This window comes from Mirounga angustirostris, unplaced genomic scaffold (genome assembly GCF_029215605.1).
Source record: "Mirounga angustirostris isolate CCGP_5_RB_7025 unplaced genomic scaffold, mMirAng1.0.hap1 SCAF_17, whole genome shotgun sequence".
NCBI lineage: Eukaryota > Metazoa > Chordata > Mammalia > Carnivora > Phocidae > Mirounga > Mirounga angustirostris.
Window position 1 is genome coordinate 55,249,978 of NW_026991725.1, and position 103,685 is coordinate 55,353,662.

The window sequence follows — 103,685 nt, forward strand, 5'->3', positions numbered from 1 at the left end:
ATGAGCTCCCCACTCAGCAGCCAGTCTGCTTCTCCCTCTCCCTCTGCTCCTCCCCCCACCTTGTACTCTCTCTCAAATAAATACATAAAATCTTTTTAAAAAATCCTATATCTTAGGGTTGCTGGAGTGGGGGGTGGGGTGGGAGGGATGGGGTGACTGGGTGATAGACACTGGGGAGGGTATGTGCTCTGGTAAGCACTGTGAATTGTGCAAGACTATTGAATCTCAGATCTGTACCTCTGAAACAAATAATGCAATATATGTTAAGAAAAAAGAAGAAGAAGAAGAAGAAGAAGAAGAAGAAGAAGAAGAAGAAGAAGAAGAAGAAGGAGAAGGAGAAGGAGAAGGAGAAGGAGAAGGAGAAGGAGAAGGAGAAGAAGAAGAAGAAGAAGGGGAAGAAGAAGGTAGCAGGAGGGGAAGAAGGAAGGGAGGGAAATCGGAGGGGTAGATGAACCATGAGAACCGATGGACTCTGAAAAACAAACTGAGGGTTCTAGAGGGGAGGGGGGTGGGAGGATGGGTTAGCCTGGTGGTGGGTATTGAGGAGGGCACATTCTGCATGGAGCACTGGATGTTATGCACAAACAATGAATCATGGAACACTACATCTAAAACTAATGATGTAATGTATGGGGATTAACATAAGAATAAAATAAATAAATAAATAAATCCTATATCTTATTTAAATAACCATATTTAAAGATTTACAATAGAGAGGCTTTCAAACAGGGAAAGAATCATCTCCAGATGAATTTTTGTCTCTCTGGGCATACTTGGCTTCCTTTGCTTTTCCTTTTTGAAGGCTCCAGATTTCCACAGTGTCCAACACTCACCTGGGCTAGATTTTGAGATAGGGATAGAATGCCGTAGATGTGCACAGAAGTGAGAACAGAGATCTAAGACCCTACATTTTGAAGGTTTGAGGAAGGGAGGGGCTTCTCCTGAGGATTCCAGCTGGAGGTTCTTAGGGTTTCTGTGCCGCCTTCAGGTCAGTTTGCCGGGATGGACCTGGGGTGGGAAATGTAATTCTGGTGCTAAGGAACAACCTGAGAGCAAACATTCTATTAGCAATAATCGCGCCTCGGATAAACCTCATTGGCTACGGTACTGCAGCTGCGCAAAGCTGAGAGCAAACATTCTAAACAATGGAACATACCAGGATAGTACAGGGCCTGAGTTTTCTAGGATATTTTCAGGTTTATTGTTTATAAAATGGTTTTGTAAGACATATCCTTGAGGGAAAGTTGCCAAATAAGTTCTTTGACACCTGACCTTCAATAATCAGGTAGAAAAGCAAGCTCCCTTAAAGCCATTCAAAGGTAAGCCTGAGGTCAACTGGCAGGATACCTGGCGGCTGGAAGCAGGGGTTCTCATTCTTAGGGCCGTGGAAAATGTATTCAATACTGAGTCTGCGTGCATAAACATTTCTCCGGGAAGAGGGTCCTGGGCTGTCATCAGCCTCTCACAGAAGTCAAGGGACCCCAAAATGTGCAGAACCCCTGCCCGACACCATCTCTTCAGGGACCCGGGGGAGTAAACCCAGAAGGGTCGGGAAAGACCCGCAGCTTGGCAGCACGACCTCCGCTTTCAGAGGGCGCGGGGAAAGCCGCGCTCTAGGAGATGCTCCTTTGCCCTGACCGGTTCCCTGGGGTCTATACTGCACAAGGGATGCCCGGTCCCTCCTGCAGGTGGGGGTTCAAGACCTGCTTCCCCGACGCCCGCCTCCCAGTGGGCTCCAGCCCGGGGTGTGGCCGGCTCGAATCTGCTCCCAGGCCCAGCGCGAAGGCTGCAGCGGGTAACGAGCTGTGGTTCCAGCGGCTCGCACCCATTTTCCCCGCCTGGGCCAGTTCCTGGAGGGACTGGCCTCGACCGCGGCGCGCGCGCACTCATTTTCCTGGCGGAGGGAGCGGGCTACGGAGGGCGCTGCGTCCTACAAGACGTGCTGACGTCGCGGAGGGCCGGCAGTCGGCTCGGGAGCGGCCGGCGCGCGTGCGTGCGTTGGGCGCAGCTGCGAGGCGGGGAGGCGCGCGGGGACGGTGGTTGTGCTGGTCCTAGGGCGGCGGCCGTCACCGCAGCAGCACCCCGGGCTGAGGGGGCCGTCGCGGCGGGACGAGCTGGGGATGGGGAGGACCGGGCCCCGCACCTCTCCCGGGCGCGTGTGCGGCTCCGGGGGCGCACAGTGACGGCCGCGGCGCCCCTAGCCGGGCAGCGCTGAGGCCGCTTCGCCAAGGGAGCCTTCGGCCGGCGGCGGGCCGGGCCATGAGGAGCGGCCGGGGCCGGGCCAGGCCTCGCTGACCCCCGGCCCCGCGCGGAGGCCTCCCCCGTTTCCGCTCCGGCCTCTCGGCATGAGCGTCCGCCCGGGCCGGGGGCCGCGGCTGCCCCAGTGCGGCGGCCCGCGGGCGGGCTCCGGGCCGGCGGGCCCGCGGTGCTGAGCCCGGCCCGCGTCGCTGCGCTGCCCGCCCGCCCGCTGTATGCCCCGGGGGCGCGGCCATGGAGGTGGTGGGCGACTTCGAGTACAGCAAGAGGGACCTCGTGGGACACGGGGCCTTCGCCGTGGTCTTCCGGGGGCGGCACCGCCAGGTGAGCCCCGCCGGCCGGGGCGAGGCCGGGGTCTGTGGGCCGCCCTCCCGTCCGCGCGGCGGCGGCCGGACCGGGTGGTCTTGAAACTCGGCGACGCCGCGGGCGCAGAGGCCCCCCGCGTTGGCTCGCCGCCCTGAGGCCTGCCATTGTGCGCGCTGTCAGTGTCGCGGGGTTTGTTTTGGTCGGGCGAGGACTGTTTTGAGGCCGAAGCCGCTAGGCAGCGCTCCACCTACCGACGGGCCGCTCGGCCTCTGATTCCCTCCTCGCAGAGCGCCTGGTGGAACCAGAGCGCGCCTAGGGGCTCGCTCGCCCGCCGGGACGTGCCTTTCCACCTGAGCGTGCCCAGGATCCGAGTCCGAAAGGACCGCACGGTCCCTGCCCAGCCCTGGCCCCGGACGTGGACGCATCTGAGGTTTTTCCGCGCCCTGGGCTGCCAAGGCTTGTCCCTTTTGAGGTCGATAACTGCAGACCCAGCGGAAAACGGGCTGGTTTCCCGTTAGCCCGAGACTTTCTCAAACTCGGGGTGGGGGTGGGGGGTGGGGGGGGGTATCACATTTCCCAGCATTGGTTCCTCAACCCGCGGACGAGCCCCGTACCACCTTGCCTTTCTGGGGTTAGATAGGCGGGTGGGAAAGAGGGTTGGACGCTTCATTTTTCAATCCGAGTAGACACGAATGCTGGTTCAGAAATGTTTCAAAGCTCTTGCTGTTCCGCAAATAGGGTCCCACGAGGCTGTCGAATCTAAAGAATTTGGAAGAGCACCTAGGGAGTGGAAATGATCAAAACGGGTTTGGGTAGTCCTGGTTGTTGGCAAGGGGCCTGTTAAAAGTGGGCTGGTTTTGTTGCTTATCAGAGTAATAAAAACTACTTTATTATGGGAATAACTGGAAACTCGACGAAAAGTGATTAAAACAGGGCCAAATCTCGCCAAGCTATCAAATACCACCTTCCAGTTTATCATCCGCATTTCTCCATAACTTTAAAGTGGTTGTAAACTTTGTCCTTTGTTTCGTTTCATGCTGGTTACTATGTGGTCTTCGTATTTATTATTTTTAGTGGCTGTCTTGTAGGACATGAGCTTGTAATTTATGAAATCATTTTCCTATTGTTGGAGATTCAGATTCTTTTCCATTTCCCCCCCAGTGTTTATGAATTTGCTAAAAACACCTTTGTGCTTATAGATTATGTTTCTATAAAATAATTTCCCGGAGTAACACTGTTTTTCCTTTTCAGAAAACTGATTGGGAGGTAGCTATTAAAAGTATTAATAAAAAGAACTTGTCAAAATCACAAATACTGCTTGGGAAGGAAATTAAGATCTTAAAGGTATGTTTCTTTATGTGATATTTCATACTGGGTTAAAACTTACTTTAAATAAATGCATGATGACATCTTTTGTAATTTTGGTCCCTGGAGCCAAGTTTGAGAATTTTCACCTGTTGCTCTCATTTTTGCATGCTCAGTTTTTTGAGACATTTGAGTACTCGGAAGCTATTTTTAAGAATAGGTGTTTGTGGCTCGTGGGCTTAGAGGGATTCTGTGAAGACTGATTTTAGCTTCTAATTTCTTCTTTTCCTTGGTTATTGTGTTACTGTTTGAGAAGAGGCACACCCTTCTTATCCATTATTTAGCTCTTCTCTTGATCCCTTTCAGGTGACACTTAAGTATTTGGGGGGGACTAGGGGCAGATGGAACCTCTCTTCCTTGTAAATTGAAAACAAATTATTTACCTTGGAAGTGGTCTTTTTAGATCACTCACAAGCAGTGTTACCCAAGTGAGGTCCTTTGGGGAAAAAATGGTTGCTTAGTCAAATGCGTATGGAAAATCCTGTTTACTGCATACTTCTTGGAGAGTCGCAAAGCCCTTTGCTCGGCAAAGAAAAATCTGAAAAATTGCGCAATGAAGAAACTGGCTTAGGTGTATTTAACTCAGTGTTCCCCAAGCTAATGTGAACGTAGAGCTCTCACCTCACACCAGCTTTCATCGAAACTACTTCTCTGTGGAGAGCTCTTTGGTAAGAATTACAGCTCTTTGAGCTAAGAATTATGCTTCGTTTTCTTTCAGGCAAATAACGTGCTCTTTAAAAGCACTTTGGAATTTCATGCCTTTATTGCTGTTAGAACTGTATATTGAATTTGAAAAGACTCCCAGAGAGTCTGTGGTCATACTAACTGTGACATTTATTTTGTAAAAGAGTACTCACCTTGTTAAGAGTCTAAAAAATGATCCTGGTGAAAAAACATTTAGGGCTCAGGTAAAGTTTGATCAGGCACATTTCCTCTTAATTCTTTTGTAGATTGAATTGTTCTAATCTAGTAGTGGAAGTGTAGTATATAGAAAGAGTATATAGTATGTGTGTGGGGGTGTATACTTAAGTTATATTTATTTGCATGTTGAAATATATTTATTAGAGCGATCACAAATATTTTAAATTCTCAATTTCCTTAACAGGAACTTCAGCATGAAAATATTGTAGCACTCTATGATGTTCAGGTACCATATTATTAATATTATTTTTTAATTTGCATATCAGTAAGGAACTCTGCTATTTCATACAAATTTAAGTGAATTGTAATAGAAATAGAAAATTGCCTTATTCTTGTTGGAAAGGTGTATAGTTTGAGTTACATGTTTATTAATAAAAAATTGCTTAAAGTAGGGGCACCTGGGTGGCTCAGTCGGTTAAGCATCTGCCTTTGGCTCAGGTCATGATCCCAGGGTTCTGGGATCGAGCCCCATGTTGGGCTCCCTGCTCAGCAGAGGAGTCTGCTTCTCCCTGTTCCTCTCCCTCTGCCCCTGCTCATGTATTCTCTCGCTCACTCTCTCAAATAAAATCTTTAAAAAAAAATTGTTTAAAGTAGCATAGAGGGGTAGGGGGAAATAATGTGCTGCGTGAGTACAGTTATAGTTATACTAGAGGAGTAGTGTTATTTTAGGTCAAGTAGAGGAATATTGATGCCAGATCTAGCATTTCTTTCTTTTTTTTTTTTTCCTAGCGTTTCTGTCGTAAATGTAGAAAGGACTGTTGTGGGCTATTAAAAAATCAGAGCTTTTTTCTTACTGCAAAAGTAACATTTGCTAATTGGAGATGTATTAGAAAAAAATAAAAACAAAGAAAGCATGCATATTCATCACACTGATACAGCTGTGATTATCACCATGGCATACAGTAGAGTTGAATTTTATTTGGAGGTGGGAAGGCAAGGTTCTGAAGTTCTCTTCTAAGGCAACATTTCTCCTTGGAAGTCCTTTTAAAAAGCCTGATTTTGGAGAAAATTAGTATTTGGCGGGGGGGCAGAGCATGAGAGTAAGTAGTTGGCTTATATTTAGGGGCAATATTGTGTTTTAAATTCTAGAACCACTCTTTTGTCTAGTGTGGTATCCACTGCGTGAGAGCCACAGTGATCTGAGATCTAAGGGAGGGGGCAGCAGACTCAGCTTCTCCTAGATTCTCACTCCAAAGCAGACTAGGGTGCATGATTTATGGTATTTCCTTCTTTTGTTTTTCTTAGTCTGGACAGTTGAATTCCAGTAAAGTAAATGGACATGTTACGTAAGTCTGCTGTATGTGTTTCTAGCTAAAACCTTTTTTTTTTTTTTTAGGATTTTATTTATTTATTTGACAGAGACACAGTGAGAGAGGGAACACAAGCAGGGGGAGTGGGAGAGGGAGAAGCAGACTTCCCACAGAGCAGGGAGCCCAATGCAGGGCGATGAGGGGCTCGATCCCAGGACCCTGGAATCATGATCCGAACCAAAGGTAGACGCTTAATGACTGAGCCACCCAGGCGCCCCGCTAAAATCTTTTCTGTACATACTTCCATTACTCGAATTCATTTATAAGGTTTTGAGTGGCTCCATGTGCCAGGCATTGTTCTAAGGGCTAGGAATAAAGCAGTGAGTAAAACAAAGTCCTTGCTTTCAGTGTGCTTAATTTTAGTGGGGTGAGACAAAATGGACTGTTCTTCTTGTGCTTTTCTTTTTTGTATGTAGTGATTTTTCATGTAGTCATACCATACTACAAAGTATTTAATTCAACCCACATTACAAGATGCTTCATTTTTTTCCATTATAGAAAAGTGCTATGAGGATAATATATAAATTCTGAACATAGCTTGGATTCTTTTCATTCAATTTCTAGCATTGGAATTACGAGGGCAAATAAATAGCACACACAGTTTTAAAGTTTTTGATTGTAGAGTGTCATTGCTCTCCCAAAAAATTGCAATTTAAATTTCATGTGCAGACTATGTGAGTGCTGTGGGGTGTATTTTGTTACCTGTTTAAATGGGTGTAACTCATTCCTTCATCCAAGAAATTCAAAGCAGCATAGAAAGAAAGGGGAAAAAACTTTAAAGTCAAAACTAAACTTATCTCACCATCCCTGGCTGAAATGTTGATTCTCCTCAGAGCTGTTTGTGTAGTTTGTCTTAGTCTCTGGAGACAGAGGGCACCAAGTGGTACAAGTCAGTGCCTGGTACAAAAATTGTTAAATAATATTAACTATTAATTTCCCATTTTTTGAGAAGCACAGAAAACCCTGTCAATTGGCAGAGTAGATTTTGCTTTCAGAAAACAGAAAGTATACTTAGATTTCATTTTATTAGAAAAATATTTTTAAGTACTAGCTTTGGTTGTAGAGTGAGATATTTAGGAGGAACATGTGCTCAAAAACCGGAATTATCAAACAATCAAGAATTTCAAGGTGACTGCATTAAAATGTTTATATTTTGTGCATTGTGTACTACTGGAAATACATAAATTTAAGAGATACCAGTCAAATAAATACACTCTTGAGCATTTGACTAATGAGTAGAGTCTTGATCTAATATTTTAGATTTGCTTCCTTAATTTTAATTGTTTACTGTATGTTTGTAGAGACACTATAGTATTTTATCAATTTGAAATGAACATCATTTTTCCTGGCCATCAGTTTTGGAAATCTGTCTAGTGTATGGATACACTTCTATAAATTGACAACTTTTGACACTGTAAAAAATCAGGTTTCAGTTTAGATGACACCTAAACATACTTTCCCTAATTAAAAAATTAACATATTCTCATAGTTAAAATAATCATTGTGAACATTAATAAATTTAAAAAGAAATAGCAATTTTCAGAGATAACCACTGTTACATTTGTTTTAGAGTTTTCAAAAAAATATATATATACGCAGCTATAATCATTTATATTTAGATTTTTAAGCTTTTCATTGTGAGGGACTTAATAATAGTATTTTTACGTTAGTGCAGCTTGTTTTATTAGACTTAGTATATCTTGGATACCTTTTCATGTCAACGTAGTACTATAGGGCCAAATGATAATTTACTTAAAACCCAATTGTGGCCATTTGGGTTCTTATTTTCCCCTGTTAGAAACAGTGCTGCAGGGAAAGCTGTGTACATATCTTTGCTTATTTGAACGAGTGTCCCTGTAGAAGAAAATCCTTGTCGTGGAATCGTCTGGTTGAAGCTATTAGCATGTTGCCTTGCAGAAGGTTGTACCAATTTATTTTGATATAATGACCTTTTTTTTTTTTCTTAAATCCTTAGTGCATTGACCATCTTCATGTTTTATTTGCCTTTTTGTATTTCTTCTGTAACTTCCCTGTTGGCGTTCTGTGATGTGGTGTTGTGTTCATTGTTCCTACTGATTCCCTTGTAATTAGTATTCCTTGGACCAGTTAATAAGAAAATACAGGAGGATAGTGGTGAACAAAATAGGAATGGTCCTTGCTCTCGTGCAGCTCCCACATATTGGGCAAGAGGATATGAAGCAAATAGCTACTTGTTCTAGTGTGCACAGTGCCGTGAGGGAGAAGAGGATAGTTGAAGACCTTTGAGAGGAAAGCGTATGGGGGTGAGGGGAGTAGGGCTCCCCACTTTGTGGGCTGGGGAAGACTTGGTGAACAAATGGTGTTTAAGCTGACTTGATGGAACAGTGGGAGATGGCCAGGCTTGGGTGGGTGGGAGAAGAGCAGGTAAGCACACCCCAAGCAGAGGAAGTCGTCTGTGTAGAGCAGACAGGAGGGATGAGAGCTTGAGGAGCTGGGAGAAGCCTGGACGGGGGATGGGAGTGCAGGGGTGAGGGGAGGGTGTGGTAGATGATGCTGGCATTGATGTCGGCAGGGGCCACATGCAGTCTTGATTCTGAGGGCAGCTCTATGCCCTTGAAGAGTTTTAAGAGCAGGAGAGTGATATCATGTGTGTTTCTCAAAAGATACCTATCTTTGACCCTACTGGGCATGAGATAAGTATTGTCAGTTAGGAATCCTTCACCTGCATATTTGTCAGTTGTCTGGATAAATAAACACCACCAGGTAATTTTTAGTGTTGTGAGAAAAAAGATGATTCATTTAATAAAATGGTGCTGGCAAAACGGAGATACCTGAGAAAAAATAAAGTTGGATCCCTATTCTCATCATTTTCCACAGTAATTTCCAAATGAATGAAAGGCTTAAGTATATAAAATAAAGAGTCTTAGAATAATATATTTTTTTTAAGATTTTATTTATTTTTTTGAGAGACAGAGAGAGAGAGGGCACAAGTGGGGAGGAGGGGAGAGGGAGGAGGGGAGAAGGAGAAGGAGAAGCAGGCTCCCCACTGAGCAGGGAGCCTGAGGCCAGACTCAATCCCAGGACCCCGAGATCATGACCTGAGCCAAAGGCAGACGCTTAACCAACTGAGCCACCCAGCGCCCTAAGAATCTTAGAATAATATTTAGATGACTATATATAATTCAAGAGTTGGAAAGGTATTTTAAATCAAGAAACTCAGAAGCTATAGAAGTAGGGACATGTAAAATTTTTAAAATCTTGCTTTATGGCAAATAGTACCGTGAACAAATAGAAAGCCATAAAAAGGAACAAACTTGATACCTGCCACAGCATATGAATTTTAAACGTTATGGGTTTTTTGTTTTTTTTTTTTAATTTTTATTTTTTAAAGATTTTATTTATTCATTTGAGACACAGAGATACAGAGAGAGAGAGAGAGCATGAGCAGTGGGAGAGGCAGAGGGAGAGGAAGAAGCAGACTCCCCGCTGAGTCAGGACCCCGATGTGGGACTTGATCCCAGGACCCTGGGATCATGACCTGAGCCGAAGGCAGATGCTTAACCATCTGAGCCACCCAGGCGCCCCGTTATGTTTGTGTTTAAATGCCCCGATTGGGTGGGGGCCCGTGGTGTGGGCCCTGAAAGAATTCACTCAGGGCAGAACAAAGGAGAGAGCAGTTTATTGAACGCGCCCCGAGGGAACAGCGGGCAGGGCAGCAAAGGAGAGACTGTCTTCTTCGGAGGAGGCAGTGGTGGGGACTGTAGTTATAATGCAGAGTGAAGAGGTAGGGGGACATACAGAATTTCCCCCTTTTTGGTAACTGTACCTGGTTGTAAGTAGCTCATTGGTCAGTTAGGGTCTGTGGCCGTTTTTCCACGTGGGTCGCTTAAGGAGCCTGTTTGCATTCAGCTCGATGGTCACTGTGGGCCTTTTGCTTTGCTCAAGTTTCCATCGCTCAAGCCTGTTGCCTAAAAGCGGCCTCTACAGTGTTGAGAATAAGAAGCCAGCCATATACAGCTATTGTATGATTCTGTTTTTTGTGAGTTCCAAGAAGAGGCAGGACTGAGGGAGGGTGGTAGAAGTCAGGGAAGGCGCAGTAGAGGGTGCCTGTGGGAAGGGCAGAGGGGATGAACGAACATTCTGGCATGATGGAAATGATCTGTATTTTGACTGGAAGAGTAGTTAATGGGTCTGTGCATTTGTCACAACACACTGAAATGTACATCTCAGTCTGTGTATGTTAAGGTACGTTATACCATAATAAAATAAAAAAAAAAAAGTACACAACAGATAACAGGCTAATATCTCAAACATATACATCCTCTCACAAATTGGTAAGGAAACGATAACCCAAAGAGACAGTAAGCAAAGGATATAAATTGTTGGTTCTCATAAGAGAGATAAAGAGGCACCTGGGTGGCTCAGTTGTTAAGCGTCTGCCTTCGGCTCAGGTCATGGTCCCAGGGTCCTGGGATCAAGCCCCACGTCGGGCTCTCTGCTCGGCGGGAAGCCTGCTTCTCCCTCTCCCACTCCCCCTGCTTGTGTTCCCTCTCTCGCTGTCTCTCTCTCTGTCAAATAAATAAATAAATAAAATTTAAAAAAAATAAAAATGGCTAATGTATGAAATGATATTCATGAACAAGTAGTCAGGGAAATGTAAATTAAAGTAACAGTGAGATGTCACTTCTCACTCATCCCTTTGGCAAAATTAAAAAGTGCCTCAATTCTTACTGGTGGAATTTGGGAGGAGGTGTAAGATATTCTCATGGATCACTGGTAGAAATGTGAATTGTTAGAACATTTTTGGTATGCTGTCGGACAATATTTTGCTTGTACACCCTGTAAGAATATTCTTAACATTGCAGCCAGAATAATCCTGGTGACGTAAGTCAGGGCTTGTTGGTCCTGTGCTCGGACTCGGACTCCCCATTTTTATCAGAGTAAAAGCCAAAGTCCTTATTTGCACAGCATGACCCTATTATCTCTGACCCGGTCTCCTGTTTCTCTGTGCTTGCTGCTTCTGCTCCATCCACCTGGGCCTCCTGCATGGTCCCCATAGCAGTCCATTCTCAGGGCCCTTTTCTTCCTTTTCCCTAAGACCTTTCTTCCCAGATACACCATATATAGTTATTTCCCTGTCTCTGTGGTATATACAGATATATTCCCAACCTTCTTGAGGTCTTTACTCAAGCATTATGTTTTCAACGAATACGTTTTAGCTTTCTTTAGCCACCCTCGGTGGAATTACAATCCCCTCCCCAGCACTATCTCCCTCCCTTACTTATTTTTCAAAGCACATATCACCCTCTAACATTTTTTGTATACTCAATTCTTTTGTTTGGTGTCTCTCCCTAACTCTTAAAGAACCGAAGCTTAACGAGAATAGGGCATTTAACTGTGCTTGCTTACAGCTGTATCCTCAGTACCTAGAACGGTCTTATATGTAGTGGGCAGTTAAAAAATATTTGAATGAAGAGAAATATCTGTTGCCATTAGAAATACACACCTTGGGGCGCCTGGGTGGCTCAGTCATTAAGCGTCTGCCTTCGGCTCAGGTCATGATCCCAGGGTCCTGGGATCGAGCCCCACATCGGGCTCCCTGCTTCGCAGGAAGCCTGCTTCTCCCTCTCCTAGTCCCCCCTGCTTGTGTTCCCTCTCTTGCTATGTCTCTCTCTGTCAAATAAATAAATAAAATCTTAAAAAAAAAAAAAAAAGAAATACACACCTTTTACTAGGAGAAAGTTATGAAAAGATACATACCAGCTGGAAATACTATTCGGAGGGGTGGAGATAAGCAAAAAGGTGGAAATGAATTGTGTTAAAATGTACAAAAATGCAAATATATGCTCCATTTGCATGTGAGTGTATGTGTAAACAGGTGCATGAAAGCAGAAACCATCATGTCGGTCTTAGATGGTGACATTAAGGTGATTTTTTACTTCTTTCAAATGTTATGTATCTTAAGGTTTTGCAATAAAATTTTCTTTTTTTGTGGGGGAGTATTCACTTTTGCTTGCTTTCTTTCTGCAGTCCTTGGGCAGTCTTCTGGTTATGAATTTGCATTCCAGGTCCTTTAATGCCAATGAGGGAGTATGTACTTCTGAGTATTAGATTTAACCATTATGGTTAGAAAAAGGAATATTCTCCATCATAAATCAGTGAGCATAGACGTTTATTAAAGTATGTAAAACATTGGCTACTCTGGAGGATGGGCGAGGGTGGATATGGGGCCACCGTGGCGGAGGTGTCTGGGTGACAACGTTGGCACCACTGGAAATGGAGAGGTCTGGGCAGCTGGGTGAGCCATTTCGGAGGTGGGGCTGATAATAGCTGTGTGAGGTAAAGAAGGGGAAATCTGAGTTGACAGCTCTTTGTTGTATGTATTGAAAGGTTTTTCCCAGTTTGTCTCTCTTTTTTCGGGGGCAGGGAGGAGGGAGTCTTTGGCATCTCTTTGGTATATGGAAGTTCTTGCATAGTAAAATTTGTCCATCTGTTCTTTAATGGCTTCTAGGTTTCATATTTCAGGATTTCTCCACCTTGAAATTATAAAAATGGCCCTCCCCCATTTTCTTCTAGTATTTATGGTTTTTTGTTTTTCACATTTATATCTTTGGCCTCTGGATTATGTGCGGAGAAATGATATAGGGACTCATCTTATTTTTCAGAAGAGTATGCCAGACTTTTACCTGTTGTTGAGTACAACTGCAGAAGAGGGTGATACCTTCTGTGGGACTGTTGCAAAGAGTTAGGCAATTCGCAGAATTATGGGCAAAACAGGTTTAGATTAGGGAGGTACTTTGTTATCACTTTAAGTTTGTAACTGGGGGCCAAGGGTGCAAGAGCACCTGGCTCTGGGGGTCCCGAATGGACTAGGTTTGATCACTCGCCACTGACAAAATCCAAAGACAGAGAAATGAGTGGTGGTGAAACAAGAAAGGGTTTTTTTTCAGTGAGGCCAACCCTGGGAAGAGAGCCTAATAACTCTCAAGTACGGTCTCCAAAGTGCTGAAAATACTTCTAGGTTCATATAAGGAAAATGTGGGGCAAAGATTGATGGGTACCTGCAGGTGGGCAGTAAAGGTCAGGTCGATCATTGTCTAGGGGTCAATCACAAGGGCTCTTGCTGGCCTTGGGGCAGTCCCTATTACTCCTTTGCCCTCTGGATCTTTTGCCTGAGGTAAGAGATCAGCTGGAAAGAAGAACTTAATCAATTAGAAAGTACACACTGAGGTCAGAGTGGGGGTAGTTGGCATCCTCTTTCAGGTTTGACAGCTCAGTGTTATATTCCAGTGTATGTTTTTTCCAACACCACCAAGTCATCAGCTCAGTTTTAACACTGTCTACCTGGAGTTAGCATCAGATCCAACAGGTTAAGGACTTTGCTCTACAAGACTGCACCCCTGCCCTGCACCCCCCTACCCCCAATTTTAGGCACCAGTCACAAGTCCAGGTTGTCACCTGTGTCTCTGACCAACAGGCTATAGATCAGAGGTACCAGCAACCTCCTCCTCGGATTTGATTAATTGCTAAAGTGGTTCACAGCCCTCAGAGAAACATTTCACTTACTAGATTATCGGTTTATTTTAAAAGGGTATAAAAGAATATAACTTAGAAACAACCAGATGGAAGAGATGCATAGAGTGAGGTATGTAGGAAAGGTGACCACTCTCTGCACGTCCCTCTGAGCCCCATCTTTTTGGGGTTTTATGGAGGCTGTATTACATAGGTACACTTCATTAAATCATTGGCCGTTGGTGATTTAACTCAATCTCTAGTCCCTCTCCCCTCTCTGGAGGTGGGGTGGGGACAGGTGGGGCTGTAATTTCCAACCCTCTAATTCAACCAGATTCCCCTGGCAATCCAGCCCTGATCCTTAGGTGGCCTGGAGGTTTTTCCGAAGGTCACCTCATTAACATAACAAAAGACCCCTTGATCTCTGATCCCTTAGGAGGTTAGAAGGATTTTCTTTCTTCTTTTACGAGATAACCGTAGCCTAAGGGGTGGAGAATGAATCAGGACAAGTAGCAGAGAAATGGGCTTTAGGAGCCCAGACTTTGTCTTCAATCTTTCTATTGCTCTTTATTGAATTGTTTTGTTACTTTATCTTTCTCCCCTTCTGATCCTGATATCTGAGTTCTGCTGGAAAGAACACTTAGTCATGCTATCTGATTTTTAAATTCACTTTATCTTTATTGTTTTTTCAAATTACAAAAGGAATAGGCCCTCAGTGGAAAAACAATTTAAATAGTCTAGCAGTATATAAAGTAAAAAAAAGATGCCCTCTTCTGATAGCTCCCTTTATTTCTTCTTCCAGAAAAAAACCACCGTTGTGCATCCTTCAAAAGACTTTATTTTTGTTTATAAACACCACTCCCTTGGTAAAGGGCGATCATAACCCAAGCCTGCTTAAGCAGGATGCTATGAGGCTGACTAGTACCATGTAACCCCAAGGAGAATAATTCTGAGGATTGTGTTTTTAGTTGAACAAATTGTTTTTTAAATTGTTTATTTCGTCTAAATTTTTGTATACTGGCATAGAGTTCTTCATAATAATACCTTTTTTTTCCCCTTCCTAGGGATTTTCTATCTTATTAAGGAGTTGGAGTAGGGAAATGATAAATTGAAATTCATTGTGTTTAATTTTGTGGATGGAAGTTCCTGGGGAGGAGTTGAGGATGAGGATTTTCTGATTTTAGAAAAGGAGAGCAGATGTGTGTTCGACTTTGGGAAACCCTCCATGGTCTGGCTCACAGGCCTATTGGCCTCGTTCCTCAGCCTTTCTGACCCTGCAAGTATCTCTTCAAGTTCTTCCCTACTGCCCCAGTACCATCGGAGTTTCAGTTTGTCCATATATGGCTTGATTGGTTGTTTTCTCTTTTCTTTTTGCTGGCTCCTGGAGCTAGTGCTCCAGAGCTTCACTTAAAAGATGGGCACTTTTGTAGTGGAGGCCTTTAAAGAGGGGGGGTGTTCAAGAGAGAATGATCGAACCTTTGAAGGGTTGTACTGCTTTAAAGGTGGGCAAGAGAAGATTTGCATGAGAAATCAAGGATGTTAAAACATTTCTTTCCATGTCTTTGTGTGGAGTAAACAGTTTAGCCTTCCCTAAGGAATTTCTAGTTGTCTTTTCAGTAGTTAGGCTGTGGTGCTATTATATGATTAAGCAATACTGATTTGAGATGATAACTTTTGTACTACGTACTTGGGGAGAAGAAAACTGTGGTTTAATGATATCTCAGTATTTTTAGGGATGATAGGGCATTTTGGTCTGGATTTGATCAGGTTAGATGGCCAAACCTAAGACTGATTCACCATAGAGATGATTTAGCTAAATTAGAAATATATTTTTGTCTTTCTTTCTGATAAAAGGAAATAAGTATTTCTTACAAACTTGCTTTTCTAGCCTGCTGGGAGCTGATGGTTCTCCACTTCCTTCCTGCTCATGGGAGTGCTGCTGTTAGGGAAACCAACTGTGTCTTACGCTTTCAGCTTGGCTCTTCATGCCCGAGCTGTGTGTGGTCCTGCTTGGGCCAGACTGTGGTTCCTGGTTCCCCCGCATAGAGCAGACATTCTTCTGAACTTCCAAATGCCTCCATGGGGGGGGGGGGGGGGGGGGAGGGGGGGGGAGGGCTTAAAGAATTGGGCACAGTGTGTTTTAATTTTTTGTCTAGACCTTTGGAGTAATTAAGTGAAGTAAATCATCCCAAGTCACTGAGTTTCTCGCAGAACATAATTCGGGTCTTGACTTGTGGCATCCAGTTCCTTGGCAAACACTGTGGACCCACTTTGTGGCAGCCCCCTTGTACTGCTCCACGTTGCACAGAAGTGCTCCAGACTAGAAGTGCTGAGAAGCCAGTTTTTATTTCTAATCTGTGTGACCTGATACTTTATTTATAAAATCCAGTAAAAACAAATTGTTGTAAAAATGAAGTTTAAAAAGGACCTACAAACAGATGTCCAAAGTTTTTATTATTAGGTTTAGCAGACATAAAATTATTTTGTTAAATTGTTTTAAGCCTTTAAAATTTCTTAGGTTTAGTTTCTGTAATGATCTCATGGGCTAGGACCAAATAATTCACTGATTGGCACTGGTTCTCGAACCACACCCTGAGGCATACTGCCTTACCTCTCCTCCTATCCTCTGAGAGAACTCCTCATTCTTGAATTTAGGATATTAGTGAAGCCAGGTGCTTCTGGGAAGGGCTATATCTTTTTTTTTTTTAAATTTTTTTATTCTTATGTTAATCCCCTTACATTACAACATTAGTTTTAGATGAAGTGTTCCATGATTCATTGTTTGTGCACAACACCCAGTGCTCCATGCAGAATGTGCCCTCCTAAATACCCACCACCAGGCTAACCCATCCTCCTACCCCCCTCCCCTCTAGAACCCTGTTTGTTTTTCAGAGTCCATCGTCTCTCATGGTTCGTCTACCCCTCCGATTTCCCCCGCTTCATTCTTCCCCTCCCGCTACCTTCTTCTTCTTCTTCTTCTTTTTTTTTTTTCTTAACATATATTGCATTATTTGTTTCAGAGGTACAGATCTGAGATTCAACAGTCTTGCACAATTCACAGCGCTTACCAGAGCACATACACTCCCCAGTGTCTATCACCCAGTCCCCCCATCCCTCCCACCCCACCCCCCACTCCAACAACACTCAGTTTGTTTCCTGCGATTAAGAATTCCTCATATCAGTGAGATCATATGATACATGTCTTTCTCTGTTTGACTTATTTCACTCAACATAATACCCTCCAGTTCCATCCACGTCGTTGCAAATGGCAAGATCTCATTCCTTTTGATGGCTGCATAATATTCCATTGTATATATATACCACATCTTCTTTATCCATTCATCTGTCGATGGACATCTTGGCTCTTTCCACAGTTTGGCTATTGTGGACATTGCTGCTATAAACATCGGGGTGCACGTACCCCTTCGGATCCCTACTTTTGTATCTTTGGGGTAAATACCCAGTAGTGCAATTGCTGGATCATATGGTAGCTCTATTTTCAACTTTTTGAGGAACCTCCATACAGTTTTCCAGAGTGGCTGCACCAGTTTGCATTGGGAAGGGCTATATCTTGAATCACATTTGAACACTGTCTCCAGTTAGGCTATAGGAAGAACAATTTAAAATTTAATTAACATTGTAAAAATTGTTATTGAAGAATCAAGAAGCCAGTCTTTGAATTACGCAAGCAACAGATCTGGAGCTATATGACTCTGAGAGACTTAGTAAAATTTCTGAAATCAGTTCCTTAAAAATAAGTCTGTTGCTATGTGAGGAAATAAATGTCTTTCCTCTGCCAACAAATCCCCAATAATGTGATTGCCTCCAAATAAACATAAGAATCAGAAAAACAAAAAACTAACCTGGGTCATGTATTCCAGAAATCAGATTGTGCGTTTAGCATTGCTAGATAGGATTATCAAGTCATTGCTCAAATCATAAACTTTTCCAAGTAGAAATGCTTCTCAGAGGACCAGAGAATCCTCCCCCCGCCCCACAAATTTACCATAGCTATGACCAAACAGTGAATCTTTCTTTAGTTCTTTCCATAAACAGAATTGAACGTAATGACTATATTAGTGTCATCAAAACTTGGCTTGCTTTTGAAGTTGGGATGCTTAAATTACTGTGTTGGGGATTTTAAATTTCACTTACTAATAGATTTTGTAATTTAATTTTACTTGTTTAATAATGAACAAGTGCAGTATTTTTATTAACTCTATTTTGAATCTGAGCTTCATTCTTTCTCTAAATTGTATTTAATGTTTACTTTTCAGGAATTACCCAACTCTGTCTTTCTGGTGATGGAGGTAGGTAGTGTATGTGCTGTTTAATTTACTTCAAATTCCTTTTGATTAATATGTACTTTACAGTGGACAGTAGATTATTATTTGAAATTTTGAATTAATAAAGTCCATTTAGTGACTTAGATTCTACTTTATAAGTAATATATAATTTAAAAATTTGATACCATAATTCTTATGTTTTCAGACTAGGTTTACATTATATAGAAACTATTTTTAATTAAAATTAACTGATCATGAATTGAATTAATCTTGAATCCGTTTCCTTATTTTAATATTTTTTCTTTTATGTATCAGTACTGCAATGGTGGAGACCTGGCAGATTATTTGCAAGGTAATTTTTGTTTGTCTGTCAGTGCTCAATAAAGATAGTACTGTAGTCTGTTTAATCCTGAGAGTTACATCTGAAATAATGCTGACCCTGTTTTCTGCACTTGTATAGAAACATTCAATAAATATTTGTGTATTTGTTTAAGTGTGAATCGCTTTGCTGACCAACTGTTGTTTGTTGTGGTTTTATTCCTAAACTTGTGTATAAGGGCTTCCTTCATGTATCCCTCTTTCTGGCAGTGTTTGAGAGATGGGTCCTCTCCCCAAGAGAGAAAAAACCATATGGTTCTCTTCTTCGAAAGACTCTCTGGGTTACCAGCAGTGAACCTTTAGTCCCTTTCATTTCTTTCAAAATAAAAAAATCACAATGCAAAAATATATCTAAGAATGTGTTTATTAAGTGAATCTTTCTTGTAAATTAAAAAGTTACAGAGGATTAATTAAAAGTAACATTGAAATTATTTCCTGGCAGAGGTAAGATTTTAGTACTAGATGGTGCTTGAAATTCTGTATCCAAAATGTATATACACAGGATGGATATAAGGCATTCAGATCAAATTGTGTCTCCCACAAGTATTTTTTAAAATGGTGTCAGATGAGGCCAGCATCTCCTTGTTCATCCCTTAAAATGCAAGGGAAATATGCAAAAAATACTCAACCTCTGAATAGATCATGGCCGTTGATGGTGACCCTAATACATCAATAGGTACACTTACAAAGGGTGTGGACAGTTTACGAGAACATATTAAAAATGTTCAGTTTCACCTTGTAATCAGGGAGTGCAATTGAAAGTGAGCTTTTAAAAATCTTTCAAATATAAAGTATTGCTGACTTTCAAAAGCTGCACAGAGATTAATAGGAAGAACACTGGGAGTGTTGCCCTCAGCCCTCGCCTGCGGTGGGTAAAGTGGCCCAGGGCACAAAGCTCCTTCCCTTCCATGGCCGCGGGCCTGGGCACACAGGGGACAGCGGCGACCCCAGGACGGCGACCCCACGGGTGCTACATGGTCCACCGTCAACAGAGCTTCTGCGGTCCGTGTACATCGGCTGGCCACCCAGGCACTGGAACTGCCACCGCGGAGAAGGAGCAGAGCGGGAGTCCGGTTCATCCTGAGGGGGGAGATTCAGGCCCAAGGGGAGCCGAGACCCCGCCTGGTCCCGCGTGTCCCTGCCCTGAGTGGACCGGTTCTCCTCGGCTCCTGCTTCCTCGGGGCGTCCCGCCTGCCCTGCCCGCCATGGGCCCCTCCTGAGCCAGCACACCTTAGGGGAGGCACCGGACAGAGACAGGATTTGGAAGCTTGGTTTTTGGCTAGCTGATTGTTGTGGAAGGAGAGGAGGGAGTGTGGGAGGGAAGGAAGGAAGGGAAAGAAAGGAAGGAAGGAAGGAAACTTATTACGCCCCCCAATTTAAAAAAAAAATTATAAATAGTTGAGGCTCCGTAGTCCCACTCCTGTCCTTACCCTTTAGAGACAACCTTTACCCTGAATTTGGGAGTTTACTTGTTTAATAATGAACAAGTGCAGTATTTTTATTAACTCTATTTTGAACTGAGCTTCATTCTTTCTCTAAATGCATGTGTAGTTTTGTGTTTTTCCCAACCAAGTTCTTCTTTTTTTTTTTTTTTAATCCTAATTTAGTAAATCTTTTCTTTTTTTCAAAATGTCATTTACTAGTAGATAGAATGCAGTGAGACAGGCACTTTCACTGACCACTGGTGGAAAGAAGTTCAAGCTAGAAAACACCCTGCTTCTGCCTTCTCAATCAGCAAATCTCGAGTTCCTTGATGTTCTCAGTGACCCGGGTAAAAGCACCTTTTCCCCTGGGGTCAGATTGAGTGGCACCCTATCAGTTTAGTGCCCTCATTGGAATATCAGTTTCCCTCATTAACAGAAGTCCTCCTCACCCATGCAGGCAGTGTTACTGGTGTCGCGGATTTAAGTAAGCTTTGGCAGCAGTTTCGTCCAGTATGTTGAACCCTGTATTTGATATTCCAGAGCACTAGCGTTAGAACAGGAGACCCAAGAGTGGGGAGTTTACGAGCTTGAGTGTTGGGAGTCAGACAAGCTGGTTTGTAACAGTGCCCCTCTTCACATCACTTAATTGCTGTGGTTTTGGTCAAGTCCTTGAACCTCTCCCTGGCCCCTCTCTGCCACAGTCCTTAAAGGAATCCCTTGTAGTTTGAAAACACTTGGAAAGACATATAAAAGAAATCTGGACCTCAAGGAATTTTCAAGAGTTAAGTGGTTCGGTAGGGTGGCCACCAACCTCATGGGGCTACGGAGCTCTTGAAATGTGGCCCAGTCTGAAGATGTGCTACAAGTGTGAATATATTTGATTTTGGACACTTCAAGGAGGAAAACGGTTATATTTCATTAAGGCCTTTATGTTGATTACAAGTGGAAATCGTTTTGGACGTATTAGATTAAATATATATTATTTAAACCTGTTTCTTTTTCGTTTTTAAAATGTGGCTGCTAGAAAATTGAAAGTTACGTATGTGGGTCACATTGTATTTCTATCGGGGAGCATTATATCACAACACGATCATTTAGTCCTTTTATTTCCTTTGATAAGTAAAATGCCATTCACATTTTCAAAAGAAAACAAATCCTACTGATTGGCAAGTTTAAAACATCTTAAATTAATTAGCAAGTCGTACTTGAACTTGGATTCTAGCAGAATTCGTTGAGTGAGGCAGCCGCGGCTGAGCCTGCTCCCTCTGGGCTAACTTGCTCAAGAATTCATTTATTTGGAAGAGTTTTGATGTTGGCCATGCCTTTAAAATACTAAGTTTTTAATGTGGCAGATTCGGGATATGGGGTTGTGATGAGAAGTACGCATTCCATGTTCATAGAACTATGTGAATACCTACTACAGTTTGTGTCAGAAACAGATTACACTAGATCATTCACTTCCCGCCACAAGAAGAATGTTAGAATTTGGACTCTGAAGCAAATTTAAGTATATTCAATTGTATGTCATGGGGCAAAAATTCAAGTTCTAAGCAGCTGCAGTCATTTAAAGTAGCCCTAGAATGAAAATGGAAATGAATGAAATGGAAAACTGTCTGTTCTAATTTTTGCAAAGTAAGTTAAGTAAAACATTACAAAAATAAAGAGCTAATCATTGGTTTGACCCACCCACTAAGATCTGGAAGAATACACTCCCTATTTTTAGCAGTGTTTATTTCCAAGGGATGGCATATAGAAGATATCACGTTTTATATGTTTTGGTGTATTTAGATTTCTTTTTGTTTTCAGTGAGCATCAAGAAAAGAGTCCCAAAGAATAAAAAAAGTAGAACAGAACTATTTATAAACCATGGGGATTTATCTTCTTAGAAGATGTTAAGGACATAAAGTGTCATTATAACGTGTCTAAAATGATTTTAAAGATAATACTTAATTTGTTCCAAGTGTAATATTACTTTTGTCTTCTTAATTGCATATTGAAAGATTATATAGAACATATTCTAGAGTTGTATAGGCAGAAGTATGTTCACAAAGGATTTAGTAGATAGGGTCATGGCTATTAAATCCTTAATGTAGATTCAGGAATCACACTTGTGGCTTTTAGATTCATTGTAATAAAAAGTTTTATCTTTGTGTACTGACTGTATTTGAATAGTTATTCTGTGCCAGGCTTTTTCTAAAGTCTTTATTATTAAAGGCGCTATCTTGTTTGATTGTCACAACAGCCCCATGTGGTTAGTCTGTTTCCAGCTTTTTCTAGATGAGGAAGTAGGCACAGAGGGTTCATCTTCCAGGGTTACACAGTAAGGAGGTGGAGGAGCTGGGATTTGAAGAAAGGCAGCCTGACTCCAGATCAAGCTGTTGACCATTACAGTATGCCCCAGCGGACACACAGACACACTCTAGTAGTCAGTAATGACTACCCTCCAATAATGTCCATACTGTCTCTTTATAGTAGTGAAAACAAGTGTTCCTTCTTAAAGGTGTCTAGTGATGAGAGTGGTGGGGCAGGAATGTTGCAGCAGGGAAGATGAGGGGAGAGCCATGTGGGAGCACAGACCCCTCACAGCTACAAGTGGTGGAAAAAGGTCCCAGTCCCCATTCATAGACCCCACCTGCTTTTAATTTGTGCTCATATAATGGCCGGGCTGAAATATGGACATTTATCCCAGATAATTTGGCTAGTAACAAGGGGAACTTCTATTTTGGCTTGTTGAGGGGGCCTCACATTCGCTGAGTACCTGTTGTGCTCAGAGTCACATGCCATGGCACCTTCACCAGTAAAAAACGGGAAAGGAAAAACACCAGCGAAAACGAGAGATGCAAATGTTAAGTCAGTTCTCTTTACAACAGATCGAGTGAAGTGTTTGAGGTGTCTGATATCTCTTCATAGACTTAAATTATTAGAGTAACACACAAAAAAATGTGACTCCCAGTTCTTCATTCCCTCTATGTTCTTAACTCGATTCTGTTGATGGGAGATGCAGATGGTATTTGATTTTGTGTGTTTAAATATTTATGCGATTCCTTTTCTACCAGCTAAAGGAACTCTCAGCGAAGATACTATTAGAGTGTTTCTGCATCAGATCGCAGCTGCCATGCGGATTCTGCACAGCAAAGGAATAATCCACAGGGATCTCAAACCACAGAACATCTTGCTGTCGTACGCGAATCGCAGAAAATCCAACGTCAGTGGTATTCGCATCAAAATAGGTAAATGGCCATGTAGTGTCTTATGGAAAGGACAGTCTTGAGACTCCATAGTTTTAAGAAAATTTTGTTCAGCTTTGTTAGAATGATGGGTTTTGTTGATGCGCTTTTGAAATTTTTATTGAGTTCAGCGAGGTGCATTTGGATATGGGAACCCTTTACGTTACTGGCAGCCTATCCTAAATCTCAGGACCGAGGGGCCCACGCTAGGAACTCCAAACACGACCCCCAGCAGCAAACCCTATCCTGCTTCTCATACATAACGTGATATATTATCATCATAACAGCAGTTGAATAACCTGGGCTCTTTACATCCCATGGGATTTTAACACAAGGGATCTAAGAGACCATTTAGATCAGCCTTTCTTTTTCACAATTATTTGAAGCAGTTTGTAATGCTAGGTATTTTTTAAAGCTTTTCTTTAAAAATAAAAAAAAAATTATTTTGCCAGTATTTAAAGAAATTTCTGGAGGCGCCTGGGTGGCTCAGTCGGTTGGGCGTCTGCCTTCGGCTCAGGTCCTGATCCCAGGGTCCTGGGATCGAGCCCCACGTTGGGCTTCCTGCTCAGCGGGCAGCCTGCTTCTCCCTCTCCCTCAGCCCCTCTCCCAGCTCATTCTCTCTCTCTCTAAAATAAATAAATACAATCTTTAAAAAAATAAGTTTCTGATTTTATGTATGGTACATCTGGATCTGGAGAGGGAAAAAAAAAGTTCAAATTCCGTACCTGGCACTGATACTTAGTGAGAGCTGTATTAATGAATCGTTTATTGCAATTAGCTTTTTCTCTTGCAAAGCTTGGTGCCCGCTCCCTGATTACAAAACTGACAGAGCAGTGACTTAGACAGTCAGTGATCACTACCAGTTCTTAGCTTGTCGAAATTGAGGTAGAAACTTTTTTCTTTGGCAGACAGACTTATTCAGTAAGCTGCAAATTCCTCACAATTCCTTTGTGCCCTCTGTGTCTTGAAGGTATGATCTATGTGAAGTGTGAGTAAAGGTATCCTTTGTTTTTCTCCTTTTTATTTTGTGAAATAGCGGATTTTGGGTTTGCTCGTTACCTACACAGTAACATGATGGCTGCAACACTGTGTGGGTCCCCAATGTACATGGTGAGTGACTGTTATTTTGTCTTTGCCTGTGTATAGTACGGTGCCTTTAGCATTGGAATTTAAGTATGATGCTGGTTTCCAGTTAAGATGTGATTTTATGTATAGCCTAAATTGTTGTTTGACACTGATTATATTACTGATAATGCTATAAGTCCTCTTTTGCTTTAATATAGTGGACAGTAGAAGTCAGTCACTTTTACCCATTAGTTAAAAAATTTTTTTAAAGTAGGCTCCAGGGGCACCTGGGTGGCTCAGTCGTTAAGCGTCTGCCTTTCAGCTCAGGTCATGATCGAGCCCCGCATCAGGCTCCCTGCTCAGCAGGAAGCCTGCTTCTCCCTCTCCCTCTCCCACTCCCCCTGCTTGTGTTCCTTCTCTTTGCTGTGTCTCTCCCTGTCAAATAAATAATAAAATCTTAAAAAAAAAAAAAGTAGGCTCCACACCCAGCGTGGAGTTCTTTTAGTTTAAAATTTTTTTTAATTAGTTATTAATGGTAGAAATTCCCTATTAGATTAAATTGAAAACACAAATTGATGAAGCATGGTCATGCTATACTTGATGTGTAATATTAGGGAAAACTTTATTTATTTATTTATTTTTAAACCCTCTTGGGCACTTCTTCATCTCTAGGGTGAACATGCTCATCTTTTGCATGTTATTTCTCTTGACAAGATCCCTAGATCATAGAAGGTTTTCACTTAGTGTTAGAGGTAAAGCTGAAAAATCTTAGTTCTCCCCTTCATCCTTCCGTATGGATGTTGTCATGTCTGAAAAGGCAAGGCTATGAAACTTCCCGAACCAATGTGAAGCATCAAGCCTGGAAATAGCTTAATTCTGGAGCTTCAGAATTCTGCAGAATAAATCCACGTACCTATCTCAGTTCTAAGTTTAAAATGGGCTTATATTCAATAGGGATTTCCTCTGATCTAAATCAGTGAGAAGCTTACTAGGGATGACAACTAAAAATGGTACACTTGGAAAATAAAGTTTACTGGTTTTGAGCGTGTTTGACATTTCTGTTTAATATTTGTCCAGATTATTGGTATTTTTAAAAAGCAGCATCTAGTGAGAAGAGGTGGGAAAAGAGCTGTAAGAAAGCAGAGAAACACCTTTGCTTTTAAGACAATCCTTATTGTGTTTTCATCATAGTTTGTGTATTATTTTAAAAGCTTTCAAATGACAGGGAAAACAGAGTAATACAGCAAACACTTGTGTACCTCTTTTCCATATTTAACAAAGGTAACATTTTGCCATGTGTGCCTTGATCTTTTTTCTTTCTAGAAAGAAAGAAAATACTCCAGCAACAGCCCAAGTCCTTTAAACGTTTCCCTCTTTCCATTTCCCACTCTTCTACCCCAGAAGTAACCTCTGTCCTGTAGCTGGTGTGTATTTTTTTTTAAAGATTTTATTTATTTATTTGAGAGAGAATGAGATAGAGAGCATGAGAGGGGGGAGGGTCAGAGAGAAAGGCAGACTCCCCGCTGAGCAGGGAGCCCGACGTGGGACTCGATCCCGGGACTCCAGGATCATGACCTGAGCCGAAAGCAGTCGCTTAACCAACTGAGCCACCCAGGCACCCGCTGGTGTGTATTTTTATTATAACCTTAATACCCTTACTGTATTGCTGTCCATGGTAATACATAGAAATGCTTGTTTCTATCAATTGCTTCTTTTCATGCAACGTTGTTTTTGAGATTTACCAGTAAATACCAGTGTACGAATGTGGTTTAAGTTCACAGCAGGATCATCTGATTAGGGAAATGTTACAGTGTGACCTCATTTTAGTAGTTTTCTTAGGAGCATGACCTTTACCAGTTAATTTATCAATACTAGTATGTAGATAACATCATGCATGTGTCTGGAATGTTTTTATCCCCAGGCTCCTGAAGTTATTATGTCTCAACATTATGATGCTAAGGCAGACCTGTGGAGCATAGGAACAGTGATATATCAGTGCCTAGTTGGAAAACCACCTTTTCAGGTAGCCTGATTCTTTACTTCTGTGCTAAGTTTTGGGATCTTCTCATTTCACAGTTGCCTTTGACTTAGAAAACGGGGAACACTTTGAAAGCAGTGTTTTTGGTTCCCTTGTGATTTGTTTTGATTTTGTGAGCCAGAACAGCTTTTGCTTTTCCTTTTTTTTTAATCTGCCTTCCCTTTGTAGTTGGCCTGGGTGTAAAGCCCGTTACATGTTTGCCAGGCTAGTGACAACTAGCCGGGGTCTGGACTGACACCCTGGTGGGAAATGGTGTGAACAGTGATGTTCAGCGCTTCCTGCTTAGCTTGGTTTGGGGGGCCCTGCACTCCACGTGCGGGCTAGGCCTGGGCTGGGAAGATCACCGGAAACCATCTCCAGCTTCCTATTCCTGTCACTGCTGGGTGAGAGAGAGTTGATGGTTTCGTTTTTATGCACATTATTTTGGGTTACTCTTCCCTCTCCTCGACTCCATCCTTTCAGAAAGAGACCCTCTAGAACGAATCATGATGATTCCTCCTGAGTTCATACAGCCCAGTTACAAAGAGGTTTTTTAAACCTGAAAACTGGAACAAAGTCAACTTATTTCTGTAAAAAAGTATATAAAATCAGTGCCCCAGCCATTTTAGACACTTAATTTCTCAGTCCAGTTGGTTAGAATGGCGGCCGAGGGGCAGCTTCGCCGCCCCAGCAGCTCTTACCATCCGGGCGCCACCTGGTGCTGGGTGCCCGGGGAGGGACTGAAAGGCAGGCGTGCGCTTCATTCCCTTCCTTGCACCCTTGGCAGTCCTAAGGGAAAATATACCCTGATTTTACCCAATAAAAATGTACCTGTTGGGTGGGCTGGGTGACCTCCAGAGTAGTGGTTCTTAACTCTTCCTAAGTTTCAGGCTCCTCTGGGAGGCTGACCTCGGCAAAGAGACCTTAAGCCCAGATACACAGAGTTCACGCATAGTTCCAGAGGTTTTTAAGTTCCTGGTGCCCATCTGTGGCTCCTTCCGAAACCCAGGACTTTCCGGTTCAGAATGTCTGCTCTGTAGCAACCCTGTGAGCATGGACCACATGATTTGAACTTTCTTCCCCCATTGTTTAGGGAATAAAACCTTTTTTTCTTTTCTTTTTTTTAAATAGGCCAATAGTCCTCAAGACCTAAGGATGTTTTATGAAAAAAACAGGAGCTTAATGCCTAGGTAGGTGTTCAGTTAAACTGGGTTTTACTGTCTGTAAATGCAACATTATGTGAACCGGTAGGTTTCCATTCTTGAATCTTTATTCAGTTGACATTAATGTGAGAACATTCATTATAACAAAATCACAAAATTACTGGTGCGTCATAGGTGCCTGGGTAGTGCTGTACCTTCTTTTTTTTCTTTTTTTAAAATGTAAAGTGTATTTAAAAGGAAAAAAAAAAAACTACAGAAGTTTTGCGTGTTCTTCGAGGGGAGGGAGATGCAAACAGAACAGATGTGCGTGACTAGGAGGTCAGTTCCTCCCTTGGCCTTCCCTGCTCTCTAGGATAACACGAGCTGGCTCTGTACCTTATGTAGATATTTATACACACACATTTACATATTTATGCACACATATTTCAATACAAATTACATCGTACTTGACAAAGTTCTGCAACCTTTTTTTACTGTACAGTCTACCTTAGACATCATTTTAGCGACAGGATATAGAGAACTACCTCATTCTTTTAAGTGGCTCATAGAGTTCCATGGCTGGATGTATCATATTTTGTTTAATCAGATCCTTGTTTTCATTTTTTGGTTACTCCAAACAGTGTTTAGTGAAGTGTGTGTGTGTGTTGTACACTTCTGTGTATTTCTTTAGGACGGACTCCTAGAAATGGAATTGTTAGACCAAAAGGGCTGCTCTCCAGATCAGCTAATGCAGCAGTACAACAGAGTGCTTGTTTCCCCACGTTTTTACCAACACAGGAGGTTATCACACCAGGTGCCTCACAAACAGAAGAGGACCAATTAGCTCTTTAATTTGCATTATTCTCTTTACTAGTAAAGTTGGCACTCTTTCATTTGTTTATGTCCTTTTGTAGTTTTTATTCTGTGAATTGCATGTTCCTATTAGTCATTTTTCTTTTGGTTTGTCTTTTTCTTAGTGGATTTTAGGAAGCTGTATTGTTTCTCACTTGTATTTGAGCTGTGCCCTTTTCCAGACAGAATTGGAGGTGGCTCTTCTTCTGAGAACTCTAGCAAATATTAGTGCCAAGTTGAAGTTGTGTTAAAACTCAAGATTGTGCTTGTGAAGTGCTTTATGCCTGCAGATATTCAAACAGATAACATTAATAAGCACAATGCAGAAATCTTCCCGAATGGATGCCCTTTCTCAAAGGCAATTGCTTAATGTTTTTGGTTTTGGTTTTGGTTTTGGTTTTTCTCCTATAAGGAATGAGGCTTTACCATGATCTTCTTGGTATAAAATGTATTTGCAAAGCTGCATATACATTTTCATTTACCACAATGAAGGCAAAAATCATGTAGTTAATATGTATAAACTCACCCACTTAGAGTCTTTTTGTTCCTTTCCCCCAGTATTCCCAGAGAAACATCACCTTATTTGGCTAATCTCCTTTTGGGTTTGCTTCAGAGAAACCAGAAAGACAGAATGGACTTTGGTAAGTAATATTTTCAAATTTTGTATGCTCTCTAATTTTATTTTTGTGTAGCCCCCCAAAATTATTTTTGAATGATACTGTAGAGTTTTCAGGAGAAAATTAAAGTCAATTTCTTTCTTTCTCTTTGTCTTTTTTCCTTCCCTTATTTTGTAAATATTTATTGACTGCTCACTATGTTCTAGGTACAGAGGATAGAGTAGTAAATAATAAAGAAAATCCCTGTCCTCATGTATTCTCGTGGGGGAGAGGCAAACAAAGGATAGACGATAATCACGCACCAAATAGAAGGTGATAAGTGCTGTGGGAAAGAAGAGGGAAGGGAAATGCAGGTGGGGGAGGGATTGAAAGTTTAAGTTCTGTGAAGCCCTTTCTGAGGAAGTGGGCTTTGAAGAAATACTTGATCAAGGACAGCAGGATAGTGAGACAGTGGGCCGTGTGCATGTCTGTGGGAAGAGCTTTCCAGGCGGAGTGAACAGCCAGTACAAGTGCTCAGGGCTGGGAGAGTGCCACGTAAGCTGGAGGAACAGTTAGAAGGCCAGTTAAAGACGTGGGCTTCTGCTGAAAGTGTGATGGGGAGAATGTGAGCAGAGGAATAATAGGATCTGACCCATCTTTAGAAAGGATCATTCTGGTTGCTTGTTGCCAACAGACTGTGGAGAGGGACGGTGAGGTAGCAGGAGCACAGAGGCTGGGGGACCAATCTGGGGACTACAGCAGTTACCCCAGTGAGAGATGAAGGGGCTTAGGCCACAGAAGTGGTAGGGAGTCCCTTGAATTCTGCATCTTTTTGGAGGTAGAGGCAGCAGTATTGACAGAGGAATTGGATGTGGGGTGTGAGAGAGAGAAGACTCAAAGATGCCTCCAGGCTGTCTGGCCTGGGCACGTGAAGGTATAGAGTCGTTGCTTATAGATGGGTGAGGCTGTGTGGCTCGAGCAGGCTATGGGGCGAATCAGGGTTCAGCTTGGACCTGTCAAATTGAAGACATGCATTTAACATAGGGGTGCAGATACCCAAAGGGCACCTGGAGTTCAGAGGAGAGGTCTAGGCTGGGGATGTATTTGGGAGAAGATCTGGGAGGAAGGAAAGGAGAAACACTCCAGAATCCTGGTGGAAAAGTCCCTGGCCTTGAAGATGGGGTTTCAGGAGACAGGGAGGGGAGCTCTGTGGCAGATTGGTTTTCACGGCTTTAGGGCTTTAGGAGAGCAGGCTCTGGGTGCTCCGCGAGGCCATGATTTTAGATTTTTACATTCTAAAGGTCAATCACTGATTTTGAGCCTTTCTTCTTTTTATAATATAATCATTTAAAGCTAAAAATTTCTAAGTATTTTAACACAGTCTATTTTCAAACAATATTTTACCACTTGTTGCATAATGAAAGAATTTGGAATGCTTAATACTGTAGGGATTATCCAGTTCCTGAAGGTTTTGAAAGAACCTTTCTCCCTGAAATTGTTTGGGTCTCAGCTCCTCTTTGGGGGACAGTTTGTTAACTTGTTCGTATCAATCTCATGTAAAAGATTGTTCTTCTTGAATAAATAAACTGTTATGTGAAGCACCCAATTTGTTGTCCTAGCAAATGTCCTCAGTAGACAATAGGTCTAGAAGTTTCCATATAAGGGACAAGGTGAAATAGTCTGATATGTATTTTCTTAAAGTTTTGTGAAGTTGGAACTAAATTTCAGCACATGTACTTGGTAAATATTTTTATCTTTCAGAGGGAGAAATTAAATTGAGAATTGCTCTGTAACCATGAGAAATAGGGGTCAATACTGAAACAACATATCCATCGATAATAGTTTTAAAATGATAGATCATATCAAGTATTTGTATATTTTCCATACCATAGCAGTTGATGGGGAATGCGGTTTCAGAGCATTTGCTTTCAGTTTTTTTATATCTTTTTTGTTTCATCCCTATTATGTCCATTGCAAAAATTAGCATAAAAAATCTTATAAGTCAAACTAGCATTAATGTGTATGTATACTAATTTTTGTTCTAAAAATGATCCCAGGTAGAAAACTCATGTTTTTCTTCAAAATCCTCCACATTTCTATTCCCTAGCAAATCTTGTAACTGATATTTACCCTGAGTGGCTTTTGGCGATTTATATCAGTGAGACTCATGGGACCGTTCAGAGTAGAAGATACTTGAGACTGGCCCTGAGTTAAGCTTTTCCTGATCTCGTATCACCTCATTTAAACCCCCACGCTGGTGTTGTGCTGCCCTCCTTGCCTGCTCTGAGAGATTTACTAGCATACGGGTCTGGGACTTCATGACACAGGAGATTATCTTTGTGGGTTTTTAAAGAAATAGTGAAATGGGAAGGTAAAGAAAGTAATGAGTGGCCATGTCCTCACTGACTTACTTATCTTTACCTAATTAGCAGCCTTATTGTGTAGGTTTTATCCTTGGTGGACAGCCAAAGAAATTAAATCAGACTTACAGATTTAAAAAAAAAAAAGTGAAACCACCTGCAGGAATCTCTCTTCTGGGATAGAAGGATGGGATTTATTGTATAAATCAGCTGCCTGGATTGCCTCGTAGGACAGTTAACCACAGCTGTGCTTCCCGTACGTGCTTAGCAGGGGCAGCACAGGTCCCAGAACACATCTGCCTCGGTTGCTCGGGGCCTGCCGCCTTGGTAACGTGTGTTTGCAAAATTCACAATTATTATTTTAAATTATAATCTGATCATTTTGTAGATGACTTATAAAAATCATAGGCTTTTACAGTGGAAGGAGATGGAGGCTACATAAAGAAGTTAATAATAATTATGATCTCAAAGACACTGTTAAATACATCGACAAGATTAACCTGTCTGCTAGTCAACCTCAGTTTAAGGGTTGCATTCTCCTTTTTTCATTACAGAAGCATTTTTTAGCCATCCTTTTCTTGAGCAAGTTCCAGTGAAAAAATGTGAGTACCCATTTTTTTGCATTTTTACTTGAAGAGTGAAGGCAGACTTAAGGGAAAATTAGCGTTTTGTGTCACAAAATTAATTTTTGATTGTGCTTCTCAAGATTTCATTGAGTTTTTCTTCAGTAACTGTAGCTTTATTTATTGAATTACACAGTCATTTTTTTTCCAAATCCCAGTTGAAATAGTTGTAGTAATTGCTGCAGTTGTAGTTCTACCCATGGGAGCTCTAATAAGTAGGTGAATGAATTTTTGGTCAACGCAAAGAGGTCGTAGTTTCGACAGGGTTTCTGTTAGACGAGCCGTGTAATTGCCCTGCAGAGTGGCGTCTCTCTCATCTGTGTTTCTTCCCGCAGCCTGCCCGGTTCCGGTGCCCGTGTATGCTGGCTCTGGCTCTGGAAGCTCCTGTGGTAGCTCTCCATCTTGTCGTTTTGCCTCTCCACCAGTAAGTTCTGGTTTTACTAAACATAATTTTGGAGTTAGTGCTATTGCCTCTGTTCGTAGGGAGCCTGCCAATACACTGTGGATATCCTTTTGAGGTGCAGTTCCTGGTGCTGCTGTGGTTTGGGCAGAGAGCGTGATTGTTGAGTCAAATGGACCTAGATTTGGACCTCTGCCCTTATTTAGCTGTGTAAGCTTTAGCAAGAAATGGCACCCCTCTGGGCCCTTTCTGTCTAAACAGGGAGTACAGTACTCTCACCTTTTCATGCCCTAGGGGTTGGGAAGGATGATAATTGCAAAGAGTACCCATCACAAGTAGATAGGTTATAGCTATTTATTTTCTCTATCATCACATCAGTTTGGATATTTATTGTACATAGAATTTCCAGTGGTGGTGAGTGACCTCTGAGCCACATTCTTCTGACTTCAGTTCCCATAATGATGGTTACCAGCCCTTCAAGAGTTGCTCCACACCAGCCTCTCCCCTCCCCTGGGCTTCCCAGGCCGTTTTCTCCATGGCTTTCTCCCCTCCAACCTAAGTGCTTCTTCTAGATCCTGAGAATTTCTGCTCCACTCTCCCAGGGTTTTACTCTGCCCTTTTCTGACCCTTTCCCCAAATCTCTGTTGCAGTGTGGGTTGTGACCTTGAGGCTTTTCCATCAGCTGAAGGTCCAAGGGCCCTTGTGTCAGCTATTGTGAATATTTTCCAGATTAGCCTGGCAGACATGAATTTCTTGAATTCTGCTGGCAGAGGGTGGGGCAGTGATAAAAGGAGGTGATTGTATAATTAGTGGGTTCCCCTCAGAGGTTAAAGAGCATGGGGCTTGGGAGCTTCTGCATTCCTTACTTGCCACATTAACCCGGACAAATGGCTTAATCTCTTTGAGCCTGTTTCTCATATGGAAAGCGAGTGTAATTGACCTATTTCATAGGGTTTTTTAAGGATAAATGAGCAAAAGCACTTTACTACAATGTCTGGTACATAGAACTCAGTAAGTGGCAACTGCTGTTATTATTAATTTCAAGGAAAACCTAACAGCCCATAGCTAAAGCAGATGCTGACGCAGCCGATCGCAAACAGACGAGTCCTAAAACTGGCAAAAACCCTTTTTGCCTAACCCTGCAGACTTAAACCAAGTTAGAAAAAGCAGATGGGCTAATAAGACATTATAGTCCCGTGAATTAAAAAAAAAAAGAAAGAAAAGAAAAGGGGAAAAAAAGTGTTGTGGATTTCTGCTTCAGTCTGGAATATAAGAAATCACTGGATTTGGAGTGACCGGGGAGAAATGCAGAGGAAGGGTACCGACATGGAAAGACAGCTGGCCTTATTTGGGGCCAGGCGCAGCTGACTTCGGTGCTGGCCAGGCTGCTTGCTCACCCTTAACCTGGAGCAGGTCGGTTCCAGAGCTGAGCCACGGCTCCTTCGTTGGTAAGGCAGGCTTCGTGAGCTGTGCTTCAGCAGCAGCGGGAGTGGGTACTGGATAAACTGTCGCTGTTATTATGAAGTCTGTGTTCGATGCAGAGTGAGACATAATATGAAAAGCAAAGTGTATGCTTGAGAAAGGAACCACAGGGAGGAATCTAATTATGAGAGAGATGTGGGAGAGAGCAAGAAGAAAGGAGCCTGTTTGTAGAATGACCAAGGAGTGAGAAAGAGAGGGTCCAGTAGGAGGGACGTTGGATTGGAAATTGCTTTATCTGGAGAGAGCGAGTTGGGGTTTTCTGTTGGGTGGGGTAGCATTGAAAGGGAGAGCATACAGAGCTAGGCTCAGGCTGCTGGGGAAGAGATGGAGTGCTAACAGGAGTGAGGACATGCCAGAGGGAGAGAAGAGGCATATTTAGATGCTAAAAACTTTGGTGGGAAAACCATTTTTAGAAGGCTTTTATTAAAAGCTAATGCTTGGGGCGCCTGGGTGGCTCAGTCCGTTAAGCGTCGAACTCTTGATCTCAGCTCAGGTCTTGGTCTCAGGGTCGTGAGTTCAAGCTCCGCATTGGGCTCCACGCTGGGTGTGGAGCCGACTTAAAAAAAAAAAAAACAACTAATGCTTGAAGTGAAAATAAAAAGTGAAAAAAGAAAGCTGGAGAATAAAAGGAAATCCAGAATGTTTCTAATTTCCAGATAGTGAGAAATGGGATGGTTTAATAGGTCTTGCTTTTAATGTAACCTGCCAAAAATAAGATAATTTTATGCATGCATCCCCTTCCTTCCTACGGCTGGAGTAGACTCTCATATGGAGGGTTGATACACATAGTCATGCACATACAACATTCTCTTTTTTTTACATTCTCACACAAATATCCAGCTGCTACTTGATTCCAGAGAAATCTTTGAAAGGAAAAAAAAAGAAATCCAAATCAGTCTTTGAGTTATGATATTGGCTATAGGTTAAATGCTATTCAGATAATATTTCTTGAACATTTCTTGGTTTCATAACATTTATTAGACACCTAGTTTCTATAAGGTTTCGTTTAATACAAATGAATGAAATGACCAGATCTCTTACATTAAGGAGCTTTTCATTTAGTTTTGTGGAGAAGAGGTAGGTAAAGCAATCACTGTTGGAAGCATATGTGTGTGTCTCTTTATTGCCTGTGGGAACATGAATGGGGAGCATGAAATCAGACCAAGAACTCAGGAAGGCTGCTCAGGGGAGGACATTGAGCAGAGTTTTAAAGAAAGACTTAGCAAAGTGAATTAGTAAAAGAATGGCATTGTAGGCAGAGATATCCCCATTCATGAAGTCATGGAAGCATGACCCACTGAAAGTATTCTCTAACCCCCCGGGCCCACTGAAATTTGTTAGAATTAAGTGAAATTTAAAAGTTTGCTCCTTAGTCACATTAGCCCCTTTCAAGTGTTCAGTAGCTGTCTATGGCTAGTAGATCCATGTCTCCATCATTGTTGGAAGTTCTGTAGACAAGGCTTCTCTGAGCAGTCCAGGCTGGGTGGATGCAGAGAGCATTGGTGGTGTGGGGAGGGGTAGGTAGAGCTAGAGAGGCAGGGAACTGCTGTATCCTGATGGGATTTGGCTGTGGTGAGCCATCTGAATGCTTTTAGGTGGAGGTGTGCTGTGACCCGCTGTGTGTCTTAGCTCGATTCTTCTGAAAGCAGGGTGGAAGGCTGGATTTGAGACTAGTAGAGAGTAGAGTGGTCTCTCTATCAGAGGAAAGAGAACACTGCAGACTACTGCACCTTTCTTGTTTTGTTTTTGTTTTTCTCAGAATGAGGGCCTGAGCTCATTCATTTTGTTTTCTGAGAATGAGGGCGTGCGGGAAGGTGGGGGCTAGGTAAGAGAAGGGTAGAGTTTGCCGAGCCTGGAATTGCTTGAACTGGGGACTGAATGGATGGATAATGGTGAAGTGGCTCAGTCAGGGAGTGTGGGGAGGAGTGCTTTGGAGTGGGAAGGTGGTGAGTTAGTCCACGCTCACCGGAGAGACCTAGGCTGCAGAGGCGTGGTGGTACTTGAAGGAGGGTGAGAGTGGTTGCCAGGGTAAGTATAAAAATGTGAGGAGCAGAGGGCCCGGCCCAGGGTGGCACCTTGGGGAACTCCACATTCTTATCCCTCTCCTTTAAGGGACAAACAAGAAGCAGTTACCCACAAAACAGACTAAGAAGCAGGCTCACTGAATGAAGGGGTAGAGTGTCAAGGGTGGTCCGCAGTGCAGATGAAACAGAGTTCAGGTAACTTAAGGAATAGAGTACGTGTCCACATGACTTGGCAGTGGGAGTGAATGGTAAGCCTGATAAAGACCGTCTTATTGGACAGTTGAAGGCAGAAAGTGATTATGGTGGGTTGAGCGATACATAGGAGGTGAGGAGTTTGAGTCAGTGAAGATTGATAATTTCGAGAGACATTGTTAAAAAGTAAGGAAGTGAGAGAAGATGGTTAATTAAGAGGACTGCAGGGATTTGAGGTGTGAGAAGATGGAATGTGTTTATGTGCGGAGGGGAAGAAAGCCAGAGGAAAGGGAGAGGGTGAGAGCTTCAGGAGCAGGGGGGAGCTGATCCAGGTCCCTGAGGAGGTGGAGGGGAATAGACTTAGAGCAAAGGTGGAGAGACAATTGAGGAGAAGATCTCTTCCACTCAGATGCTGTGGGTGCAGACAAGTTTACTCGAGAAAGTGCCTGCCTAAACCACTGGAAAGAAATTGTGGAGTTAGATGCTTGGAATCACATATCAACTTGACCGCTTTTTGGCTGTGTGATCTCAGGCAAATTTCCCAAACTTCTGAGCTTTGTTTATTTATATATATATGAAATGGGTTTCAGAACAGGACTGGTTAGGGAAGACATGGAAAATTCTCAACAGTGTCTAGCCCATGGTAGCCGGTCAGTCCTGTTAGTCTTTCCATTATCCCTTCGCTTGATTACCTTGACACATAAGGTCTCTCTAAAAAGTGATGAGGGGATTGTATGTCATTTGTGTGTCTCACACACACACACAGGCACACACACACACAATAGGAGATGTGAGACAGATTTCATTGCACAGTGACATTCAAAGGAGAGCTAACAGTGAATTGGGTGTTTAAGATTGGGGGGTTTAAGTTTAAAGGGCATTGTGTAGTATTTTTCCTTTTCTTAAATAGAAACAGAGGTTAAACAGGGTCTTAGGGGACTTAACACAATCAGCTAGGAAGTTCATTGTTTCAGAAAACCATTGTGTAATCAAGACATTTAATTAGAGGTGTCACTTGAGTCCTTGAACTAGGCAAATGCCAAAGGGCATGTAACTGCTTACATCTGAGTATTTGCTTATATACATTTTGCAATGCTTTCCTTTCCTTCCTGCCCTGTCGCCTGCAAACCCACTCCTCCCCCTAACAAAAGAGGAACAAAAGGAACATACCCACAACCTGTAAGGTTTTCCAGATCTTTCTTTCTGTGAGTGTACATAAATCTCTAGGCTTGAATGCAGTTATCCTTATTGATTTATTTACTTTTTTACAGAACATGGTCTCTTGCTTTCCTGTTTATATTGTTTTCTTCATTGGAAGTTTAAAACTTTTTAAAATGTCTGCAAGATGTCATTAGTCTAAAGTCCCTGGACACTGTGTTTTGGTCATCAAGTGAAGAGTTGCTGAGCACCTGCTTTGCTAGGCCAGGAGCCAAATCTGGGACTGTTGAGATGATAAAAACACCCCTCAGAAATTTCAGGAGAGGCAGACGTGTACATGATAAGTGGTATGATATATGTTTAAGTATCATTTTTGGAAAACATTTTAGAAGTCTTTATACAAAGACACTTTAAACTGTGCTTTTCTAAGGGAAAGATTTTCCACAGAGATTTTTTTTTTTGAAGTTTTAAGATGGAACTGAACATTATGCCCACTTGTATGAAGACAGTATTCCTTGGTCGAATGGCTGTTCTGACGTGCATTTTATTATGAGGCCAGTTTTAATTTTATGTTGTTAATTTCAGTCCCTTCCAGATACGCAGCATATTCAGGAGGAAAACTTATGCTCCCCACCACTGGGTCCTCCCGACTATCTCCAGGTGTCCAGAGACTCTGCCAGTGCCAGTAGCAGGAACTCTTCTTGTGACACGGATGACTTTGTTTTCGTCCCACACAGCGTCTCGTCAGACCACTCATGTGAGAATCTTTTCTACTTTACACATTATATTTCTTAATTTACTAGCCTAGCATTTATTTTCAACTCCTATGTCATGCTCTCTCGTGTCGGCCACCTTTTCAGAGGGGGCACTTTATTGAGTTGTTTGAATTCCCAGAACTACCTACCTACGTTTTAGCTCTGCTCAGTCATCTTCCGTAAAGCAGTAACTGGGTTCTGAAGGTAGATGAAAAGTTTGCGGGAAATGATCTCCAATTCTGTTTGTATCCACACAGAAAGAAATAGAAAAGTCAGCAGAATGAGAGAAATTAAATTTAAGGAAAGGCATGAAGGGAAGACCTCTTTTGCAAAAACAACCTAAGAGTCAAGGGAGGTTAAAACCAGTCTGGAGGCCCTTCAGGAGAGACTGGCATGAGGTCAGGAATGAGTTTCATAAATATATGGGAAGAATTTTTATAAAGGAAGCAGAATCCAACTTGACTAAATATGGTCAGGGCTCTAAGGAGTAGCAAAGGGCACCAGAAAACCTACAAAAAAAGAAGTTAGACAAAACCATGGAGGAAGAAGGAACTGTGGTTTGGTTGTGAAGGAACAGGATCAGAAAAACCAGAAATTGGGTTCCTTCAATAATTGAATAGTATCAAGTTGACCATGTGCAGGTGCAGATGGTTGGATAAGTTCGTATCAAGAGGTCTGGGTAGTTGTTTGTCAGGTTTTACAGCTGCTGCCCTTAGGCATCGTGCTAGTTGTTGTGAAGGCCGTCATCCCCAGAGCAAGCGAGCTCCGGGGTGTATCGACTGGGGCAGGGGGAGCACGGACAGAGCTGCAGGGGTAGGTGGGGTGGTTCACCACTGGTGCTCCGACAACTGGGAGTTACCTTTAAAAATCCAGAATACAGTGGTTTTCTTCTATTTTAAAAAAGGAATTAAAATGAAAAATTATGCAGTATTTCAAGCAGGAAATAATACAGCAGATACTCAAGTCCACCACCATTCTAATTTTATTTATGTCAAAGTTTGGCCACATTGTTTTAGATGTCTTTTAAAGATGTAAAATGCTATACGGGTACGGCTAAAGTCCTTTTCCTCGTTCTACTCCTGCCAGAGGTAAATTCTTACTGTAGATTTTTTTAATACTTTCACATATGCCTGTATCTATAAATAACATACAGTATTCTTGTGTTTTTACAGTTTTAAGTAAATGGTATAAGGAACGTTATTATAGCTTGGTTTTTTACTCATGTTTTTGCTGTGTATCTAGATACAGATCTAGATATGTATGTAGTTTATTTTAATATCTGAATTTTGTAGTACAATTAAACCACAGGTTTATCCATTTCTCTGCTGAGGGTTACCTGGATAATTCCTATCTTTTCACTATTCAAAATGTATTGTAACAGATATCCTTGTGTCAGAGTTCCTTCCACATGGATACTCTAGAAATTTTCAACTTCAAATCTATGAAATATTGGTACAGACAAGTTGTAGGCAACTAATAGTCTCTGCCGTGCTGCCCCAATGGAATAATGGTAACTTCTAAATACTTTTTTTTTTTTCATCTTTACCTTTACCTGGAATTCACTTTTGTAGATGGAATAAGGTAGGGATCTTATTATTGAATATTCTGTCCCTTCTCTACTGAGAGGCAATTCCAGATTTGTCATATCACGTTTACATAAAGAATTGGGTTTGTTTTAAGGTTTTCTATTTATTCCATTGGTCTATTTGTCTGTATTATAATCATTTTTAAATTGGTGTGTGTGTGTGTGTGAGAGAGAGAGAGAGAGAGAGAGAGAGATTGTGGGGAGGGGTGATGGTAAAGAGCATTCTAGTATTCTTTGGAATCACCCTGGCTACTCTTGACGCCTTTTGTGCCAATGTCGTCTAATTGCAGCTTGACAAATCTTACAAAAAACCATTTGGGGATTTTGATGGGAATTGTGTTGATTTTAAAAGACCTATACAGGGACAGTTAATGATCTTTACAATATTAAATTGTCAAATCAAGAATATATGTTCCTCGGGCGCCTGGGTGGCTCAGTTGGTTAAGCGACTGCCTTCGGCTCGGGTCATGATCCTGGAGTCCTGGGATCGAGCCCCACGTCGGGCTCCCTGCTCAGCAGGGAGTCTGCTTCTCCCTCTGACCCTCACCCCTCTCATGCTCTCTCTCTCATTCTTTCTCTCAAATAAATAAATAAAATCTTAAAAAAAAAAAAAGAATATATGTTTCTCACAAAACAGGATCATAGGGGAAGGGAAGGAAAAGTGAAGTAGGATAAAAACAGAGAGGGAGGCAAGCCATAAGAGACTCTTAACTCTAGGGAACAAACTGAGGGTTGCTGGAGGGGAGGTGGGTGGGGGGATAGGGTAACTGGGCGATGGGCATTAAGGAGGGCACTTGATAGAATGAGCACTGAGTGTTGTATGCAACTGATAAACCACTAAATTCTACCCCTGAAACTAGTAATACACTATACCTTAACTAACTTGAATTTAAATAAAATCTAAAAAAAAAAAAAAAGTACGTTTCTCCACTTATTTAGGTTTCCTTAATGTGTTTTGATAGATATTTATATTTTCCTACATAAAGGACATTCACATCTTTTGTCTAGAATAAAGTTTTAACTAGAATAAAGTTACCTTTGTTTTTTGTCCTTGTGTAAATACTGTATTTGAAATTTTTTTTTTCCAAAAATGCTCCTGTCGAGGTCTTTGTGCTTCCAAATCTCAGGTCATTTCTCAGTCTTCATCTTTTTGATGTGTTTACAGCATTTGTTATAGTTGGCCACACCCTTCTTTTTCTTTTTATTTTTTTAAAGATTTTATTTGTTTATTTGTCAGAGAGAAAGAGTGAGAGCACAAGCAGGGGGAGAGGGAGGCAGAGGGAGAAGCAAGCTCCTTGCTCGGCAAGGAGCCTGATGTGGGACTCGATCCCAGGACCATGGGATCATGACCTGAGCTGAAGGCAGGCATCCCCACACCCTTCTCTTTAGTTATTAAAAATTTGTTATTGTAAAATATATCATGCATATATTTTTCAAAGATTTTTATTTATTTAGAAAGAGTAAGAGCAAGTGGGGGGAGGGGCAGAGGGAGAGGGAGAGAGGGAATCCCAAGCAGACTCTGCACTGAACCCAATGCGGGGCTCGATCTCACAACCCTGAGATGATGATCTGAGCTGAAATCAAGAGTTGGACACTCAACCGACTGAGCCACACCGGTGCCCCAAAGATTTTATTTTTTTAGAGCAGTTTTAGGTTTACAACAAAACTGAGAGGAAGGTACCAGTTTCCCACATACCCCCTGCCCCTCCCCATTCTCAACATACTCACCAGATGTTAAAGGGATAATACCAGAGGATAAACCTACACTGACACGTCACAATCACCCAACATCCATAGTCCACTTAGAATTCATTCTTGTTGTTGTACATTCTTTGGGTTTGGAGAAAGGTATAATGACATTTATCTATCGTTATAATATAGAGAGCATTTTCAGTGCCCTAAAAATCCTCTGAGCTCCCCACCTGTCCCTTGGAAACCACTGATCTTTTTATTGTCTCTATAGTTCTGTACCACAGTTTGTCCATTTACCTATTAAAGGACACTTTGATTGCTTCCAGGTTTTGACAATTAAGAATAAAGCTACTATAAACATCTGTGTGCAGGTTTTTGTGTGGACATAAGCGTGCAGCTCCTTTGGATAAATACCAAGGAGCATGACTGCTGGCTGGTATGGTAAGGGCATGTTTAGTTTTGTAAGAAAACACCAAACTCTTCCCAAGTGGCTGTACCATTTTGCATTCCCACCAACAGTGAATGGGAGTTCCTGTTGTTCCACGTGTTCACCAGCATTTGGTGGTGTCAGTGCTCCAGGGAGGGCTGTTCTGATAGATGTGCAGTGGTGTCTCGTTGTTTTAATTTGCATTTCTCTGATGACATCTGATATCAGTTCAACATCTTTTCATATGCTTATTCACCATCCCTATATCTTCTTTGGTGAGGTGTCTGTTCAGATCTTTGGCCCAGGGGCTCCTGGGTGGCTCAGTCGGTTAAGCATCTGCCTTCGGCTCAGATCATGGTCCCAGGGTCCTGGGATCGAGCCCCGCATTGGGCTCCCTGCTCAGCGGGGAGTCTGCTTCTCCCTCTCCCATTCCCCCTGCTTGTGTTCCCTCTCTTGCTGTCTCTCTGTCAAATAAATAAATAAAATCTTAAAAAAAAAAAAAAAAAAAGATCTTGGGCCCATTTTTCAGTTGGGTTGTCTGTTATCTTATTGTTGAGCTTTAAGAGTTCTCTCTATACTTGGGATAACAGTCCTTTATCAGATGTGTCTTTGGGCACAAATATTCTTTTGCAGATATCTTTGTTCAGTCTGTAGCTTATATTCCATTCTCTTGATATTGTCTTTCACAGAGCAGTTTTTAATTTTAATAATCACTAAAGATCAATTAAATCATTTAAATAAATTTCTTTCTTTCATGGATTGCGTTTAGTGTTGGTATCATGATACCCAAGGTCCTCTAGGTTATGTTATCTTCTATAATATTTGCATTTTTTTTTCTTTTACATTTAGGTCTGTGGCCCATTTTGACTTAATTTTTTCGAAAGGTCTACATCTAGATGAATTTTTTTTGTGTGTCTGTGGATATCTAATTATTACAGCATTATTTGTTGAAGACTGTCTTTGCTCCATTGTATTGTCTTTGCTCCTCTGTCAAAGATCAGTTGACTGTATTTTGGGGGGTCTCTTTCTGGTCTCCCTGTTCTGTTCCATTGATCTGTTTGTTCTTTTGCCAATACAACACTGTCTTGATTACTGTATTAAGTCTTGAAGTTGCGTAGTGTCAGTCCTTTGTCCTTCTGTTTCAGTGTTCTGTTGGCTATTGTGGGTCCTTTGCCTCTCCATTTAACCATTAGAATTAGTTTGTCAGTATCCATAAAATAAGTTGCTGGGATTTTCACTGGGATTGTAGTGAATCTGTAGATCAAGTTGGGAAGAACTGACATGTTTACAATATTTAGTCTTCCTATCCAAAAACATAGAATATCTCTCCATTTATGTAGTTCTTCTTTGATTTCATTCATCAGTTTTGTAGTTTTCCTCATACAGACCTTGTATGACTTTTGTTAGATTTATACCTAAATATTTCATTTTGGGGGGTGCTGATATAAATGGTGTTGTTTTTAATTTCAAATTTTAGTTGTTTATTATTGAGATATAGGAAAGCAATTTACTTTTTAAATATTTACCTTATATCCTGCAACCTTGCTTTAATTACTTATTAGTTCCAGGAGGTTTTTGTCAATTCTTTCATATTTTTTTTACATAGATAATCATGTCATCTTTGAACAATAGTTTTATGTTTACCTTCCCAAGCTGTATACCTTTCATTTCCTTTTCTTGACTTACTGCATTAGCAAGGACTTCCAGTGCAGTGTTGAAAAGAAGTGGTGAAAGAGGACTTTCTTCACAGATTATATGAAACTGTAATAACCACAGCCAATAAAAAGTCAGTGGGAAAAAAAAAAAGAAAGAGGACATCCATATATTTTTACCCAATCTTAGTGGGAAAGCTTGGAGTTTCTCACTATTTAGTATTATGTTAGCAGTAGCTTTTTGTAGCTATTCTTTATCAAGTTGAGACAGTTCCCCTCCATTCTTAGTTTACTGTGAGTTTTTATCATGAATGGTGGTTGGATTTTGTCAAATGCTTTTTCTGTGATTTTCTGTGATTTTCTGTTAATGTGATAGATTACATTAATTTTAGAATGTTGAACCAGTCTTGCATACCTGGGATAAATCCCATTTGGTCATGGTATATAATTCTTCTTATACATTGCTGGATTCAGTTTGCTAATATTTAGTTGGAGATTTTTGCATCTGTGTTCATGAGAAGTACTGGTCTGTAGTCTCCTTGTAATGTCTTTTTCTGGTGTTGGTATGAGGGTAATGATGGCTTTATAGAATGAGTTAGGAAATATTCTCTCTGCTTCTATCCTCAGAAAGAGATTGAAAATAGAGATTTGGTATAATTTCTTCCTTAAGTGTTTGGTAGAATTCACCAGACAACTCATCTGGGCCTGGTGCTTTCTGCTTTAGAAGGCTATTTATTATTGATTCAATTTCTTTAATAGATGAAGACCTATATTCAAATTGCCTGTTTCTTCCTAAGTTTTGGCAGATGTGTCTTTCACAGAATTGGTCCATTTCATCTAGGGTGTCAAATTTGTGGGCATAGAGTTTTTCATAGTATTCCTTTATTACCCTTTTAATTTCAGTGGGACCTCTACTGGTGTCTCTTCTTTCATTTGTGGTATTAGTAATTTGTATCCCCTCTCTATTTTTTTCTTTAGTTCACCTGGCTAGAAGCTTATTGATTGTTGTGTTTTCAAATTCATTTAGTTCAAAATACTTAAAAATTTTTCTTGAGATTTCTTCTTTGACCAATTTGTTATTTAGAAGTGTGTTTTTAGGGACACCTGGGTGGCTCAGTCGGTGAAGTGTCTGCCTTCAGCTCAGGTCATGATCCTAGAGTCCCAGGGTCGAGTCCTGCATTGGGCTCCCTGCTCAGCGGGGCATCTGCTTCTCCCTCTGACCCTCCCCCCTCTCATGTGCACGCTCTCTCTCTCTCTCTCAAATAAATAAAATCTTTAAAAAAAAAAAAAGTGTGTTTTTAGTCCCCCTGTGTTTGGGGATTTTCCAATTACCTTTCTGTTACTGATTTCTGGTTTAATTCCATTGTTGTTTGTGAGCAGAAATTGATTTCTATTCTTTTAAACTTGTTTTTTGGGTTGTTGTTTGTTTGTTTTGTTTTTTATTATTATTATTTTTTAAAGATTTTATTTATTTATTTGACAGAGAGAGACACAACGAGAGAGGGAACACAAGCAGGGGGAGTGGGAGAGAGAGAGAAGCAGGCTTCCCGCGGAGCAGGGAGCCCAATGCGGGGCTCGATCCTAGGACCCTGGGATCGTGACCTGAGCCGAAGGCAGACGCTTAACGACTGAGCCACCCAGGCGCCCCCTGTTTTGTTTTTTAAAGATGTTATTTATTTGAGAGGGAGCACAAGCAGCCAGAGGAGGGGCAGAGAGAGAGGGATAGAATCTCAAGCAGACTCCCTGCTGAGAATGGAGTGCAACACGGGGCTCAATCTCACGACCCTGGGATCGTGACCTGAGCCAAAACCAAGAGTCAGACGCTTAACCGACTGTGCCACCCAGGTGCCCCACTCCAGGTCCACTTTCAAATAAAGTTTAACGCTTCAGTGTGATAGTGTGAAGTCCCTTATAATAACAAAATCCGGGCATCCCTTGTATCATTGCTGTCATTTATTCCAGTTAAATATAAGAATACATAAGCCTATCCATACATTCATAGAACATATACATTAAGCATATATAACTGAATATAATGTTACTATTATTCGCTTGTGCGATTACTGAGAAGTCAACGCAATTCTTATCTTTGTTTCTCTGTTAAGTATGGTGTTCTTTTTTTGACTGAGAAGTCAATGCAGTTCTTACCTTTGTTTCTCTATAAGTATGGTGTTCTTTTTTTGACTTCATTCAGAATTTTTTTTTCTTTATTTTTGATTTTTCTGTAATTTGAAAATGATCTGCCTAGGTGTCTTTGTTTTGGGCATTTATCCTGCCTGGAGCTCTCTGAGCTTTGTGGATGTGTGGCTTGGTGTCTGACATTCATTTGGGGAAATTCTCAGTCATTATTGTTTCCAATATTTCCCTCTGTTCCTTTTGTTCGTTCTTCTTTTTCTGGTAATCCCATTACACATGTTACACCTTTTGTAGTTGTCCCACAGACCTTGGATATTCTGTTGTTTTTTAAGAAAATCTTTGTTGGGGCACCCGGTTAGCTCAGTCTTGGTTAAGTGTTTGCCCTCAGCTCAGGTCACGATCCCAGGGTCCTGGGACCGAGCCCCTCATTGGACTCCCTGCTCATCAGGAAGCCTGCTTCTCCCTCTCCCTCTGCCTTCCGTGCCCCGTTTGTGCTTGCTCTCTCTCTCTCTCTCTCTCGCTCTCGCTCTCTGTGTCAAATAAATGAATAAAATCTAGAACAAAAACAAAAACTTTGTTTTCCAGTTTTTGAGGATTCTGTCAATATGTTCTCTAGTTCAGATCTTCTTTCCTCAGCCGTGTCCAGTCTACTAATAAGCCTATGAAAGGCATTCTTCATTTCCTTTACACTGTTTTTTAATCTCTAGCATTTCTTTTTGGTTCTCTGTTAAGATTTCCATCTCTTTTTACATTGCTCATCTGTTCTTGCATGCAGTCTACCTTTTCCATTAGGGCCCTTAGCATATTAATCATAGTTATTTTAAATTTCCAGTCTGGTAATTCTGACATCCTTGCCATGGCCCTGTCTCTTCAGTCTGTGTTTTTTGCCTTTTGTTATGCCTTGTGACTTTTTCTTGATAGTCATACATGATGTCCTGGGTAAAACGGAACTGCTGTAAGTAGGCTTTTAGTAATGTGATGGTGAGGTGTAGGGGGAAGGAAAGTGTTCTGCAGTCCTGTGATTAGGTCTCAGTCTTTTGGGGAGCCTAGGTCTCTGGTTTGTGGGCTTCACAAGTGTTCCCCAGTTTCTTTCTCCTTCCTGAGGTGGGACAGGATGACTCTAAGGCACTGGGGTTGGGTATTTCCCTGCCCCCAGCTCAGTTAGGTGGAGCTTAACTCCAGCAGATAAAGCTCCGGATGATGAAGTGGTTTCCCCTGAGGGCAGGCCTTGTTAAGAACACAATGCTCAGACCTATTTAAAAACGGTTCCTTTTCCCTTCCCCACCAGAAGCAGGAGGGGATTTTTTTCTCCACTGTTTTACTGTGAGCATCTGAGTTCCCCGAGATAAATCTGACAATATTGTGGGCCTCCCTATGACTAGATCCTCCTGGAATTTTTAACGCTGAGAGCTGTCCATCGTGATCCTCTAGCAAATTGTCAGTCACGGTTCATGTTTTTCTGCCCTGGCTGTGGTTTCCTCAAGCCTTCTACGGGTTGAGTCTCTTCTCAGATAAACCACAACTCCGCGTGTTTGCCTATCTGTCTCTCTATTCCTGGGGCATCAGTTTGCTTCTGACCTCCTCTCTTTTGGATCATTTTTCAGTCTCTTTAGCTTTTTACTTGTTGTTAGGGAAGAATGGCAACTCCCAGGCTTCTTACATGTGAAACCGGGACCCAGGAGTCCCCACATTAGATCTTTAAAACATCTATACAGTTTAAAAGTAATAATAAGACAAATACCTGAGTACACTCCTCTGATTTTCTTATCTCTTTTGTCTGATTTTCCTTTTGTTTTGTCTTACTGCTCTAATTTTAGGGAAATTTCCTTGATATTTTCTTTTATTGAGTTTATCATTTATGTTCTCATATTTTTAATTTCTAGAAGCTTCCCCTCTCCCTAAGTATTGTTTTTATTTCAGTATGCAATATTTTATCTCTGAGGACATTACTTTTTTTTTTTTTTTTTTTTTACTTTTCTACAGAAAATATTTTCTTTTTTATCTCTCCCAGGTTGTTTTGGAGTCTCGGTTTCAGATTAGATTCCTTCCTTGGATGTTTGGTAATTATTGTATACTCATAATTAAGAATAGAAAATTAGAATGTTGTTTGAAAGCTTTGTATGGGGTGGGTCTTACGGACAGTGGTGATGTATTATGTATTATGCTTCCTTTTTGGAGGGCTGCTCACATCTCCTGGAGAATACTCCCTCATACCATGTGGGGGAAACTTGTATTGGCTAAAGATTCTGTCTTCTAGGGTCTCCTAGGTCAAATAATACTTCGATCAACTTTGTAACTTCTAAATTTTTGTGGCTGTTGACTTTTCATTTTGCCCTTGTGAATTTAGGTTCTTCTCTTTTCTCTCCTTTCATAATATGATATCATATCAAAATAACAAGATAATTACCTAAAACCATTTAAAATCTTTTTATGGGGGCGCCTGGCTCACTCAGTCAGTAGAGCATGTTAGTCTTGATCTTCATGGTCAAGAGTTCAAGCCCCATGTTGGGCATGGAGCCCACTTTAAAAAAAGTCTTTTTCCAGTCCCATCCACGTTGATGTAAAAGTTGGGTATTCATCCTTTCTGATGGCTGAGTAATATTCCACTGTATATATGGACCACATCTTCTTTATCCATTCATCTGTTGAAGGGCATCTCGGCTCTTTGCACAGTTTGACTATTGCAGACATTGCTGCTATGAACATTGGGGTGCACATGGCCCTTCTTTTCACTACATCTGTAGTGAAATGGGGTAAATACCCCGTAGTGTAATTGATGGGTCATAGGGTAGCTCTATTTTTAATTTTTTGAGGAATCTCCACGCTGTTTTCCAAAGTGGCAGTACCAACTTGAATTCCCAGCAACAGTGTAAGAGGGTTCCCATTTCTCCACAACCTCTCCAACATTTGTTGTTTCTTGCCTTGTCAGTTTTTGCCATTCTAACCGGAGGAGATTATGCTAAGTGAAATAAGTCAAGCAGAGAAAGTCAATTATCATATGGTTTCCCTTATTTGTGGAGCATAAGGAATAGCATAGAGGACATTAGGAGAAGGAAGGGAAAAATGAAGGGGGGAAAATCGGAAGGAGGGATGAACCATGAGAGACTATGGACTCAAACTAACTGAGGGTTTTAGAGGGGAGGGGGCTGGGGGGATGGGCTAGCCCGGTGATGAGTATTAAGGAGGGCACGTACCGCATGGAGCATTGGGGGTTGTACGAAAACAGTGAATCATGGATCACTGCATCCAAAACTGGTGATGTATTGTATGGTGACTAACATAACATAATAAAATAAAATTAAAAAAATAAAATAAAAAAAGTCTTTTTGTCCTTAGGGTAATCCTATTAGGGATGTCCAGTCAAATTACAGAGCTTTAAAGTCACTTGAAAAGATTCCCTTCTAGCGATACCAGACAAGTTGATACATGGTCATGTATGATGAAAGATGATAAATGTTTTGCTTCATTTTCCTTTTGGTTTTATTATTTTGCTTCTACATTATGTATGGCTCCAAACTCAAAGCTACAAAATGAAGTACACTTAGTGGAGCGTAGTGGCTTCTGTCCCTGCCCCATCTGCCTTGTTCCCTCCATTACCACATCAGGAGCTCTTCTCTTTAAAATAGGTAGCCTCCTTCCTCACTTCTCTTTATTCTCTTACCCTGATTTATTTTCCTTTATAGACGTTTTAAAATATTTATATTACTTTTTTATTTTGAGAGCGTGTGGAGCCTGATGCAGGGCTCGATCCCATGACCCCCAGATCATGACCCGAGCTGAAATCAAGGGTCGGATGCTTAACGGACTGAGCCACCCAGGGGCCCCTATTTTCCTTTATATTTCTTATCACGCCTGACACTCTTACCTTCTTTCATTACTAGAATGGCAGCTTCATGAGAGCAGGGACTTGAGATGTGCTAAAATAAATGCATTTCTCAATTCTTATTTAGGGCCATTCAGAGGGATATTTGTGTCTGTTTCCTTTTTTTCCCCTTTGGAGTATGGGTTAGCAGCATAACCTATACTTTTCTTTTTAAAAACGTATTTGGTCAACACTGCTATTTCATATCTACACACTGATTATGCCTTTACAGCCATTTAAAGTCACACAGGCAATGTGATAGAATGGACATACCAGTGACAAGAATGAGGGGCCCCTGCATTCTGAGCTCAGCTCTGTTCCCATACGTAGATGATACTGGAGCAGGTGAAGGCGGCCTGTGGCTTGTGCTACAGTGTCTGAGAGGTCCCAGCTTCCACGACGACGCCTTGTTCAACAACCCGTGCAAGACAGGGAGTGTTACGCAGGATGGGGGTGCTCCAACAGTGGGGTGAACTAGACTTCGTTTACAGTCAGTTGTGCTGGAACGTGTTCCTAAAAGTTACCACTCTCTGAAAAAATTGCTCAATAAAAACCACAGAGTTTATGGGCAAATGGGAATCAGGAGCCTAACACTCAAAAACGCTGGTGAGTGACGTATTAAAAGGAACATGATAAAAACGTTAGCACAGTTTTTTACCGTGCCTGTTAAATGGTGAAGGATACGTAACACTGAAATAAATACGACACTTTACCTTGGAAAGACCTGATGTTTGTTTATAGAAGTGGGCACTGAAGGCTTCCAGCCTGTGTTTTCAGCTGGGCGCCATGTGTTCAGTGTTTTTGCTCATGGTTTTTACCCGCTTTTACTCGTGGAGGAAACTGCATCATAAGCGAGTGGTAAATTTGTGCGGTGCTCAGATTTTTCCGAATAATCGTGTTGGGACAATTTACGTTTTTTAAGCAGGTGGTAGAGCAGAACTGATGGTGTTTTTCTCTTTCTCCTTTAGATGATACGCCGATGGGGACTGCTGGCAGACATGCTTCAAATGAGTTCTTGGTGTGTGGAGGGTATGTTTATGTTTATTAAATTAGAATGTTTCTCATATTTTGGTTTTTCTGAGGAAACTTTATAGAACTTTGACCATGTTTTTGATTCTGAATTTTATTTTGTTTCACAATTTGTCATTTCTATTTTTTTAAAAAGTTTAAATTGTAGTAAAAAAGCACGTAATGTCTGTTGTCTTCACCGTTTTTTAAGTTTATAGTTCAGTAGCATTAAGTATATTCACAGTGTTGGGCAACCAATCTCCAGAACTTTTTCATCTTGCAAAACTAAAACTCAGTACTCCTTATGTAATAGCACTCCCCATTTCTCCCACCTCTAGGTGCTGGTGACCACTGTTCTACTTTCTCTTTCTATGAATTTGACTATTTTAGATACCTAATATAAGTAGAGTATACAATGTATGTCTTTTTGTGACTGGCTTAGTTCAGTCATCATAATGTCCTCAAGGTTCATCCATGTTGTAGCATTTGTCAGAATTTCTTTTAAGGCTGAACCTTATTCCATTCTACATACATATATATACACACACACACACACTGTGTTTTGTTTATCCATTCATCTGCCGGTGGTCAATTGGATTTCTTGTACCTCTTGGCTATTGTGAATAATTCTGCTATAAATGTGAATGTGCAGATATCTGTTTGAGATCCTGCTTTCAGTTCCTTTGGATATATATATATATACACCCAACAGTGGGGTTGCTGGATCATATGATATTTCTATTTTTAATTTTTTGAGGAGTTGTGATACTATTTTCCGTAGTGGTTGTACCATTTTACATTCCTACCAACAGTGTACAAGGGTTCCAGTTTCTCTACATCTTCAGTGACACTTGTTATTTGTTTGTTTGCTTGTTTTTTGTAATAACCATCTTAATGAGTATGAGGTGATATCTCATTGTGGTTTTGATTTGCAGTTCTCTAATGATTAGTGGTTTTGAGTGTCTTTTCATATACTTATTGGACATTTGTCTATCATTGATTGTTGATTTGTAGGAGTTCTTTATATATTTTGGATATTAACCCTTTATCAGATATATGATTTACAGACATTTTCTCCCAGTCCAAACATTGTCTTTCCACTCTGTTGATGTGTCCTTTGAGCACAGGAGTTTTAGAATTTGTTGTAGTCTCATTTGTCTATTTTTTTGTTCTGTTGTCTGTGTTTTTGGTGTCATTCAAGAAATCATTGCCTAATGCAGTGTCATGAAGCTTTTCTCCTATGTTTTCTTCTAGGAGTTATATAATTTTGGGTCTTACATTTAGCTCTTTAATCCATTTTGAGTTAATTTTTGTATATTGTATAAGGTAAGGGTCCAGCTGCATTCTTTGCATATGGAATCTAGTTTTCTCATTTGCTGAAGAGACCGTCTTTTTGCCATCGAGTGGCGTTGGCATCCTTGTTGAAGATCATTTGTCCATATATGCAAGGGTGTGTTTCTGGACTGTCTATTCCATTCTTTTGGTCTCTGTGTCTGTCATTATGCCAACCACATTGTTTTGATTACTGTAGATTTGAAATTAGGAAGTATGAAACCTCCAATTTTGTTTTTCTTTTCCAAAATTGTTTTGACCATTCAGGGTTCCTGCAGTTTACATATGAATTTCAGGAAAGATTTTTCTATTTCTGCAAAAAATGCCTTTGAGATTTTGGTAGGGATGGCATTGATCTGTATAGATCACTTTGGGTGGAATTGACAACAGTATTAAATCTTACGGTCAATGAAGACGGGATGTCTTTTATAGTTTTTTCAGCAATGTTGTGTAGTTTCCAATATACAAGTCTTTCACCTCCTTGGTTAGATTTATTTCTGTGATTTTATTCTTTTTGATACTATTGTAAATGGCATTGTTAATTTCCTTTTTGCATTGTTCATTGTTAGTGTATAGAAATGCTACTCATATCTGTGTGTTGATTTCATTTCCTGCAACTTTGCTGAATGTATTAGTTCTAATGGCTTTTTGCGTGTGAAATCTTTTGGGTTTTCTACATTTAAGATCATATTACCCATGAACAGAAATAATTTTACTTACTCCATTCCAATTCAAATGCCTTTTATTTCTTTCTCTTGCCTAATTGCTCTGGGTAGGAATTCTATGTAGAAGTGGTGAGAGCAGGCATCCTTGTCTTGTTCCTGATCATAGAGGAAAGGCTTTCAGTTTTTAACCATTGAGTATGATGACAGTTATGGGTTTTTTATATATGGTATTTTTTATGTTGAGGTAATTTTTTTCAATTCCTAGTTTGTTGAATGCTTTTTATCATTAAAGGATGTTGGGATTTTGTCAAATGCTTTTTCTGCATGAATTGACATCGTCATGTGGTTTTTGTCTTTCATTCCATTAATGTAGGTATATTATAAATCACATTTGGTCATGGTATATGATCCTTTTAATGTGTTACTGAATTTGGTTTGCTAGTGTTTTGTTAAGGATTTTTACATCAAATTTCATCAGGGAAATTGTTCTGGTGTTGTTGTTGTTGTTGTTGCTGTTTTGTAGTATCTGTGTGTGGCTTTGGTATTAGGGTAATGCTGAACTCATGGACGGAGTTTGGGAGTGTTTCCTCCTCTTTAATATTTTGGAAGAGTTTGAGACGTGTTGATGTTAATTCTTTACATGTTTGGTAGAATTTACCAGTGAAACATGTGGCCTTAGGCTTTTTTTTATTACTTGGAAGTTTTGATTACTAATCCAGTCTCCTTGCTAGTTATGGGTCTGTTCAGATTTTCCCTTCCTTTTTATCATCCAACCTTAGTAGGCTGTGTGTTTGTAGAAATTTATCCATTTCTTCTAGGTTATCCAATTTGTTGGCAAGCACTTGTTCATAGTATTCTCTTATAATCCTTTGTATTTCTGTGGCTTTAGTTGTCATGTTCCTTCTTTCATTTCTGATTTTGAGTCTTCTCTTTTTATTAGTTAACCTAGCTATATGTCAGTTTTGTTGATTTTTAAAAATGCCAAAACTCTTAGTTTGATTTTTCTGTTTTCTCAATTTTGTTTATCTCTGCTCTAATCTTCATTAGTTCCTATTTTTTGTTAGGAAATGAGTTTAGTTTGTACTTTTCCTTCTTTTTTTAAGATTTATTTATTTGGGAGAGAGAGTACATGAGTGAGTGTGAGTGGGGGAAGGGGTAGAGGGAGAGAATCTTCGAGCAGACTCCCTGCTGAGAATGGAGCCCAACATGGGGCTTGATCTCACAACCCATGGGATCACAACCTGAGCCAAAAGCAAGAGTTGGATACCCAACTGACTGAGCCATCCAGGTGCCCCTAGTTTGTACTTTTTCTAATTTGAGGGGTAAAGTTAAGTTTTTTATTTGAGATTTTTTTTTTTAATGTTAGCATTTACAGCCATAAACATCTGTCTTAATGCTACTTTCACTGTATTCCATAAGTTTTGGTATGTTGTGTTTACATTGTCATTTTTCTCAAGACATTTTCTGATTTATTTTGTGATTTCTTTTCTGACCTATTGTTTGTGTAAGAGTGTGTTGTTTAGTTTCTGTGTATTTGCGGATTTTCTTGTTTTCCTTCTTCTGTTGACCTCTACTTTCTATCCATTATGATTGGAAAAGATACTTTGTATGATTTCAATCTTTTAAAATTTTAAGATTTGTTTTGTGGCTTAATATGTGGTCTGTCCTGGAGAATGTTTCGTGTGCACTTGAGAAGAATGTATCTTCTTCTTTTGGTGGTGGGAAGAGTGTTCTGTATATGTCTACTAGATCCAGTTGGTCTAGGGTGTTGTTCAAGCCCTGTTTCTTTATTGCTCATTCCTCTGATTTTTCTGTCCATTATGGAAAGTGGAGTATTGAATTGTTCAGCTGTTATTGTGGAATTGTCTATTTCTCCCTTCAGTTCTGTCAATATTTGCTTCATATATTTGGGAACACTGATGTTTGGTGCATAAATATTTATAATTGTTATATTTCCCTAGTTAATTGACCCTTTAATAATGTCCTGTTTTGTCTCTTGTAACAGTGTTTGACTGAAAGTCTCTTTTGTCTGATATTAATATTGCCACTCCTGCTCTCTTTTGGTTACCATTTGCATGGAGTATCTTTCTTTTTTTTTATTTTTTAAGATTTATTTATTTATTTGAGAGAGAGAGAGAGCATGCATGTAGAGGGGAGGGCAGAGGGAGAGGGAGAGAGAATCTTAAGCAGGCTCCCCACTGAGTGCAGAGCCTGACATGGGGCTCAATCTCACATGAGATCCATGATCCTGGGATCACGACCTGAGCTGAAACCAAGAGTTGGACGCTCAACTGACTGCACCACCCAGGCATCCTGGGGATATCTTTTTCAATCCTTTTACTTTCAGCCTAATTGGGGAAGATTTATCAATGCCATTTTGTTACTTTTATGTACGTCTTGTGGCTTTTTTGCCCCCTTATATTCTCTCTTAATACCTTTCTTTGTGTTTTGTTGATCTTGTTGTAGTGACATGCTTTGATTCTCATTTCCTATTGTGTATATTCTATAGATACATTCTTTGTGGTCACTTTTGGGACTCCATAAAATAACTTTAAGGTACAACAGTCCATTTTAAACTGATAACTTCAGTTGCATACAAAAACTCTACTGTAGAGAGTATGGGAGTATACCCCCCCTTATATTATTGATGCCACAAATCGCCTGTTTATGTGTTCCTAATAATAACATAGATTTATAGCTTTTTTTGGTACTTTTGTCTCAGACTCTATACAAGAATTGGGACATGCTAATCTTAAAAGAGAGGGGAAAAACAGTGATAGCAGGACTACATAATGGCTCTGAAAGTTTCTGTTCTGTCATCGGTCCTTTTTCCTCTGCTTTGAGAACAGCATGTCCCAAATGGGAGCTGCTCTTTCAGCCTCCTTCCCAGGGGTTTGTGGTAGGAGTACACACACCAGGGGGCATTTCTTAGAAAGGGGTTCAGAGAGAGGTGGTGAGTATTTTGAAAAAAAGTATACACTCTTCCACAAGATATTAAGTGCATGTGGAAATAAATTATTACAAAGACATTAAAATTATGCCCTATGCAAAATTAAAATGGTTTGATGCAAGTATTTTTTCGGAGCTTTCTTTTTTCAGAGCCGTTAAAATTTTTTATCTCCATGTCCCAATAACTATCATCTCACAGGCCAATTTTGTAATGTTAGTGATAGTATATCTCATTCTTTCCTTAGAACCTCACTTTTATTGATACTATTTTGAAGTATTTAACTGCATTTCTTTCCAGGAAGATGTCTGACCCCTAGACAAAAATTACTCATTTCGATAAAATAAAAGTGTATTGTATTTTGGGCAGACTGCTTAGTCTTTCTAGTGTTCCATGTAGGCCAAAGATGACTTCCCACACGTGCTGGGGACTCGGTGAACACTTAGACCTTCCCTCTCCTTACCTTGGGCTTAGGGAGTCAGGTAATGGTTGTATAGTGTTATTAATATAAAGTTAGACGGAAAAGAGGCTGTCGTGGTCCTAGCTAGCTGGAGCTCTGGGAATTTCTCCAGGGAAGACTTTACAAATGGAGCAAGTCTGCCTGAAGGTTCTGTCCAGAGACTGAGGCCGCATCTACAGGACACCTGCCATGACTGTTTCATCTCCTCATATGCTGGCAGAGGATTGCCTGAGATCCCCTGAGAGGGGCTGTGATTCCAATCTAATTTCCCTTGTGGTGATTAACGAGTACAGGAAGAATATTAGAACTTGACAATGTATATGTTAAGAAAAATTCCTAGATGTACTTGCTTCACCAACAATGTACTTCCTCATTGAATTGAGACAGTAGAAAGATGCTATTCCTTCATTCACATTCTGATCCTTGACGGCCATGCTGGTTGTTCCTTAGGGGAACTTGGGCTCTAAGTCCTTTCCGTGCTCTGAGTTTGCAGGCACCGTAGTTGGTTAGTGCAGTCCTGTAAAGCTGTTTAGTTTCCAGTGGTAGAAGTTTTTTGTTTAATTTTGAGGTTATAGATCCAACTGCACAATCAAGTGTATAGATATTAAGAACACAAATCATTGTATTTAAAAGATATTTAATGTTACACTTGACACTAATATAACATTGTGTGTCAACTATACTTCAATATAGAAGGATGGATGGATAAATAAATACATGATACTTAATGGGAATTACCTAAATGAAAAATAGAGCTTATAGACTAAAAGCTGGAAACAGCAGTCCTGACTGTCGTGTGCTTAACACTAAAGGTTTGGTTTTCTTGCAAGATGAGAAGTCAAAATAAATAGCTGTTGCCTTCGTTTCTGTGGCTCAAGGGTTAGGGTTAGGGTAGGAGGAAAGAGGAAGAATGGCTAGAAGACTTCTACTTACATCTTACTGACCAAGAAAGATATATGGCCACTCATGGCTGCAAAGGAGTCTGGGATGTGTCATAATTTCACCGAGCAAATCACCACCTTCCATAAAATTTGAGTTCTGCTAGTAAGAAAGAGTGGGCAAATGGATATTGGGGAAAGCAACTGACATCTCTCTTATGGATGAGATTTTCTTTTTATTTAAATATGAAATACTGTAATGGTTCAAAAAGGTCTAAAGTGACACTTTAGAAGGTAATCATACTGTTTGTTAGATAACTAGAGCTACAATCTCTTTATATCTGTAATGTTGTCATTTGAGAAAAACTGTTAGATTCATGGGGCTTTTTTAGTATTACAGAAGGGCAGAAGAATGAGGTCTAGTGTTGTCCCTGATGTTTTGATAGGTTGTAAATTGAATTGAAAGGGCATATTATTTCCGAATTTATGAAAAGCAAAGAAAGAAGCTCTCACAGAAAGCCAGTACGAACACTTCAGCTGTGGACCTCCGACCGGTCATGTGCTTTGAGAGTTGTACAGTGTTATTTTCAATCTTTTTAAAAGTCAGAGTTCTTTGGGAATGCTTACTGCATTCATGACTTTTGTAAACATTCCAGTCATCTTTGCTCTTGAACTTCCTGTTCTTTTACCCAGCATATTTTCCTAGAAGTATTTTTTTTCCCTCACATAATAATGAATAGCAGAATGTGAGCAGATGAAACTGAGTTTTGCCAACCTACGGACTTCTCCTGTTGTTGCAGAGGAAGGTTTTTCCAGTTCTTACTATGATTCTCAGTCCTCAATATGCCTATAAATGCCTGGACAGTTCTTTAAATGACTAATGTGATTTTTTTTTTTTGCCTTATTTTTGAGATGATCCTTTTTTATTCACATGGAAGTGATCATTTGGCCTCTTCTAGAATTTTCTCTCAATGTCATCAAGGTGTAAAATGAAGGAAAAATGGTCTTACTTGGATTTCTTTCCTTTTTCAATACATTATGGTTGCAGGCAGTGCCAGCCCCCCGTGTCACCTCACAGTGAGACAGCACCAATTCCGGTTCCTACTCAGATAAGGAATTATCAGCGCATAGAACAGAATCTTACATCTACTGCCGGCTCTGGCACAAATCCACATGGTTCTCCAAGGTAAGCAAATATTGTTTTTCCTTCCTTTTCTTTTAAAAATTTTGTTGTCACTGAAAGATCTGTTACTTTCCGTGGTTGACATAATCATTTGTGTAGCATGGAGGTGTACAAAACCAAATCATAAAAAACTTCTGTAATGAATCTATTTAAATGATACTTCAGCTTAGCTGGATAATATCGTATGATATGTATATATAATAATTCTTAAGAATTAAGGAAGAACTTGTTAAAGGATGAAATCTCACCAGTTGTAGCAGACCATTTACATATTATTTATTTCCTCCACATCCTGAAACCCCACTAAGGTAGCAAGAACGAAAAGGTCCAAGTCCACAAAGACAAGTCAAATAAAAAGACATGCTCAGTGGATGAGAGGTTTCAGCACGTTTCTGGAAAACAGAAGATGGAAGAGGGGCGCCCGCTGGAGCAGGGTGGGCATCAGAGTGCCCCACGTCCCCAAGACCCGAGTCCCACAGAGCTTAGGGAGGGCAGGGGTGCAAGTGAGCCATAAGGCTGAAAACAGAAAAGTGCAATCTGGACAAAACAGCAAGAATGCAAAGAAAAGAAAACTTATGTAAAAAATGTGTATCCTTAGAACTAAATAGGTTAGAAACTGCATCCATAAATTAGAACAAAATGCCATTGAAAACAGTCAAGATCAAAAAGACCTCTTGGACATTACAAAATATAACTGAAATAAAAATAAATGTTGGAAGATAAAGTTGAGGCTGTATCTGAACTGGATGAATCAAATAAAGAAGATGGAAACTATGAATAAAAAATATTCTTCAAGTATTAGTTAATGTAGGCATTCCAGAAAGAACAAGTTGGAAAAGAAAATTTCCAGGAAATAATCAAGAAAAAGTTTTCTAGAATTGGAGAATACAAGATTTTAGATTAAAAGGGCCCAGCAAATGCATAGTTCAATGAATGGAAAAAGTTTTGCACCATCTCATAGGATGAGATGAAAACTCCTGAGAGTTTTCTACAAAGGACATTTTGGCAATATCTGTGAAAATTATTAATGCATATATCTTTTGAACCCACCACTTTAACTTCTGGTAACTTACTCTTTAGATACACAGTCCTTGCCTGTGTATGAAGTTACATATAGACAGGTTGTTTAATTTTAGAATATAGAGGATGAGAAATAAGCCAAGTACCCACCAGTAAGTGACTAACGTCCGTCTATGACAGTGAAGCACCTTCCATAAAGAGGAAGGAAGCTCTCTATATACTGAGGTAGAAAAGTTTCCAAGGTATATTACAAAATGGAAAAAGCAAAGTGATAGCGGAATTAGCGTGGTTTTCAAAGTGTGGTTTGTGTATGGCTCCCTTTCGAAAGGTCCGGGACGTCAAGACTGTTTTCATAATGATACTGGGACGCTGCTTTGTTTCACCATGTTGACACATGCACGAAGGGTGCAGAAGCGATGGTGTGCAACCTGCTGGTGCCTTCAGATGCATCAAGGTAGTGGCACCCAACTGCACAGTGATTTCTCACATCTTTTACCACCACACGTTAGTGGTACCAAGGAACGTCTTTAATGAAGCAGCGGAAGTTATTATTTCTCTCTGAAAATCGCAACCTTGAGTGGCTTGTGAGCATAAAGCACTTCTGGTGCACATTAGAGTAGTTCTCTTAAGGAGAAGCACTTGTGTGATTGTTTTAGTTGCAAGTTGAACTCACCCCATTTTTCACGGGATACTGTTTTTTCATGAAAGAACAGCTGACGAGCTATCTGTTGTGGGCATCGGGCAGCCATCTTGTTGAAAATGAACTAAGTCTGCCATTCCTGGAAAACAAGTGACATAAAATTTGAGCTCTTGAGCAAAAGTTAGAATTTTTGAAAACAAGTTCACCCATGTGATCTTGACAGCTTCTTTATGCCTTGACGGCCATTTCTGTTAAGATTTGTGATGATAATTTGGTATGGATGTGACTTTTTGATATTGTATGATGTGGTCAACATTTGGAATATCTGCATAACTCATTCAATCAACATTTTTCAAAATACCAAATGTTTAAAAATCCTGCATGGGTAAAAGATCCAGTCCAAGTACAAGATACCTCACAAAAGGTTAGAGCCTAATGTAAAACAAAATTTCATTGGCCTTGGTTTCAGATTCCACATTGCAGCTGTTCTTTTAGAAATGTACAATGGCTGAGTTTTGGTGTAATATCAAAGACGAGTATCACAAATATCTGAAAGGCTACCGAAATATTCCTCCTTTTTCTGGCCACATATCTGGGTAAGGCTGGATATTCTTCATGTGCATCCCCGCATATATTGTGCATATGGAAGATTGAATGCAGAAACAATTATGAGAATCCAACTATTGAGCCAGACATTAGAGATTTTTTAAAATGTAAAACAATGTCATGCTTCTCATGAATTTATTTTGTTTGGAAGATATAATTAATTTTCATAATTTTACATTAGATGTAATAAGTTTATTACTTTTAATGAATTATTACCAAATTTTTCCAGTTTTAGCTCATACAGTAAATATCAAAACTCTGGGATAGGGTTGCCTGGGTGGCTCAGTCATTTAAGTGACCGACTCTTGATTTCAGCTCAGGTCTTGATCTCAGGGTCGTGAGATCGAGCCCTGTGTTGGGCTCCGAGCTGGGCCTGGAACCTGCTTAAGATTCTCTCTCTCCTTCTGCCCCTCCTCCACTCCCACCCCTCTCTCTCCCTCTCTTAAAAAAGCCCCCAAAACTCTGGGATATTCAGTAATTTTAAGAATGTAAAGGGAACCTAAAACCAGAAAGAAAAAAAGAAAATGGTATGGTGTATATTACCTTTGTTAAAACAAGATGAAAATAAGATTATATTTTCAGTTTGTTTGCTTGTCTATGAATTAAAGAATTCTGGAAGGATATATTAGACACTAAAAATAGTGGGAACCTTTGGAGTAGGACTGAGGGAGTGTCGAGAATTAGGCAGATAGAATACAAGGATGGAAGGGAATCTTCATGCCATATAATTTTATACATTTTATATTTGTCTCATGTGACTATATTACGTATTTGTAAAAATTCTGCTCCATGGCATGTTGTTAGGACGTTTTAGAAAAAAGGAAATAAAGAGAGTCCCAGAACCTGCCAGAGAGGGAGTAATTTTATTTTCCTTTTCAGATCTACAGTGGTGCGAAGGTCTAACACCAGCCCTCTGGGCTTCCTCCGGGTGGGATCCTGCTCCCCGGCGCCTGCAGACACAGTACAGACAGTTGGACGAAGACTCTCCACTGGGTCTTCCAGGCCTTACTCACCTTCCCCTTTGGGTAAGGAGAGTAAAGCTGTTGTTTTCAACTTTGTTTTCACCGTGACAGATCTGACATGACGCTGTCTTTTAGGAGCATTGGCTCGCGATGGCAGTGAGTCTCAGCTGATGGGGAGCCATATCCTCCCCCTCCCACTCTCTGCCTTACTCCCAGCCCCCACGTGAGCTTCTCTAGGTACATTTGTTGGGACCGCTGTTGGAAATAGAATAATATAAATGGATCTGATGGATAAAAAGTATCTCCATTGGGTTTGGGCTCCAAACGCACAAAATCAGAAACCCTAGATAACAGTACGTGAAACGGCTACCCTACTTAGCACTCCGCTTTGTGAGGACTAAGAGACAGTTGTGTGCCCGGCAGGGCTGGCTTCGGTCCACAGGGCCTTCCAGCTCCGGGAGGAAGATGGTGGCAGCCTCAGGACGGGTCCTTCCCCCTCTCCTGGGAAGCCTGCACGGCACAGGGGAGAATGCTCACACAAACGGCACCAGCAAAACCCCAGCCAAACAGAAAGACGAACCTTAAAGCACGGTTTTAGTGAAACTGAGAGACAGAGAAAAGGCTCAGCTTCAGGGTACATGCAAGAGGGGCCAAAGCAGCTGCTACTGCGGAATCTGAGGGAGGCAGCACCGGTGGGGGGCGGGGAGCGGGGGGTGCAGAGAGGGCCCGGGGCGGCAGGTCTGAAACTTGCCCCCCCCCACCCCGTGTAAATATGTGTATTTTTTACTTCTAAAAGGTAAATTTTTATACACTTTTTACTTGTAAAGGGCTCCATCCTCAGGCAGAACTGTCGAGTAAGAGTAAGGGGATGTGAAGAAATTTCAGGAGGAGGCAGAGTGAGAAGGATTGAAGTATGCTCAGGAGCCCTGATTAAAAAAAAAACCAAAAACCATAAGGATGTTTTTAAAAATGTGTCACCACACCTGTTGCAGTGGTTTTGAAGCTGCTTTTTAGCTGAAAAATCTTCCCGGAACAAAATCCTGGCCCTCCCTCACCCCCTCAGCAGCTCTTGGGGCACCTCAGGGTCTCCAGAGACAAGGTCCAAGCCTTATCCTTGCACTCAGGGAAAAGGCCCCTCCTCGGGATCTAACCTTTGCCTGCCTACCTAACCACCTGGTCAGTGTCTCCTGTCTGCTTCAACCCCCTGACCTCTCCCAGCTCTTCCTCTGGTTGGTTTGGGTACTCAGAGGTGGATGCAGAGAAGGGAGCTGCAGAGTCGTTCCAGAATGACTGGGGAGGCACCTGTGATGGATATGGGGTCGGCGGGGGAGGAGTCTGGGGGAGCCCCTTCAGACCTCCTTGCAGCTCTGACCCCCATGAGGGAGAGAGGGAGGTAGGAGGAGTGGGCAGGGGAGCCTTGACTAGAGGGAATTAATTCTAAGAACGCTTTAGCCAGGCCCAAGGAGTGTCCCCAAACACTAGATTGTCCAAATTCCCTGACCTGCTTGACCCAGCCTGAATTAGTGCCACACCCACATGCAGTTGTTGGCTGGGAGCCTTGGGGAGCATGCCTTGGCAGGAGCATCAAGAACGTAGTGGATACACAGGGACAGCAGCTGGGCCCCCTGCAGCTCCACAGGCCTCAAACACGACGAGCTCTTTGTACTTCTCTGTCTTCAGTGACGTACCTGTTACAGGCATCAGTTTGTTTGCGTGGCTTTCTTTCCTGCTGCTCTTGTTTCAGGGCAGATTCTATGGTTCTTTTGATTGTAGCGTGCCCAGCACCTGGCACGTTGGTCGCTCAGTAAACGCCAACTGAAATAAATCTTTGCTCATCCAATTTCGTAAACTGTAATGTACTGTGCAGTTCGTGCATGTCTTACCTGCTTCCATCCTTCACTGGTTTTGAGTCACCTCTCATTCCTTTCCCTGTTTCCCCGTTCATAGTTGGGACCATTCCTGAGCAATTTAGTCAGTGCTGCTGTGGGCATCCTCAGGGTCACGAATCCAGGAGTAGAAACTCATCAGGTAGGAGATCTGTTTGGGATATTAATAATTTTAATCCTGTTATAAGTGGATTTGAGTTATGTTTTTCTAGTCTTATCAAAGGAATAGACCTGATATGAAATATTCTGTCTGTTGTCCTACTTTCTAGAATCTTGGTCTAAAATGTTTTAGTATATCATATAGTCAATCAAATATCTCCTTTGGGGTATCTGATTCTTTTATGAAAGTAAGTCTTGGGAATTAACTGCACTAAATTTTGGTCATTGTCACATAGATAATGAAAATCAATCTAGACAATGAAGTTTCATTCCTTTGATTAATACTATTCTTGATAAGAGCTGCCAGTTAGCATGAGATAAACAAGAAATATAGTTTACTTGCTTTAATATAAAATATTTATACGCCTGAAAAGATACGTGCAAATCACACTTTTATTAGTCAAATTTTATTGTATGTGCATCTGAGGAGTTCGCTAATTAAAGGAATCCTGTGTCACTGAGAAAAGCACTCTTTTCTTAGTTTTTCATATTTTGTGTTTGCCTAAAAATAAATCTTAGATAACTTTCTCCAGATTTATAACATTTTGTTACTAATTTTATTGATTTGTGTGTGCGTATTTATTCATGTGTACATGTGGACACACACACACACGGCAGAACCCAGTTCTGAAAGATAAAGACCAGATTTAGGATGAGATCAAGCTAGGAGTGGTCAGTAGCAAAAGCTCTCATTTCCTTTTTGGGAAGATTATGGTTATAGGTCCGTACCGTTATTGGTGGTAGCTTAGCTTGCAAGAAGCTCTGAAGAATTTGTAACTGGAGCTCCAGGCTTGCTTAGTAGCCTGAAGTTGGCAACAACAAGGTTTGTGTGGGGCAGTCCTCTTGCTGTTTCCAGCTCTTCACCATATCAAGACCCTATTTCTCAGGCTCTTAATATGGTGTCCCCTTAAGAGGCAAGAGTACCTGAGGACAACTGTTTTCTTTGAAGAGAATATGAGCACTTCAGGTTATAAATGAATTTCATTCATGAAACTGATAAAAAAATTATCCATATAGGCTTGTGATTTTTAGACAAGTAAAATAAAATCCCAGAAAAGCCTATTATCTAATTAGATAAAGGGTTATATTCTGGATTGGTTTGAAAAGTTTCTTTTAGCTGGTATGTGAGAAAAGAGAGTAATACGTTGATATCCCCAAGTACGTATTCGCATAAAGAGTAGAAATCATTTTGTTCAACATGGGTGTTGGTAGTTTTTACTGACATTGGCCATTCATGATATAGTTCTCTTGTGCTAATTAGACCAGACAGTAATCTGAGTTACCTGCTAGCTGCTGCCAAGAGCAGCTAACATACCCATCACCATTACCTTCTATCCGCCAAATCGTCTCTCGCCAAATACACAGTTTTTAAAATATCTCCTGAAGAACATGACATTCATAGACTTCCCATTTTAAGAACTGTCCCCTGAATTCTTCAGTGTTTGCCCGTGCTCTGGGTTAACCTACAGGCATGTCCGTGGCAGGTTCCCCAGTGCCACAGACTCCATCACCACAGTCTCTCCTGTTGGGTGCTAGACTGCAGAGCGCCCCTACCCTCACCGACATCTACCAGAACAAGCAGAAACTCCGAAAGCAGCACTCGGACCCCGTGTGCCCGTCCCACGCTGGGGCTGGATACAGCTACTCACCTCAGCCCAGTCGTCCTGGCAGCCTCGGAACCTCTCCCACCAAGCACATGGGGTCCTCTCCTCGCAGTTCGGACTGGTTCTTTAAAACTCCTTTACCAACCATCATTGGCTCTCCTACCAAGGTGCGTTCATTAAACTCTTTTGTCGGCGTTGCGACTTTGTTGAATTAACGTTTGTTACGTGAGGCACAGGGTGCTGGGTGGTGAGCTCAGGTCCAACAGCAGACCACAAGAGAAATTGCAGTAGGGAAGTCCATTACTCACATGTCTTGGCAGAAGTACCTGACATGTCTCGAGAGGCTGCACGGGGACGTCCAGGCAGGTGCGAACAGAGACAGGACCTGGGGCACATGCCTTTATTAGGGTGCAGGGATTGGAGGACTTGGGGGTTCCTGAGCTAAAGCAGGATTGGTCAGTTCAAACCAAAAGAATGGGATTCTGGTAAGCTCCACAGGAGTCTTATGTGTGTGACACCCAAGGGGAAAGCCTGGGGGGCGGGGAGACTTTAGACCACCAGGGTTGTTGGAGGAGTCCTCTCCAGAATTAAATGTACTTGTGACCACAGGCTGCTCTCAGGGGCGTGCGCTTGCACGAGGCGCTGGTGTCCGTTTAAGGCCCTGCAGCCGCGTGGCCACACAAAGATGATGCGGAATCAGCAATGCTGCGGAGTAGCTTAGCTGAGCTCCCTACAGTAGGCCATGAGCTAGTAAGTAGTGTAGTCCCCTTGTCTCCAGGGGATATGCTCCAAGACCCTCAGCGGATGGCTGAAACCAGATAGTATGATAAAATTTAATTTAGAAGTTAGGCACAGTGAGGGAGTAATAGCAATAATTAATAATAGAAGAGTTTTAACAATAGGCCATAATAAAAGTTATGTGAATGTGGTCTCTCTCTCTCTCAAAATACACCCAGAATATATATAATATATAATAATCATGGGGGGAGGTCTTTTTTTTTTTTTTAGATATTATATTTATTTAGAGTGAGCAAGCACGAGCGGTGGGGGGAGGGGCGGAGGGAGCTGGAGAAGCAGAAGGTGGGAGGTGGGAACATGCCTAGGAGGTGAGATGAAGTAAGGGAGTAAGGCAGGCATGTGACGGCTGGTAAGCTACCACTGACCTGCTGACCATACATCAGAAGGAGGATCACCTGCTTCCAGACCAGGATTGGCCACAGAAAGCGAAATCGTGGATGGGGGCTACTCTACCTTATGGAAGATCCCTGATGAGAATAGCTACAATTTAATGGGGACTTGCTATGAGCCAAGCAGTCTCAGTACTTTATGCTGAATGCTTTTTCTACATTAGCCCACTTATTCCCGAAGAAAGGAAATTGAGGCTAGAGAGTAGGAGTGAACTGTCCAAGGTCCCAGAGCTGTCTGTGGAAGTCAGTCTGTGAAGCCAGGTCTGACTGACGTTCCTGACAATTCCGAATGCTGCATGCAGCATAGTAACCAGCTTACATATGTTTCCTTAGACCACAGCTCCTTTCAAAATACCTAAAACGCAAGCATCTTCCAACCTGCTAGCCTTGGTTACTCGTCACGGGCCTTCTGAAGGGCAGTCTAAGGATGGGAATGACCCACGGGAATGCTCTCATTGTCTCTTAGTTCAAGGAAGTGAGAGGCAGAAGTCTGAGCAGCAGAACAAAGCAGTGTTTGGCAGGTAAAAGACACCATTTCCTTCCAGCCTTCAGTGTGAAAACTGTAATAGTACAGATATTTCTGTTACAAAGACAAACCAGACCAAATTAGTTCAGTGGCTGGTTTATACCACATGGTCTGTGATACGAACTGTATACATTTAGAATCTCTGAAAACCACAGGTGCTTCCTGTAACTGTGAATACAGAGCTGCCACTGAATTTCCCGAATGTTCTATGTCTGCTTTTTGTTTGTCTTGGTTATTGAAGTTCATCTCTGCCTTGAATTGTCCGGTATCTATTTTTTGTCTCCTTATTCTCTGACTTCCCATTAACCCTTTTGTGGCTCAGCTTAAATCCCCCTTATTTAAATATTTGGAATTTTTAAGTATACTCTTCCATTATGAACATCATTCTTCTTTCTAGATCTGTCAGTACTGGGAAATTATCAGAACAACAAGTGAAGATACCTTTAGGTGGACATCAGGGCAGCACGGACAGTTTAAATACAGAACGACCGATGGATACAGGTAAGAAAAATGTGGTTTCTTTCTAGGCAGGTAATTCGTTAGTATGTGCGCTGGTTTGCTGTTATTGCTGCCACAGATTATCATAAGCGTGGTGTCTTAAAACAACACAAATGTATTATCATACAGCTTCAGAGGTCAGAGGCCTGCAGTGGGTGTCACTGGGCTAAAATCAGTATGTTAACAAGGCTGCATTCCTTTTGGAGGCTCTAGGGGAGAATGCATTTCCTTGCCTTTTCCAGCATCTAGAGACTGCCCTCATTCCTTGGCTTGGGGTCCCCTTCCATCTTGAAAGCCAATAATGGCCAGTCTAGACTCTGACCTTCTGCCTTTCTATTCTACATTTAATGAACCCTTGTGATTACATTGGAACCCCTGGATAATCCAGGATTATCTCTTTATATTTAAGGCAGTTCCATCTGCAACTTTAATTACCCTTTGCCATGTAATGTAGCCTATTTACAGGTTCCAGGCGTTAGGACATGGACATCTTTGGCTGGGTTGGAGGGCAGGAGAAAGTAATTATTTTACCTATCTGCTTCTGTTGACTGTTCACACACTTACTGAGATTTCTTCACCCACTCCCTGCCACTTCATCTTTTTTCTTAGCATATCAAGACAGGTGCTTGTGGGGTGTCTTGATGATCACCAGTTATGAGAATTTCATAATTCTTAAGTATTTCATAATTCATAAGATCACCAGTTAGGAAGAATTCTGACCCAAGATTGGTTTTTATTGGTAGGGTAATACTGGCCAAAGTTAGCTTAAACAAACATGTATGTACTCTTGAACATTTCTTATACAGTGAGTAGATCCTATAAAAAAAAACCCATAGGTCACTGAGATCCCCTAGCCTTTTCATAGTTGTTTAGAGGCCTGTCCATAGACCCACATCTAGATTATTTGGATTGCTTGTCAAAACATAAAATGAAGGGCAGGTTGCAGACCATAACCCAGACTTGTTTAACCAAATTTTCTGGGAATGGATTCTAGGAATCTGTATTTTTTTTTTTTTTAAAGATTTTATTTATTTATTTGACAGAGACAGAGACAGTGAGAGCAGGAACACAAGCGGGGGAGTGGGAGAGGGAGAAGCAGGCTTCCTGCTGAGCCGGGAGCCCGATGTGGGACTCGATCCCAGGACCCTGGGATCATGACCTGAGCCGAAGGCAGTCGCTTAACCAACTGAGCCACCCAGGCGCCCTAGGAATCTGTATTTTTAACAAACTCCCGGGCGCCTGGGTGGCTCAGTCAGTTAAGCGTCTGCCTTCGGCTCAGGTCATGCTCCCAGAGTCCTGGGATCGAGCCCCATGTTGGGCTCCCCGCTCAGCAGGGAGCCTGCTTCTCCCTCTGACTCTCCCCACCCCCGCTCGTGCTCTCTCTCTCTCTCTCTCTCAAATAAATAAATAAAATCTTTAAAAGAAAAACCTCTCCCCATGATCATTATGTACCCCTAAATTTGAGAATCACTATTGTAATCTCTTCATTCTCATTTTCTCTGTAATTTTTTTATTGATTCTCCCATTAGCATCCCAAGAAGGAAATATCTGGACCATCAAATATCTGATTGAACATGGTTTCTAATCCAAAGAGAATACTCCACTCTTTTCTTACTTGCATGGTTTCTGAAGGGAAGTCCAACGTAATTCTTACTCTTACTCTTCTATAGGTGAGGTGTTTTTTCTTTGGCTTCTTTCAGGACTTTTTCTTTGTCTTTGATTCTCTGTAGTTTGAATATGATATGTTTAGGTGTAATTTTTTTGGTATTCATCCTGCTTGGTGTTCTCTGAGCTTCCTGGATTTGTGGTTTGGTTCTGTCATTAATTTTGGAAAATTCTCGGTCGTTACTACTACAAATATTTCTTCTTTTCTCTCTCTCTTCCCCTCTGATATTCCCATTTCATATATGTTATACTTCTGTAGTTGTCCTGCGGTTCTTGAATATTCCGTCTTTGTTTTCATTCTTCTTTGTATTTGCTTTCCATTTTTGGAAGTTCATATTGGCACATCTTCAAGCTAACTGATTCTCTCCTCAGCCATGTCCATCTACTGGTGAGCTCATCAAATGCATTATTCATTTCTGTTTCAGTGATTTTGATTTAAAACTTTTCCTTTTGATTCTTTTGTAGAGTTTCCATCTCTGTGCTTATGTTACCCGTCTATTCTTAAATGTTGTTTACTTTTCCCTAATGAGCGCTTAGCATATTAATCATATTTATTTTAAATTTCTAGTCTGATAATCCCAATCTGTGCTATATGTGAGCCTGGTTCTGGTGACTGCTCTGTCTCATCAAACTATTTTTACATTTTAGTATATCTTTTAATTTTTTTTTTTTTGGAAGTCTGACATGATATATTGGATAAAAGGAATTGAGTTAAATAGTATGAAGTTTTTTTGTTTTCCTGGCTAGGAGTTCGGCTGTGCTTAGTGTTTATACTGTAGCTGTAGGTGTCAAGCTAAACTTTTCTCTGTTGTTTTTCAGTTTCCCTAGATACTCCTTCTTAAGTAGCATATGACCCTTGCCTAACTATATTCTTTCCTTAGAGTTTTATATCTTAGCTCTTACATTTAGATCTGTGATCCACTTTGACTGGCTTCTTGTGGATGATGTGATGTAGGGGTCCAACTTCATTCTTTTGTGTGTGGATATTCAGTGATCCCAGCACCATTTATTGAAAAGATTATTCTTTCTTCCATTGAATTGTTTTATCAGCCTTGTAAAAAAAAATCTATCAACTATAAATGTGTTTATTTCTGGACTCCTAATTCTGTTTCATCAATCTATATTGTCTGTTATGCTGGTACCATACTGCTATGATTACTATACTTTATAGTAACCAAGGAAATGTGAGTCCTCCACCTTTGTTCTTCTTTTTCAAGATTGTTTTTGGTTATTCTGGGTCCTTGAGTTTCCATTATGAATATTATTGTCACCTACTAAAATGAAATCCCTGGATTGCCAAGTTGCTTTAACATATGAAAATCCATTAATGTAATAATAACACTCAATATGCTAGGAATAGAAGTGAATTTACTCACCTGATAAAGAACATCTATGAAAAATGCACAACTAACATGGTGAAATGATTAAAGTTGAATGTTTTCCCCCTAAGATCATGAACAAGACAAGGGTATCTGCTCTCACCACTTCTATTCTACATTGTATCAGAGGCTCTAGCCAGGGCAACTGGGCCAAAAACAAAAACAAAACACCCAGCTTGGAAAGGAAGAAGTAAAACTACCTCTATTCACAGATGGCATGATCTTGTATGTAGAAAATCCTAGTATAACCCACTAAAAAACTATTTGAACGAATAAATTCAGCAGTGTTGGGCGCCTGGGTGGCTCAGTCGTTAAGCGTCTGCCTTCGGCTCAGGTCATGATCCCAGGGTCCTGGGATCGAGTCCCACATCGGGCTCCCTGCTCGGCGGGAAGCCTGCTTCTCCCTCTCCCACTCCCCCTGCTTGTGTTCCTGCTCTCGCTATCTCTCTCTCTGTCAAATAAATAAATAAAATCTTAAAAAAAAAAAAAATTCAGCAGTGTTGCACGGTGCAAGATCAGTACCCGAAAATTCACTGTATTTCTCATACACTGGCAAGAAACAATCTGAAAATGACATTAAGAAAACAATTCCGTGTAAGATACCATCAAAAATAATAAAATACTTAGGAATAAATTTATAATTGTAAACTATAAAACTTTGATTCTGAAAACTATGAAACACTGATGAAATAAAGAAGACAAAACTAAATGGAAAGAAACCCCATGTTTATAAATCAGATGACTTAATATTGTTAAGATGGCAGTACTTTCCAAATTGATCTGTAGATTGAATGAAACCCCTGTAAGTGACACATCATTGTTCTCCTGCTGCTCCCAAGGTTGCCTCCTAGTCTTTGCTTTTCCTGTTTTACTGTGATGTTTCTGGGTGTGGCTCTCTCTGAGTTTATCTTCCTTTGAGTTTGTTGAGTCTCTTGGATATACAGATTAATGTTTTTCATCAAACTTGAGAAATTTTCAGCCATTATTTATTTGGATTTTTTTTCTGCCTGTCCTCTCCTCCTGGTACCCCCATCACGCATAGAATACACATTATGCATAGGTACACCTAGTGGTGTTTCCTAGTTCTTTGAGGCTCTCTTCTCTTTCCTCTCTCTGTGCTTCACATTGCACACTCTCTATCAGTTTATCTTCGAGTTCATGGATTCTTTCTTCTGCCAATTCACATCTGCTGTTGAACCCCTGGAGTGAATTTTTAATTTCAGTTATTGTTCTTTTTAACTCCCAAATTTGCACTTGGTTCTTTTTTACAATTTCTCTATTGATATTCTCCATTTGATGAGACATTGTTATCATACTTTACTTTAAATTTATTTTTCTTACTTGAGTATAGTTGACATACAATGTTAGTTTTCGATATACAGCATAGTGATTCAGCATCTCTATATGTTATGCTTTGCTCACCACAAAGTGGAGCTGCCATCTGTCCCCATACAACACTATTATAGTATCATTGACTGTATTCCCTATACTGTACCTTTTGTTCCCATGACTTACTCATTTCATAACTGTAAGCCTGTATCTTCCACTCCCCTTCACCCATTTTGCCTTCCCCCCCACCCCTCCCCTCTGGCAACCATCAGTTTGTTCTCTGTATTTTTAGGTTTGATTCTGCTTTTTGTTTGTTTATTAATTTGTTTTGTTTTTCAGATTCCACATATGAGTGAAATCATATGGTATTTGTCTTTTTTAGTCTGACTTATTTCACTTGGGCATAATACCCTCTGGGTCCGTCCACGTTGTCACAAATGGCAAGATCCCATCCCTTTTTATGGCTGCGTAATACTCCACTGTATAAGTAAAACACCTACACACCACATCTTTATTTGTTGATGGACACTTAGGTTGCTTCCATATCTTTGCGTTTGTAAATAATGCTGCATTGAACATAAGGGTGCATATACCCAGGTGCCCCTAAGTGGTTGTTTTTAAAAAAAAAAAATAATTTCCACCAGGATGCCTCAGTGGTGCAGTCAGCTAAGTGTCTGACTCTTGGTTTCTGCTCAGTTGTGCTCTCAGGGTCGTGAGATCGAGCCCCATGTAGGGCTCCACGCTCAGCACCAAGTCTACTTAAGACTCTCTCTCCCTCAGTCCCTACTCCCCTCTCTCTTTCTTAAATGAACAAATAAGTCTTTTAAAAAATTAATTTTCACCAGTTACGGTTGTTTCACTGAGAAGCAGGTCTGTGATGCTCCTCACACTTCACACTGCCGTCCTGGAAGTCGTTGTTCTATGTGCTGTTTACCAGAAGTCAGTCACTACAAGTTGGAATGGTTTTTGAAATTAGCTTGTTTGAAAGACCATTTTATGTCTCGTCTCCCTTTACAGATTAATTTAAATTTATAGGGTTTGTAAGTTCTGCATGAATATGTGTTGTAATTTAAGTCCAAGTTTGTGTATGTGAAACCAGATTTTTCTCCTTCAACAACATTTAGGCATAAATGTATCTTTGATCATTTTTATCCTCTTTTTCTCTTCCTTTTCCACATGAACTTTATTATCATTTGAAATCACAGATTTCTCTTTTTAATCATGAAGTTTCCATTTCTGAAAATAAAAACTGCTGATAGTAGGAAAAACTTAAGACCGTAAGAAAAATAGGGTCATTGGCTCTTAAAATATATCCATGACCATCTTTTTTTTTTTTTTTTTTAAGATTCTATCCATTTATTTATTTGAGAGAGAGAGAGAAACAGCATGAGAGGGGAGAGGATCAGAGGGAGAAGCAGGCTCCCCACTGAGCCGGGAGCCCGATGTGGGATTTGATCCCAGGACTCCAGGACCATGACCTGAGCTGAAGGCAGTCGCCCAACCAACTGAGCCACCCAGGCGCCCCATGACCATCTTTTTTTTTTGAGAGAGAGAGAGAATGAGAGACAGAGAGCATGAGAGGGGGGAGGGTCAGAGGGAGAAGCAGGCTCCCCGCGGAGCAAGGAGCCCGATGCGGGACTCGATCCCGGGACTCCAGGATCATGACCTGAGCCGAAAGCAGCCGCTTAACCAACTGAGCCACCCGGGCGCCCCCATGACCATCTTTAAATACATGTATACCTACTAAAATAAAATCGTAACATAAAGAGAATATGTGTCATTTTGTACATCTCATGTAACAATAGATACTATTTAGTTTCCACCTACTGTTCCTTGCTCCCTAGAAGATTTTTATGAACTGTGTTCTGTTAATTAGACGCTTCAAGTTTGTTATGCTCTGTTGTGGATAGGATGGACACTGATGGCAGGTTTTTTTTCTATATCTGGTTTTAACTTTGTGATTTGTATTGTTAACTCCCACCTCCATTCTGTGTCGTCAGAAATGTAATGTTTTTGAGATGCTTGAGTGTGAAAAAGCTTTGGACAACTTATTGATTCTGCGTAGTTTGGTGGAGAGAGGCTTTCCACTTTGCCTTCCTTTAGCCCATGTTCAGCCCATCAGGCCCCCTGACACTGGGTCCCACCCCCATTTCTTCCTGGCAGATGTACGGCTGCAATTCCATTGACTCAGCTTTCTCTGTCTCTTAAAGCTCTTACACCATGGAGACTCCTGATCTCCCTTTGGCTTTCCCTCACATTTTTAGTCTGAGTTCTTGGTTTCCCCTTCTTTGAATGATCCTTACCAGGTGTGACTACAGCTTGTGTCCTTTAGAAGTATACAGAAGTGACTCTGAACAGGAGGCTTTGGTGTGAAGAAGATTCACAGCTGAGAAGAGATTACCATAAGATCCCTTAATGGCGATCTGTGTTGAATTTCTGATGTTAAGAATAATAAATACTTAATATAAAAAAGCCCCAGAAACGCTGCTATAAAAGTAAAGGTCTCCTTATAATCCCACCCCCAAACATAAACACCGTGGAAGCAATGTGACGTTTTGTCAACTTTTCCCCGAAGCCCCTGCAGGAGCTTGTGGTGGTGGACTGGCACCTGCCCTGGGAACAGCAGCAAGTTCTAGGGCTGTCCTGTTCACTGTAGGATCTCCTCCACACAGTGCGGCGGCCCCCACTGCTGCCCATACGGTCCTCCGAACAAGAACAACCTCAGGTGAAGAATTGTGTTGTTATCATTTTGGCTTGTGTTTGGAGTGCAGTGTTCTGTCAATGACTTGATGCGACTCAGACGAGTCCCTCAGCCTCTCTGGACTTCAGTTTCTTTACCAATGACATTGAGGTCATCATTTTCTTGACCTTAAAGGGTTATAGGGTATAAATGGGACCTTTGGGGGGGGCTTTATAAAGTAAAAGTACTGTATGTTTATAATACTATATTATAGCAATGTAACATAAATGTGACTTTTCCATGATGAAGCAGCTACGCATCTATGGTGCTTCTTATATTAAAGGCTTATTTTAGTACCTCTGATAAATTTTTTGAAATGGTAGATGGTTGCTTTGTTCTTTTAGGGACCTAAGTTTCACCTCTTTTGGTACTTTGGGTCCTAATCTTTGCACTTAATCCTACCTACATTTAGATAGGCCAGTAGATTGGTTTTATCATCCATACTCTGTAAGTAGGTTATTAATACCCCAAATTAAGAAAGTATTTAGATTGGACTTGAAATGGGTTATCATTTGGCATTGTCATCCATATTGTACCTTGTGTCCTTTAAATTCTCTTATGCTACGTAAGTTACCAATCAAGGTGTCAGGAGATTCATAAGCAAAGGATTATAAATAGATAACGAGAGAGGAAGTAGGAGCCGATAATCTTGTTCTTCAGATTATTAAAAATATCAGATAATAAAATGTCATTTTCAGAAAGTGATATTTCATACCTGTTAACTAAGCCAACACTAAAAGGTTGTAGTGCCCAGTGTTGCTGAGATTTGGTGGGATCTGTGTGCTTACTCACGCCTGCTGTTGAAGGTACCGTGGCAGTTTGTACGAGAGCGGTAAAAATGTTTGTAACATTTGATCTGTGGTAATCCCATTCCTGTTTACAATACCACTTCAGAGTACTTATCACAAATGAATCATGCAAAAGAAGGAGAAACTTTGGATTTCATTATAGTGTTATCTGTGATATAAAAAATCAGAAATAGTATAAATCCTCCAGGCAATCATCACATGTATAAATTTAGAGAACTGCTGTGCGTCCATTGTGTTTAATGATGATGAGGACTGTGGGGCAACAGGGAAAAATGTATATGCTATAAGCTTGTTTAAAAACTAGCCATGATGATGTCTATGAAATAGGCGTATAAGGGAGGAATAAAGGTGAACTTGGAAAAATAAGACCTATTCATACACTGCGGTAGGGGGTCCGTGACTGCTCCTGGGCTGGCGGGAGGGGCCGGTGCAGCCACCCTGCCCACGCCCTCACTGTCCCCTCTCCTTGCAGCCGGCTCCAGCAGCTCCGGGGGCTCCCTGTGCTCGGCCGGTGGCCGTGTGGCTATGGGCTCCCCACCGGGGCCGGGCTGGGGGGCTTCCCCTCCTGGAGCCGAGGCCGCGCCCAGCCTGAGATACATGTCTTATGGTGCTTCACCCCCCAGCCTGGAGGGGCTCATCACCTTTGAGGCCCCTGAACTGCCAGAGGAGACACTGATGGAGGTGAGAAGAGCCCTGGAGGGTGTTGTAGCCACAGCGGGAGAGCTAAATGCTCTCGAAAGTTCCGACGGGTTTTTTCTTTTCTTTAGCTTGTCTTTTCTATTTGAAAACCATTGCTGACACGTTTTCAGAGTTATGTGGACAGTGACACTCATCCAACAAGCTTTGGTTGATAGGAAGTGACAGAGATTTTTCCTCTGAAGTTTAGTTACTATTGATAGGACTTGGAAAGCATAACCTTGGTCCTAAAACCAGAACTTTTTATTTTCAGTGCTTGCTTTTCTTTATAACATAAAAATGATTACACTTGGGCTTAAAAAGTAATAAAGCATAACGCCAGATGCGTCACTGACTCAGAAATAACCCTCCCAGGCAGATGCTCGTACTCCTAGACCAGCTCCTGTCCTCTGTGGAGCCAGTTCTGCAGGGAAACGCACATCAGAATCATGCCGAACACAGATTCAGAACAGGAGAAGTCATCACTCGATGACTTAAAGACCGTGCCAGTTCAGTTCCCTGGTCTGGCCTCCAGGACGCATGCAGTGGCCTACGTGGTGTCCTCACCGCTGATTACAGTGCTGACTTAGCCTCCATTTCCAATTAAAATGATCAGTTCTCCAGACCAAGAGAACAGATGCTCTCTCCATGCTGAACCTGTAGCATTTCTATTTTGTGTGAATGAGAACTAGGTATTTCACAGAAAAGGTATAAAATGGTGCCTGCAAAATGTATCAGTGATTTTATAGTAGATTTAGTAGTAATCTTGAACATATGTGTGACCTAATGCTAAAATTGGAAAAGCAGTTGTCAGAGTTTTTTTCAGTCTCCATCAGATTAGACGCAAATTGTTTTCCAATACATTTTCCAGTGTATTAGAATATATAGTCCAGTACGCTGTCAGACCTTCACAAGCTAATTGGTTTATTCTCCTTTCTCTAGGAAAATGATTCTCATCCTTTTTTTAGTCGTAAAAGGAGAATGAGAAGCTTAGTCTTATTTGAGATTTCAGGAAACGTTTATAGCTAAAAACACATCTCAAAACAACATTAATTTTAGACTACCCATTTTTAATGCATGCTACTATGTCTGCCTATACTCCCCTCATTAACTAACTGAGCAGCTCACAGAAATTTAGAGCTTTGGTATTAGGAATCCCTGTGAACTGAAAACCCAGCAGAAATTAAAATAAAGCATCCCTGAAACTATAAGACAGTAGAATCTGCAAAACTATCAAGAAGTGTGGTTTAATGTGCAGCATATCCTTATAATCCTGATAATTTATTTTGTCATGTATATTGATTTAATTGTTTGGTTTTGTTGTTTTTTCTAGTAAAAGCACAGTGACCTCATATCTTTGAAACTTCATTTTGTGGCCACTCTCATCCATACACACAAACACACGCACACATCCACATTTTGTTTCACCTGTGTTTATTTTCTTACTAGTTTTCTAGAATTTAAAAATCTTAGTCTGTTCTGCTCATTCTGATATTCCTAAGTATAGAAACACTGTAGCATCGGCCATGGTTTATATACAGAGACAAGTATCCACCTCTTCTTAGCTGCAATTTTATAAGACAAATTGGCTTTGCCACAGCGAGAACACACGGACACCTTACGCCACCTCAACATGATGCTGATGTTCACGGAGTGCGTGCTGGACCTGACAGCCGTGCGGGGGGGTCACCCGGAGCTGTGCACATCCGCTGTCTCCTTGTACCAGATCCAGGAGAGTGTGGTCGTGGACCAGATCAGCCAGCTGAGCAAAGACTGGGGGTACGTGCCCCCTTTGTCATTCACTTCCAGATTCTCCGTGCTTTCTGTAAATTCGTGTCTGAGATGGAGGGCCTGTCACACACCAGCGATCATATCTCCTTATGAAAAGCTTCACGGGAGCTCTTAGTTATGTTACTGTGCTAGATTTCACTTGTGAGCCAGGACTTGAAGATCCTGCAACCTTAGCATTGCCTTTTCCTTGTAACTGATACTGTTGAAGATATTTGATGATGAAGAGATTGTATTGGTTTTTGAGTCTACCTGTTGTATTCAAAGTGAACCGTTTTCCTTCAGGAGTTATTTGTGCGCTAAAAATGTCAAGGAGAATGGCATTCCTCTAGAAATGCTATCTGAATGGTGACCCTATGCGTGGAGAGTGGAGTCTGGCGTGTTGGCTCCCAGGATAACACTCTGCTGTCTTCCTTCTGGGTGCAGGCGGGTGGAGCAGCTGGTGTTATACATGAAAGCAGCCCAGCTCTTGGCAGCCTCTCTGCATCTCGCCAAAGCCCAGATCAAGTCCGGGAAGCTGAGCCCGTCCACGGCTGTGAAACAAGGTATGGGGGCAGTGTGACCACTGGACGCCCATGCCCTCACGCCGCCCCTTTCCCCATCACACCGAGAGAGAGTTTGATGAGGAATCCTGTGTTATTAACTATTCTTAGATGGGCAAAGATGCTGACTTCTCTGGGTTTTGTTTTTGCCATTTAATTGATAGAACAGTCAGAAGCGCTTTATTCTCAACTTTTTCTTAACTGGAAAAGAACCCATGAAAGAATCTGATTTCCGGTCTTTTTTCCCTCAAGGATCATTTAGTGCCACTTTACTTAAATCAGCGGAAAAGGTGCATGTTACTGTGACTCTGTTTTTATTTTGGGAGGAAAATTAAAATTAGTTCTCATCTCAACTTCTTTTCAGTTGTCAAAAATCTGAATGAACGATACAAATTCTGCATCACCATGTGCAAGAAACTTACAGAAAAGCTGAATCGCTTCTTCTCTGACAAACAGAGATTTATTGATGAAATCAACAGCGTGACCGCAGAGAAACTCATCTATAACTGTGCTGTAGAAATGGTAACCCTTTCTGAGGTTGAATATTATATAAGAGTATCTTTTGAGTTGAATACCTACTTGATACTTTCCTTTTTAAATTTTTTTTTAAATTTTTTATTTATTTATTTATTTTTAAAGATTTTATTTATTTATTTGACAGAGAGAGAGATAGTGAGAGCAGGAACGCAAGCAGGGGGAGCGGGAGAGGGAGAAGCAGGCTTCCTGCTGAGCAGGGAGTCCGATGTGGGACTCGATCCCAGGACCCTGGGATCATGACCTGAGCTGAAGGCAGACGCTTAATGACTGAGCCACCCAGGCGCCCCTTTTTTTATTTTTTAAAAAGATTTATTTATCTGAGCGAGAGAGCACTAGTGGGAGGGGCAGAGAGTATCAAGCAGACTCTGTGCTGAGCACAGAACCCAACGCAGGACTCGATCTCATGACCCTGAGGTCACAGCCTGAGCCAAAACCAAGAGTCAGAAGCTAAACCGACTGCACCACCCAGGCGCCCTTTGACGTTCTCCTTTTAAAAAGAGTTTCTGCCCTTAACCATTCCCAAGTCCCAAACATTGTGACTCCCTCTTACGAAAGGAGTAATTGGATGTCATTAGCACAAGGAACACATTAGGTAACATTGACTACCACACTTGGTGACATTTCCTTGTACCTCTTAAAATGGCTAACATTAGGACTGTCTAATCTTTTTTTTTTTTTTAAAGATTTTATTTATTATTTGACAGAGAGAGAATGAGAGAGAGCACATGAGAGGGGGGAGGGGCAGAGGGAGAAGCAGACTCCCTGCCGAGCAGGGAGCCCGATGCGGGACTCGATCCCGGGATTCCGGGATCATGACCTGAGCCGAGGGCAGTCGCTTAACCGACTGAGCCATCCAGGCGCCCAGGACTGTCTAATCTTTTTATACTTTGCATCTAAGAGCCTTGGCTGGATCTGCATTTTCTGCATTTTCTACTATTTAAGAAATTTTGGCATAATAAAACATTAGAAGAAATACTGCTGTGTTAACCAACCCACATGCCCAGACTCTGCTTACTGACCTTACTTAAGCATAGACACAAAGTAAAATCTGCTTTTCCAACTGTGTAGCTATACTTCTGGAAATCACTTGTTTCTGTCTCATGAGGGGAAAACTGCTCTGAAGTAGAGGTGAAATTAGGGACTGTTAAAGAAGTGGTTAAGTGGGGAAAAAATTAGTGACCAATGTTATTTTTGCCACCTTAACATAATAAATCTCCTTCTCCCCTGCCAAATTTGTCCGCTTTGAATTGTTCTGTTATACTGCCCTTGGTCTCAGTCTGAAAGCCATTATCAAAAGTCATGGGAAAATAACTGTAGAATATAAACTGTTGACAAGAATAATAGACAGTATTTTGCTCTGAACTATTGCTATGAATAATATGCATTCTATCACTCTATACTGAATTAACGCTTCGTATGATGAATTATTTTTAGAAGTTTGTGCCAGGAAGAATGTCCTCTCCAAAGGAGTTATGGTGTTCTGTTCTTTTGTGATAATAAGAGCAGTATTGACTTTGCCCGGGCTGCATAGCCAGCTTACTGTTATTAGCACTACGTTTAGTTATTTCTTTTTCCTTTTCAGAATGGACCTTCTGTACCCATTTTGTTTGTTTTATTGTTAAGTGGCTTTAAAGTATTGTTTGGAAGAAACAGATGATATTGACAAATACATTAGGATACTGGGTTACTGACAGTCCTGGTATTTAATGATTTAAAGAGAATGTTCAAAAACAAAATTCAACCAAGTAAAATTGAAGATCTAATTGGCTTTGTTAAATGACTTATGAATCAGGCAGCATCCCATCTAGCAAGTAGAAGGGAGCTCTGCTTAGCTAAATAAAACAAAGGTTTTTAAAAGGGAGAGAGGGCCATAAAAAAGAAGAAAGGAGGGCGCCTGGGTGGCTCAGTTGCTTAAACGACTGCCTTCGGCTCAGGTCATGATCCTGGAGTCCCTGAATCAAGTCCCACATCGGGCTCCCTGCTCGGCAGGGAGTCTGCTTCTCCCTCTGACCCTCCCAACCCTCCCCCCCTCATGTGCTCTCTCTCTCTCAAATAAATAAATAAAATCTTTAAAAAAAAAAAGAAGAAAGGAATTTATTAGCCAGAAATGCATTGTTCAGGCAAAGTTGCCCTCCTATGGGGGAGCAGAAGGGGTCTGTCGACCAGGAAATGCCATGTTGACTAGTTAAAAGTTACATTCCTGAGGGACTGAAACTGCAGTTAGGTTGGGTATTAAGTCTTGGTTTACTGACTTGCCCTAAGTGATGCCATTTGGGGCCTCATTTCAGAATACTGTTGGGAAAACTTCTCAAATACCACCTGTGAATACTACTGCTGTCCCATCTTTCCAGAAAACCCCTACCCACCTTTTCCATCACCTGGCGGGCTCCCTGCTCCTTCTCCAGGCTCAACCTAAACATCACTTCCTGGAGGCTTTCCCTAATCTTCTCTTCCATAGTTGGCTTAGATGCACCCAGTATATATTCTGTACCATTCCAGGGCTTCCTCCTCTAATACCGCGTATCCCTTGGAATTAGAATGCCATATTTTCCAGACCTGTACGTCCCTCTGGATGGTGCGCTCTCCTTCACCTTGTGCGCAGTGCTAACAGATGACTTTTAACACCATTTAATTATCTTATTATAACAAAATCTACTTTAATGAAATGGTCAAGTTGCCCTAGTATGAAAGTGTATGTTTAAAATAAACTTTTTAGTGTCGTCCTAGAAGAGCCACTTTAGAAGTGTAAGTTTTATGAGTCCTGCATCTGAGTCCAAGATCACATTTGAAAGCAGAGTAACTCTCATCAAGAAGCTCCTGTTTTATTTTGCCCATCTGATGAATCTTTGAGTTTTATATAGTTTGGTAGATTATATCATTTTGTCAAAATGTGTTAATTTTAGAAAGATTGCAATAAAATCTGCATTGCCCAAATGGATTCATATTTTCTTGGAAAAGTTAAGACTCTCTTCGTTTCTGCTGACTTGGCTTCAGGTTCAGTCCGCAGCCCTGGATGAGATGTTTCAGCAGACGGAAGATATTGTTTATCGCTATCATAAGGCAGCCCTTCTTCTGGAAGGCCTAACTAAGATTCTCCAGGACCCTGCCGATATCGAAAATGTGCATAAATGTAAGTTGACTTAGAAATCAGTGTGTTTATCGATGACAACGGAGTTGTCTCCCTCAGTTGCAGCAGGAAGAGCAAGCAGTTGGGCATCGTACTGCCTGGGTTTGGGTCTTGGCTTTGGGCAAATCACCTGCCTTTTCTGTGGTCTGTTTTTTCTTCCAAAAGATGAGAGAGTTTGAGGATTGGAGATAATGCACATGAAGTCCTGGTGGCTTTTGATTTTTACAGTGCAGTACTGTGCTGTCAGATGTGTGTTTGTGCATTGGTTTTATTGTTAAATAATAATAAATGCAGGTATTTTAAGCCTCGTGAGCTTATTAGTGACCAGAGAATATTACGAAGACTCTCTGACGACTCTACGATAGATCTGGAATAGACAGCAGAGTGGAGATTGATAGGCTGCCAGGATGATGATATCATTTACCATATAGATGCACTGGTGTTTGAGGAGGAGGTGGTGGACCCTTTGGAGTATACGTGCTCACACCACATTTTGAAGAGCCTCAAGGGGATGACAGTTCTAAAATGATTTGCAGTTGTGAGAAAGCTAGCTGTTAAGATCTAAGTGTCCTTTTTTTTTTTTTAAGATTTTATTTATTTATTTGACAGAGACACAGTGAGAGAGGGAACACAAATGGGAGTGGGAGTGGGAGAGGGAGAAGCAGGCTTCCCGTGGAGCAGGGAGCCTGATGCGGGGCTCGATCCCAGGACCCTGGGATCATGACCTGAGCTGAAGGCAGACGCCTAATGACTGAGCCACCCAGGTGCCCTAAGATCTAAGTGTCCTTTATCTTACGTGTTAGGTTTTGCCACTGTGCATCACTGAGCTGGAAATTACATCTCAATTATCAGGCAGAAAGGAGAAAAAATAGAATGGTTAACTTTGGGCCAAAGAAAGTACAGAGACAAGGATGCACGTAGAGAATTAGTGGTGGTGGTTTTTTTTTTTTTTTTTATTCTTCTTGCCTTGGTTTTGACAATAGAAATGATTTTCGATATGAATTTATTTTATTTCTAGATAAAACTAGTATTGAAAGAAGACTGTCAGCACTCTGCTGTAGCACCGCGACCCTGTGAGCGGCCGAGGGCTCCTCCCTGGACCAGTGGTGGGACTGAGGAGAGAAGTTTGGTATCATGGCTTGGGTTCTGTTTCCCCATCCCCAGGAAACCCTAGTTTCTCACCTGGTGACTACCAAAGAACAAGCATGACTTCAAAAAGGAAAAACAATCCAAAAACTACATACTTGTAGGAAATCTGCCTTATAGGAGACGTCACCCCTTCCCTTTTCTGTGTAGAAGCAGAAGCAAGAGTATTCCAGTTGGCTCTGTTTGAACTTGGTCAATAAATGTACCTTAGAAATAGAAATATCAGTGCAGTTATTCCTAAGGATAATTAAGAACGAAACAAAGTGAATGGCTCTGTACTCAGTTCACCAGAGCAGTGTGTGAAATTCCACGTGTTTACTGAGGTATAAAAGTAAAAAAAATGGACATCTCATCCAGGCAGTTGGATATCTGGGGTAGGCTTGTCTAAATCTGAGCACGCACCCTTCAACAGCTCAGGAAGATAGAGCTTGAGAACAAGCTGAAAGAAGGCTCTTGGAAGAAATTGTGAAATCTTCTATTTGATCTAATATGGACACATGTTAATCTTCCAAAATCTTTCATATTGCACTAATTTATTAAAACAACTGTGTATTGGATTTTGCAATTTAAAACTAACTGAGGCACAATGGACTTGTTTAAAATATTTTACTTGATTATATTATATACACACACCCTTTCCAGAATTCACACGTAATCTCTAGTGGACTTTTAAATGGTAAAAACTTGTGTTCGTGTGAACCTTTGCATTTTTTTAACCTATCCGTCTGAAGACTGCAGACATACAGATTTTCTCGGTGGTATTTTTGAGTTGCTGGTTGTTTGCTTTTGGTTGTATTTTCCTACTGTGCATGCAGAATGTGCATCAACGCCTGTGGTCTCCAGGTTTACTAAAGGCTCGGTTTATTTGGGCAGTATTAGGAAAAAATACCAATTCGGGATACTCTCAAGAATTTTAATAGGGCCAAAACAAAGTTGGTGACCTAAAGGCTTGTTGGTGATGGGGAGTTTCTACATGAAGTTAGTGAAAAATGAGGATTGTCTTCTCTTAGGAAAACGGGCAGCTCTCTCCAGCCTAATGTGTATTGTTCGTGTTCGTCCTGACCGTTCACCAAACAGCTAGTCACGGGGAACGCGGGCAGGTCACGTCCCTCCAGAAATGGTTCCTGCATTGTGTATGGTTTGGTTTCTTTTACTCACCTGCTTGAATACTTGAATAAACCGTTCTCCAGTTTTAATCCCTTTATTTTTATCCTTTTAGCTAACATAATCCAAACTCTGACAAATTGCACAGAAGCTCTTTGGCATTAATCTAATTTTAAGTGTACTGATAAAGACAGACAAAACCATGGTTTTTCCTTTACTTTGACGAAGTAATGTAATTTTTACCTTATTTATCTGTATGAAATTCCAGCAGTTAATTTGAACATTTATTTATATGATGTTTGTATTTTTAGGTCTTTAATACAGTGTTTCTACCTCTCATTTGTAACTGCATGCATTATTCTCGAAACTAGGTAAAGCTCACGGAATCATTGTGTAATAGCCTTTTTATTCTTGTGTGTACAGATGTATATTAAGGTAAAATAAAACTGAGAAAGTGTTTCTAGGGTAAAGCTGAGTCCATATTACATGGCTTGTCAAGCCAGCTCCTTCCTCGGTGAGTTTGGAGGCTTGGGCGTTAATATCTTCTGCCCTGCCCCAAGATTTCAGATGCTCGGTGACCGTCCCGCAGGCTGCCACGCACGTAGGCTATGCGATGGGGTTCCCGCCCCTCCCTGCAGGGCTTATAAGCACCATTACTAGGAATACTCTGTTGTGTTATCATTTTTTTCAAGCGTCCCAGGCAATTTCATTTATGTTCTCATAGTCCTCACCCACGTGATCTCAGTAGGTCCTCCAAGGAGCTGGGTTCATTCTGGCCCACCTGACCTGTCCTTTTTTTTTTTTTTTTTTTTTTAAACAACACAGGATGAAACAGGTTCACCTCGAGTAAGTGATTGATCTTAAGTCAGGTAACTAGGGAGGTAGGTAAGCCATGCTTTGTGACTCCCAAGTTCTTTCTTCTCCCTCTTGTATAACAAAGGTCCGTCCCGTGGTGGGTGTTGTATGTGAAACCGGGATGTGTGGACGGCAGAGAACAGACTGTAAACTCATGAATAATGGTTCTGATTCTACCCCCATTATCAAGGCCAATTGTTTTCAGAGATTTTTGCCTTGACTATAGCAATAATAAATGCTTTATGTTTCCATGAGTTTTTTTTTTAATTTCTTGTCATTGATTTCACAAGGTAGAAATGGGCCAGTCCGCATGCTCATGGGCTGCCACCCAGATTTGAGCCATCACGCGGAAAGTTAGTGACCGCACGGACGTAAGTAAGGAGAGGAGTCGGTGAATTTGCTAACCGGCTACCCGTGCGGTCAGGATTTGCCCGAACCGCGCCCGGGACCGGACCTCGTGGATCCCGATGCTCCTTCTCCCCGCCCAGAGGACTAGCAGAGTTCCTGAGAGGAGCTTACTCTCAGGGTCGGGCCGTCCTCAGTCTCCCCAGAGCGAGGAGGAAGAAGCTGAGTGGAACGTGATCTCTACGGGGCCTTGAGCCCATTTATCCCTGGGGCTGGACCCTTGAATCTTCAGCTGTGGAAGCTCTCGGGACCTGCTCACGCCCCTTCCTGGTCCCCCCAAGCCCTTGTGAGAGTGCGCCTCTGGGAGAGCGTCCAGATGGTCCTTTCCTCACCGGAATCAGAGGGAGCCCCATCAGAAGCCATCCGCCTAGCAGAGCACTGCACTCCTGCGGGGAACGGACAGTGAGCCCCGAAAATCTCAGCTCCTGCACAAGAGGCAAAGCTAAGCAGGTGAAGCGTCCGTGTGAATTCAGGGAGCGGACTCCGGTAGAGGAAGGCACGGAGGCTGAGAGCCTGCTGTCCCTGCAGAGCCTGAGCAGGACAAGAGCACCCGTGTCTGCGCCCCGCAGGCAGAACTCCCCCGTGGGTGCCCCCCTTGGCCCCAAGAGCTCTCAGCCCAGTGTTTCAAATGCCCTGGAGATCTCTTCGTTGTTCAGAGCGGTCCCTTTCAACAGCCGCCAGGGTGCCTCCTGGGAGGGCGTCTGAGCCCAGGAGGCTGCAGAGGTGACTCCGCACTGGGGCTCCCCGAAGTCTGCACTCAGGGGAGGCCGCCCGGCGCCCTCCTGCTCTGGGACGGTCCTGCGCTTTGGGAGTTGGCTTTAGTCCCTAGGAGAGGCCGGCTGGGCACTTGTTTGAAGACTGCTCTCTCCCTCCTGGGGCGTGGCTGTCCCCTGGCCGTTTGTCCTTGGGCTCCTGCCCCAGTGCCTGTGTACTTGCCAGTGGGGGAAAGGGCCCAGCGCTCAGGGAGTCGCAGGGAGGCTGAAACAAGTTCCTGAGCAGAAGTGGGAGCAGCCCTCAGGGACGCCTGCCGTTAGGGTGAGTGCTGGTTCTCCACAGCCCCTCGCGGGTTCCTTTTGGGGAGGGGTGTGTTTGTTCGGGGCAAGGCCTGGAGTTAGGGCTCCAGGAGCCACACTGGCTCCAGCTGGACAACTTCTGAAAGGATACAGCTCCTTCCCCAGCTGACCCACGGGAACCTGCGTTCAGACATCCTTTATTTACCCTTGTGGCCCAATGTGGCAGTTTTAAGAAGTGTCTGTATCAATCTACTATTTATTACTTTGATTCTCATACCAACCCTTGCCTCATTTTACAGATGGAAAAACAGACTTGGGGAGTAATCCCCCCCCCCCACACACACACCAAGAGAAAAGCCCCACAGCTGGGTAGGGGCTGGGCTGCCGGGCTAGGGGCTGGGGAGCCTGCATGCAGGGAACTCTCCTCTCTGTGCCATGTGCCTAGCGCCCCAAACCTGCTCACCGCCACGTCCTTGTAACACCTTTCTGGTGATGTCCAGGAGGAGGGGGAAAGGCAGGCTTCTGTGTCATTTGGACGCATCTTCTGCGTAGCAGGAGGCCGCAGATTTCAAGAAGCAGGGGAGTCCGCAGCTCTGTGCAGCCCCTCTTGGGCCTGGAGCTGGAGCCGAGAGCAGTAGGTTTCAGAAACCACCCCCCTCGAAACTTCCAGCGAGAGGGTTTCAATGGCATATTAATAAACTCGAGCGTTTGGTGGACCTGCTCAGCAGTTTCCTTGTTTGTGTCCACGTGTGTCAGTGATAATGAACAGCAGGGAATTGGTCCCATCCCAGGTGAGAGGAGCCTCAATCCCAGGCTTGCCCAGGGGACCCCCCTCCCACCGGCTTGCCCCAGGAACTGCTTAGTCTCCCCCTGCCTTGGCCTCACACCCTCAGCGTGGCCCTGTCCAGTGTGCGGTTCACACGGCGCCAGCCCCTCGGGGCACCCGGAGGAGCGCAGGGAGGTTAGGGTGGGGGAAAGGCTAATGGAAAATAAGGACATTCCCTTGGTCCCCCTGGAGCCTGCCAGGGGGAGCAGCGGAATAAATGAGCCCCAGGCATGGAGGGCCAAGCACTCCACCGATGTTCCGAGTCACCCAGCTCAGAAGAGGGAAGCAGATCCAAGAGGCCTTGGTGTCCTCTTCCCTGGATGTGTGTTCAAGAGACCAGGTGTTCGCGAGCCTTCTGCACAGGACCAAACAGTAAGGATTTCAGGTTTTCAGGGCTATAGGGTCTCTGCTGCACCTACTCAGCCCTGCCGTCCTACGCCAAATAGCAGCCCCAGACAATACACAAATGGACACAGCTCTGTTCCCATAAACCTTTATATACAGACGTTGAACTTCTCATCTCGTGGAGTTTTCATGTGTCACATAATTTTTTTTTTTTTTTAATCTTTTCTATCCATCTAAAAATGTAAAAACAAAACAAAACAAACTCCACTTTTAGCGTATAGGCCTGGGTGCGCAGGTGGTAGTTTGCTGGCCACGGGCGTATCGATTAACAGCAGAGGCAGGTACCCCAGATGCAAATGATGATGAGCGAGACACGTCCGTGGTGCCCACTGAAGGATGAGCTCTCCTTGCGTGTCCGTGGTGTCCGGTGGGCCCAGTTAACACGGATGTGAGCTCATCCCAGCAGGTCGGAAGCCGAGCCCGGGTGACACCCACCTCTGCTTTAAAACAATTCACGAAGCTGTCAGTAAATATACAGAAGGCACGATTTTTGCATAATTCTTAGTTTTGGAACATTTTGGGGGAGCGATTTTTTTTTCTTGGTTCTTCCACAAACAGTGTTCTATACTTCTTAGTCTTGCGGGGTGGCCTTGGGCGAGTCACTTCACCTTCCCGAGCCTGCAAATGAGTACCTGCTGAAATGGTTTTTGTGGGGAAAATGCCCTTTGCACCGTGACTGGCACTTAGCAAGGGTTCAATAAATGGTGGTAGTTTTGCTTTTCATACTAAAACTATGCAACGCCGTGCTCTCTTGGGCTGGGCTGGATGCCCTGTTCCTAGAAACAGCTGCTTGGAGTTGTTCTAACTGCTAAAGTTAGCATCCACGCGTGGACACAGGCCAGGGAGCCTGTCCTTGGGCCCCTGCCCCCTCTCAGCATGGCCGATCTTCCACAAACATTTTAGCTCTATTTTCTTGACAGGTTTAAAATATGAAATAAATGTATTGTGTGTCTGTAAATTAAAACGGTTCCCTCTGAAATCGTGCGTCCTGTCCCCGGCCGACAGTGGGTGCCCACCCACAGGAATTAGGTGTCCTGGATACCCATGGGACCCTGGGATGGGTCTGGGTTCCTCACTGCACCCTAAGAGAGAGGACCAAGTACCTGCAGTGTCGGGGGGAGGAGGGGAAGGGAGGCCTGGTAGATGGGAGCAGACAGTAAGGGAAGGCCTTGCCAAGGGGTCACTGTCATGGACCCCTTTTGAGAGTCCAAGGGAAGTCTCAGAGAAGTGCACAAGCTCAGAAGGACAAAGCTCAGAGAACTCCCTTGGTGCTCTCCAGAAGCCCAGCTCCCTCCCTAAGGGAGGCAGTGAGGTGAGTCCTCAGCAGCCCCCCTCTCCCCGGGGAAACTCTTGCCCCAAAGATTCTCTCAACCCCCTCCTGGCACGTGGCTGGTGCTCTGTGGCTCAGGGAGCCTCACTTGTATGTGTAGGTTTGCTTGATGTTTAGCTGGGGCATCGAGGATGATTTGGCTGCCTGGCCGTCATCTTCCGGCAGGCTAGCCCAGCCTCGTGGATGCCACGGCATCCCGTGGACATAAGGTGAGTCGCAGGGCTGTTGCACCCTTCTAGGCCCTGCTGAGCCCTGTTTGCTAATGTCCCATTGGCCAAGTCCAGATTCAAGGGCTGGAGAAATAGACTCCCCGTCCTGGGAAGTATGGCAATGACAATGCAAAACCACCCACACACAGGGATGGGAAGAATTCCTGTGGTCATTGTCACCATCTACCATAAGCAGGAACGACTGGCCAACTGAAGCAAAAAGGAATTTGGAGAAAAAAAAGAAAGAAAATGGTTCTGTCTGATTGGTGCAACCGGATTACATGCAAGACCCTGTTTGCAGGGTGGGCAGAGGCCTCAGGTAGCATGCCTGGTCGTCTTTGTATGCAGGGAGAAGAGGTCAGAGGTCGGGACACATGCAAACACATGGGCAGTGGTGAATGGCTTGGCTGCGTGGTTGAGGGTCTAGAAGAAGCAAGACTGAAAAATTGGGAGTTGGGACCTGGGGAAGGGGCCGGTGGATGACCTAGGAAGTGGGCACAAAGTGTTGTATTTTGTGTCAATGGTCACCAGAGGGGGCACTAAGCAAACCAAGTGGACAGGATGACTGGTCCTGTGGAGTCCACCAGCCTCTGTCCTTGGTCCCCCCGGTGCTTGCACTATGAGCCCACCGCAAGCCGGCCATGGGGACAGAGTTAGGGGCGATCTGTGGGCCCAGCCAGCTATATTCACTAACGCCCAGCCTGCCCGCAGAGGAGGCCAAGGCTGACCTCATTGTGCTACTCTCTCTTGAGACCAGCCAGGCTGGTCCTGATGCCTTTCATAACGGCTGGTCCTCAGAAGGCCCCGTAGAAGCCAGCAGCAAGGATCGAGGGGTCACACACTCAGCAACACATGGTTGCATTGGCTCTCTTTCTTCCCTGTCTCACTCAGGCTCCCCTGGAACCACAAACCCCGGGGTGAAGTCCCTGCGGGCAAGATGACCCTTTATCTCCCGCTTTTTCAGGTACCCAGGCCAGCACAGTGCTTTGAGCACCCCCGAAGATGGAGGGCCAAGGGCTGCTCACAAGTCCCTCCAGTGGGACCTGTGGGGGAACTTGTATACGTAACTTCCGAAGCTTGGGGGACATTCTAGGAGGGTGTAGGACCAGGAATGTTGTAGAACTTGCCCCCAGGAAGAACTAGCTCCACAGACCAGCTGGGAAAGAAGAGTGGGTTTTCGGGAGCACAGCATGAGACCCACCAGTCCACTGTGATGAGTGAGTCGCCTACTGGAAGAAGGGTCGGTGGGAGTGCGAGAAACCAGAGCCCCCCCACCCCTCCACTGCGGGTGGGAACGTAACATGGAGCAACCACTATGGGAAACAGTATGGCGGGTCCTCAAGAAATTAAATGTAGAATTACCATAGAATCCAGCCATTCCACTTCTGGGTATAGCCCCCCAAGAATTGAAAGCAGAGACGCGAGCAGATCCTTGTGGGCCCACGTTCACAGCAGCATTATTCACAAAAGCTAAAACATTGGATGCACCCCAAGTGTCCATCAGTGGATGAATGCATAAAATGCGGTCTCTGTATCATTCAGTCTTAAAAAGCAAGGAAATTCTGGCACATTCTCCAACATGGATGCACCGTGAGCACATCTCATCATGCTGGGTGGAAGAAGCCAGTCACAGAAGGACAAATGCTATGTCATTCCACTTGTATGAGGTACCCAGAGTCGTCAAATTCGCCGAAACAGAAGGGAAGGATGGTGGTTGCCAGGGGCTGGGGAGTCGGTGCCGGATGGGGACAGAGTTTCAGTTTCGCAAGATGAGTTCTGGAGGGTGGAGGGTGGAGGGGGGGGGGCGAAAACGAAACTTATCTTTTCTTATGGTCCTAGTTTCCACAGTAAAAATAAATAAAAGTCCAAAGTCAGCTTGTGACAGGGGGAGGCAAAGACGGAGCGGAAGGAAGGCGGTGAGGTCCAAGAACAGACAGGCCCTGGGGCTGAGCCAGAGCCCCACGCAGGGGCGCCCTCCGTGGCCGAGGGTCTTGGAAATGGGACTGCTGGGAAGGGGAGAGGGCTGGGATTTGTGAGGGACAAAAGCACAGACCTGGTCTGGAACCCACCACAGGGGTCCGGAGGAGTCCTGCCCACTCCTGGAGCCTGAGGTCAGGGACTCAAGAGGAAAAACTGCCCCCCCCCGGAGGGAGGGGGCCGTAGGGGCCCCATTCTTTGTCCCGAGGAGCAACCCGGATTTCCAGTTCAGCCAGGGAGGGAGGAGCGGGCTGTGCTTTCCAGGGGGTCCAGGGGAGGGGTTTGGGCGGATGGGGGGTGGGGGCTGGTGGGGCTGAGCAGGTGGGGCGACGGTATGTGGGGGCGGAGGAGCGGGGGCACGAATAGTGTCCATGATGGGCTCTGTACAAGAGCAGCTCAAGTGGTGTGAGTCTTACTTTTCATGGTAAGAGGGTCTCAGAGCAAAGGCTGCTATGAGAGGTGGGTGGAGAGCAAGGGAGGAAGAGACGAAAGCTAATCCTTCCCCAGGGGTGCCAGGGGTCCCGGCCCCAGGCCTGAAGCTGGTCCCTACATCTCTCCCCAGATGGGACTGCCACAGGGGCCACCTGGGCCCCTCCCAGCTGGGGGAAGCACTGTCCTCTTTTTTGTCTTGAGGTGGTTTGCTTTGCGTTGTCCTTGGCAACACGTGTCCTTCTAAACGTTCGGTGGCTCCCCATTGCACACAGCCCTGCCTAGCTCACCGAACTGCTCTGGGCTCCCTGAACAGACTAGGTCAGGGCTGCCTTGCCCCAGACTTCGTCCCGTGGAAAGCCCTCACTGTCCAGAGCCCCTTCCCTGCCGCCCCACTCCACCCCCAGCCTGAGCTTGTGCCTTCTCCTGCCCTGGCCCTGGCCCCAGGGCCCTCAGCTTCCCCTCCCCCGGGATTCCTCTCCCCATTGCCTTTCAGTGGGGGCTTATTGAGAATGGGCACATAGTGGGGGCTTGTCGAGACTGGGCACATAGTGGGGGCTTGTTGGAAACTGGCACATAGTGGAAGCTTATTGAGAATGGGCACATTGTGGGGGCTTGTCGAGACTGGGCACATAGTGGGGGCTTGTTGAGAACGGGCACATAGTGGGAGCTTGTTGGAAACTGGCACATAGTGGAAGCTTATTGAGAATGGGCACATAGTGGGGGCTTGTTGAGAATGGGCACAGAGTGGGGGCTTGTTGAGAATGGGCACATAGTGGGGGCTTGTTGAGAACGGGCACATAGTGGGGGCTTGTTGGGAACGGGCACATAGTGGGGGCCTGGGAAATTCTTGCTGCCTTGCTGAGTGCATAGACCCTTCCAGTGGCTTCTCTCTCTCAATGTCCTATGAATGGAGGGAACCAGAGGGACTCACTTCGCTGTGGAAGACCCCTCTCCTCCTCTTTATATTTATAAGTACTTTGTGTTGACTGCAGAAACCTCTTTTTTTTTTTTTTTTAGGAGAGGGAGAGGCGGGGAGGGGCAGAAGGTGAGGGAGAGAGAGAATCTTAAGCAGACTCCCTGCCGAGCCCAGGGCGCCATGCGGGGCTCGAACTCACAACCCTGAGATCATGACCTGAGCTAAAATCAAGAGTCAGACGTTGCTCAACCGACAGAGCCACTCAGGCGCCCCCCAGAAACCTCTTAAAACACAAATAAGCAAAAAGAGAACAAACCTATAAACCCAGAGATTATATTAACACTCCAGTTTGTCTTGCCCAGATTATTTTTCTTCCATGTGCACAAAATGATACAAAATATACTATTTCAAGACTTGCCTCTCTTATGTATGAATATATTATGAACATCTCCCCTTTCTCAGGATCTGAAGTCTTTTATCAAATGGCCGCACCTTCATTTATGTAGCTGGTGCCGTCCTGTGGGGCCTGAGGCTGCCCCAATTCTATGCTTATCCCAAGTGAAGCTGAAGCGAGTACCTAAATAGGTCTTCACTCACTCCTTCCATTCCATCTGATGGCGGCTTTGCTGCGCACTGAAGTCCACGCACTGCTGGCTGGCCCTGGTGTGCCTGTCCCCCGTCCACGCCCCCACCCTGCTCTACCTCAGGAAACTCTCCGTCCTTGGCTCCTGTGATTCTATTCTGTTTTCCCTTCAAGACCTCAGGCTGCCCCTCCTTGGCTTCATGCCACAGTGTAGACCATGTCTACACTCGCGCTCTGGGGCTCTGACCCAGCAAACACTTAGGTGACCATTTCCAGACAGCTGGGTTTGGATGTGCCCCAGACACCTGGAAATCTACGTGTGTCCTCTTGAAGGCAGTGAAAATACTCTGCGTGAGATTATGGTGGGTGGATCCATGTCATAATTCGTCCAAACCCGTAGAATGTACAACACCAAGAGTGAACTGTAATATAAGCTTATATGGGCTTTGGGTTGGGTGATGATGATGTATGAGTGTGTACGGTCATCAGCTGCAACAAACACCCCATTTTGATGGGGGATGTCGATAGTGGGGGAGGCCATGTAGCTGGGGATTTGGGGATATATGGGCGATCTCTGCACCTTCCCTTCAATGTTGCTGTGCCGAAGATGGCTCTAAAAACTAGTCTTAATTTTAAAAATAAAATGTTTCAGCCATGCACAAATGTGTAAAAACTAACAAACATCTGGATCCCTTCTACCCAACTTTAGAAATTAAACACATGGAAAACCTGCTGTGCCACCCCTCCCTCTATTCCTCTCCCTGCCCGCCCCCCCCTTTCAGATGTTTTCACTGTCCTGATTTGGCTTTGTCATTCTCCATGCACATCTTTCAGCAAGTCCAGCCTTAGACACACAAGGCTGGGGCTGGCTCATCTGACCTCAGCGTGTCTCTCCCATCTTGGATTTCTATAACTGGGCTCCCTGGCCATGTGGTTCTGGTTGTCCATCCAAGCTCTGCACTTGTCACCCCAGCTGCTTCTGCCTTCCCTGCTGACCGGGAGCCCTGTGACAGCAAGAGCCATCTCTGCCTCTCTCTCTCTCTCTCTCTTTTTTTTTAACCACCACTATGGCTCTAACACCTGGAACCCAGGAGAGGTTAGTTAGTAAAACGTGTTGATGGGTTCCTGTAGACATGGTCTACACTGTGGCATGAAGCCAAGGAGGGGCAGGGTCCATGTGGGTGAGTTTTAAAGATGTTATTTATTTATTTTTAGAGAGAGCAAGGGAAGGGGCTGAGGGGGAGGGAGAAGAAGAGGGACAGAATCCCAAGCAGACTCCCCGCTGAGCGGAGAGCCCAATATGGGGCTCGATCTCAGGACCCTGAGATCGTGAGCTGAAACCAGGAGGCTTAACCGACTGAACCTCCCATGCGGATTTTTTTTAAAATTTTTATTGTGGTTAAATATACATGACATGAAAGCTACTATCTTCACCATTTTTAAGTGTCCAGTTCAATGGCACTAAATGCAGTCCCACTGTTACGCAGCCATCCCACCACCCACCCCCGAAAGGTGGACTCCACGCCTCTCCAAGCCAACCAAGTGGGGCTCCGAGCGAGTCCCTGACAGAGCTCAGGGTGCCTGCAAGAAGGGGGGCGGCAACTCATTGCCCCTGGAGACGTGTCCTCATGCAGGAGACTTGCATTCGAACTGGCTGAACTAGAAAAAAAGAGAGAGGTGGCCGGGTGAAGGGAGGCGTCCCTGGGGTGGGGGCATGGTGAAGATGTGTGGTTTCCCGTGTGCCGACTGCTTGTTGGGTTAACCGTCTTGCTGATACCAAGGGAGCTGCTGGCTAGGTGAGGAGACCCCTGTGGGAGGTGCTGTGGATGGTGGGGGGAGGCTACGGGGCAGCAGGAGAACTCTCCCTTTCCCGGGAACTGTGTTGTGGGCAAGTGAGCCAGTGCGGATGCCTGCCCACAGAGGGCGTCAGGAGCACCTCTTGAGTAAAAAGACTTTGCCGGCGTCCATTTTTCCCCTGCCAGCCCCAGCGACCGGGGGGAAAGGGACTCAGGAGACATGGGGTGGCAGAAGGAGTAAGACCCCCACCCCTTCCTTGGGGCCACAGGCCAGACCTGAGCCGGGGAGGAGGAAGAGCATTCACTGGGATCAAAGTGTTAAATTAGTCCGGACTGAGCTTTTGATACAGGAAATTAACCAGGAAGTGAGAGGAGCTCCTTGGAATGTTTGAAGGGAGGGAAAAATGAAGATTTGATGGAGCACAATTGGAAGCAGTAATTGAAAACAAATTTGAAAAGCCATTTTGTATTCATACCTCCGTTGGTCCAAAACACGAGTCTAAAAAGTATAAAACACTCCAAGGGGAGAGGAAAAACCAAAGGGTACAGATGCTGGGGAGGCAGAAAGTTAAGACCAACCTACATGTCACAACCAAGGCCTGGGGGTCTGGGGAGAGGAGGGAGGAAGTGAAAGCATCCAGAGCTCCTGTCTTGGGGCAGGAGAGGGACAGAGAGGCTTAGAGGGAGAAACGGTTGGAATTTTGCTTACAAATAATTGTAAAAAAATATGCATCTGATTATGGGAGCAGGGAGAGGGAAGGGGACCATCAGTGGGAGGTGGACAAGAGCTTACAAATTAATAAGGAGGAAGGGAATGAATAGTAACCATCTGAGCGGACAGAACAGTGTAAATAGTGAGCATGAAGGAAATGGAAAGAATAATATCAAGTATTGTGAAGTATTATACGAAGTCAGAATGGCATATAAAACAAACCCTATGGGGGGGAAAAAAACCCATGGGGGTCCCTGGGTGGCTCAGTTGGTTAAGTGACTGCCTTCGGCTCGGGTCATGATCCTGGTGTCCCAGGATCGAGTCCCGCATGAGGCTCCCCACTCAGGGGGGGAGTCTGCTTCTCCCTCTAACTCTCTCCTCTCTCATGCTCTCTCTCTAACTCTCTCTCTCAAATAAATAAATAAAATCTTAAAAAAAAAAAGAAAAATAAAACAAACCCTAGCTAGATGTTATTTACAAGAAATGCACGCAAAACAGTGGGATGAAGAAGGCCTGGAAATAATTAGGTGGGTGGACACAAACAAAAGTAAGGCAGGACCAGTGATATTAATATCTGATAAGGTGGACGGTAAGGTGAAAACATGTGAAGATGAGGCACCTGAGTGGCTCAGTCAGTTAAGCATCTGCCTTCGGCTGAGGTCATGATCCTGGGGTCCTGGGATCGAGTCCCGCACTGGGCTCTCTGCTCAGCGGGAAGCCTGCTTCTCCCTCTCCCGCTCCCCCTGCTTGTGTTCCCTCTCTCGCTGTGTCTCTCTCTGCCACATAAATAAATAAAATCTTTAAAAACAAACAAACAAACAAAAAGGATGAAGAAGATCAAAGTGTCATAAATCCATGTTTTCTTTGGCAGCACGTTACAAAGTGTCATAAACCCATATGAACTAAGCAAAATGTGATTAAACACACAAAGCGAAAGTACCAGAATTGTAAGTAGACTTGGATAACAATGCGTTTACAGTGAGACTTCAACACACAACTCTCAGAATTAGGCCCAGTAAGTAAAAAGTAACAATATACAGGAATAATCAATAAATTTGATTTAATAGTGAAGATTCTGACTTCTGTGAACAGAAAACATACATCCTATTCATAGGTCCCCAGAACTGCTGCAAAAATAGTCTATTTGACCACAAAGAAAACCTGAACCAGTACAGAAAAACAGAGAAAAAGTCCATATATATTTTTTTAAGATTTATTTATTTATGTGAAAGAGAGAAAGAGAGAGAGAGCATGTGCATGGGCACGTGGGGTGAGGGGCAGAGGGAGAGAATCTTCAAGCAGACTCCCTGCCGAGCACAGAGCCCCACTCAGGGCTTGATCCCACGACCCATGAGATCATGACCTGAGCCGAAACAAAGAGTCAGGACGCTCAACCGACTGAGCCACCCAGGTGCCTGAAAAAGGCCATATTTTTGTCATAATCTGATGAAATTGGTAGTAATAAAGGTGTGATGACTATACTCTTCACTACTTCGATATTAGGAAAACACTTAAAAAGGACATCAAGAGGGAAACTGAATTAAAAACTATTGGAAAGCAATGAAAAATAGAATACTTCATTCCCAAACTTCTGGGACACAGCAGAACCACATCCAGTGGAAAATGAAAACTTAAATGCCTTGGGTCTTAAAATAGGAAGACAAAGGATAAGAACCTTCTTTCTTACAGAGTTTAAGTACCAAAAGAAGTGAGGAAGTTGAAGTTGGTAAAGATAAAAGCAGAAATTAATGAATTAAGCAAGCAAATCTGCAGTCACATCCATATTTCTACTAGAGAAGATAAGCATGCATTAATTGGTTTTTGCAAGCCTGGATGCACAGAAAAATCCGAGCTCATCATGACTTGCACTTTCCTTGGTCAAGGAAAAATGAGATAGGAATAGACAATGACAGCAGTGAGAAAGGAGACAGTAAAGGAATTTGGAGGAAACCATATTTGACACTATGGTAACAGGTGTGAAAACCTGGAGGATGTGGATGAAACAGAAGGGTATGAACTCTGAAGGGGGGGACACTGAAGTCAGATGTCCTGGGTGACACCTGGACCTGTCACTTACCAGCTGTGTGACCTTAGGCCAATCGCTTAGACTCTCTGTGCTTTAGTTTCTGCATCTGTGGAGGTAATAATGGTTCCTATCTCTTGGGTGGTTGTGAGAATTAATGAGAATTAATACATGGAAAGTGCACACAGTAAAGACCCAGTACATGCTGTTGTTACTGTTGCTGGTGGGTTTTTTGTTTTGGGTTTTTTGGTGGTGTTTTTTTGTTTTTTTGTTTTTTTTTTAAAAAGAGGCGCAGAGGGAGAGGAAGAGAGAGAATCCCCAAGCAGACTTCCTGCTGAGCGTGGAGTCCCAACTCGGGGCTCGATCCCAGGACCCTGAGATCATGACCTGAGCTGAAATCAAGAGTCGGACTCTTAACCGACTGAGCCACCCAGGCGCCCCACTGTTGGTGGTGTTTTTATTAAGTGGTGTTGGTACAACAGGCTATCCATTTGAGAGAAAATAAACGTGGATTTCCACCTTCATATGTAGAATAATTTCTTGGTGGGCTCAGGGTAAACAATAAAATAATTTAAAAAACTTACTAGGGGCGCCTGGGTGGTTCAGATGGTTGGGCGTCTGCCTTCGGCTCGGGTCATGATCCCAGAGTCCTGGGATCGAGCCCCACATCGGGCTCCTGGCTCAGCGGGGAGCCTGCTTCTCCCTCTCCCTCTGCCTCTCTCCCTGCTCATGCTCTCTCTCTCTCTCTCTCTGTATCTCTGTGTCTCAAATGAATAAATAAAATCTTTAAAAAAAAAAAAACTTACTAGAACATCTAGAGAATTAGATGAACAACCTAGGACTAGGGGGTGGGGGGGTGGGGAGACCTTCCTCATCCAAACTAAGATGGAAGCATTCTAGTTGGCCATATAAAAAACTTTTGAATAGCAAAAGGCCCCCTCAATAAAGCCCGCCGGCAAATGACAGATTAAGGAAAGTACTAGTAACTCAGATGGCTGTAACACACAGGCTTAAGAAAGCCCTGACAGGGGAAGCACACGCAACAGGGCAGAAGAAATGGGCCAAGGGGGGCAGGTCCCAGGGCGTGAACGCAAATCGCCAGGGCATGTGTGCAAAATGCCTCAGCTCACCTGAGGTCAGGAAATAGGGATCCGAGGAACGCAGCTAAAGCACTTTGCACCCATCAGCCTGGCTGAACCTCCAACCCGCTCTGACAGCTTCGCTGGCCTGGAACAGGGCTGCCTTTGTGGAAGACCATCTGGCACCACGTATGCAACTGAAGACGCGAATATTCCTGGGAATCTATTACGAAGAAATAAAAAAGAAAGAGGTCTACCTTCCTGCCCGCCAGTGGGAGGGGTGCTACAGCTGGATCTCAGTGGGGAGGTGAACCCATGGATGCCAGAAGGGGAGCCGACTGCAGGGGGGGTCACTGCAGGCATGGAGGGGAAAGGCTGAGTGTCTGGGCGGGAGGGAGAGAGAGAAGCAGCCCACCTGGGGGCTGAAGGGTCTATATTAAGGTGGCCAGAGGCAAAGACCTATTGACCTACAGTTGATGCTTTTGGACAACTCGATGGGTGGGGGGTGGAAGGGGTGCCACCCACCTCCCACCCCTGCAGGGGAAAATCCCAGTGTAACTTCTGACTCTCCAAAGACTTTACTAACAGCCTGCTGTTGACCTGAAGCCTTACAGATAACGTAAACGATCAACTAACATGTATTTTATATATGGATTAATTACTGTATTCTTTTTTTTTTAATATTTTATTTATTTATTCATGAGAGTCAGAGAGAGGGAGAGAGAGACGCAGAGGCAGAGGGAGAAGCAGGCTCCCCGCCCAGCAGGGAGCCCGATGCGGGGCTCGATCCCAGGACCCTGGGATCATGACCCGAGCCGAAGGCAGTCGCTCAACCATCTGAGCCACCCAGGCGCCCTAATTACTGTATTCTTAAAGTAAGCTAGAGAAAAGAAAATGTTATTAAGAAAATCATAAGGAGGGGCCCCTGGGTGGCTGAGTTGGTTAGGCGTCTGCCTTCGGCTCAGGTCATGATCCCGGCGTCCTGGGATCATGCCCCCGAGATCAGCTCCCTGCTCAGCAGGGAGTCTTCTTCTTTCTCTCCTTCTGCCCCTGCCCCACTCGTGCTCTCTTGTGCACGGGCTCTCTACCTCTCTCTCAAATAGATAAAATCTTTTTTTTTTTTAAGATATTTATTTATTTATTTATTTGAGACAGAGAGAATGAGAGGGAGGAGGGTCAGAGGGAGAAGCAGACTCCCTGCCAAGCAGGGAGCCCGACGCGGGACTCGATCCCGGGACTCCAGGATCATGACCTGAGCCGAAGGCAGTCGCTTAACCAACTGAGCCACCCAGGCGCCCTCAAATAGATAAAATCTTAAAAAAAAAAAAATCATAAGGAAGACAGAAAAACACTCATGGTACTGTAATATATCAAAAAAAAGAAAAAGCCCATGAGAGTGGACCCGTGCAGCTCAAACCCGTGTTGTTCAAGGGTCCACTGTATATTAAGTTAGGAAAACAAGAATGTTTGGAGAATAAAATGTCCACATGAGTAAATTTTTTTAGCTAACCGAAGCTTACCCTTGCCGGTGGATTATTTTGGAAGAAATTTCACTTTCCAGAGTTCTTCCATGTGTGTTACTGAGTTAGGATTCTACAACTGTTGGAGATTTGGGCACAACTATTTTAACTGATGGGGGAGATCAGGCCCAGAGAGGGTAAATATCTTTCCTAGGTCACACAGCTAGAGAGCTATGAAGCTAGAACCCATTTCACCCTGCGTGCTACCTCCAAATGGGATTTTCAAATAAACTTTACTTTTGCGAATTTTCGATTTACAGACAACTCGCAAAGGTAATTATAGAGCGTTCCTGTAGAGCCTACACTCGGATCACCTGTTATTAACGTGTTTCCCTAGTGTGACTCTTCTGTCACAAGTAATGAATAAATGTTGGTGCATTATTATTAATGGCAGTCCATGCTTTATTTGGATTTCTTGGCTTTTTACCTAATGTCCTTTCCTGTCCCAGGATCCCATTCAGAAGACCACCTTACACTCATTGTCATGTGTCCTTAGACCCCTCTTGGCTCAGACTCTCCTTGCTTTTGATGACCTTGACAGTTTCGAGGAGTACTGGTCAGGTATTTCTTAGACGTCCCTCCATTTGGGTTTGTCTTGTGTTTTTCTCATGATGAGACTGGGGTTCTGAGTTTTCCCAGGAAAGATCACGGAGGTGGAGTGGTCTTCATTTCATTTTCATTGGAGTCATTTTCATTATGCCATATCCGGGGGACGAGCTGCCGCCATAACTCATCACTGATGACATTGACCTTGACCACCTGGTGAGGTGGTGTTTGTTGGGTTTCTCCATGTAGAGCCACTCTCCCAACCTGTCCACACTGTCCTTTTTGGAAGGAAGTTACTGCCACACATCCCACACTTTCAGAGATGGGGGTTATGGGCCACCTCCTTCAGAGGGCATTACCTATACATGTTATTTTGAATCCTTCTATAAGGGAGATTCCCTAAGGATTTTCCATTTGTTTTCCTATTTCGTAGAGTGAAGATACGGAATATAATATAAATTTTTTTAAAGATTTATTTATTTATTTGAGAGAGTGAGAATGAGAGAGTACATGAGAGGGGGGAGGGTCAGAGGGAGAAGCAGACTCCCCGCCGAGCAGGGAGCCTGATGCGGGATTTGATCCAGGGTCTCCAGGATCATGACCTGAGCCGAAGGCAGTTGCTTAACCAACTGAGCCACCCAGGCGCCCTAAAATATAAATATTTTAATAGCTTTACTGAGATACAACATCATATTATTCACCCATTAAATGTACAGTTCAGTGTGGTTTTTTTTAGTTTTTTGGTACACCCATCACCACAATCTAACCAGGAACAGTTTCGCTCCCCTTAAGAGAAATCCTCACCCCCACCACCTCCAACCCCCTTCCTCAGCCCTAGGCCGCCCCAATCTACTTTTTGTCTATAAAGTTGTCTTTCCTGGATGTGTCCTATGAATGGAATCATATACGATGTAGTCTTGTGTGTGACTGGTTTCTTTCACTTGGCATAATGTTTACAAGCAGCATCCATGTTGTAAGGTATATCAAACTTCATTGTTTTTGAATATTATTCCATTATATGGATAGACCACAATCTTGTTTCTCCATTCATCGGTTGATGGACACTGGGTGGTTTCCACTTTGGGGCTATTATGAAACGTGCTGCTGTAAACATTCACATAGAAGTTTTTCTATGGATGTACGTTTTCATTTCTCCTGGGTATATACCTAGGAGTAGAATTGCCAGGCCCTACAGAAACTCTGTTTACCTCTTTGAGGAACTGCCAGGCTGTTATCCAAGCGACTACGCCATTTTACATTCCCACTATTGCTATATTGCTATAGGAGGGTTCCTATTTCTCCACGTCCTCACCGACATTTGTTATTGTCTGTCTTTGCTTTTTTTAAGGTTTTTATTTAAATTCCACTTAGTTAACATACAGTGTAATATGAGTTTGGGGTGTTACAATATGGTGATTCAACACTTCCATACATCACCCCGTGCTCATCACGATAAGTGCCCTCCTTAATCCCCATCCCCTATTTCACCCCACCCTCCCCTCTGGTAACCATCAGTGTGTTTATAATTAAGAGTCTGTTTCTTGGGGCGCCTGGGTGGCTCAGATGGTTGAGCGTCTGCCTTCGGCTCAGGTCATGATCCCAGGGTCCTGGGATCAAGTCCCGCATCGGGCTCTCTGCTCCTTGGGAGCCTGCTTCTCCCTCTGCCTTTCTCTCTCTCTCTCTGTCTCTCATGAATAAATAAATAAAATCTTAAAAAAAAAAGAGTCTGTTTCTTGGTTTCCTTCTTTTTCTCTTTCTTTTCCCTCCTTTGTTCGTTTGTTTCGTTTCTTAAATTCCACACATAAGTGAAATCATATGGTATTTATCTCTCTCTGACTGACTTATTTCACCTAGCATAGTACTCCGTAGCTCTATCCTTGTCCTTGCGAATGGCAAGATGTCATTTTTTTTTTTTTGATGGCTGAGTAATACTCCATCGTATACACATACTTCATCTTCTTTATCCATTCATCAGTCAATGGACACTTGGGCTGTTTCCATAATTTGGCTACTGTGGATGATGCTGGCATAAACATAAGGTGCATGTATCCCTTTGAATCTGTATTTTTGTAATCTTTGATTAAGTACCTAGTAGTGCAATTGCTGGATAGTAGGGTAGATCTATTTTTAACTTTTTCAGAAACCTCCATACTATTTTCCACAGTGGCCATACCAGTTTGTTATGGTCTGTTTTTTGGGGGGGAAAAAAAACCATCCTAGTCAGTATAAAGTGATATTTCATTGTACTTTTATTTACATGTCCTTAATGACTATGATGGCAAGCATCTTTTTATGTGTTTATTGGTTATTTGTGTAACCTTTTTGGAGAAATGTCTGTTCAAACCCTTTGCCCATTTTTTAAAAAATATTTTTATTTATTTATTTGAGAGAGAGCATGAGAGGGGGGAGGATCAGAGGGAGAAGCAGACTCCCTGCCAAGCAGGGAGCCCGATGTGGGACTCGATCCCAGGACTCCAGGATCATGACCTGAGCCGAAGGCAGTTGCTTAACCAACTGAGCCACCCAGGCGTCCCACCCTTTGCCCATTTTTAAATTGGGTTCTTTGTCTTTTTACTATTGAGTTGTAATAGTTCTTTATATATTCTGATATAAGTCCCTTACCAGATATATGATTTGCAAATATATTCCCCCATTCTCTGGGTTTTCTCTTAACTTTCTTGATGGTATAACTTATAACACACAAGTTTTTAATTTTGATGTAATCTAGTTATCTTTTTTCTCCCCCTTTGATCATTTGTGCTTTTGGTGTTGTATCTAAGAAATCATGGCCTAACCCAAGGACACAAAGATTTGTTCCTATGTTTTCTTGTAGAATTTTTAAATTTTTAGCTCTTACATTTAGGTTGATGATCCATTTGGAGTTAATTTTTGCATATGGTGTGAAGAGTTCAATTTCATTTTTTGCATGTGGATATCCAGTCATCCCAGCACCCTTTGTTAGAAAGACTTTTTTTTTTTTTCATGGAATTGTCTTTGCATCCTTGTGAAACAGCAATTGATGCTGAAGCTTTTGGTCCGGGGGCCATATTTGGAGAAGCACTGACTTAGTCTTATACTTTTTTTTTTTTTAAGATTTTATTTATTTATTTGACAGAGAGAGACACAGCAAGAGAGGGAACACAAGCAGGGGGAGCGGGAGAGGGAGAAGCAGGCTCCCCGCAGAGCGGGGAGCCCAATGCGGGACTCGATCCCAGGACCCTGGGATCATGACCCGAGCCGAAGGCAGTCGCCCAACCAACTGAGCCACCCAGGCGCCCTTAGTCTTATACCTTTTAAGAAGGTGATGTTAAGGCCTGGGGTCATCAGATAGGTTCCCAGGAGGTGGATTTGTGTCAGGGAAATGAGAGCTGGATCCACCTGCCAGGGCAAGGTAGAGGTTACCTGAGCCCAAAGAGATAACCCAAGAGCCCACTGCATTGTATTCACAGGGGAGATACTGTTCACCAGGGGAGTCAGGCTAACGGTGGGTTCTGCCCACGTGGACAACCTATGGGGCAGCCAACTGATGATCAGATGTGACAGTTGGTCAATTTACAAAAACAAGAATAATGGACAACTGTTCCCGAAGTTTCCCTCCCAGGCTCCCGGGCTCAGTCCCGTCAAGAGAGGCATCGTGCATGGGTTTATGTATCCAACTTGCGATTTCAAGTT

At 42.8% G+C, this 103,685-nt stretch overlaps 1 protein-coding gene and 1 pseudogene across 5 annotated transcripts; one reads left to right on the top strand and one right to left on the bottom strand.

Moving 5' to 3' along the window:
- Positions 1-1,054: 1,054 nt before the first annotated feature.
- Positions 1,055-1,125, bottom strand: LOC129046273 (U4 spliceosomal RNA; annotated as a pseudogene).
- An 834-nt stretch (positions 1,126-1,959) lies between these two features.
- On the top strand, positions 1,960-84,495 carry ULK2 (unc-51 like autophagy activating kinase 2). 5 transcript variants are annotated; one of them, XM_064582740.1, is made up of 27 exons: positions 1,962-2,580; positions 3,814-3,906; positions 5,033-5,074; positions 17,927-17,959; positions 18,251-18,287; positions 22,794-22,967; positions 24,001-24,074; positions 25,951-26,052; positions 27,178-27,236; positions 28,599-28,681; positions 31,551-31,598; positions 31,955-32,043; positions 37,461-37,632; positions 49,953-50,013; positions 57,323-57,460; positions 60,603-60,748; positions 62,633-62,713; positions 64,200-64,501; positions 65,855-66,042; positions 66,445-66,548; positions 73,494-73,643; positions 74,940-75,148; positions 76,743-76,921; positions 77,357-77,475; positions 77,837-77,994; positions 81,004-81,139; positions 82,155-84,495. In XM_064582740.1, the coding sequence occupies exons 1-27, from the start codon at positions 2,491-2,493 to the stop codon at positions 82,211-82,213; spliced, it is 3,126 nt and encodes a 1,041-aa protein (XP_064438810.1). In that variant the 5' UTR covers positions 1,962-2,490; the 3' UTR covers positions 82,214-84,495. The 5 variants fall into 5 exon arrangements, with proteins under 5 accessions (XP_064438813.1, XP_064438810.1, XP_064438812.1 ...); XM_045889768.2 differs by having other exon boundaries at positions 1,963-2,580; positions 64,215-64,501; XM_064582742.1 differs by lacking the exon at positions 73,494-73,643.
- Positions 84,496-103,685: the final 19,190 nt, after the last annotated feature.

What these genes read in the sequence shown, in the direction of transcription:
- ULK2 (XM_064582740.1), top strand. Translation starts at nt 2,491, where the DNA reads ATGGAGGTGGTGGGCGACTTCGAGTACAGCAAGAGGGACCTCGTGGGA. An exon ending in CTGTCTTTCTGGTGATGGAG is followed by an intron (nt 17,960 to 18,250) that starts GTAGGTAGTGTA and finishes TTTATGTATCAG; the next exon opens with TACTGCAATGGTGGAGACCT. An exon ending in GAGTTCTTGGTGTGTGGAGG is followed by an intron (nt 50,014 to 57,322) that starts GTATGTTTATGT and finishes TTATGGTTGCAG; the next exon opens with GCAGTGCCAGCCCCCCGTGT.